Source organism: Ictalurus punctatus, chromosome 26 (genome assembly GCF_001660625.3).
Source record: "Ictalurus punctatus breed USDA103 chromosome 26, Coco_2.0, whole genome shotgun sequence".
NCBI lineage: Eukaryota > Metazoa > Chordata > Actinopteri > Siluriformes > Ictaluridae > Ictalurus > Ictalurus punctatus.
The window spans coordinates 7,538,027-7,681,027 of NC_030441.2; the positions used below are offsets into that span (position 1 = coordinate 7,538,027).

At 41.7% G+C, this 143,001-nt stretch overlaps 11 protein-coding genes across 16 annotated transcripts in view; 6 read left to right on the forward strand and 5 right to left on the reverse strand.

Annotated features, from left to right (window-relative positions):
* cenpq (centromere protein Q) overlaps positions 1–8,952 on the reverse strand; it is a 16,066-nt gene extending 7,114 nt beyond the window's left edge. The window contains exons 1-7 of one of the 2 annotated variants that reach the window (XM_047151312.2): positions 8,874–8,952; positions 8,362–8,455; positions 7,930–7,978; positions 5,363–5,462; positions 5,136–5,204; positions 4,907–5,036; positions 1,762–1,881 (exon numbers count right to left, since the gene is read on the reverse strand). In XM_047151312.2, coding sequence (XP_047007268.2) covers positions 1,762–1,881; positions 4,907–5,036; positions 5,136–5,204; positions 5,363–5,462; positions 7,930–7,978; positions 8,362–8,442 — 549 coding nt within the window. In that variant the 5' untranslated portion in view covers positions 8,443–8,455; positions 8,874–8,952. The remainder of the gene's footprint in view (positions 1–1,761; positions 1,882–4,906; positions 5,037–5,135; positions 5,205–5,362; positions 5,463–7,929; positions 7,979–8,361; positions 8,456–8,873) is intronic. The other variant, XM_017458187.3, reaches the window with a different exon arrangement.
* Positions 8,953–19,164: 10,212 nt separating this feature from the next.
* On the reverse strand, positions 19,165–26,589 carry mrpl16 (mitochondrial ribosomal protein L16). Its single transcript, NM_001201224.1, is given in 5 exon segments — positions 19,165–19,610; positions 23,966–24,259; positions 25,812–25,960; positions 26,254–26,331; positions 26,479–26,589. Coding segments are annotated over 5 exon segments (777 nt in total). The 5' UTR covers positions 26,543–26,589; the 3' UTR covers positions 19,165–19,418.
* Positions 26,590–27,017: 428 nt separating this feature from the next.
* On the forward strand, positions 27,018–28,280 carry si:ch73-41e3.7 (uncharacterized protein LOC572312 homolog). The gene has a single exon (XM_017457534.3). The coding sequence runs from the start codon at positions 27,201–27,203 to the stop codon at positions 28,191–28,193; it is 993 nt and encodes a 330-aa protein (XP_017313023.1). The 5' UTR covers positions 27,018–27,200; the 3' UTR covers positions 28,194–28,280.
* A 22-nt stretch (positions 28,281–28,302) lies between these two features.
* txnl4b (thioredoxin-like 4B) lies at positions 28,303–30,935 on the reverse strand. Its single transcript, XM_017457535.3, has 3 exons — positions 30,660–30,935; positions 30,400–30,551; positions 28,303–28,772 (listed from the first exon to the last, which is right to left on the reverse strand). Exons 1-3 carry the CDS (start codon positions 30,789–30,791, stop codon positions 28,607–28,609), a joined length of 450 nt encoding a protein of 149 aa, XP_017313024.1. The 5' UTR covers positions 30,792–30,935; the 3' UTR covers positions 28,303–28,606.
* A 126-nt stretch (positions 30,936–31,061) lies between these two features.
* On the forward strand, positions 31,062–33,045 carry trmt10c (tRNA methyltransferase 10C, mitochondrial RNase P subunit). Its single transcript, XM_017457532.3, has one exon. It carries the CDS (start codon positions 31,498–31,500, stop codon positions 32,956–32,958), a length of 1,461 nt encoding a protein of 486 aa, XP_017313021.1. The 5' UTR covers positions 31,062–31,497; the 3' UTR covers positions 32,959–33,045.
* A 2,660-nt stretch (positions 33,046–35,705) lies between these two features.
* On the reverse strand, positions 35,706–45,486 carry blzf1 (basic leucine zipper nuclear factor 1). The gene is made up of 7 exons (XM_017457537.3): positions 45,354–45,486; positions 42,334–42,414; positions 41,817–42,250; positions 41,437–41,636; positions 38,978–39,106; positions 37,900–38,122; positions 35,706–37,804 (listed from the first exon to the last, which is right to left on the reverse strand). Exons 2-7 carry the CDS (start codon positions 42,353–42,355, stop codon positions 37,619–37,621), a joined length of 1,194 nt encoding a protein of 397 aa, XP_017313026.1. The 5' UTR covers positions 42,356–42,414; positions 45,354–45,486; the 3' UTR covers positions 35,706–37,618.
* A 39-nt stretch (positions 45,487–45,525) lies between these two features.
* ercc5 (excision repair cross-complementation group 5) lies at positions 45,526–63,169 on the forward strand. Of its 2 annotated transcripts, XM_053676379.1 has the most exons (16): positions 45,526–45,655; positions 45,883–45,988; positions 47,270–47,445; positions 47,870–47,985; positions 48,074–48,175; positions 48,260–48,320; positions 48,412–48,555; positions 48,637–48,838; positions 50,836–51,774; positions 52,801–53,051; positions 54,468–54,587; positions 57,528–57,741; positions 58,304–58,448; positions 58,581–58,780; positions 59,967–60,052; positions 62,535–63,169. In XM_053676379.1, exons 2-16 carry the CDS (start codon positions 45,901–45,903, stop codon positions 63,012–63,014), a joined length of 3,324 nt encoding a protein of 1,107 aa, XP_053532354.1. In that variant the 5' UTR covers positions 45,526–45,655; positions 45,883–45,900; the 3' UTR covers positions 63,015–63,169. The 2 variants fall into 2 exon arrangements, with proteins under 2 accessions (XP_053532354.1, XP_053532353.1); XM_053676378.1 differs by having other exon boundaries at positions 45,589–45,988.
* Positions 63,170–63,972: 803 nt separating this feature from the next.
* Positions 63,973–71,464, forward strand: mettl21e (methyltransferase like 21e). The gene is made up of 4 exons (XM_017457538.3): positions 63,973–64,372; positions 70,468–70,625; positions 70,714–70,831; positions 70,918–71,464. The coding sequence occupies exons 1-4, from the start codon at positions 64,336–64,338 to the stop codon at positions 71,340–71,342; spliced, it is 738 nt and encodes a 245-aa protein (XP_017313027.1). The 5' UTR covers positions 63,973–64,335; the 3' UTR covers positions 71,343–71,464.
* Positions 71,465–74,557: 3,093 nt separating this feature from the next.
* Positions 74,558–85,028, forward strand: LOC108259000 (uncharacterized). 3 transcript variants are annotated; one of them, XM_047151318.2, is made up of 11 exons: positions 74,558–74,802; positions 77,419–77,537; positions 77,646–77,785; positions 81,273–81,390; positions 81,488–82,063; positions 82,622–82,773; positions 82,868–82,991; positions 83,064–83,723; positions 83,819–83,964; positions 84,084–84,207; positions 84,307–85,028. In XM_047151318.2, exons 2-11 carry the CDS (start codon positions 77,450–77,452, stop codon positions 84,693–84,695), a joined length of 2,517 nt encoding a protein of 838 aa, XP_047007274.1. In that variant the 5' UTR covers positions 74,558–74,802; positions 77,419–77,449; the 3' UTR covers positions 84,696–85,028. The 3 variants fall into 3 exon arrangements, with proteins under 3 accessions (XP_047007274.1, XP_017313590.1, XP_017313589.1); XM_017458101.3 differs by lacking the exon at positions 74,558–74,802 and adding an exon at positions 76,720–77,016 and having other exon boundaries at positions 82,625–82,773; XM_017458100.3 differs by lacking the exon at positions 74,558–74,802 and adding an exon at positions 76,727–77,016.
* A 2,614-nt stretch (positions 85,029–87,642) lies between these two features.
* On the reverse strand, positions 87,643–105,891 carry tpp2 (tripeptidyl peptidase 2). 2 transcript variants are annotated; one of them, XM_017458098.3, is made up of 29 exons: positions 105,600–105,891; positions 103,976–104,104; positions 103,695–103,790; positions 103,136–103,240; positions 102,681–102,805; positions 102,301–102,464; positions 101,938–102,092; positions 101,499–101,575; positions 100,477–100,604; positions 100,048–100,296; positions 99,645–99,760; positions 99,362–99,533; positions 96,609–96,766; positions 96,267–96,343; positions 96,055–96,161; positions 95,707–95,861; positions 95,483–95,599; positions 94,414–94,514; positions 94,086–94,182; positions 93,597–93,734; positions 93,126–93,370; positions 92,811–92,889; positions 90,822–90,860; positions 90,187–90,338; positions 89,982–90,078; positions 89,732–89,862; positions 89,307–89,514; positions 88,451–88,570; positions 87,643–87,908 (listed from the first exon to the last, which is right to left on the reverse strand). In XM_017458098.3, the coding sequence occupies exons 1-29, from the start codon at positions 105,762–105,764 to the stop codon at positions 87,819–87,821; spliced, it is 3,792 nt and encodes a 1,263-aa protein (XP_017313587.1). In that variant the 5' UTR covers positions 105,765–105,891; the 3' UTR covers positions 87,643–87,818. The 2 variants fall into 2 exon arrangements, with proteins under 2 accessions (XP_017313587.1, XP_017313588.1); XM_017458099.3 differs by lacking the exon at positions 90,822–90,860 and having other exon boundaries at positions 105,600–105,890.
* Positions 105,892–119,660: 13,769 nt separating this feature from the next.
* Positions 119,661–143,001, forward strand: part of rasa3 (RAS p21 protein activator 3) — a 67,963-nt gene continuing 44,622 nt past the window's right edge. The window contains exons 1-2 of the mRNA XM_017457946.3: positions 119,661–119,816; positions 140,850–140,967. Of these exons, the coding sequence (XP_017313435.1) occupies positions 119,762–119,816; positions 140,850–140,967 (173 nt within the window). The 5' untranslated portion in view covers positions 119,661–119,761. The remainder of the gene's footprint in view (positions 119,817–140,849; positions 140,968–143,001) is intronic.

Here is a 143,001-nt window from a genome sequence, read left to right on the forward strand (position 1 = left end):
CTTTTAATTTCATGACTACAGTGCTGTGAAAAAGTATTCGCTGATTTCTGCCGTTTTCTGCGTGTGTGCGTCATGGTAAATACTAATACATCTTCAAACGAAATACAACGTAAAGCAAAGGCAACCTGAGTAAACACACAATACAGTTTTTATTTATTTAGTGAAACAAAAAAAATTGCTTTCCAACACCTATCCCCCATGTGAAAAATTAATTTCCCCCTTAAACTTAAAATGTGCCACCTTGGCAGCAATAAGTGAAACCAAACAGTCATGAACAGTGACCTTTATTGATGCAAGAGAGGCCTGTAGGTCCTTTGATGTTGTTCTTGGCTCTTTTGAGACTTGCTCGATGAGTCACTGCTGTGCTCTTGTGTTACTGGGTAAGACCTTTTAACCAACTTCCTGCGGTTGAAAAAGTGTATAGGTGTCTAGTCCAGCTGAACCCCATTGTGAATGCAGTTTCGTAGACTTAGGAAATTAGTAATTATGGGGGAAAATACATTTTCACACAGGCCCAGTTGGTATTGGACAACTTTTTTGCTTCAATAAATAACATTATTTTAAAAACTGTATTTTGTGTTTACTCGGGTTGCCTTTGTTTTTATCTTCGATTTTTGTTTTAATTTCCAAAACAGTTTAGTACGACAGAGACACAAAAACAGAAGGGATCAAATACTTTTTCACAGCACTGTTTCACCAAAGGAGACAATGACATCCCTATCGGAGTCAAAACACAGTTTAAAAACCTGCCAAATTATAGTCTTTAACACGTCTGGAAGGCTCCAAACCCATTACAAAGTATTAGAGGCATCTCCTTTAGCTAAGGTTTGTGATTAAGGCATGTCATGGCATGGCCCTGTTCCAACGGAGCTAAATGTTTTATTTCATTTATTCTCAAGTACGTCACCAACAGAACTGCATCAATTAGCTACTCGTCGGATTATGGTTCAAAATATTGCTAACTGCAGTCAAATTATGAAAACATCAAGACATTTGCCCTATGTTTTTTTTTTCCAGTTTCATTTTTATTGGACATTTCTGCTGTACATTTCTGCTGAACATTTGCCATATGTTTATCAAAATATATAACTTCCCTATGATTTGAACCATAACGGCAACAAATATACAGTTTCCTACAACTCTCACTGAGAGTTATTTCGATATTTAAAGCGGTTCTATATGAAACCCTCTCTGACAGGAAAAATATATTGTAGGTTTTGTTTTTCATTTTTTACAAAGAAGGTTCCCCCAAGATTAAACGTTTTAAAGAATTTACTCCTGCTTGAAATCGGATTTACAAAAGACTGACATTCATTACATGGTGTGTTTTAATGCAACATATCCTAAGAAAAGTGCAATCAACATTATTTGTTAAATGAACATTGATAACATTGACCCTGTGCAGGGAAATCACAGTGTGAAGCGCAAACTCTAAATCTCTGAAAACATCTAACGTAATATTTGGCTGAAGCTTTTTAACCTAATGCCTTGTGTTTAACGACGAATCACAACTCTAGAGGCAATTCTAGTTTGTAAAAAATTTGTATTCCTATTTATTATGTATGATAATTATTCGTCCGAGCAACAAGAAAGGTCTTTCTTTCTTTCGGTCTTATCAGTTCCTCGTGAATTTTAGAGCAGACTTGAACAGTGCACCAGCTAAGGCACTTGAATAAGATCGAGGTAAATATCAGAATACGTAAATCCAGGATCATGCAGTAAAAATGCTTTTACTGTTGCGCCTTAGCCTTTAGTACATACCTTCTGTGCATTTAACTCTTCTTCTTCCAGTTTGTTCCTCATGATCTTGCACTCATGCTCCAAACGCTCCATCTTTACCTGCAGCTTCTCCAGTTGGCTAACCACCGCCTGGCTGCTCTCCTTAAAACAAAACCACACATCACAGACTCAGCACAGCGAGATTACAACCCAAACTACAATTACAGCTTGTGCAATTAGTCAGGAACCATTATGTCCAATTCACAGTGAACAGCAGGGTGGTATTCTATGAAGTGAACTAACTCGGTGAACTAGTGAGCCAGAGTCCACTGTAGCCTCTGATTCCTGCACTTGGCTGACAGCAGTGGAACCCAATGTGTTCTTCTGCTGTCGCAGCCCATCCGCCTCAAGGTTCTGAGATGCTTTTCTGCTCACCACGGTTGCAAATGGTAGTTATTTAAGCTACCATAATGACCATTCTCTGCTGACCTCTCTTAACAACAAAGCATTTTCTCCCACAGAACTGCTACTCATGGGATGTCGTTGTCCCCCCCCACCCCACTCTGTGTAAGCTCATGAGACTGTTCTGTGTGAAAATCCCAGGAGATGAGCAACTTCTCAATTTCGCAATACTCAAGCCAGCTCATCTGGCACCAACAACCATGCCACAGTCAAAGTCATTGAGATCATATTTCACAGAGGACAACACGATTTTGTGTGGTCCATTTTGGCAGAGTGTCTTACTGAGTAAGACCTTTTAACCAACTTCATGCTGTTGTAAAAGTGTTGATGTGATTGAACAGGGTTTACAGTAGTCAGGTCTGGTTGTGTCTAGTCCAGCTGAACCCCATTGTGAATGCAGCTTCATAGATTTGGGGAATTAGTAACTACGGGGGCAAATACATTTTCACACAGCACCAGATGGTATTGGACAACTTTTTTGCTTCAATAAATAACATTATCGTTTAAAAACTGTATTTTGTGTTTACTCAGGTTGCCTTTGTTTTATATTAGATTTTGTTTGAATTTCTAAAACAATTTAGTACGAGAAATAATAAAACAGAAGAAAAACACTTTTTCATAGCACTGTATGACTATTCTTCATCTGGCACGAACAACCATGCCACAGTCAAAGTCATTGAGATCATATGTTTCACAGAGAACATCATGATTTTGTGTGGTTATAAGCTGTTTGTCCTTAGCCATTCCTAGAATTGGCAAGACACATAACCTCAACATTTACCAATAAAAATCAGTCGCATTCTGGAAAGCGCTCTTGCTTGTCTTAAACGTTCTTCATGAAAAGAGCCAACAAAAGGTGAGATCAGATGGATTAGAGATGGTCCACACCGCTCTACAGAGCGTCACTTACAAGGTCATACTCTACTTAATATCACGTCAAAAACCATGAGTGGGCTTTTCAATCCATCCTTGTGCAACAAGCAGCGAGTTGACATTTCTGAGGATCAAAATAAAGAAATGGTTTTCTGTCGTCAACATATTGTAGCTGTGGTGAGTTTCATCACTCAGCAAGAGTTGGCTAAGCAGCCTAGTAAAATTACTAACCCAGTAAAAATTTCAAGAGGCCATGTGCCTGCAGTTCGTGGAGAAATGAGGCCACTACTTTGCAAAGAGCCACTGAGCCGATAGCGGCCGCAGCTGTCAGACGACCACAGCGTGGGCAGAGAACAGGTGATGCTGCCCAGTTACAGTAGTGAACACAACAACCACTACTAAAAGAGACAGCTGGGAGAGGACAACGTGTACTGCGAAGAAAGAATCACAGCAAGACAATATACAATTGCAGGTCTTTCGTATAGTAGCAGACCGGCTTTGTTTCACCGAGTGGCACGACCTCAAAGCTCAGTGATATCCTCCCAATACGCTGAGGGATGTTATAAAGAGCAACTGGACACTGCTGATTTCTTTAATCTTTATCGTTCTGTTATACTTACCAGATCATACTTTTTATAGTTATTTTGCACCATAAAATCCAACTATTTCCTCATACTACATTTCTGAACATAACTATGACCATAGTAAAGTCAGTATTCACCGACACCTGTGGAAATCTCAACCGGCGAAACCAATGAATGTGTTTTCTTCATTAAAAAAAAAAAAAAAGTGTATTTTGCGTCATTTGGAGATACCATTCTATACCATTTGTAAAAAAATTTTTCCAATTGTGTGTGTAAAAGTCCAGTGCTAGAACCACTAACACGGCTCGTCTCTTTAATCAAGTGAAAATGGAGATCTGAGGCGCGTATTCAGGCATTGCTTATTTTTGCTGTGTTGAAACTCTATCACATCGAAATCACCACTATACTGTACTGACTTTACCTGTATCATCTTAACACAAAATTTTGTGGTTACAGACAACTCCTTCAAATTTTGGCTGCTTATGGACAAACACGTCCTGCATCACGACAAGCAATTATTGCACTGGTATAAACATGTACTTTAAAAGATTTGAAGAGTGAAGCCTGAAAAAAAAACGTCGTCCCCCGGAATGCATCATTCACTGGAAGTTAGCTAAAAGAACACGTCGCACTCGATGCCAATGGCGTCAACGGGGATGCCCATGCCACCAAGTCGTCTAGCCCTTCTTGTTACTAATTTGTATGCCATAAATACCCTTCAAATTTTCTTCAAACAGGGAGGAAAGCTATCGAGGAAAATCTATTTCAGACATTTGACTTTGCTGTAAACTCACTCCAATTCCAAAATATAAACACTTCATCTGTTAGCTACAAAGATTTTTGAGAAAGACTTCGCTCGTTTCTGAGATATCGCGCTGACAAGAACGTTGGACAGATGGACAGAGAAGCCACTCAGTGGTGGAGGCATCCGTTCAGTGTCTACGTTCATTAGTAGAATGCCGTTTTGACGCCACAAATGAATTCAATGCTAAACCCAGGCACCTTCGAAACAGGCAATTAGCACAGCTTGATCTGAAATAGCGGGAACATATCCACCTTGTTCACCATATCCACAGTGTAAAAACAAACCTGGACTTTATGAGCTCACTTCATATAATACACCCCACCCACCCCCCCACCACGTTCTTCTAAAGCTGACTCTTAGATGCATCACAGTGTACGGACATAAGAATTACTTTTATTTATAGCTCGTATTTAAAATATATATCACATTAAAAATCTCCATAGAATATTTCTTACTCTTGTACCTGCAATTCATCGATTTTTTTGTTGCCATGCTTGACATTCTGGTTCTCTCTGTGGAACTGCTGGGACACGTGCATCAAGTTTCCGTGTTTCTGAGGCGGCACAGGGAGTTGAGAACATTTAGCCAGGAACCTGAAATAAAATGTTTCGGCCCGTTTTTCAAACGACATAACAGCTTCAAAATATACCAGAGAAAGAAAACGACCGTAGATCGTTTTGTACGTGTCTTACTGGTCTTTCAATGAGTTAAGGTGCTTCTGTGTTTCCTCTTTTTCTTTTCTTTTAATTGGGAGAACAGATCTATCAAAGACATATATATATATATATATATATATATATATATATATATATATATATATATATATATATATATATATAAAAAGACACTCATATACTGAAAATTCATAAAATTAGTAATTTATTTCAATAAAAGGTTATAAAAATGAAACGTTGCTCACAGTATTGACAAACTCAGCAGGTTGTCAAGGAACATGATGGAGGACTTGTCCAATGGTTTCCATTTCTCCTGACCTCTCACCTTTCTTGGCTCTGCAGGTGCTGAGTCATAATAAGAGAAGGGAAGAACATCAGGCAACAGAACGATCAGACAGCAGTGTTTTTATTAGTTATAAGTCTACATCCGAGCTGCGTTCAGCAGCGCAGTTTTTTAAAGACGTGCGAGTTTAATCGACTGCTCGAGTCCGAACTCGAGATCGTTTCTGGGTTGGTTTGAGGGAGGTGTGTTTGCACACGGACCAAATTCTTTCAAACAGCAGATTGCAGACAGCAATTGTGCGATCCATATTGCCTTCAACATCCTGTTTCCAGAGAAATAGGACCTTATGAAATGTTTACATGTAGAATTCGCTGTCCAGAACACCATGTTGCCAGAGAACCAGGACGTTTCATACACACGTCCCCCATCAGCTGTGCGAAATGCCCCGAGGCTGTTTTCACCTCCTGCTGGCTCGTACAATGTTTATGTACAAAACGCGCTGTCCTCAAAGTCTTTTAAAAAATTGTAAACCATAACCACAGGTACAAAATCCATTATATGCACTATATGGCCAAAAGTTTGTGGACACCTGACCATCACACTCATTCGTGGTTATTCCTCAAACTTTTGCCGCAACGTGGACGCACACAGTTGTACAGAATGTCTTTGTATGCTGCAGAATTACAATTTCCCTTCACTGGAAATAAGAAGCCCAAACCTGTTCAGGCATCACAACATACCTGTTCACAAAGCGACCTCCATGAAGACATGGTTTGCCAAGGTTTGAAGTGGAAGAACTCGAGTGTCCTGTACAGAACCCTGACCTCAACCCCTCTGAACCCATTTGGGATGAACTGGAACACCGACTGCACCCCAGACCTCCTCACCCGACACCACTGCCTGATCTCACTAATCAGTCCGGATGGGATTTCAGTTTTTTTGTGACTGTTGAGTTTGCTGGCACTGTTTTTCAAATTTTGTGATGCAATTTGCAGAGATTTTTGTGCTTTTTTTTGACTGACTAATGCTCTTGCAGCAGAACGAACACAAATCCCCAGGCTCCAAACACTAAGAGAAAGACTTCCCAGAGTCTTTTTTACCCTTTTACAAAGCGTTTTACACTGTTTCTCATTCACCCATTCACACAACAATGGTAGCAGAGATACATGCAAGGCGTTAGCTAGCAACTTGGGGTTCAGTGTCTTGCCAAGGACACTTCGGCATGTGGAGTCACGTGGGCCAGAAATCGAACCACCAACCCTACGATTAGTGGACAACCCGCTCTACCACCCTAACCACTGCCGCCCCGGGGACTAACTCCATGTACAGTAAATGGCCATGGTTGGTGATAATGTGTGATGTGTCCACATAGTGTATTTGTATAAAGTTTCTATATTTTTAGTCACACCCAAGTTTGTTTGCTATGAGCCCTGTGTTCAGATGGAACAGCACCGTGATTCACAACACCGGTTTTCTTTACCCATCTTGTGCCCTGTGTTCACGGTACGATAACCGTCTCAGAAAATATCACGATTTCACGGTATTACACAATTATTATCATTATTATTATTTACAATGACCCTTAAAGAAATGAAAACAGAAATTTTTTTTGGTTGAACAAGTGCTTTATTATAATCGAAACTTGAAACCATTTCAGTGCTGGTTTCAGGGCAGTGCTGGCTTGGTCGTTAAGGCTCTGAGTTATTGATCAGAAGGTCGGGGGTTCAAGCCCCAGCACTACCATGCTGCCACTGTTGGGTCCTTGAGCAAGACCCTTAACCCTCTCTGCTCCAGGGGGCGCTGTATCATAGCTGACCCTGCGCTCTGACCCCAACTTCCTGACATGCTGGGGTATGCGAAGAAAATAATTTCACTGTGCTGTAATGTATACGTGACCAATAAATACTCATTAATTTCGGGGAACAGAGTTTCATGGAAACACACTCAGATGGACTCTGGAAAATGATTTTGATGGCACATTTTATGATTGACGTTTAAACTTTCACACGTTTTCTTCATCATGGATTAAGGTTATAAACGGGACATATCCCTTGATCTGCACGGAGGGATGGTGTCCTCGAGAATGGATGAACGTTTGATGGTGTTTCCTACATTAACAGCCAATTTGCGTCCACATTTTTTGCAAAGATCCATCCTCGAGGACAACCTTCCCCTCCCCACCTTTTCGTTTTTTCCAAAATAATTCCACGCTGCGGATTTTAATCTCTTTTTGTGGCCAGGGATGGAGATTGGTGAGATCAGCCTCGCTTTTCTCTGACAGTTTCTCCGCCGTGTGTACGTGCGAAGCAGGTTGACGAGTCTGACAGGCAGTCGAGGAGTAAAGGAAATGCACATGAACAGGTGAGATTCTTCGTCCGGTTGCGGGGGTTTTTCCCCCCAATACAGTAGATAGTAGCAAATTTACACAGTATGATAACCATGGTATACTCTGAAACCGGTACATCACCGCAACCTTCATACAAATAAGTAGTCGTGAAGAATAACGCTGTGTCCTTACTATTAACTCACCTTTCTTTCTCGACTTATCTTGTGCACGCTCACCGTGAGGCAATCGTTTCTGAAGTACAGAAAACATGTACGTTACCTTACTTGCACGATAACATTATCTCCTTGCTGAGAAAAAACAAAACAAAACAAAACAATAGAAACCCCTCATCGAATTTGTAATGTTTTAATGGTTATAATGGGAATCGTATTGGTTTTAATGGAAACTGTAATGGTCCCTGTGGGTCTCTACTGGTAATTTCCTGCCTTCTCTTGGTGCCTACCATTAAGGACCAATAATGATAATTGTTTTAATGGTTAGCTGATGATTTGTAGTGGTTTTTGTAATGGAAACCATTGGAATTTCTGGTATGGTTTTTATTGTTGTTGTTTTTTCCACAGAGGTAAACTGGAAATAAAGCTTGGCCAGAATAAGAAGTAATGAGTCAGTCTTACTTGCTGTACTCTTTTCCCATCTCGACCTGCGCCTTTAGGACCCTGTGTTGATGCTCTTGATGAACCTCGAGCTGGCTTCATCCTGTACAAAAAACTGACACCAAAGAGATTTTCCCTCACTGTTATAACGGCTACTTCATTTAAACATGACCCTAACGTCAGCAAGCTACAAACTCTCTCTTTTCATGGTTTTAAACCCCCTACATTCACATAGACGGGTAAATAAGTAATAAAGACTGTTTAGTGTGAAGTGAATGTATCTTTAAATGTGTATGTGCTTTTATAACGAGTTTAACTATATCCCAATCTTGCTAGCTTGATATAAACAAAGTTAGCTAAACGTATTCAGAATGCTAAGTAACTGTAATTAACTAATTAATTTCATTTTGTACCTAACTCATTTACGCTTTCATTATATATAATACGTGGTTATTCTGTGTCACAGGTAAATATAACCTCGTGATGCTCTCAGAACATTATTCTACATTAGCTGTTTCTGTTGACATACTCACCAGTTTCGCGGTTATGTTTCGAAGTTTGTGCGCATGCCCAGTAAATAACCGTACGCTTCCGGAAACCATGTTAAGAAGGTCACCAGGATAAGAAGACCATGTTAAGAAGGTCAGATATAAATAAAAGGGGTAACGATGGACACCGGAGAAAGGCGTCCGAAGAAAGGTGGCAGAAGGAATCTGATTAATTAAATGCATAATTATAATAATTAATTAGTTGCATATTTCATATTTCCATTGTATCTATATATTATATATACCATATATTATACACATATTTCCATTGTATCTATGATTAACTCTTGCATCTCACCAGTCTTCATATGAGTGGGGTATCCCAATGGAATTTTATTCATGTGTAAATGTATACACATGAATGTATATGAATATGTATATAAAGTAAAAGCCTGCCTTTTTAAACATAAGTGAAATGTTCTTCACAACAAAAAGTGCGTTTCAGACAAATATATATATATATTTATATATAATGTATATATCCACAATTGGTGATCTGTGGGGTCCAAGCACTCCTCGCAAATAGTTCTTGCCAAGATACATAGAACCATAAAGAAAAAATACCTGAACATACTGATCCAAAAACTGATTGGTTGAATGTGGCCATGTTTTTGTTGTAATTCGATGATGATTAAAAGTCCAGGTACAGATGAGCAGGTCGATGCAGCACACCGATTTTCATCTCAATTGGACTTTTGGTTCCCTAGAAAAAGCTATTTAAACTGAACTCCAACCCCTAATGAATATGAATACTGCCCCTCGTGGCCAATTTGAGGGTTGCTAGTAACTAGTGGGTCCCACTACTACCATTCAAGTTTCATGATGATAGCTTAATGGGAACCTTGTCAATCCCTGCTAAAACCTGATTAGCTGATGGCGGCCATGTTTTTTCAGTAATTAGGGATCATGAATCCACTTATACATTACATAGATGCACCCTGACAAATTCCAGCAAACGATCAGTCTTATGGTTCTTGAGAAACAGCTATTTGGATTTAACCCCCCCCCCACCCACCCCCCTAAGTATGACCATGCCCCAACATTTGATAGATATGGGCTAATGGGGGAATTTCACCAGGACACCAGGGTTATACCCCTACTCTTTTATGAGAAGTGTCCTGGGATTTTTAATGAGCACAGAGAGTCAGGACCTCGGTTTAATGTCTCATCCGAAAGACGGTGCTGTTTTTACAGTATAGTGTCCCCGTCATTATACTGGGGCATTAGGACCCACACAAACATCACCCTGTGAAAAGTGGATTCTTGAAAACCTTGACATGGATTTTGTCTTTTTGCTGACTTCACATATTTAAAGTTATTGATCAGTGAGAATCAGGAATGGACTAACGCCTCGTTTCTTCTAACACAGGTCTGATTGCCGGCAATTCTCAGATTCCTACATCATAATTTATTTTGTCTGGGATCCAGCTCCTCGAATAGAAAGCATACGAAAGAAAGTTTTGAGGGATTATCATGGCATTGCAAAAGGACCCTACCTATGCCACTCTCTGGAGCATCGACTTTCACTATGAAAGGCAGTGAAGTGTCTGGATGATGAAAGATTAGTGTTGTCACCGTACCAGAATTCTGTCTTTGATACCAATGCCAACTTGTTCAATACTAACACAATACTAAGGCAAAAAATTGTGCTTTAGCAGTTATCAGCTCATTATCTGTTTATTGCACGGATTAAAAACACAACTTAACATTTCCGGGGAAAATACAATTTAACATTATTAATTACAAATTTTGTCCATACTAGTTTGATTATATTTAAAACAACTAAATAACTGCAGAGTCCACAGAAACATCTATTCACAAACAGAAACTTGCTTTATTTTCATCACCGTCTTAAACACTTCACCATCAAAAAAGGGGACTTTCCCATTATCACTAGGATCTTTGTACGTTTAATGTGTCTTTTACTAAATGATTATCATCAGCACCTTTACCTTTAGTACTCTTAGTAACACTTCCTGGAAAGGTGCACGTAGTTGAAAGATTACTATAAAATCTAATTAAAATGGTCCGAATTCTGTACCTTAATAAAATTAAAGGTACACTACATGTTCATTACCATGTAAAAGAAGCACACTAAAGGTACAGATGTGTACTTGAATGTACCAACCCAAATGGCAAGGAATGGTACAGTATAGCATCCTTTTTTCTGAGTGATCCATCTCTTTATAATTAATTTGCGAGTCTGAAATTGGCTTCTTAATTGCCAGTGTTTTTATTCACGTTTTCTGTTCCACCTTAAACCGTCTCATGCCTATTGACAATGCTTTGAAGAATATATATATATATATATATATATATAACTTGTGAATTCATGCTTCATCTTACAGTTCTGTTTCATTATACAATCGGGTTGTTTGGCTTCTCGTAGTTGTGTCTTGCTCACACAACGTGCAGAATCAAATCCTGTGGCAAAGAACGATGTATCTTCCCTGCTTTCCTTATCAAATGAAGTTTTGTTTGTAGGGGAGGCTGATCAAATTACATTAAACGTACTGCTTTGTTAAACGTCCAGCTTCATCCAGTTTCTTACACCAAAGGTCAATTTTTATTTGAATGAAAATGTTGGGGAGCAAAACATTATGTTTGCTTTTATGATTTTCCATAACCTAATATCAATCTATATAATCATGCCTGTTTAAATGTGACTTTACAATATTATAAGGAAATGAACTGACAGTTGGTGAAGCCACATGTACTCTCAAAAATTCTATAATACAGCTTTTTATTTGGAGTTTTAGAAAAGCTAGGTTAACATATACGGACTATCCTGTGAAACATTTTGATAGATAGATCATTTATTGGTCCTCAAAGAGGAAATTTGTGTCCACCGTGGGTGCGTAGAAAAACATCAACACAACTATATCATACATGTAAACCATCACAAACAATCACAGGCATAGAGGGGAGAAGGGAACAAAAAGAAAAACCTCAGGATCATCGTACAACAAATGCATCTGGCATCACAATGGCTGATGTGATTAACGCTCGTATAGCCATAGGAACAAAACTCCTACCATAGCTGGCCTTTCTGCACATGGGTAGTCTATACCTGCGGCCAGACGGAAGGGGGTTGAAATATTGATAAAGTGGGTGGTTTGGATCATTTAAAATTTGATGTGCCTTCTGGAGTGTATATGAAATGACACAGTCTGATAAATTAGGGATGGGAATACCAATCATTTTTCTCGCTAAATTAGTTATCTTCAAGAGTTTGTTCTTATTGGTAACTGTTAGCATATGGAAAAAACAAATGGCACCATACATAAGAACCGGCTCGATAATACTTCGATACAGAAGAATGAGCAGACTAGGTTGAACAGACAGATATTTAAGTTTATGAATAACTGTGAGTCACTCTTGAGAGCACTTGTAAATACCTAGAGTGTGCTGACTGAAGTTGAGATGTTTATCCAAGGTAATGCGCAGATATCTGAAATGCTCCACCCTTTCAACCATCTCTCTGTTAATGGTAATACTGGAAGGATGGGTCGGTGTTTTGGAAGAGCTAAAAACCAGTTCCTTAGTCTTTTCGATATTAAGGTGGAGAAAGTTATCATCACACCATGTACTAAAATGAGCTATGGAGCGTTGATAGTCCAAAAAAGAATCGCTGTCGTTATTAAGCAATGCAAGAATGGCAGTATCGTCTGCATATTTAAAGTCATGAGTGGTGGTGACTGAATTCTGACAGTCATTTGTATAGAGAATATAGAGAACTGGACTAAGTACACACCCCTGAGGGGCGCCAGTTGTCCACCTTTAGCACTTGTGGTCTATTGGAAAGGAAATTATAATTATGTATCGTTTCTCAATTACATGATGACGTTGAATTGAGTTAAAGGCGGAGCTAAAGTCAATGAAAAGAAATCTGGCATAGTTTCCAGGAATATCCAGGTGTTGAAGAAGACAGTCCAAGTGACAAGCCACTGCATCCTCTGTACCTCTCTTTTGCTTATATGCAAATTGGAGGCAATCCAAAAAGGGTAAAACATTTATGGAAGCATAATATTTTGAACCATTTTCTCAAAGCATTTCATTATGACTGAAGTTAATGATAGCAGCCTGTAGTGATTTAACTCTGTTTTTTTGGGAACAGGAATAACAACTGATGTTTTGCATGTGACATCAGTTATTGTGGTATTGTTGAAGTACAAAGTGATCGAAGAAAAAGAGGGGGTTAATTCAAGAGCGCAGTTTTTCAAGACCCGACCTGGAATTCCATCTGGCCCGGGAGCTTTATTCAGTTTGCACTTAATAAGCTGGAAATAGACATCCTGCTTAGTTAGAAGGGACTCATAATCCAGCTCTTGAGAAGGCAAAGAATCCAAAAGGCTATCACACTGTGCTGAAAAATCAGAGTTATCAAAACGGGCATAGAAATGATTCAAATTAGCAGCAAAGGTGACAGAGACAGTCTGATGAACGGCTTGTCCAGTACGAGACCCGACTCGCTATTTTCATCATACTGAAACCGTACACAGGACAATTACGTAGCTAAACTATGAAAAAAAGTTATGTTTTTTTTTCGTTATAGCTCTTCTTACTGTTTATAAAGATTTTGTTTATAAAAGATTCACGTGTTAATGAAAACGTCCTCACAGAGCATCTATTGTGAACAGGAATGTGTTTTCAAAGGCCTAGGAGACTTGGTTAGCCACCTGGGTACGATGTTTTAAGAAAGGGCTGTTGTATGTAGGGAGGGTAATTGAGGAATGAACACTGAAGGGATAACACACGTGTATGTACATGAAGCTTCAGTAAAACTATTCCTCTTCTCCACGTTTGTGCCTGCCTGCATCTTTATTAAGAATAAAAACAAGAAATTTACTTCACAATCCAACACCTGTTGCCTTTTAAGTTCTCAGTGAAGATCAGGATGCTTCAAGGTGTTGATCGAGGCTCAACCATGATCGAGGAGAACAAAGAACTGAAAGTATTGAAAGTTCTGGAATATAACTGTATATCATGTTAGAATTGAAAAGTAATGAAGTTTTGATGCATCATGCAACCCTATGAAGAATGGGTGTAGTTGTGAATGAGTCCCTTGTCTCGAAAAGACTGAAGTGTTTCCTCTGTCCAGTGGAGATTCTTTGGTTTACCTTTAAGAAGTGTTTGGTGTTGCCAAAGAGCTAAAAAAAAAACCCTATGAACCATTGCTAGAAGCTGATAAATACTAAGGACCCTTCGTAACGATTTAGTTCTCTGCGGTTGCAGCCATGATGTTATTGCTTCTGCTTTGGTTCTGTACATCTCCACAACATGTTCTTCCAGGATATCGCTCAGAAACTTTACGTCTTTTAAGGAACTCAGATTTCTCAAGCTTGATGTACAGACAATTGTCCAATAGTCCAATTGTACAAGAGGAAATGAGTACTTCTACTTTATGGTTACCACATTCAGAACTCTGTAATGAATGCATGACGGAAACGTACCATGTTTTTCTCCACAAAGAATAAACCTGCATCGTGCTAGGGATTGATGACAGATGTTGAGTTGCAATTAAAATTACCACGAGTCGATGAGCATTGCATAGTCAGTGATTCTAGGAGCTCATCGGCATTGTAAACTCAGATTCTCTGCATTTTATAGGCAGTATAATGTCAGAGAATCTACTAGTCCAGTCAGCATTATGACATCAGAGATTAATTAAAGTGGTAAAACAATAGGAATCATCTTAGAGGGAAAAGTGTACAATAACCTGGTTGCTTAAGTGTGCACACCCTTAAACTAATACTTAGCTGAAGCACCTTCACATTTTATCACAGCAATTTTTCAATCTTTTTGGGTAAGGGTCAATCAGTTTGGCACGCCTTGACTTATATATTTTACCAGTCGTCCTTGCTAAAGTATTCCAACTCTGTCAGATTGTAAGGGCGTCTCCTGTACACGGCGCTCTTCAGGTCACCCCGCAGATCTCTGATTGGATTTAGGTCTGGACTCTGACCGGGTCGTTCCAAATCCTTCATCTTGATTTGGTGAAGTCGTTCCTTTGTCGATCTGGAGGTTTGCTTTGGCTCGTTGTCATGCTGAAAGCTGAAATTCCTCTTCATCTTAAGTGTTTTAGCAGAAGTCTTAAGGTTTTGCATCAAAATTGACTGGTATTTGGAGCTGTTCATTGTTCCCTCCACCCTGATTAAAGCCCCAGTTCCAGCTGAAGAAAAACAGACCCAAAGTATGATACTGCTGCCTCCATGCTTCCCCATGAGGATGGTGTTCTTTTGGTGATGTGTTTTTTGGGCCAAACATATCTTTTGGTATTATGCCCAAAAAGTTGAACATTTTTCTCATCAGACCATAACACATTGTTCCACATAGTTTTGGGATTTTATTTATATTTTTTTGGTGAAAAAAGGGTTCCACCTCGCCACCCTACGTCAGAGATATGAAGAATTCAGGAGATTGTCACATGTAGGGAGCAACCAGGACTTGCCAGAAATTGCTGGAATTCTTTTAATGTCGCTGTAGGCTTCTTGGCAGCCTACCTGACCAGTTTTCTCCTCATCTTCTCATCATTTAGAGGGACATCCTGTTCTTAGTAGTGTCACGGTCATGCCATATTTTCTCCACTTGTTGTCTTTATAGTGTTCCATGGTATATCCAATGCCTTGGAATTTTTTTGTAACCCTCTCCTGATTGGTTTTTTCATCAGTGAGATCCCGTACCTGCTTTGTAAGCTCTTTGTGGCCCGTGGCTTTTCCAGTTGGATGTTACCAAGAAGATGTCAGGAAAGTCCTATAGGAACAGCGGCACTTTATTGAGGGTAATCAGTCACTTTAATTAACGGCAGGTTTATATTAACTAGTATTTAACGAGTTTGAATGTAATCGGTTCATTCTGAACACTGCCTCATTCCCAATTAAAAAAGGGTGTGCACACTTATGCAGGCAGGGTATTGTACAGGTTTTATTTTGAATTTTTGTCCCCTAAAATGATTCTTATTGTTTTTCACTTTAATTAATAGGACAAGGGGTCTTATTTTTGGAGCGCCATCAGAATCCTGGGGTGATTTGTCCAGTTTGATAACTCATCTAGTTGTAAACATATACAGGCCGGGTTCAGTTTGTTTGCTTGATCAATAGGAACATAATTTAAAGTGCTCGTGTGTATAAAATGATTGCTACCCCTAAGTTGAGGAGATCTTAGAGACAGACTTTACCAACTAATCTGTGCACTGCAGTTTATTAGGGAGTATGAAGTCAGAGATTCTGGGAGTTATTACGCAGTATGAAGTCAGAGATTCTGGGAGTTTATTAGGCAGTAGTATGAAGTCAGAATCTGGGAGTTTATTAGGCAGTAGTATGAAGTCAGAGATTCTGGGTGTTTATTACGCAGTATGAAGTCAGAGATTCTGGGAGTTTATTACACAGTATGAAGTCAGAGAATCTGGGAGTTTATTAGGCAGTATGAAGTCAGAATCTGGGAGTTTATTACGCAGTATGAAGTCAGAATCTGGGAGTTTATTAGGCAGTAGTATGAAGTCAGAGATTCTGGGAGTTTATTACGCAGTATGAAGTCAGAATCTGGGAGTTTATTAGGCAGTATGAAGTCAGAGATTCTGGGAGTTTATTAGGCAGTATGAAGTCAGAATCTGGGAGTTTATTAGGCAGTAGTATGAAGTCAGAGAATCTGGGAGTTTATTAGGCAGTAGTATGAAGTCAGAGAATCTGGGAGTTTATTAGGCAGTAGTATGAAGTCAGAGAATCTGGGAGTTTATTAGGCAGTAGTATGAAGTCAGAGAATCTGGGAGTTCACCAGCATTGTGAAGTTATAGTTTCTGAGATTTCATAGAAATTGTGGGACTTCATCTGCGTAATGAAATCTGATTTTCAGTTTTAATAAGCATGATGTATTCAGAGATTCCTCGAGTTCATCAGTATTGTGAAGTCAGAGATTCCGGTAGTTCAGTTGGTGCACAGAGAATGCCATTTTTATTTCGAGGCATGATCTATCCAGCTGTTTGCATTGATAAAATGCCTAAATATCCCTAGACGCTCTTTGCATATTCCTGCTTTTCTCTTTTGTTCTCCACTTACTTTTCTGATCGGTTATGCAGAACACACTGATATGCATATTTTGCTGCAAAACAACAGTCATATTTATTAGCGTCTGAGGGATACTGTACAACAATAGCCTGTTACGGTCTTCTTGATCCTCTTGAGTGTTTCTCTTGTTTGAATCGTATATGAATATTATTAAACACTGTGAATAATAAAATGTCTTTTTTTTCCCCTTATCTGCCTTTTGTATAGCTATAGTCTAATTGTCTGATAGCATGAAAATCATTTAACGATACTATCTCATCTCAATAACATTGTTCAAATACTACTTGTAGGAATGCTTTATTAGTCAACACTAACAGCAGCTCATAACCACAAACTGTAGTGGTGTGGACTGACATCAATAACGACATAGCCTCAATCAAAATTAAGTTGTGAGGCTATCACACTTGATTTATGCAAGTGCAGCTTCAGATTCAATAGCATACAGTCATCTTGCATACCGTGCAGTCTAGTAACTTGCTTTGAGCAGGTTTATTACTTTAAAGGCAACATAACCTGCCTCTATAATGCATTTCTAGCGTCGCACACACTGTTTCATGCTGGCCACATGCGCACAGATTTTCACTTTCTCGTGATCTCACTGTTGAATTATATTAAAAAATATCTATGGCTCTCAACCCTCATCCTAAGTCAATGAGCATTAATAGCTGCACAAGTTTGAAACGTGTGATCCTAATCTCTCACATAGAAAAACCACACACAAAAACAGCACGATGTGAACCAGGATGTGGGTTTTTCATGTTATTTTTGGTGGAGTATGTTCAGTCCACCATGCTTAACAATATGGAAAGGAATTGTTATTATCGTTGATGTATTGCGTTAATAAAAACTTGTGGAAGAGAATGTCTTTAAATGTTAGCTTTAAGACACTTCCTTCTTGTGTGGATCTTTAAAAAGTGAGAAACCGTAATCACCAGTTCTTCCTGTGTGCTTAAGAAGTTAATGGTTCAGGAAAATGAACCTTTTAGTGTATCGCCTTAATTTAAGGTATAATTCAGCTTTTTGGCCTTGAAATGCCTTGAACATTTATGCTGTTTTCCCTCAGCAGACGATTTCGTAAACCACTCATATGAGCATTTCCACAAGACATTTGACCTTCATTAAAAAATATATAAATATAAATAAATAAATAAATATAAATATATATAATTATTTATATATAAATATATATTTATATATAAATATAAGTATATATATATATAAATATATATAAAAATAAATATATAAATATATATAAAAATATAAATATATATAAAAATATAAATATATAAATATATAAAAATATATAAATATAAATATATAAATATATATAAATAAATATATAAATAAATATAAATAAAAATAAATATATATAAATAAAAATAAATATATATAAATAAATATATATAAATAAAAATAAATATATATATAAATAAAAATAAATATATATATATATAAATAAATAAAAATAAATATATAAATTTTATATATAAATAAATAATTATATATATATATATATATATATATATATATATATATATATATATATATATATATATATATATATATATATATATATATATATATATATATATATATATAATATATATATATATATATAAATACCCTAATTATTCCCTAATAATGAATGTAGAATTTGCATTCATTATAGTGTCGAGTTTAAATTGCTTGTTTTTATTACATTTACAGCATTTAACAAACACCTTTATCCAGAGGGACTTCTATACACTGGTGTGCAAAAGTATTCAAACCCCCGGTGGAATTATCGGCTATTCTTCCTGTCAGTATTTTTAGGGCAAGCTTGTCTTCTGACAGTGAATTTTTTATTTTATTTTTGAAAACAAACAACTTACTAGTTATCGAGTATTTCAAAGAAAATCAAAAAGTGAACACACTGCTTGTGTAAGTATTCAACCCACCAGGTTCTGGAAGCTCCAGATGGAAGATAGGGTCTGTAATCTAGCTCTCGAGATTTTGACCTTTTCAGGTGCTGTGACACGGCTTAATTTTTTTTTATTGCCATAGAAACGAGTCGAAATAAATTCCCCGTCTGCCTTTCTGATCCCCCCCCACCCCCACCCCCACCCCCTTCACTGTTTCCAGCACATGGAGTCTGATCTTTTACCACCTTTTTAAGATCTTTCACCACCTTTTTAAGATCTTTCACCATCACTAAATGAAAAGGAGCTGTGTCAGGAACATGCTTTGCACTTTATGGACGATTAACATACGCAGACAAGCACAAAGAAAATCAGCCTTTCTGAAACGTTTGTAAAACTCAGCTTGGCGTACACTTACAAGGTCTGAAGGCTCATTTACACTTAAGCGCGTGTGTGTGTGAGATCTAACACAGGATGCAGTGGGCAAATGAAGTTCACACTTGTTTTTCTTTTTTAGACGAGGTGTTGATGATGATGCTGTTTTCCAGCCTGCCGCGCTTCATATGAGATCAGACTCTGTCTGGATTGAAGAACTTTCCGGTGTAGCGGCCATGATTGTGAAGATCGAACGGGCTGAGGACTTTGCGGATGCCCAGCATATTGGACCTGGCTATTCTCTCAAAGGTCCATGGGTTCTGGTTGTTGGCCTCCCTCTCGGCTTGTTCCTGCTGCATGACAGTCAGACTCTCTCTGCTCACCACCTGTTTGAGAACACACGTATAAAAAAAACATTTTGCTGGAATATTTTACAGATCTCACAAAAATAAATACAATTATATAATATACATTTTACTTGGAGTTTACAAATAGGGTTTCACTGCGGTGGAGGTTTTACTGCATCACAGCATAGTGCCATGTTGATGAACTGGACACAAAGAAAGTATGCTACCAGGAAAATATTTAATATACATACATTATTCACTACATGGCCAGAAGTATGTACACACCCGACCACTACACCCATGAACAATTGTGTTGTGTGTGAAATGTGTGAATTCATTCTGATGCTTGATTCGAATATTAAGCTGTTGACCTGTGGCTACATGATTTTATGCATTGTGCTGCCACAGTATTATTTTATTTTTTATATTTTTAAATAACTGCATGAATGTGCAGGTGTACCTAATAAACAGGGGTATAAATATGAGGTAATACACAGGCCAAATTCCCTTAGTCATTCATAACAATGGGTGAGACCGAGGAATATAGCTGTGATGTGCGGCAAAAGGTTGTTGAGCTTCACACAATGGGGCGTGTCTATAAGAAAACAGCACAAGCATTGAAAACGCCCATTTCACCATCAGGGCAATAATTAAGACGTTCCAGTCAACTGGAAATGTTATGAATCAACCTGGAATTGGACGTGTGTCTATATCGTCTCAACACACTGTGAAGAGGACGGTTCGAGTGGACAAAAAATCTCCAAGGATCACAGCTGGAGAACTGCAGAAGTTAGTTGTGTCTTGGGGTCAGAAAGTCTCCAAAACTACAATCTGAAGTCACCGACATCACCACAAGCTGTTTGGAAGGGTTTAAAGAAAAAAGCCTCCACTCTCATCCAAAAACAAACTCGAGCGTCTTCAGTGTGCAGACACTACTGGAACTTCAAATGGGATCGGGTTCTACGGTCAGATGAAACCAAAATAGAGCTTTTTGGTAATAAACACCAGAGGTGGTTTTGTCACACACAGAGAGGGAGCCATATGGAAAAGTACCTCATGCCCACGGTTAAATATGATGACGGCTCTTTAATGTTTTGGGCTGTTCTTCTGCCAGAGGACCTGGACATTTTGTTAGGATACATGGCATCATGGACTCAAATATCAACAGATATTAAATGAAAACCTGACTGTCTCTGCCAGAAAGCTTAAAATGGGCCGTGGTTGGATCTTCCAGCAGGACAATGATCCAAAACATCCATCAAAATCAACACAAAAATGATTTACTGACCACAAAATCAACCTCCTGTCATGGCCATCCCAGTCCCCTGACCTGAAACCCACAGAAAACCTGTGGGGTGAACTGAAGAGGAGAGTCCACCAGTGTGGACCTCGAAATGTGAAGGATCTGGAGAGATTCTGTATGGAGGAACGCTCTCAGATCCCTCGCCATGTATTCTCCAACCTCATCAGGCGTTATAGGAGAAGACTCAGAGCGATTATCTTGGCAAAGGGAGGTAGCACAAAGTATTGACTAAAAGTGTGCCAATAATGGTTGCACACCTATATTAAGATATTTTTTATAAACCTGTATTGTGTTTGTATTTGTTTGATATCCATGAGAGCAGAGAATTTTTGTGAATTGTTTTTAACAAAAGATCAAACGCTTCAACAATAAAGACAATCTTTCACAGCCTTTATTGCTCATCTTTAACTTTATCTTTAACTTTATCGTTATCTTTTAAGGGTGCCAATATTAGTGTAGCATGAATACAAATCTATATATCTACATATCTAACAGACTAGCTAATCTCTCGACTGTCACACTCGACTGTCACAGTCCACTTATGTGCAGCGGAGACGATCGACGTACTTGCAGGACAAATATACTCGTGTGTGCTTGTGAAGACCAAAATAACACCATGAAGTCATACAACATTGTAAGCAGAATTAAACAAGCTGTTTAAAGACCTGTCGAGAACATTTCCACTCGATATACACCTCAATGATCAGCCTATAAAAAATGAAAAAATGGTCATCATCCCAGAAAATACTGAGCTTTAAAAAGTATCTGAGCTTTAAATCATTTCTGCACCCCCCCACCCCCCCCAAATTAATTATTCTGTTCATTCTGTCTGCTCCGTTTGTACCATTTTGACATTCTAGAGAACAGTGTGTTGATGAGGGGTAAACAGGAAATACTGTACAAATGAATAAGACACAGTGTCCAGTAGAGTGTAGAGAATAGAAGTTAATGGGTGATTGGTTACAGCCAGGGTCATGGTTAAGATATAAATAATGTTTGCCCCCCCCCCCATGTGTAGTGTGCAGGCCTTTAGACTAGGGATGTCACGATACCAAAAATCTACTAGTCGGTACCGATACCACCAAAAGTACACGATACCAAAAGTCAATACAAAAATAATAAATAAATAAATAAATAAATAAATAAATAAATAAATTAAAAAAACTCTCCTGGAGGACATCCTCCTCTGGATGATACTGGCGGGGGGGTGTATTTTAGTTATCAAACACTGTCTGACAATGAGTGGAGGTGCACTCCTAAACGCGCGCACGCACACACACATGCACGCACACCTTATACTCTGAAAGCAAGCATTAGTTTCAGTTCACTGAGATGCTGGCAGGCCAAAAAGATTGATTAAAAGCATGAACAGGTGAATAATTATTAGTGACATGAGGCTACATTTAGCTGACAGGACCCGGGCTGAATGGCGATGCATGGTGGTCCATGAGGAGGTAGTTTATAACACTGCAATGTGTTAGCGTCGTTAACAAATAACCGGCTATCGCTAACATCACACGGAGCGTAACGTTAGCTGGTTTCACGGCCACAATGCAGCTGCCTCAAACAAACATAATATAGGACCGTCTTTCAGGTGCGTCGCCAAATTCCAGGCGTTTCCTCGCTTTGTTTGAAATGAACGACAGCAGCGGTTGCACACCGGAAACCGAGACTAGCTTTCCTCTCTTTTCCTCTCAACGAATCGGGGCCGAGCTAATCTTCTGTAGTTTTTCTCGTGTGCTTGTAGTTGTTCTTCTTCCTTACCAATTGTGGGCCGACTAAAACACTTGCGGGTATTTGCTGCCCCCTTCAAGTCCATAAGAATTGCAACCTCGGTACTTTCTTTAGAAGGGTTCCAACGCTAGTGCAGAAAAACAAGCACCGTCATGTTTTAAGAATGTTGGTACCGACTTGGTACCGAAGTATCTGTTCTTGTGACGTCCCTACTTTAGACATTCTCCCACACAATTCCTCCACTGGCCCTTCTCCATCACGGCCCCCTAATAGTCCCCATCTCTGAATCGGCTACATCACTCCCCTCTCTTCTCCACTAACAGCTGGCGTGTGCTGGGCGTTCTGGAGCACCACGGCTGCGTCACATCAGCCAGGTGGATGCTACACACTGCTGGTGGTTGAGGAGATCCCCCCCCCCCCCCCCAATACTATGTAAAGCATTTCGAGTGGCTAGAAAAGCGCTATATAACATAAGAAATTATTATTATTACTACTAATACTACTACTTTATTATTTTATTTATATTTAAACGTTTTCAGTTTTGGGATTTTGTTTGCCGTTAATTGATATACTTTACTTTTAATCTATGCCTTAAAAGGATATGGAGGTCATATCCTTAAACAAATGATTGCAAAATTATTTCCTCCCAGCGAGGCCGAGCAGAAATAAATCTCCACTCATGTTGTGCGGAGCATAAAACTCAGAAACGTGTTAAAACACGAAACGATTAGCTCAGTTTTTGATTTCAGCGTTCGTGTGCGCGCATGCTGTTTTTGAAAGAGAGAGGGCTGATGGTTACATTAACATCCTATCACAGTGGTGATCGAAAACTCTAAAGAGAGAAAAAAATATATATATATAAAAAAAATAAAAACAGCTGACGGACGTGTATGAGCCAGCACGGAGATAAAGGCAGGGAACAACTAAACTGTGCACTGTTGTTGCCTGGTCTGCGACCTGCCCAGTTTGATCCATGAGGAATTCCACAGCAGGAAGGTCATCCTGGCTTAACTCCATGTCAATATAATAACGCGTGTTTGGGAGCGGTTATTAGGCAGCATTGCTGCAGTCATGAGCTCGGGTTTCTCTCTGTCTGGAGTTTCTGTGCATGGTCTTCCTGTGTTTGAATAGCATTACTCCGGGTTCTGGAAGGAAACCAGAGAACTCACAGTGGAGGACACGGCGGAGAACGTGCGAAACTCCACGCAGACAGGAATCCGAGCTCAGGCATCACAGCGCCATCCTTCAGACTTTACTGCATGCGATATATGCGAATACATCCTATATAATCATTTATTCTGCATGAAAGACACACAAGCTGACGAGAACACTGACAAAAATCGAGTCAAAAGCAAACCTTGGCTGGGAAGGGCAGCTTCTTCGCCACTTCTTTAAGCACAGATTCCACCTCCCCGAGTTCAAGATGACCTCCGACCTCTACGATCAACCGGCCGCACTTTACCGGCGTAACATAGTGGTCGATCGCACCTTTTCCTCCTCCCATGCGCTGGCCCAGGCCTTTACGAGTAATCGGCTTGTAAGGAGCGTTAATCCGCCAACGAGCAAAGGTGGTACGCGAGTCCATACGCCGATTAATAGTGAGCCTCATCATCTCCATATGACCCCAGTGCAGATATCCTCCACCCAGGGCCTAGAAAAAGCAATACGTTTAATAAACAAATGCTTCAGTATCTGTATGACAATCTACAAGGTGTCCCAAAAATCTCCATACATACATTAAAATGAACACATTTGAGCAAAATGTCTTCCAAATTTTTTTCATACATAATTTATATAATATAAAAAATAAAAAAAATTCCCCAGATAGTGTTTAAGAACACTTTTGACAACAAAAGAACGTATTGAAATCATTCTCACGGCTGGATCAGGAAGCTGTCGCTAGGTTGCGATGGACTTGAAGAGGAAACATATCGAGCACGTCTCTCACACACACACACACACACACACACACACACACACACGACACTTTTGCCAAACGTATTTACAAATTCAAAGAGACCGGAAGTGTCCTCGGACCGACCGAGAAGTCGAAGTCCACGAGCGTCCACTGACGAAGGCACAACCCAGGTGGTGCTGGCAAACGTGGTCCCCTCTGTACGGAGACTTTTGGGACACCCTGTCGTAATGTTTACTTGGCATTCACATTTAATCAAGTTGAACAGCTAAAAGCAATTTAAAAATAAAATTAAAATGAGTATATTGAAAACTGAAAACTAACACACAGCAAATGTGACTGGTGTTTGGGAGGTGGGGGGTGATTCGTCTCCTCAGCGTGTCCCAAAATCCCACCCCAAATCCATCTCACCATAATGTCCATTCCATCCATCGATTTTCTGTACCGCTTATCCTACAGGACCGCAGCGAGCCTGGAGCCTATCCCATACACTCATACCGAACGGACAATTTAGAGATGCCAATCAGCCTACAATGCACGTTTTTGGACTGCAGGAGGAAACCGCAGTACCCGGAGGAAACCCCACGCTCCCCATCACCATAACGTAACGGTCTTCTGTCCAGCCACACATGATTTTATGGAGATGCCGGTGATCCTGACACTTTCTACTCTCCAGATCTGCCTGATCCACCCTGCTGCCCTACCTCTGGATGGAGCACTCATCAACTGGAGGCTACAGCCTGGAGATTGCTGAGGATGGTACCGCTTGGAGAAATGGTTTTGGGACCTCAATTCCACATGGACGTTCTCGCTGTGGTTGCTGGGACTACGGTTGCTGCGATGGCCTCGGGATTGCAATTACCACATGCAGTTTTTGCACTCAGGTCTCCTTTAGAGAACAGTGGACTAGTTCAACAAACAGACTTCATATAAACACCATAACGAACTTTCTTTTACTTTCACACTATCCGTCGTGACCCAGATGAGGACGGGTTCCCTACTGAGTCTGCTTCCTCTCAAGGTTTCTTCCTCATATCATCTTAGGGGTTTTTTCCTCACCACCGTCATCACCGGCTCACTCAAAAGGGATAAATTCACACACTTAAAATCTCTATCCTGTGTTTATATGTTTCCAGAAAGCTGCTTCGAGGCACTATCCATTGTTAAAAGCGCTATACAAATAAAATTTGATTGTTTTTAATTATTAAAAAAAACAACAACAGAGAATCAATATATTGACAGTATACAGGGGTGGGGGTGGAACTAGGGGTGTAAGGAGAGTTCTGACCAGAATGCCATACTGTCCCCATCTGAACGTGTTGGCGGATTTAGCTGGACCCTGGATGTCCCGCAGCTTCTTCATCTCCTTCTTGGCCTTTTTTAAATTAGGGACCTTATTGAAGAACTTGAGTTTGGGCCTCTCTGGTAAAACCACATCTGTAGAAGACACAGCGGAAAGAAAGAAATAACGATGAGGTTTTAATCAAACAGCCGCCGTGCTTGAGATAACGTAGGGTGCTCATGTCACACATGGAAGTGAACTCTCCATGCTTCAACTCCACACTTGCACTTCTCAGCAACTCCTGTGACATTTAGAAATCAGCCCGAGAAACCGTTTATTCTTCCAAATTTATTCAGCAGACACAAAGATCGGTTAGTTTAAAGCAAATACCCTAATTCCAGTGCAGGTAAGAATCCAGTCATTGTTGTGATGTGTATAGAGGTCTTACCGCTGTAGTCTGGGGGAACATCATACGTCTTCAACCCAGCTGAGAGCACTTTCAAGGCATGCTGCTGCTGCAGGACAGCTGAATGTGGCACAGAAAAATCTCCCTTATAAAACATTTTTGCTGCTTGACTTTATAATGCAATATCCGAACAAGAACACGCCTGGTTAAAACACACAGATAAACGCTTCCTAAACGTCTACAACACATGCTGTTCTATTCATTTACCTTGCGCTTCCAGCCTCCTGCACGTCAGCCCTGAAAACACACTCCTAAACACCGAAAACATCATCGATTATAATCTTACAAATATCTATCCATTACTTTCATATTCATCTTCTAAGTGTCACAGAATTGTCGTTTCTTATTAACGCCTTATGCATTCAACAAGGTCGCAGCCATCTTTCTTAGACTGCATCCGGTGAAGCGTTCAAATACGTCCGCTGGAAACCAGGACCGTGGAAAAAGAGTTCCACTTACATAGACTGATTGTTTCAAAATTCAAAATCATACAACATAGTTGTCTTATATTAACTACACGAACAAGTTTTCGTTATTTGTAGCCAGATATCGTTATTAAACCTTTTTACTCGTGAAGCAGGACGTCAATAAAGCATATCTTGGGGGGGTCCTAACGTTGTTCATAAGCAGGATTTCTGTCATACTGAACCCTAATTTACGACTAGAAATACAAGTTGCAGTCATTCATGATTAAAAAAAAAAAAAAACAAGTTGATAAATCATTAACGTTCAAGTCCAAAAGTTTATATTCAGCCTCCTGATTAAGGTGAAAGAAGTGCTTGCCATGTTAAACACCTGATTTCAATTAGCAATTAGCAAAAGACTACAAAAGAATCAGGTGTGGTTGAGAAAACACGACTAAGGGAAGCTAACGACCCCCATTTATTGTCTCTTACTTCCTGGAATAGTAGAACCCAAAGTGATTTTGTATGCTATTTGGTCGACATACTGCTCAGGTTATAAAGATGGAGTGTTCTGAAGTAAGCAATAAGACTCCATCAGACTTCCCATATTCCTTCACTGAGGATGGACGTCTCTGCCATATAGACACACTGAAACCATACAAGTTCTCGTTCCAGCTCAAGGACGTCCAAGCGACTATGAGGGAACACACATCTCTTTGCTGCTACATCTCCCAGCATGTTTACAGCCTCTTTGAAAAAAAGTATAACCTGATCAAGGTGTACCTGGACAAAGGGAGCCAGTCTGATTTCCATCCTCCTGGTTTTGTCTACATGAGCCCAGGGGCTTTGGAACATCATGGTACATTGATGGTCCTGATCCAGGATAAAGGCACTATAAGGTGTGGTGTGTGGAGTTGGAGAGCTGTAGCCAACGAAGGCCTAGAGAGAGGGAGTCAGATCCCATATGTGCGCTGGGCTTTGGGGGAGTCCTGTGCTGTTTTGTTGATGAACCCAAACGAAGGAGTAATGGCACCAGAGGAGCATGTGCAACAAGTGTGGGATCAGTTGCTGCTGAACAGCACTGCAGAGCAAATCACAGTGGTGGCACATGGTTACGGAGGCTTGGCTTTTGTTCAACTCCTGTGCTGTCGTTTGGAAGAGATCCAACAGCGGAAGTGTGCTGTGGCCTTCATCGATTCTTCGCACAGCCTGTGGCATCAGCCACTTGGAACTTCAGGACGTGACTGGATAAAGGTACATTCCAGTTCATGGGTACTGAGCAGTGAGCCAAAGAATCGGCTGGTGGGGTATCTCAAGGCAGGGTGCAGGATGATGTCAGCAGGGACACAGTGCCACGAGACGGCACCTGCTGCATGTATGGATTCAGTATTTCGTTTCATTGCCAAACTGATGAAGCCCGCGGTCGTCCCAACGCCGTTCTGCATTGTTACTAGAAGCAGGAGCCTCGGAGCGAGAAAGCTGAGTGGCATAACCGACCGAAACAATAATGCATCTTGAATGAGGATACTTTAATAGAATGAGCATCATTACAACAGGGAATGCAGTGTATAATGTTTGGCTTATTAAACAACTTCATGTACAGCATACAGACAATGTGTTTTATAACTCAATTTTACTTTTTAATGAAGTTTTTACAAGTATACAAATGCAAATTCATTTTTTAAAAAAGCAAAATGGTAGCATGTCATTTCATACATATGAAAAGCAGTAATGTAGGAATGAGAGCATCTGCTTTCAAAAACCAATCTAAAAGGCATTTCCTTAGGAAAGAACTATATTGTTGTTGGCATTCATTTGCTTTACAAATACAAGCAAACACCTCAAAGCCATGCTTTCGTCTTCATATCCTTTGTAATTAATCCCCCACTTTGCAAACCCAACCTCCAAATTTGCGGTGAAACAATTCACAGCTAAATCCCATGGTAGAGCAGATCATATTTAGGAATATTTTGTGGATCGATAGGACTTCGCACAATCAATTTTCCTCTCATGGCACCACGAAAGATCACCTCAATGAGATCAATGAAGTCTTGCTTGGTTTTAAAGCATCCGACAAACTTGGTATGATCTGGAGACCTGGAGGAAGAAGATGTACAGAAGCTCAAGAACACAAATATATACTCAGTAGGTACTTTCTCAGGTGCACATTTCCTGTATCTGTATTTGTTGGTTGTTTTTTATTTTCCTGACAAACCTAGCACATACATTCCCCTCTAAAACTATTGAAACAGCAAGGCCAATTCATTTGCTCCTGCTACACACCAAGAACATTTGGGTTTGAGATCAAAAGATGGATATGAGACGAGAGTTTAGGATTTCAGCTTTTATTTCCTGGTATTTACATCAAGACGTGTTAAACAACAAAACATAGAAGCTTTTGTATCAGACTACCCAACTTTTAGGTGAGCAAAAGTATAATAAAAAATAAGTCGAAGTAAATAACACTTAATATTTAGTTGCATATCCCTTGCTGCATCAAGTCTGTGACTCAATTACATCACCAAAAGGTTGGCCTCCTTTTTTGTGATGCTTTTCAAGGATTTTACCAAATGCTGCTAAATTAGGTTAAGGTCTGGTGATTGACTTGCCAGTCTAAAACCTTCCACTTTATCCCCTGATGAAGTCTTTTGTTAAGTTGGCAGTGTGTTTTGGGTCATTTTCTTGCTGCATGACCAAGTTCCTCAGATTAATTTGGATGCATTTCTCTGTAAACTTCCAGACAAAATATACCTGTAAACTTCTGCATTAATTCTGCTGCAACCATCATGAATTTCATCATCAATAAAGATTAGTGACCCTGTTCCAGAAGCAGCCATGCAACCCCAAGCTATGACACTATCTCCACCGTGTTTTGTATCATGAGCAGATCCTTTCTTTCTCCACACTTTTCTCTTTCCATCACGTTGGTAGAAGTTAATCTCGGTTGCAGAACTTTTGTGGCTCATCTCTCTATTTCTTTGCAAATTCCAACCTGACTTTCTGATTCTTACTGCTGATGACTGGTTTTGCATCTTGTAGTATGGCCTCAATATTTCTGCTCTTGAAGTCTTCTTCCAAAGGTGGATTGTGAGACCTTCACCCCTGTCCTGTGGAGATTGTTGATAATGCCACTGACTGTTGTTTTTGGGTTTTTCTTCACAACTCTCACGATGTATGCGTCATTAGCTGTTTTTGTTGTTTTCCTTGGCCGACGCCTTCAGTATCTATTGCTCAGTACACCAGTGATTTCTTTCTTTTTCTGGACACTCCAAATTGTTGACTCAAAATGCCTCCGATAGATTTTCCCTCTTTTCTCAGCTTCAAAGTGGCTTGCTTTTCTCCCATAGACAGCTCTCTGATCTTCCTGTTGGTTTATCCTTTTTAACAACAAATACAGTCTTCACGGGTGAAACTGAAGGCTAAAACCAAGAGTAGATGTTCAGAGCTATTTATTTATTTATTTATTTATCTAGCCGGGACACAGCTGGGTTAGGGTTAGAAACACCTGTCGGTCTCATGTTCCATTATTCATGTTGTTGTCTGATACAAAATGCTACGTGTTGTTTAACACGTCTACATAAAGATAGTAGAACTCCTAAACTCTTTTCTCGTGTTCATCATTTGATCTCAAACCCAAATGTCTTCAGTCAAAAACAAATGTCCGGACCTGGCTGATGCAGAAGTTCCAGCTGTTACTGAGTGGCTTTAATAATGGTGTACTCACCCATAATCAACCTTCATGTGCTGCCCATTGAAGAAGAAGACAGTTGAAGGAATATAACTGATGTCAAAGTACCGGGTATAAACTGGCACTTTATCCACATCCACAAGATAGATAGAGGTCATGTTACTCAGGTCGTGGGAGGTTTTTGACAGCTGTCATGAAAAAGAGAAGGCATATTATTCGTCCAGCAGGACCCAGGCTGGATAACACTGTGTCAGAAAAGAAAAACACAAGCCAACTAGATTATTAGCACGACTTACAATCTCGTCCAACTGCATGCAGACGGAGTCTTCATCTCGTCCGAAGCGCAACACCAGCACTTTCTCCGCGACTGCTTTAATGACATCATCTACATGCTTTTTACACGACAATTTAGGCAGAAACAAGCTCATACTTCCACAAGTGTTTACACAGCAAACCGAGAACGCTTCCCTTTCACTACGTCTTCCTTCTAGCGCTCTGATTGGCTAACAGTCCGAGCCAACTTGAACAACCAGCCAATCATCGCGCAGAAGGCGGGATTTCTTTTTTCTTTCATCTCGGTCCTGTCTCAAAATGGCGCCCTTAGCACTGCCGTCCTGCTCCGAGTCTGCACTTTAGTGACGTCAACAAAGCGGGACTGGTAATGAGTCCTCGAGTCCTCGCAGGTGCGGGGTTTGGAACACAGCTCAATGTAGACGGAACGGGAATCTTCAACATAGCACCGCTGAATGTTGTCCGGGTAGAAACATGGTGCGTGAATATACTTAAAATAAATGAATTAATAAATAACGATGTTTTGGTACAGATATTAGTTCCCACCCGTGTGACGCCTCAAACGTTTTGTAATTTCACAGCTTGAGATTTGTGGTGCGTTGAAAATGATTACATTTTGGGTCGAGTGTATGTTTGTTTCACTACGACTGAAATAGTTGATGCACTGAAAATCAACGTGATTTTTCAGACAGAGGAGCGAGTAAAGCAACGGCAGGAACGTGAGTCTTCTGTAGTTGGTGTTAGAGCATGTCTCGGTACATTTCTGTCACTGAGTTAGCAGGTTAATAAGCGAACCGTAGCTGTTTGTCCGGCAGCTTTGACCTTGTTGTAAGTTTCCAGTCCATGATGTTTGTCAGGGTTCCTATTGTGGCTGTGCTGAGGAGGTTTCTCCCTCCAGTTTCCACGCTTGTGAAATATCATGCTACTAATCCGTCCACATGCTGCTCAGCTCTTACCACGAGCCGATCCCTGAGTACTGGCTGGACTTTGAAAACAGATGCTCCTCAGCATAGACCTGAGCTTGACTTGGACGTATGGAAATCGGTGATGAGATCCCAGGCGTCGCAAGATGAGACACCTAAGGACAGAGAGGAAGAAAGCACAGCTGCTGAGGAAGAAGGCTCTCCAGTAGAGGCGAGCCGTACGCTGGTGGACATGTGGCGGCAGGCTGGAAAACAAGTCCCTGACAACATTACAGATGAACAACTGGAGACGCTTGCGGAACTCGCCACAAAGTCCTCCAAGAGGAAGTACCTCAAGTATCTGGCTATTAAAGAGGGTCATAAGAAGGCCAACAGAGAGAAAAAGGAAAAAAAGAGGGCCGAGAGGTTGGCGGACAGGAAGGAGGAGGCAGGATGCGCCGACAGGCCGGAAGACGCGGAAGAGGAAGGGGAAGGAGAACCCAAGTTGAGAAACACGTATCTGATGCAGTTCTGGACTCGTTCGATAGACAGAGCGTTGGGCTGGAGAGCGGCACAGGCCATGCAGTACGGCCAGCCACTTGTCTATGACATGAGCTATGACCAGCACATGACGAGGCGCGAGATGGAGAACACGATCTCCCAGCTCATGGAGACTGAAGGCTGGAACCGTCGCTCGGTAGACCCCTTCCATTTGCACTTCTGCAACCTGCAGCCAGACAGTGCTTACCATCGCGAGCTCCTCAAACGCTACGGCCAAGAGACGTGGGATCGTCTTCCGATCACTGCTACCAGCCAGCGCCACGTAGACATGTTTCCCCGGGAGGACCTCGTCTACCTGACCGCCGATTCTCCCAACGTGCTCCACACCTTCGACCACAGCAAGGTGTACGTCATCGGAGCCATGGTGGACCGATCCATCCAGTCCGGCGTTTCTCTGGCCAACGCCAAGCGCCTCAAGCTATCCACGGCTCGACTGCCTCTGGACGAGTACCTGCACTGGGAAATCGGGGCCAAGAACCTGACGCTGGACCAGATGATCCGCATCCTGATGACGACCAAGGAGACGGGCAGCTGGGAGAAAGCTCTGGACTTCGTGCCCAAGAGAAAGCACGATGGCTTCCATCAGCAAAAAAGTAAAGACAGCTCTCAAAGACCAGAGACGTCGACGGGGGCGTTCAGAGGGAACGCAGAGGGAGAACGAAGGCAAATATTTGTGAGTAAACAGAGACAGAAAAACCTGACTAGAAGCGATGTTACACCCAAACCGACGTTCGGAGCAGAAACCATATCTGGACAGAGCAGACTGCGGATTGCGCTGAAAAGCAAACTAGAGGAACGCAGTAAAGTGGCGAGTAAAAGAAACTGGTGGGAGGAAGAGTAGCCTTATACCACTGCTGATATCCCCCACACAAAGGAACTGCACTCGTCTACTGAATTTGATGTGTGACAAATAAACGGTTTAATTATGGCTGCTGTTGTGGTTCAGTTCATGATGTCCAAATCAACCAAATGCTATTCATATTACGTGGAAGTGTGCCTGCGATGCAGCAGACTCCTGCTCTGTAAGGGAACGTCGACGACGTGGCCTTCTGCTCTTCTGCAGAACAAGACCTTGATCGAAAATGTTAGAAATGTTATGCTGTATAATCTCATACAGGATATTCAAGTGGGATGTACAGTTGTGCTGAAAAGTTTGTATACCCCTTGCGGAATCTGTTCGATCTTAACACTGTTAACAAAATAAGACGGATGATAAAAATCCCGGTTTTTATTTAGTTCTGTCCTGAATGAACTATTACACATAACAGATGTTCACATATAGCCCACAAGACAAGATAATAACTGAATTTATAAAATTTACCCCGTTCAAAAGTTTACACACCCTTGATTATTAATCCTGCGTGTCGTTACCTGGATGATCAGAGACTGTGTTTATGTTTTGTGAGAGTTGAGCAGTTAAACTGCCCACTGTTCTTCAGAAAAATCCTCCAGGTCCTTCACATTCTTTACTTTTCCAGCATCTTCTGCATATTTGAGCCCTTTCCAACAGCGACTATATGATGCTGAGTTCCATCTTTTCACACTGAGGACGACTGAGAGACTCGTACACGACTATTACAAAAGGTGCAAACGTTCACTGATGCTCCAGAAGGCAACACGGTACATTAAGAGCCAGGGGGGTGTAAACTTTTGAACAGGGTGATCTGTGTAAATGTCTCCCAGAAGACAAAATACTAATCACTTTTGAACGGGGTAATTGTGATCAATTCAGCTGTTATCTTGTGGACTATATGTAAACATCTGTTATGTGTAATAGTTTATTCAGGACAGAACTAAATAAACAACAACATGGGATTTTTATCATGCGTCTTATTTTGTTAACAGTATTAAGATTGAACAGATTCCACAAGGGGTATACAAACTTTATGGGCGCAATCGCATATTCCTTATGCAGTCCGTCGAGGATTTTGTGAATTTCGTAGAACTCGACGCAAAATCAAGGAAACGCCGCAGTATTCGCAGGCGCTCGCAACGTTTCAAAATTCCCGCGCATTCTGGCCGCAACGTCGTCGCAACGCGCATTCAGCCGAAGCCCGGACACGAGTACAACTAAAAGTTCTCATTTACCAACAAACATCACTGCGAAAGAGCGTGCAGAACGATTCCGTGCGATTGCGTTTTTTGCCAATTCGAGTAGTTTTCCGTAAAAAAAAATTAAAAAAAGTTCCAAAAAACAAGCTGCGTCACAAATTTCGGGGGAAACCCGCTGCGAAATCCAGCGTTTTTGGACGCGACGATCGCAAAATAAAACCCTGTGATATCCTGCACGGACTGCTTGTAATTCCAAGATGTTAAATGAAATATCAAATGAATGAAAACCTCGGACACGTTTTTTTTTTCCTTCCTCAATAGCCGGCATTTAATTGGTGCAAAATTCCGACGGGATGATCGTAACCGACTCATTTCACGGTACAAGAAAAACATACAGACGTGTTTGAGACATTTTACAAAACAGATTCAGTTCAGTAGAAGTGAAACGACTTACACGATCGCACCCGCGTTCGTTATAGCAGGGTCAGCATTATTATCCGGATACTCAGCAGCTCATCGAGTCCTAATGTAGCGTGTACCGCTCGGCTTGTTCGCGTTCAGCTAGAACAGTTCCCAACAGATGCTGATATGATGAAGAATTCGACAGCAAACACACACACACACACACACACACACACACACAGAGCGTAATCAAGGAAACACATCAGGGAAATCATCACCCGGCATTTTTAAATGTCTTGTCTATATAAATAACTGTGCAAAGACAAGGCGACTCGCATGCTGTTCAACAAATCAACAGCTTCAGGTTACAGGGAAACAACAACAACAACAACAACGTCCAATATAACGGGGGAAAAACACAACGCTTCCTGATCCCGTAGATCCCGTAGAGTCCAGCTGTGCTCTCTCTTTGCTGTCCATAAAAAGACGACTCCAGACGTTTATTCTGTGCTTGCTGGGATTCAATACTGAGCCAACAGACGTTAATCAGTTTTGTTGTTTGGTTCAAATGAATGCAAGGAAATGATCAGGTCACAGAAGTGATCAGAATATCCAACGGCGCGGTACGGGGCCGTGTCCAAACTGTCCGGCTTTAAAAATACCAGGTTATAAAAAGTAAAAAGTGTCAGACTATTATACTCCCTGTTATATTACAGTACAGCGTTGTATTGTTTGCATCCCTAACGTATGGAAAGAAAAGGAAAATGTAGCAGAATTATAACACGCATGTAGGAGAACCCGAACAACCTGACAGATGGAAGGAAGGAAGTGTGATGGGGCTGCAGCGAGGAGCCCAAAGCTGCGAGGAGGATACGGGGGCTCGGTCCTAATCACGCCGAGGTCGAGGGTTCAAATCCGTGTACTGTGTGGTGGGTAGTGGTGGCTCTGTGGTTAAAGGATCTGTGTTGCTGATCAGAAGCTCAGAAGTTCAAACCTCAGCGCTGCCACTGCTGGGCCCTCGAGCAAGGCCCTCAACCCTCAACTGCTCAGGTGTATAATTGCGAAACGTCGCTCTGGATAAGAGCGTCTGCCAAATGCCGTAAAAGTAAATAAGAACGCGATTGGAGACAAACACATTATTAAAGAATATTTACATTATTATTCACGTTCAGAACGAAGAACTTACTATACACGATGAACACTATCTGACCTGTGGTAATGTAACATCCTAACACAACACATGTCTGTCTCCTGACGAGACGTGCAGACATTCCTGAGGGTATGCAAACTTTCGCACTCAACTGTATTAGTATCACAGATCTAGACTGAAGAAAAAAAAAAAAAATAAACCCAAGATAACGAGAAAAGAAAACAGGAAGTGTGACAGAACGTGTCATTAAAGGGAAACCCCCGTGGTTTTTTCTTTTTTCTTTTTAAACCTAATCTCTTCTTATATTACATCTGTAGTGTTTCTAAACAACACGACACTGGGAGAAGAACGGAAAACAGTCTCGACTCTGTGCGAGCAAAAGTGTCAAAGTTCTTGTTCGTAGTCATCACAAACACTACAGATGTACAGTTGTGCCCAAAAGTTTGTATACCCCTTGCGGAATCTGTTCAATCTTGATACTGTTAACAAAATAAGACGGATGATAAAAATCCCATGTTGTTGTTTATTTAGTTCCGTCCTGAATAAACTATTACACATAACAGATGTTTACATATAATCCTCAAGACAATAGCTGAATTTATAAAAATTACCCCGTTCAAAAGTTTACACACCCTTGATTATTAATCCTGCGTGTCGTTACCTGGATGATCAGAGACTGTGTTTATGTTTTGTGAGAGTTGTTTACTTTTCCAGCATATTCTGCGTATTTTACTCCTTTCCAACAGCGACTATATGATGTTCAGATCCATCTGTTCACACTGGGGACGACTGAGGGACTCGTACACGACTATTACAAAAGGTGCAAACATTCACTGATGCTCAAGAAGGCAACACGGTACATTAAGAGCCAGGGGGGTGTAAACTTTTGAACAGGATGATGGGTGTAAATTGTTAGTATTTTGTCTTCTGGGAGACGTGAGATGTTATTTAGCGTCTGAAGGGCAGTACTACATGAAAAAAAAAAAAAAAAGATCTTTAAACAAAATAATTTACACTGATCATCCTGTTCAAAAATTTACACCCCCCTGGCTCTTAATGTACCAGGACTAAATAACAAAACATGGGATTTTTATCATCCGTCTTATTTTGTTAACAGATAATGCAATGGGGTATACAAACTTTTGGGCACGACTGTTAATAGAAGTAAACTTGTGCTAAAAGTACTGAACGTAACTTTTCAAGAAACGAACACAGTGAACTCGGAGGCAAAACTTGAACGTGGTCTTCAAATAAACAATAAGCTTCCTTTCCCTAATCATGCTTTATGAATGCTCTGCTGAGGGAGTCTTCGTTTACATCCTGGCACTACTCTCCCGTGTGGGCGGGGCTTAATAGTGATTTACTCTCATGGGCTAGAGAGATTTGGATCGACAGCTGGAGGGTCCAGCTGAGGAGGAGGATTATGACTATAACGACGATGACGCTGCTGCGTGTCGCTCCTGAGAGCTCATCTAAAAAAAAAATAGTCATGAGACTACCCAAACCTCCAAAAAAATTAAGAAAGTCATTTCCACTGCAAAGTAAAAAACAGAGAACCGCATCCAGGACGCTCTCCCAAAATTTGTATGAATGGGTGTGTGAGTGTGCCCTGTGATGGATTGGCACCCAGTCCAGGGTGTCCCCCGCCTTGTCCCCCATGCTCCCTGGGATAGGCTCCAGGTTCCCCGCGACTCTGTAGGATAAGCGGTGTAGAAGATGGATGGATGGATGTTAGATTTTTGCCACCGAGTTGCAGTTTCAGAGCGTTTTTCAATACTTCAGCACAAATTGAATTTCATACAGATGCAGTAAGTAGACACTGGGTTTCAAAAATAAATAAATATTTTTAAAAAACAACAAAAAAAACACTGGTGTATTGCTTTAATGTGAGATTGTCTTAGAGCACGATCAGCTCGCCAGTGCAGCGCTCGCAGCAGTTAAAGGTGATGTTCTCATAGCGAGTGTACGGGTGGAAACGTCCGATGCTTTTCTTATTGGGAAGGAAAGGAGAAGCGCTGGAGTCGCTAGTTCCCGAGTCGTCCGCGGTGTCCGGGCAGGATATGGGATCCAGAATCCTCAGTACCTAATTTGGGAAATATGGATTACGGATATAAGACGGCAATCCACATTCAGTTAAAAAAAATGCATAAGAAGAATGACATACAGACAACAACATACCTTTTCAGCCATCTTCTCAGCCGGTGTGTTGCAGAGTTCTGAAGCCGAACCGCTCTTCACGCTCGCGCCGCTCTTGCTTATGTTTCCCAGCAGGTGCGAGTTGATGGCGTCGGCCAGCTTGTGATTGGCCGCAGCCAGTTCTCCGGTGCTGAGCGGCTGTGCGCTGGGGTAGTAGGTTTGCTGTCTACCCCACTGTAACGAGACTAGAAGCTGCTCCAGAGATCTGCCAGGCACAAAAATGTGCAGAGATTCAGAAAAGAGATCATCACAGAGAACGCCGATAACGACTACGTTTACACGGACAACGATAATCCGATATGAACCCGATTAAGACGATACTCTGATTAAGAAACTAGCATGTAAACAGAGATTATTGATGACCTTAATCCGATTAAAGTCACACTCAGATTAAACACAGATGGAATGAAGACGTGTGGAGTATTCCTGTTTTAGTCGCGTTATCGACGTGCGTTACAGACACGTACACACCTTAATCACACTATTAACCTCGTGTGAGAGTTTTCACCGCATTTTGCTGACAGGACGCGTACACACACGGCAGCGCTCGACCGTTTAACAGCAAACAAGAGAGAACGGCCGCGTCCCAAACCACGTACTTACCTGCTATATAGTAGGTGAGATACATGTTTCTCAGTAGGTAAGAACGTGGTTTGGGACGCAGCCCACGTCTTCAAGCAGTCGTCTGTTTACACGTACAGCACGACAAATAATTAACCGCACTTGAAGCGTTCGTGAAATTAAAATGAAACACCCGAAACTGTATACGGTTCCATAACGAAGACCAACTGTATGTTTTGTGTGTCGTTTTGTATGTCGTGTACGCAGTACAGTGAAAACCACGCCTTGTGCCTCTGCACTTCCCCTCAGGATGAATAAAGTGAATGAATCTAGCTATTTCGCTACGATTTCTGATCAGTGTGCTGAAGAATATATTGTTGTATGTTTACTCTTATGCTGTATGAAGTGTGGTTGCCCCGTACCGGATTGTGTTGTAGACCTGTATACAGATTTAACCACACGGCTGGTCTGGTTAGGTTTGTCCACATCTAGGTCTTACCTGTGTGTGTGCATCATGTCTCGGGAGAACTCCTCTCTCTCACGCAGCAGGTCCTGAATGGCAGTTTGGGCCTCTCTGGTCTGTCGCTGGAGAGCAGCTCGGGCATTAGTCAACTCCTCAGCCATCACTCTAGGTTCAGACAGGGGCAACAGAATGTTAGGAACGTTGCTTGTAAACTTATGTTGCGAATACAGGTTGAAATATCAGTGTTCAGTAAGATTAACACAAAGGACTCTGCAAGTTGCATCGCAAATTTTTTTTCAAAGGCCACCGAAGAATCGAGCGTTTTTGGCCACAACCATCACAAAGAGGCTCCGTGAGATCCTGTACGGACTGAACACTGAACACTGAACAGCTCACAAAGCGGCTGGACAGAAATCTGGATCTACAGATCAGGGAGAGGTTCAGCCAGTGTTTCTCGTCAATATATCTGGTCCCATTTCATTCATTAATCCTGATTCATTCTGAGGAAAATAAACAGGCGTGGTTTGAAATTTTTTGATGGTCAGGAAGAAAGAGAGAGAGGGAGGGAGGGAGGGTGGGAGAGAAAAAGAGAGAGCGAGAGAAAGAGAAAGAGCACGTGCCAGAGAGAAAAAGAGAGAGTGAGAGAGAGAGAGAAAGGGAGAGAGAGTGAAAAAGAGCGAGAGAGAGAGAGAGAGAGAAAGAGAGTGAGAGAGAAAGAGCGAAAGAGAGAAAAAGAGCGAGAGAGAAAAAGAGAGAGTGAGAGAAAAAGAGAGAGTGAGAGAAAAAGAGAGTGAGAGAAAAAGAGAGAGTGAGAGAGAGAAAAAGAGAGTGAGAGAGAGAAAGAGTGTGAGAGAGAAAAAGAGAGAGCGAGAGAGAAAGAGAGTGAGAGAGAGAGAAAGAGAGTGAGAGAGAAAAAGAGAGAGAGAGAAAAAGAGTGAGAAAGAAAAAGAGAGAGAGAGAGAAAAAGAGAGTGAGAGAGAGAGAAAGAGAGTGAGAGAGAAAGAGAGATTGAGAGAGAGAGAAAAAGAGAGTGAGAGAGAGAAAGAGAGGGAGAGAGAGCGAGAAAGTGAGAGAGAGAGAAGAAGAGAGAGAGAGAAAGCGCGATAGCGAGTGAGAGAGAAAGTGAGAGGGAGAGAGAGCTAGAGAAAGAGGGAGGAGAGAGAGAGAGAGAGAGAGAGAGAGAGAGAGAGAGGGAGAGAGAGCGAGAAAGTGAGAGAGAGAGAAGAAGAGAGAGAGAGAAAGCGCGATAGCGAGGGGGAGAGAGCTAGAGAAAGAGGGAGGAGAGAGAGAGAGAGAGAGAGGGAGGGTTGGAGGGGAGAGTAGAGAGAGAGAGGGAGAGAGCGAGTGCACTGCTGCAGAAGCCAGACGCGACTGCTTCGCTTTCACACGCCTCATGAATTCACGCCGTCACGCACAGTTCAGTGTTTTCTGCTTTGCGGTACTCATTCGCACGGTGTGTGTATTCTGTACTCGCACCGCTTACAGCCTGCGAATGCAGCAAGATTGAACTGATAACTCTGATTCCACCTTAGAGCTTTCACCGGGTTTGGATTTTAATCAGAGCCAGTGAGCACACGTTCCCCCTCTCAGTGCCGATTTATAAACCCGTAAAGTTCGTTTAGATCAAGATCAATGAGCTCTTGTTGCAAATGCTAAGTGGCGACACTTTAAACGCTCTTTTTCCGGTTTTTACAGAAACATGCGCCTATATTTAGAATTTCCCCTTCATTGCGTCACGGTTGTGAGACTCGTACGATTTCAGTTCGCCCCCCGCTCCACCGCGGCTCTGGGATTATCTTGCTGATTGATCTTATTCTAAATACAGCCTGAGGCAGTGCTTACCACAGGCCGACCGATTTATCGGAAAAACGGCATGAGAGCGGCCTCTAGTGGCGAAATAAAAACCATCCGCTGACTAACTTTGTTGTGTTATTTGAAGTGTTTTTTGATTCATTTTGCATGTCTCTTATGTTTATTTGTTATTTAGAGCGTTACATTTTTGGTTCCGTCTGGATGTAGGTACAATCCACTATCGGTCTTCCTCTAATGCGTACTGATATGAGACAAACCTTTGATTATCCTGGACAAGAGGATTTTGTTTGGAGCTCAGGATACGCAGCCAGCAAGTACTCGGGCCTATGTGTGTACCTTGCAAGAGCCTCCTGTGTGATTTGGTTATCTGGCCGTGTCAGTGTCTGCGATATCACTCTAGAATAAAATGACCCTTCTCTAGGAGCAGGTCTGCCCAGAGTGTTAGTATGTGTTAACACACATACCTTTGAGAACTGTGCTTTGGTCTGGATGATGTTCCATGGTCGTACAGACGCGAGATTTTGTCCCGCTGTATAAAGTATATATAAAATGTGGATGCCTTTCTATCGGAGTGCTAGTTATGAATACTCATTGTTATTCGTCCCCTTATCAGCTCTCCACAAACCAGCTTTCCTATGACATCAAATTCATGGTCTAGACTACATCGGCGTGGAAATACTGACCGGCTGGCGAGGAATTTGCTCCTCCACACGTCACACTGAATGCTCATGCGCTCCAGCTGCTCGGCCGTATGCGCCAGGTTGCGGCCCAGAACCTCGTTCTCCAGAATGAGCTGGTTCTTCTCCCGCGACATTCGCTCGAAGTGATACTGCAAGTCGTCGCCTACTGAGGCCACAAGGAGTTTCTTCAGCTCCCTGTTTACCTGCACAGGAAACGAAGGTGAGAAAGGCGCTGGGTCATTTGGTTTCTAAGGAAAAACGGGTTTGGTGCAGGTTTAAAATAACACAATAATAAATCCACTTTCTAAATGGGTTGAACGGAAGTGATTAAAATACGTCTCTGAATAAAAGCAACGGGGTGGCGGGGGGTGGCGGGGTCGCACCTCGGTCTGAACACGCAGCTGGTTTGAAAGCCCCTCTTTGTCCTGCAGCAGCCTGCGCTCAGAGTTCTGCAGCTTCTCCACAACGCTCTTAAAGTCCTGTGGCTCTGAGGAAGGCGACGGGGGACGATCCTCACCGTGGTGGGGAGACCCTGATCCTCTTTCGTCCGTCTTGCTGTCAGCGTGGGCACCGGCTCGGGCGCTACGGACGATGGCGGCACGTGGTACGATGATACGCACGGCCTCCACCTCGGTGCAAGAGTCCCTGCTCACTTTTCCCAGGTGAAGGACACCAGGGGACACCAGCGCTGTCCTGGGACACTGTCGAGGTAGAGATATCTTTAGAGGCAGAGTCTCCACGGACATCTCCAGGCTCGGCGCAGGTTTGGCCGTCTCCATGCCATCACCAGGGCCACGGATGAACACGACAGAGGGGTCTGAGAGAGGGGCAAAATCATGGAGCTGAGAAATCTGATTTTCAACATCTGATTTATGTAAATAACATGCACATATCACTTACCTTTCATGATGTCAGCAGACATGGTTGGAGAAGATCCTTAAAGCAGCAGCAGGGTGAAATGTATGGTGAAGAACTGAGAATCTCAAAATATCACAGTATAGAGGAATTATTATTCACGTATGCCTAAACACAGAGGTAGTTCTGTAAACACCCAATACTCACTACTTGACTTTTTAGGTGCAGATCTAATTATTGGATCATTGATGCCCAATTATTATTATTATTATTATTAATAATCCCTTGACTTAAATAACAAAACTACACAGAGTACAATATATCCCCAAAGAAACAGCATTTAATAAGCGTCTGCTGGAAATTCTGACCTGCCTACACGTAATATCACTTTAAGGACACATACCTAGAAAATGAATACATGATTTACTAAATATGGGGATAAAGAATGCGATAATTGAAGCGACATGCATTACTTTACTCGTTGCATTTCTGTTTTGATGATGCACTCTTATTAGGCAATAAAAGCACCTTTGTAATGTAATGTAATAGTGAACTGTACGGGAGACGGTGTGTCCCAGTTTGAATTGATGAACCCTTGAGGATTTTCACTTCACATGCAGCACCAAAGTGCACACTCCAAGGAGGATATATGATTTAGGGCACCATTTTATATGCAGCAATAACCTCATGCTAGCTGATAATGTTTAAAAGCCTAGTCCCAACCTCAGAGAAATACTAAAATGACTCCTTCGCTGTTTGTTATGTATTCTAAACACAACAACTCCTTTATAGCCTCTCTGTGTTCATTCATATATATATATATATATATTAGGGCTGCAACTAATGATTATTTTCATAATCGATTTGTTGGCTGATTATTATTATCATCATCATCATTATTATTATTTTCGATTAGTCGGATGGGGCGGGCGAAAATTCAGTACCATTTTTTTTGTTTTTGCACAAAATGAGTGTTACAAATATAAACTTAAGACTAAAACTTTACACAACTGTTTGTACAAAACAGAAAAGAACCCAGTACACACACCCCAGAATGTAAATGATTCATTTAGGACTGTAGTTTAATTCGGTGCTTTTTATGCATCCCTAAAAAAAATATGCATAAATACTTATACACAATATAAACTAAAATAAATTTTAAAAATGATATATAATTTATTTTATAGTATTTATGCATTATGTTTATGGATGCACAAAAAGCACCGAATTAAACTCCAGTCCTAAATGAATAATAAAAACTCCCTTTCACTGCACCTTGTGGTTTCTGTTCCTCGCGGTCTTTAGGAATATCATTTAACTTGTGTTTACTTTTGATCACGGTGTTTTAATTAGACATCACAGATCTTACTCGCGCTACACTCTGTATCAGCGCGTCTACACTGCGCGTGATCAGCAGCGCGGCCTCGTTACCAACACATCACGTCCGGTTATAATACACGACAGAAGTTACACTGCGAGCGCGCGAATACAGCATATAATCACAATAAACTTAAATTAAACGAAACCTTTTAAGCAGCTCGCACCAGTTTCCCTGCCCCTTACACACAGTGGAGCATTTTGGATATAAACATAAGTTTGTGCTCGTGCAGCACTGTCTGATCTCCGCGGTGTTTAATATAAAATGCCCCCCTGCCTCTCTGACTTTCTTCCTCAGTCACGTGACGATTTCTCCTCCGTCTGATTCAGACTGAGCTCATGTTGGGAATAAAAGTAACGCTGACAGAAAGTAAACTGAAGAAAGTCACTATCGGTGACTCTGGGTGTCTGCTAATGCTAGCGTGACGTCATGCGTCATTGCCTAGGAAGCGGCTTATACTTCTGGTTAGTAAAAAGAACCCGCTAGTGTTATATTTTAGATGATATTACCTTTGTAAACTTCAGACACTAGACGGTAGAGTACACAGTGTATAGTGTAAGCGTACAGTACTTTTTCGGAACAGAAGTAACATAATGAGTAATGTGTGTGTGTAACACGGAGCTTTATTCAGTGTGTTAATTTCCACTGAAACAGGAAGTCAGGACGGAACATATTGAATGGCTCCTCCCCCTTTTTAAATAGCCAATAGCATTTAGTTCAGCTCACAGCCTGGGCTAAGTTATACATGGATCTATTTAATTTTTTAATGCCTGGGGCTGGACACTTCAGATTCTAGAGAGCATTTGATTGGACAAAAAAATCTGATGAGAGGCTGAAGTGCAGAATGACATCATGAGAATTGTTTTTCTGTATCAGTGGTAGAGAGAGAGAGAGAGACTGTCCATTTTGAATGCGTATATCTTCTAAATGTTTTGGAGCGCACTAGCTTATAGATAACTAAGTTCATACTAAAACGTCCATTTTGACTTCATGGGGACTTTAGTGACCAACAAGTGGTCATAGTGGAAAGAAAACCCTAATGCACAGTACAGAGGTCAAAATCTGTTCCAAAAGATTCCTGATGAATCAAAAAGCATCGTGACTCCTGAATCAAAACGGAAACATTCAGGAGTGATTCAGGAATCTCCCTTCCTAATAAGTGGAAAGAGTTTATTCATAATGGTTAAGTTTTCAACACAGATTGCTGGTCGGAATGCTAATGAAGAAGACTAGTGAGGGATGGCTGTTGAATAACGAAACTATAACCCTAGTTATGTTGTTAATCATTTAGCTAAACGCTTTAAAGTAATCTCGATACCACACATGGTACAGAGGTGGGCCTCGAAATCACTAGCAGGAGTGATCATGTGTAACAGCATTCAGTTTATTTAAACACATACACGGCTTTATGACTTCAGCGACCATGCTTCTCACACACTGTTTATTACTGTTGTTGTTGTTGTTGTTATAATGACTTTTTTATGACTGTTGTTGGTGCTGTTAATGATAGATTAGAGATAAGCTCAGACATCTAGCGAGCCAAGGACCAAGTCAGGAAATAAAACAAAATGCCCTTACTATAAAATAAAACATCTTATTTCTTTTTATTTTGTATTTCTTTTTATTTTAACTACAGAGACATTTGATTAAACGAATATATTCCAACACAATCAATCGTTCCACGTACCTCACAGCCCTGACCCGGAACTCGCCATTTTCTGACTTCCTGTCCCTTCCAGACGGAATGTTGTTCATCGCCACCTACTGGATTGCACTCGAAAACAAATTTCAATGATTTATCTTTATTATGTATTAACGCGTGTTATTATCCAGCGCTTTAAACATTTGAACGCTCGCATATGATCTGTTTCTGTTTCATAATCCGACTCGAAACGGAACCGCAATAAAAAGCCGGTCTCGTAGGAACTATTTCACACAGGAAGTGTTTCCTGGAGGACCCTCTCAGTGAACGGACGCTACTTGTTTTACGTAAACAAAGACATTTTTTTATTTATCGATGTTTAAAATGAACAAATAGTAAATGCGTGTTGTGAATTCTATAGTTATTATTACATCAAGTGTAAATAATTGTTTATTTAGCTCAATTAAACGTCTACAGGGAGAGAGAGAAAAAAGAGACACCGGTGTGCTTATAATGTGTGTAAGTTATTATGTCTAGAGGGGTAGCTCTGAGACTCTTGCTGTGTCTGTCTCAGACCTGAGAAGGGACTGCAATGGGAGTTCATGGCCTGTGGAAATTACTGCAGAGCACAGGAAAGCCCATCAACCCGGAAACACTCGAGGGGAAGATCCTAGCAGTTGGTATCCTTTCAACAGTTCTAAGCTTCTTCATATATTTGGATGCTGCACCTGTAGAAGTTTGTATCTCCTATACCCATGGAAGAGCATGAGGACGGGTTCCATTCTGAGTCTGGTTCCTCTCAAGGTTTCTTCCTCATATCATCTTAGGGAGTTTTTCCTCACCACCGTCACCACCTGCTCGCTCAATAGGAATAAATTCCCACACTTAAAACCTGTATCCTGTGTTTATATGTTTCTGTAAAGCTGCTTTGAGACAATGTCCATTGTTAAAGCGCTATACAAATAAAATTGAATTGAAGAGCAGAACATTTAAATTAAATTAATCAGTGAAAGACATTCTGATAAATGGTCAAATTCTTTTTTCTTTTTTTTCTTTTTTTTTTTACATTAATTGCCTGATTGGTTATATCTATGACCGTTGCAATTCTACCTAATTACCTGTAATTCATTCTACCTGATATTAATTCTTTCATTCATTCATCTTGATCACAGTTGTGGTGGGGGATCACTGGGCATGCGGTGGGAACAGACTCGTGATGGGACATCAGTCCATGTCAGGACACCATACAGATACGTATTAACGTCTTTATCATAACCTCTTCTCCTGCTGCCATGTTTTTGGACATCGGGAGGAAACCCGAGAAACCAGAGGAAATCCACGTGGACGCAGGGAGATCACGCACAACTGAACGAACTGTAACATAACTCGAGCTCGGGATCAGACCCTAGAGCGGTGACGGTGTAGCAATGTCATGCAGTGCACCACCATGCTGCCCGTTTAAATAAAAACGTATTTGCACAATGCTACAGTAACGACAGTCTATGTTCGGGTTGTGGCCGTATTCGGAATACGACGCTTATATGCGTACAGGCATGGGAATATTCCTGTATACACACTTGTTGTAAGTATGCTGATCTACACATGCGCTTTTCCTTTCCCCATGTTATTTCCTGGGAGATTCAGGATATTGCTGTTGCTACCCAGAATTCCTTGCGGACTGAGCATGCGAGTGTGTCTCCTTTCAGTGGATTTTCTGAATAAGGTGTGTACATGCAATAGGCATATTCTAGGAGTGGGAATCAGAATAATCGGATTGCGGCGTTTACGTGACTCGACGATAATTAGAATATCGGCAAATTCTGATCGGTATGGGAATATTGATGTGGATGTGAACGTAGTCGGCGAGTGCGTAACTAAAAGGATGAAGATATTCCCGTACAATGATGTGACACTTTTGTTCACCGGTATGTCTTTCACATCCTTGACATAGTAACTCCCAGATATCAGCATCTGGCTAAACCAAGCAGTCAAAGGGGTGCGGGATCGCGATGGCAACAACGTCCACAACGCCCACCTTCTTACGCTGTTCCACCGGCTGTGCAAGTTGCTGTTCTTCCGCATCAGGCCTGTCTTTGTTTACGATGGAGATGCACCTCTGCTTAAGAGACAGACCCTGGTATGTATTCATTCTCAAGCATGTAGAGTAACTCTCCAGTTTCACCAGATTGTTATCCTTGAGTTCATACATCACAAAGGAGTAGAAATCATTATCAAAAATGTTCCTTTTAGCACCCTAAGGGGATCTTTGGTTTGTTCCTCTGGGTTCTGTGTAGAACCCTATGACCGAGGGGGTCTCTTATAAGAGAGGTTCCATGTTCAATCCGTTTAGGAAGCTAATAACTCTTAACCATCTAAAGAACCACTGAGGAACCAGTGAAGAACCATTAAAGTCTTTTTTTTTTTTTTTTTTTAAAGTCTACTTTAAGTGGATGGAATTACTGTGAGTATTGGCCAGCGTTCCAGAAATGGACCACCAACGTCCAGTATTGCCTTGAAGTAAATACTATATGGAACAAATGATTAAATTGGTGATTCCCCAGGCCGTCAGGAGACAGAGGAAGGAGGAGATGGCTCTTGAGTCCAAGCAAACCCGTGAGAAGCTCTTGAGAACGTTTCTGAAGAGGCAGGCCATCAAGGCTGCACTAGGGGACCGCAGGTCAAAGCAAAGTACAAATGTATTTTCGGTGATGATGATGAAAATTAAATAAATAAATAAATAAATAAAGCGCGGTTGCCTTTTACAGTCAAGAAACAATTCCCAGTATTTCTTCTGCACGAAGAGATGAGGTGGATGAAATGTACGCTTTACCAGCACTGCCTCCTGCAGAGGAAGAAGAAAGGAGCAGGTAAGAAAGCAAGGTTAGTTCGTTGGTATTTTTAGTTTTTAATAGAATCCTTTTTGTACACGTAATTGTTTTGTCTAATCTTAGTTCTGATGAAGAACCAGAACGAGATGAGGCACAGACACAAGAGCCCTCTCACACATTCCAGGTGAGATTAAGCAACGCTTCTGATCGGGGGGTCTAATTTAGCATCAGCCGATCCGAGGTTGGCTCTTAGAACGTTCTATCTGTCTTTTCAGGACGAGATTTATGACGATCCCAATTCCGTAGACATAAACTCTGAGGATTTCCACCTCTTGTCACCAGAGATCAAACACGAGATTCTCAAAGACATGAAAGAGTTCAGCAAGAGAAGACGCACACTTTTTCACAAACCTCCCGAGGTACTACAGGCACCACGTTCGTTATGAATAACGTACTATCCCGGTCCTCAGCGCTGACTTCTACTTTGGATGTCCTTGCAGAAGTCAGGGGACTTCTCTCAGTATCAGCTGGCAGGGCTGCTGCAGAGGAATAACCTGAACCAACGTCTAGAAGGTGTGGAGAAAGAAATGAGCCAGAGAAGATGCGGAGCTGTGGAGGAGGAGTACGGCCAGAGTGACGAGCACGACGTCGAGTCACGCCGTCTCCTATCTGAGGATTCTTCACACTATATACTCGTCAAAGGTCAGAGAGTCGGTTTTACTTTCAATTAGAGCTGTTCGTTGGAACCCTGGAAGATCCTGGAGTCCAGCACAGTTTGGGGATTTCCCTGCTCTAGTACGCTTAAACCTGTGCATTCACTGGCAAGTTGAATCAAGGGCTGGTTGTGGAAGCAGGGCTCACTCCTGAGGGGTAAGCTGGATTAGTCATAACTTCCTGTACATGAACTGGAAATGGAAATCATAACGTATGTTTTTATGAAACATTATATGCAGAATTTCCAACTGAAACCGAATATTTGGTTGTAAAATGTATAGCTGGACTTTCGATTAACGATCAGAATCTGATTGCCTTGTGAATGTGATTATCGGTTAATGTTGTATTCCCTGTCTGAGAGTGCGTGATGACAAAGTCAACAATGACACCAACGGCGTTGTATGAGTTGTACACCTAAAATATCCTTAAACGATATACTTTTAAACAGGAAGGAAAACTATTTCATACTTTTAACCTTCCTGTGACCTTGGCCCTGTTTGAATCAAATCCAAAATCCACGCAGGTTCGAATGTGCCGGTTACAATGATGGGGGATGATTCCGTATAAATCCTACAAACACTCGTTCTTGAGATAAAAAGAATATCGGATGGACAGACGGGGACACGTACACACGGGGCATAAACATAAAAAAGTCAGAAGACATTTAGAAGCAAGTGGAAGTAATTGAATTTTGTTTTCGATAATGGAAATCCGTTTTCCATCCGTACCGCTGATCCTACACAGGGACGCGTGGAAGCCCGGAGCCTGTCCCAGGGGACTCGGGGTACGCTTCGGGGGACACCCTGGGTGGGGTGCCAGCCCATCACAGGGTACAATCACACACTACAGACAATTTAGACACGCCAATCAGCCTACAGCACAAGTCTTTGGACTGGGGGAGGAAACCGGAGAACCCGGAGGAAACCCCGAAGCACGGGGAGAACGTGCAAACTCCACGCACACAGCGCAGAGACAGGGTTCGAACCCCCAGCCCCGAGGTGCGAGACTTTTTTATAATGGTTAATTGTTTTGTACCAGCAAGGTTTAAAAAAAAGGCCAGTTTTGGCTCCCGAGTGGTGTAACCGAAAAGCGTTCACCCCATCGCTAGGAGATCGAATCCTGACAATGCCACAGCCATCTGTAGGCTGAGGGAGCAAAATTATCCGCGCTCTCTGAGTGGGAGTCATGATGTATGCTTTCTCTCCCATGTCAGTCGCAGTGACAATAGGCAGTTGTTTTGTTTTGTTTTTGTCTGTGGGCATCTGTTGAAGAGGGTAGACGGCGCTTTCCTCCGAGTGTCTCACTCTGCCGTGTGGTGCATCATCGACAGCACTTCGAAGACATGCACTTTTGACTGGTTTTAAGACAGTTTCACCTGCTGCTTGTAAACAAAGTGTAAAGTGTGGACCGGAGCAGGCGTACAGTCATACTCTAGATCATATCTATGGTAGTCATTTTAAACAGCGGCTTGTTCACTGCACTGGAGTTATATTTACAGGGAACAGGCTTTTAGAAGGTAGGGCGTTATCCTCCAAGCGTCCTCTCCAAACAAGTCAACAATGATACAGTTACAAACAGATACTTAAGAATGGGACGTCTGCTGTCCAGATGCCTTTCTTGAGTGGATGTGCCCTATCCACCTGGCTCCGAAGGTTTCCCTGTGTGTATACGTTGTTCTGCTTTGCAGTCAGTCACTAGCAGTTTTACTTAGTAACACAGGCTGCTTAGTTAGTCTCACATGAAGGTTGACAACTAAGACTAGGCATAAGGTCCTGTCTAAAAAGCCAATATACAGCCTACAGGAAAGACCGCCTTAGATAGAAGCTGTCTGTGTAACGGGTAGGGAAATCATCAAACTGTTCTGGATGTTTTGGCATGTAGTATGCAAGCTTCCATTGATCCCTTAGAACTTGTATGAAGAAGGAAGACCGGTGTCGTTTAATATCATTTAAATGTTCAAGGAATTTGTTTCTGTACTCGTGCAGGGTCCCGAAAGAGCTCGGAGGCTTCTGAGAGCCATCCAGCCCCAGATCCCTGGTCTTGTGGCTCTTGGTCAAGGAAAGGGAAACTCCAAGGAAGGCCAGAACCGCTTTGGCGCCCGGTATCAGATGGCATTCGTGAGGAAAACGAGCCGACTTCTTCCTCTTCTTCATCAACAACTCCAAAACCAATCATTTGTAGCGAGGAACAGCCTTCAGATGGAGCGCCTCCTTCCCCACGAACCCTTCGGGCCATTCAGGCAGCCATGATGGACAGCAGCTCGGATGAAGATGAATTGGCCTCTAAGAAAATGATCCGAGATGGATGTGGAAAAGTAAGTTCTCGAGATGGAAATGGCGGAGTGTCACCTCGCACCTTGCAGGCCATTCAGAGGGCCCTGATGGAGGACAACAATGTATCTGAAGACCTCTGCAGAGCGGTTCAATCTCAGCAGAAGAAGTATGTCATTGTCAGTAGCTCTGATGATGATGATGATCAAACAGAAAGCACAGTGGTCGAAAGGAGCATCTTGGGTGAGGCTCGGGAAGCAGGTGGAGTTTCTCCGCAGACTTTGCTGGGCCTTCAGAGAGCCTTAGGAGAAAAAGAGTCATTTACCGGGATTAAGCAGGTGGAGCATGTGGGCTTCTTGAGCAGTTCTGAAGGGGAGGAAATGGAAGAGGCAGTTGGAGTAAGGAGCAAGGAGTTCAAAGCTGCTACACATACTAAGGAAGAGGAGCATGCCAAAGGTGCCTTAAAAACAGCTTTCTCCCCCTCACCTCTACAGCCTGATCAGGACAACTTGCCTCAAGACCATGAATCGAGTTGTAATTCTGAAAACAATTTCCTGCAGAAAGGAAGTTTGAACGTTAACTTAACCGAGGAGACAGAGGGGAGAAATGGGCCCATGATCGTAAAGAGTGAAGAGGAGGACAGCAGCTCCGAAGGTATGGCTGATCTTTGCTTATCAATGGTTCTTTGGTTTTGAAGCGGCTGTGTCTGAAGTGGTAGAGCGGGTCGTCCACTAATCGTAGGGTCGGCGGTTCGATTCCCAGCCCGCGTGACTCCACATACCGAAGTGTCCTTGGGCGAGACACTGAACCCCGAGTTGCTCCCGATGGCAAGTTAGCGCCTTGCATGGCAGCTCTGCTACACTGGTGTGCGAGTGTGTGTGTGAATGGGTGAATGAGACACAGTCTAAAGCACTTTGTAGAACCACTAAGGTTAAAAAAGCGCTTTATAGGTGCAGACTATTTACCAGACCAAGGATTGAATGGTTCTAGCTTTAGAACACGAGAACCCCGGTGCTGTTCTGCGTAGACCTTTGAGTGCTCCACAAACAAAAGACAAGCGATAAAAATCCTTTTCGAGGAGCCTTGTGTATCTATGAAAATCGCTATATGGACTAAGAGCTTATTGTTGTTAGGACAAAGTTGATAATATTTATTATTTTTTCTATGATTAACTATTTTAGCTGGCAAGCTATCACTGATTGGCTATAAATATATTCAGGGGGGTGGCTTTGTGTTCAGACTTTTGTCATTTTGTAAATCTGTGTAAATTTCACAGTTGTGCAAAAATCTATATGTATTTTTAAATGCCAATATAGAGTGACGAGAGTCACTCGTCAGGGTGGGGCAAAAGCTCAGTGCAGAGATTTTGCCACCTTCGTTTAAGAAAGAGAGGGAGCTAAACATACCAGAGCTGGAAAAATTGGAATTAGTTTTGAACGTGTGTCTTTGCAAGTGTTATTTCATCATAAAATATAACAGCCAATCATGTTCCAGTATGCAAATACAGTCCATAAAACCGAGGTTTACTAGCGCACAGAAATGCACTTCATTCTTATGCATCTTTTCTGCCTTTTATGGGGAGCTCATTATCTTTTTAATGTGTATTTTTTAATACAGTGTGTGTATGTTTTTTTTTGTGCTCATTGTAATGAGGTTGGGGTTTTTTTGGTTTGTTTGAAGGTTTCGTTGAGGTTTCAGAAGGAGAAGAGGTGTCTGAATCGGATAATTCAGGAACCAAATCAGAAGAACGCTTAGCAGAAATGAGTAATAAAGAGGAGGTGGTGGGAAGCGATGAAGAGGAGAGCCAAGAGAACGAGTCAAGTGACGGAAGTCTGTCATTAAACACCCGTACAGTGGAAGAACAAGAACCTGGAAGCTCTCGAGAAGCGGCCGCTGTTCCTGCGCCGAGTGAGTGGGACAACATTGACATGGTACGTTCATTCCATCACGTTACGTTCTTTCTTCGTTCAGACAAATCATCGCACAGCTTTAAGGGGGTCGTATGATGCTTTTTAATGTTGTCCTTTTCCTTCAGTGTGTAAAGTATCTGTTTGTGTAAGAGCTGCAAAGTTCCAAAGCTCATAGTCTCCCGCAAAGGCTTTTATTCTGTTCTATCTAACCGAGAACGCCGCTCCAGACCCGCCTAAAACGCCTCGATCGCTGTCCAGACATTACTTCCGCAAACGTCTACGTCACTATTTGAAATCTTAGCGTAATCCCGCCCAAAGGCAGGCGTGAAGAAAGAAGGTCGAGGCTTGAGTGAATTGCGGAGACGCTGCGTGTTTCGGTGCGAAAGCAAAACCCCTTTGTCTGGCCTTCCGAAAACGGACGAAATTAGGATTCAGTGGTAGCAGGACAACCCGAAAGTTTTTCATTTTTACAGAGGACAGCTTCCTGAACCTGGGACAGTACAAGGCAGGCTATACACAAAGGCTAGTCCTGAAAATTGGGGCGTTTCCCGCTTCGCTCGGACAATCTCGTGCTTCTGAATCCGAACCTGTAAGTGTGTTTGATTATTGTATGAAGGGTCTGCTGTTCAAATGTGGAGTTTTGTGTTCGTGCTCCAGGGTTCAGTTTAGACCTCTGCTAACGTGCTAGCTAAAGTTATCGTGTTGAAGTCGTTTTGATATTCCGCCGTGGGAATGTTCACCTATAAACCTGCAGACTAACGCACACTCCCGTCACACACCTGTCTGTATTTTGTTTCTTTTGGTCTATCGATTTCATACGCCAAGTAAAACCGTTACAACATCGTATCTGAAAGGTAAAGAGGGTTCCAAAATAAAAACTTACCGCCAAAGTTGGTCCCGATTGATCTGCTCGTTCATCTGCATTTTCAGAATCTGACTCGGGTTCGAACCGATACGGTAAAACCGACGACGTTATTAACGGGGTTGCTTAGAATTGCTTCTTCCTAAAAGCCTCGGAAGCCGAAGCTCTCCATTATGCTGTGGGGCGTTACCTTTCTGAAATACGCTTGAGGTTTTGGGCCAATCACAACGAAATGGGTCAGCTGGCCAATCGGAGCACTCCAGGCTATTCGGAAGGAGGGGCTTTGGAGAAACCGGAACTCAATCGGAGCGTTTCAGGCAACCTGGGAATAGAGGTACTACAATAATGTTCAGTATGTGAAAAATGATGGGTATTTTTAAAACATTAAAGCATGTTAACCTGTTAACAACATATTGAACTTCTAAAAACTTTTTAAAAGCATCATATGACCCCTTTAATGTGATGCAATCATTCATTACTTTGCAAGAATGATTTCTTCTGTCGTCATTCCACATGACTTGTGTGTGCGTGCGTGCGTGTGTGTGTATGTGTTTGTGCATGTGTGTGTCCTGCAGGAGGAGCTGGTACAGTTGGAGAAAAATCTTCAGGCCGAGCAGAGCAGCCTGCGCGGGCAGCAGCAGCAACAGCAGCGCAGCGCTGCGACAGTTACAGGACAGATGTGCCAGGAGAGCCAGGTGAGGGCCGTAAATCACAGATAAACCGAAGCCATGTCAGTTTTCTACAACGTTACACAACAGAATTGTACTTTTCCACAAGTTTGCATGACAAACCTTTCAGATAAACCCCTCACACAGTTGTGTACGCTCTTCCACCACTATAAGGGCTTAAGAGCAATACCCTTAAAAGTAACACGGGAGTTCTCTTTCAGTCCACAAGCACTGCATATCTGATGATGTACCTTCATTGTAGGATTGGTCTGGGGAAATGTTAAGAATATTTCCGTTACAAAAACTGACACATTTCTTCCATGACTATGTAAAGGGATTTATCAGCATTTTAAGTGTAGTGCGGGCGGGGTGCAGTGTTTTCTGTCTTTCAGTTAATAATGCTAGACTAATGTGTGTGTGTGTGTGTGGGGGTGTGGGTGTGTTTTAAAAGAACTTGCTCATGTGTGCTCTGTCTATGTTACTGTTTTGTTACACATATAATTGTTGGAAAAGATGCTACATGTAGAAAGAACTGATTGAAAGAACCAAATGGATCCCTTTAGAAAGCTAAGAACTATGAACCACCCAAAGAACCCTGAGGAACCCAAGCTGTCCACTGGTTTAAGGAAGTTTAGTAAGTTCAGTTATAATGCCTTTAATTTAACATCATAGGACATTCCACCAGATTTTTGTCTCTTGTTATTTAGTTGAATATATATTTTTAACAATTGAATAATATAGATAATATTCTAGTTCATACTGGCAAGCAAGTTAAACAAAGCCCAGTGTTGGGTATCTGCTGTTGTCCTAGTATACTCTCTCTCTCTCTCTCTCTCTCTCTATATATATATATATATATATATATATATATATATATATATATATATATATATATATATATATATATATATATATATATATATCTATTAGTATCCAGTATATTAATGGCTGTTCTGTGTGTGTGGTGTTGTTTGGGAAAGCATCTAACATCCACACTAGTTGTTAATGCTGTCAAAATATGTGCAAGCTGGAAGGACATTTACCAGCTTCTCTCCCAACAAACACAAGTGAGGTCAGAATCTATCTTTAGCGTGTTATCCCTGATAATAAGCTGTTGATGGAAACCCCAGGCTCTCATCAGATATCCCACACTTCTGGCATTAGCATTGCTGTTATTCCTGTAATTAGATCCTTTCATTTTAAATCGCAGTCGTTTGGAGAGCTTAACAAGGTCACACTGAAAATAGGCCTCCCTGATTGGTGCAGCAGGAATTGGTTTGAAGCTGAAGCATGAGACCTCTGCCATTCAACCGGGCCAAAGATGATACGGGGTTTTCGAAAGGGCACAATGAAGTATTTGTCCGTAATTTAATTCAAAAAGTGGAACTTTCATATATTGTAGATTCATCCGTACACATGTATGTGAAATATTTCAGACCTTTTTTTGTTTTGTTTTAATCTTGATTACGGCTTACAGCTCACGGAAATCAAAAATCCCGTATCTCAAAATATTAGAATAAAGGATTTATAATACAGAAATGTCGACCTTGTGAAAAGTGTGTTAATTTATGCACTGATACTCGGCCGTGGCTTTAATCCTTTTGCATGAATTACTGCATCAGTGCGGCGTGGCATGGAGGCGATCAGCCTGTGGCACTGCTGAGGTGTTCTGGAAGCCCAGGTTGCTTTGATAGCGGTCTTCAGCTCGTCTGTATTGTCGGGTCTGGTGTCTCTCGTAGATTCTCTACGGGGTTCGGGTCAGACGAGTCGGCTGGACGATCAAGCACAGTAACACCACGGTCAGCAAACCAGTTACTAGTAGTTTTGGCACCGTGGGCAGGTGCTGAGTCCTGCTGAAAAGGAAATCAGTATCTCTATAAAGCTCCTCAGCAGATGGAAGCATGAAGTTCTCTAAAATCTCCTGGTAGACGCTGCATCGACTCTCGACTTGAGAAAACACACTGGACCAACACCAGCAGATGACCTGGCAACCCAAATCATCACTGACTGTGGAAACTTCACACTGGACTTCAAGCAGCTTGGATTCTGTTCCTCTCCACTCTTCCTCCAGACTCTGGAACCTTGATTTCCAAATGAAATGCAACATTTACTTCCATCTTCCCCGTGATTGTGGTTGTGTACTGAACCAGACTGTTCTATAAGCCGTAATCATCAAGATTAAAACAAAAAACAGGCTTGAAATATTTCACTTTATGTGTAATGAATCTAGAATATATGAAAGATCCACTTTTTTTTAATTAAATTACAGGAAAAAAATTTAACTTTTCCATGATATTATAATTTTTGAGGTGTGTGTGTGTGTATAATGACGCATTCATTTCCTTTTTGGATAATCATCTTTAACGTGGGCACACGGTGGCTTAGTGGTTAGCACGTTCGCCTCACACCTCCAGGGTCGGCAGTTCGAGTCCTGCCGTGGCCCTGTGTGTGTGTGTGGAGTTTGCATGTTCTCCCCGTGCTGCGGGGGTTTCCTCCGGGTACTCCAGTTTCCTCCCCCAGTCCAAAGTGATTGGCGTGTCCAAAGTGTCCGTAGTGTATGAATGGGTGTGTGAGTGTGTGTGTGATTGTGCCCTGTGATGGATTGGCACCCTGTCCAGGGTGTACCCCGCCTTGTGCCCGATGCTCCCTGGGATAGACTCCAGGTTTCCCCATGACCCTGAAAAGGATTAAGCAGTAGAAGACTGCTAGTTCAACTTGAACAGCTTTACTGACATTGGAGACTCCTTCTATGAATATTAAACTAACATCTCATAGTTGTTGTTTTTTTTCTCTTGTTAAAAATAACCACATTTTTAAGTGCTTCTATTATTAGGCTTAGATTATTTGGAGCATCCATCATACAAGGTTTAGTTCTAACCAAGTAAGAGCGAACCTTGTTTAATCAATTCTCAGTTTTCAAATAAATGGACCAGACTGAACTCTCTCTCTTGTGTTTGCTCGGATCAGGAGCTGTTGCGGTTGTTCGGTGTGCCCTTCATCGTTGCTCCGATGGAAGCGGAAGCTCAGTGTGCAACTTTGGACCGGACGGACCAGACGCACGGCACCATCACTGACGACAGTGACGTCTGGCTGTTCGGAGGACGACACGTCTACAAAAACTTCTTCAGCAGCAACAAATACGTGGAACACTACCAGTATCTGGATATCCAAAACCAGCTAGGTGAGGCTCACTATAACCTTTAAGGACTTGTTCAACATTCAACCCTCATATATTGTTAACAGTTTAAGAATCTCAATGATTTTGGAAAACATTCTTTGGTTATTAGTTGTTTAAGCAATAAATATATACAAAAGCCATCCCATTGCTTGTGGCTGATGGCCGGGGTGTGTTGTGGGAGTGCAAATAAGAGATCGGAGACATGACTAGGACTAAAATAATCTTTTTATTTTTTTTCTCATATATGCACAGACCAGTCATTTTTACACACTGTTATTGTACCCCGTACTCTCAGGTAAAAATAGCAAGAACATAATCTCTATAACAGTTAGTTTAATATTTTATATTTATTTGAGCAAAAAAATATAAAGTTTTGTTTTAAAAACTAATCTCATCTAAATTTTTAAAAATACAATCTGACTTATAGTGGACATGAAGGTAAAGTTAGCTACAGTATATTACTATGTAACTATTTAACTATACATATAATAAGAAGGAAAACATAATGAATAGAACAGTGCTTGTAATGTACTGTTAAGGTCTGCTTTACTGTATCCTCATGTAGGACTGGACAGGACTAAGCTGATCAATCTGGCCTATCTACTGGGTAGTGATTACACCGAGGGGATCCCAGGAGTCGGATACGTCACAGGCATGGAAATACTAAACGAGTTCCCTGGGCCTGGTTTAGAACCTCTCACTCAGTTCAGGTCAGAGCTTTTAACGGGAAACTCCACCCAAGGTGTTTTCACTACTAATACAGAGAGAAACCCGTGACTTTGACATGTACCTGCTCTCATTGAGTAGCAATTATATACTCTCTTCTCCTCTGGTTACTACAGTAAGTGGTGGAATGAAGCTCAAACCAGTAAGAAGCTGGCTGCTGATCCTAAGCACACAAAGGTGAAGAAAAAGCTAAAAGGCTTGAGTCTTCATGCAGGCTTCCCCAACCCTGCTGTCGCTGAGGCCTACCTCCAGCCCACTGTCGACCAATCAGAGAGCTCATTTTGCTGGGGCCGCCCACAACTGGATCTCCTCAAAGAATATCCTTCAAATGCAGCTTTGCTAATATAGCTGGTGATTAGAGTCTGGGCCAAACTTGCAAATATAATCACAAATGAGTTCTTAATAAGTAATGAAATAAAAAATATAGTGCGCTCCAGAATGGCACCTATTGTTGGCAGCCTTCATAAAAATGGTTGTATAAAATAAACTTTTAAAATTACATTCAATAATTTAAATGTTCCGCTGACAATACAGGAAACTGTTCATCAGAACTGCGTTCAGTATTTTCTCTCGAAAATGTACCTGCCAAAATTTCCACCCCTAAGCACTATTTTACTGTTTATTCACACAGTGAGGTGGATGGTGAAGGAGGGGGACAGGAGTTGTACAGTTTAGTTCATTTTTGTGGTTTTGTGTCAAGTTGAAAATGAACTGTTAACCACCACTTACATGACATGCAGTCTGAAAGCGTTGGGAAGCCATTCCTGAGAGCAGCTCACAAAATACGGCTTCGTCAGACATCACAGGGACTACAATTGGCATTGTGTATTGTGGTCAGATTAAAACAGAATAAAACAGCATTTTTGGCAATAAAGTGGACTGCATACAAGGAAAAGTACCTCACACCCCACTGTAAATAAGGCAGTGGATCAGTAATGCGTCTTGTGTTCTAGTGGAAATTGATGGCATTAAGAAGTTTGCTAATTACGAGGATTTCAGTTCAACATCTGGTTTCCTCCACTAAGAGGTTGAGACTTGGCCATAGATAGAACACTCAACACGACGGGCCAAACATCAACGCAGTACTGGTTCAGTGTAGAAGAGTGGCCCAAGATCCCTCTACGAGTGTCTCCAACCTTGTTGGACATTAAAAGCTCAGTGCTGTTATTCTTTCCAGTACATGTATCAAGTAATATATTACTGTAAATGTAGTGAGAATTTTGAATCGTGACCTCACTAAAAATTTGTATAAAACTGTACAATATCCCCGTATGTTTGAGCTCAAAATATCACTTGTTGCATGTGTTGTTCGTTTTATATAGACGACGTTGTTCATTTTTATCAAGGGTGCCATTAATTAAGGAAGACGACGTATTTGACCCAGGTTCTTGACCCAACCACTTTTCAGCGTACAATTTGTGGGGTATTTGTAAGAGTTTGTGCACGTGCAGGCAATGAAAATAGAGTTTCAAGTGTGACCATGTGTTTCTTAACTAGTCGTAAGTTTTGCTACAGTCGATTTGGTTGGAATAGCAGGAAAACCGAAGAAACTCTTCAACCAGTCCTAAAACAGCTCAGCACTCAACAGGTAAAGACTTCCTACTGTATAGACTGTATTTATCTCAGCCTGTATAATAACCTCAAACACTGTTGGTCTATTTCATCATGTCTAAACACTAAGAGCAAAGAGAAACAACAGGATCAGAATGAGAACACACTTTATTCACCGACACACTATGTGGTCACGGATGCACCAACATATGTCTGGCCTCGGGTACTTGTTCTGGTGGTGGACATTTTATTGATGGGGGATGATCAGGCATCCTATTAACCTTCTCATCAGTGCAGATTACTCATTGTAATCATTTCTTGGACTGACGAGGAAAGGAACCACAGTGATGGAGGAATGTGGGGACGCTCTCAATGATACCTGAGATGCGTTGAGTTTCCTCAACTGCCTCAGTAAGACCATCCTCTGTTGTTCTCCCACTTGATGGTGTTTGTAATAGTGGAGACTAGAAATCTGAAAGTGTCTACAGTGCTAACAGTGGTGCTGTTGATGATAAACAGAGGTGGGAATGATGGTTGGAACGCTGTAGCCGTCAAGTACATCCCACCCGTTTTCAGAGTGTTCAGCTCCACGTTATTTTCCACACACCATGCTGCAAGTCATGCTACTTCCATGGGGTCCATGAGGTAGGCAGACTCATGATTGTCTTTGATGAGACCCTCTATGATGGTGGCATCTACAGACTTGATGAGTTGAGGGGGTGGATAGAAATGCAGTCATGAGTGTATAATGAGTATAGTAAAGGAGAGGGTGAGCGCCATTGTGGTACAGCAGTGCTGATTGATAGTGGCTTTGATAGAATACACAGTCTACACATACTGTCTCCAATCTGTCAGGAAGTTAGTAATCCACTCACAGATTTCAGGTGGAGCTGAAGAAGCTTGGCTTGGAATTGTTCTGGGATGATAGTTTTTGATAACTATTGATGTTTTAAAGCAGTTAGTCAGTGTGTGTGTTTTTCTAAGTATTAGTTGAATATGTTGGTGAAATAAGGCCAGTTGGTTGGCACCGTGTTTTAGTATTCCTCCTGATAGTCCTTCTGATCTTGCAGCTTTCCTGACATTTTGTTTAGTGAAATTCTGTAGCCCTGGTCCTCAGTGATGAGAAAAGTACAGGTGTCAGGACTTTTCACAAAGGGCCTGGGGTTTTAAATGGGGGTAGTTGTGAGAGATGATGTGGGTTTGGGGTTAGTACCACATGTCTAATATTGTGTAGTTCCCACTTGTGCCGCCAAAACAGCTCCGACCCATCGAGGCATAAACTCCACAAGACCTCTGAAGGTGTGCTGTAGTATCTGGCACCAAGATGTTAGCAGAAGGTCCTGTAAGTTGTGAGGTGAGGCCTCCATGGATCGGACTTGTTTGTCCAGCACATTCCATAGATGCTTGATCGGATTGAGTTCTGGGGGATTTGGAGGCCAAGTCAATGCCTTGAATTCTTTGTCATGTTCCTCGAACCCATTCCTGAACAGTTTTTGCAGTGTGGCAGGACACATTATCCTGCTGAAAGAGACCACTGCCATTATGGAATACCATTGCCATGAAGGGGTATACGTGGTAACATCCACATGAATGCCAGGACCCAAAGTTTCAAGGCATCCCACTATTGCCCAAAGCATCCCACTGCCTCTACCGGCTTGCCTTCTTCCCATAGTGCATCCTGGTGCCATCTCTTCCCCAGGTAAATGACGCACATTCACCCGGCTGTCCAAATGACGTAAAAGAAAACGTGATTCATCAGACCAGGCCACCTTCTTCCATTGCTCCATGGTCCAGTTCTGATGCTCATGTGCCAGTTGTAGGTGCTTGTTCAAGACCTAGATGGCCCCCCCAGTGTGAGATCAGAACACATTGACCAGCTAGAATTGAGGGTGGTCCATCTGGCCATCCATTCTTTTTACTGTTCATGATATTCCCACATCGTACTAGATGTGACGGTCAGATACTTTATCATTAAGGTCAAACACTTTGCGCAGAACCTCAGGTAGGCCCATCCACTGAGAGCAACTTCTGAGACTGTACATTGATGCAGCAGGTTCATAACTGGTTGAGAATTTTTCACTGATGCCAAGTCAACTCCTTGCCAAATGTAGTTCTCCATAATAGAGCTGGAAGCCTGCTGTGACATGGTGCACTAGTCCACTACCACTGGCCCCTCCATCTATTGTACAGCTTTCCGCCTCTACTATTGATTCTTTCAATCTTGCACAGAATTCAGCAAATAGGCCAAGGTGCTCCGAGATGGCCAACAAGGCCTTACTTGCTACAGCTAGTTTTGCTAGTGGTCAGGACACCATGGCAATTTCCTCCCCGAGCAATTTGCTGTTCGACATCAACTGGAAGATTTGGCACCCCCTGGCCAGGTCACCTATGCCATCTCACTGTAGTGGTGTTAAACAGAGGTTAATACTATAATTAGCAAAGGGCACAGAGAAAGTTGAACTTCAAATCAATACAGGTCATTTTCTGAGTGACATTACGACATGCTTTTACATCCTCAGACTCAGCTGCGCATCGATTCCTTCTTCCGTCTGGAGCAGCAGGAGAGGCAGGCCATCCAGAGCCAGCGCTTACGTCGAGCCGTCACCTGCCTCAAGAGGAAGGAGCGCGATGGAGCAGATAATGAAGCAGAGAGCAGTGAAGATGAGAAGGTCTCACCAGTCAAGAAAGGGAAGAACGCCAAAGAGAAAGGAACTGATGTTACGCCTGCAGGGATGTTCGGAGGAGGTTTTATTGGCTTGGACATGAGTTCTAATAGACCGGAAGAGAAGGTGATCGTGGACGAGGTCGAGAAGCAGCCTAAAACAGTAAAGAGTGAGCTGTTGAAAGCCCAATCCAACAGCAGCAGCAGCAGTAGTTCAGAAGATGAACTCGAACATAAGAATAGAGCCACTATGATTACCGCACAGTCTGTATTTGAGGGGAAAACAAGAGGAAGGGGAAGAAGAGGAGGAAGAGGAAAGACCAAGAAAAACTTCTAATTACTTAAATATTATTTTAAGGGAAAAGGTGACTCGAGCATGATGTGAATGAAATAACATGAAATTATGGCAGAAAACTGAAGTAATATGTTTGTGTACAATTTGATCATGTGTATGTTCTTGTACTTTTTTAAATAAATGGGAAAAAAAAATCAGTTGACAGACAAATTTCCCCATGTCAGTGGTGCAAGAATATGGAATGCCTAAATGCCACAGATTTTGTTCAGTAAATATTCCTTCAATATGACCTGTTACTACGTAATGTCTTTCATTATGTAGTCCACAGGGTCCTTACCTCGGTCCTGGATTACCCATTATCCTGCACGTTTTAATGTCTTCTCCGCTTTCAACATGGCTGATTCAACTAATCAGTTAATTGACAGCCCATCCTGAGCTAAAGTCATGTGTTCCAACAAGAAATTTAAAATTCTCAATAAATGAATGTCTCGCTGTTACAAGGTTCTGACTCATCCGTGATGGTCTGTCTATTTAGTCTAGACTATTTTTTTAGTCTAAGTCCTAATGGCCCCAATGTATCCATTCTCTCTGCAAAAGATCCACCCTTTATTTATACTTGTAGTGTGGTGTTGTGTTACTTCTTGTTTTCCTTTATTGTTAATGCACTTAAATAGGCTTTGATGTCGCTTTTCTTGGTAAGCAACTCAAGCGTAGTGGTACAAACCCAGCATTAGTCTTTCAGGACATGAACCATTAAAGACTCTTCAGGAATTGGTAAGTCACTCTATATACACACATCATGCCATCTGACTAAAATGTAAATAATATCAATAACAGGACTTCCTAGCACTAGGACGTATATCATTCTGGAAGTCTCCTTCCATCGTCTTCAAGACTAGATGAAGCCAAATTAATAAAACAGCCCACCCTTCTCCTTTGTCACTGTGCCGTCAGAGGGCTATTAATAACCAGCAGAAGGCAAAACCATATTTGGCCATGAAATCCCACCCACTCTCATTTCCAGTAGGTTATCCAGAGAGCTATTGTTTTCTTCATCCCATCTTGGATCTGGATTCTCACTTTGTATCTATGGAAATCACGTCGAAAGATCATGTCGTCATACTTAATTTCATGTGTGTGAGAGAGACACACAGAAACATGCTATGCATAGCGGTATCTTCAGTCCTCGGTTATATTTCTGTCCTGTGCTATCTGGTGGGTCTCCTTCCACTGACTGACCTACTTCTCTGTAACTCTGCCTGCCAGGTTGAGTTTGACACTCAAGTCTGGACAGAGAGTGGACACACATATTGAATCTGACTTACCTTGGTTTACTCAACACAGCCAGAACCTAAACACAGCCATGGAGCAGGAGCTTGCAGAGGAGACTGAGACGCAGGGTGGGTTGATCCATGGATCGATTGTTTCTTTATGTTCATGCTGTGGAAACTCACAATCCAAACTGAATAGCGTTTAACGTCATACACATTGGACAGATTAACTTAATCTCTTTAGAGGTTGCATATTGCCTGTAAACCAAAGCTTAATAAAAGTCAATGTGTTCTAATTTACTGCTTAGAAATATCACCAATGAGAAACTTCTTTCTCAAAGTAGAAGTTGACGATAAGAGTTTAAATAAAGAATATTTCAGTCATATAACTGTGGATTAATGGTATAGCTGATGATCTGCATGGGATTGGACTCCAGAATAATAACCCTCATGTTTGACACTTTTCCACAGGTTACACAATACTGTAGCTGTTTATGGCCTTAAAGAATCTCAGGCTAATAATAGCAGATAATGGCGTTGGGGTGGGGGTTGTTTAGCTTAATGTTGGGGGTACATAAATCTGTTTAAGCTTAAGGATTGCACTCTTAAGATTGCTCGAAGGAAACACCATTTCGATTGGCCAAGTACTCTTTCCAAATACCATTTCATGTTTTTGTGCATTTTAATAATGATGGGGTTTTTTTTGTTGTTTTTTATGAGCTGTATTTAAAATATCCAGTAAAATCTATCTGGATTTTCATACATACCATGACTAAACAATGTTGTGCAATGACTGAGTATTAATATCACTTTGCTCTCCATACATTAAAGCTTCTGTAATCAAAGAAAGAACCCGAGCTCATAAAATTCGAATGTGCAAGAGCACATTGGTTGGATTCATTTCAATTTCATAAAAATGAAGGTGGGAAGCTTTGAGTTCACTATAATTCTAACTAACTAGCTACCTTATATTGTTAATTAGCAGTTTGGTCCAATGCCCCAGTATCAATTTTTCCATACTTTTTCCTAGGTAGTATATATATCAAGTTCAAAACTATCAAGTGTTTGAAGTCTGCATTCCTTTTGTTTAGGTGTGGATCCGTTCCATGGGATTTGAATACTCACTGGTTTCTTCTCATACAAAATTATTCCCTTGTTCAGTAAATGATGAAGGATTTTCATTCAACACAATTTTCCTAGAGAAGCTTTTCTTTCCTAGACCAGTGCACATCTGTCAGAGTTACAAAGTGTAATAGTGTCTGTACTACAAAGAAAAATATCTACGTTCCACTCAGTAGATTTCCAAAAAACCTTGGTTGTGCCACAAGTTACATGTTTTGGGGAGCCGTAGGTTGCTTTTTTGCCTCAACAATCTTCAATAAATAGATTAAAATCCCTAATGAATTTAAACGCTAACAGGGTGATGTCTGATCCCTCCATGTACAGTGCATCCGGAAAGTATTCACAGCGCTGCACTGTTCCCACATTTTGTTATGTTACAGCTTTATTCCAAAATGGATTCAATTCATTATTTTCCTCAAAATTCTACAAACAATACCCCATAATGACAACGTGAAAGAAGTTTGTTTGAAATCTTTGCAAATTTATTAAAAATAATAATAAAAAAAACCACAAGCATTCACAGCCTTTGTTGAAGCAGCTTCGGCAGCAATTACAGCCTCAAGTCTTGTTGAGAATGATGCCACAAGCTTGGCACGCCTATTTTTGGGCAGTTTCTCCCATTCTTCTTTGCAGGACCTCTCAAGCTCCATCAGGTTGGATGAGAAGCGTTGTTGCACAGCCATTTTCAGATCTCTCCAGAGATGTTCAATCGGGTTCAAGTCTGGGCTCTGGCTGGGCCACTCAAGGACATTCACAGAGTCGTCCTGTAGCCACTCGTTTGTTATATTGGCTGTGTGCTTAGGGTCGTTGTCCTGTTGGAAGATGAACCTTCGCCCCAGTCTGAGGTCCAGAGCGCTCTGGAGCAGGTTTTCATCAAGGATGTCTCTGTACATTGCTGCATTCATCTTTCCTGCTGGTTCCAGACTTCTTCCATTTACGGATGATGGAGGCCACTGTGCTCATTGGGACCTTCAATACTGCAGAAATGTTTCTGTACCCTTCCCCAGATCTGTGCCTCGATACAATCCTGTCTCGGAGGTCTACAGACAATTCCTTGGACTTCATGGCTTGGTTTGTGCTCTGACATGCATTGTTAACTGTGGGACCTTATATAGACAGGTGTGTGCCTTTCCAAATCATGTCCAATCAACTGAATTTACCACAGGTGGACTCAAGTCAAGTTGTAGAAACATCTCATGGATACCGTCAGATAGCCCGCATCTTTTGATCTAAGTAGGCGTGGCGGATCATAGAAAACCAAAAGGTCGATTATATACCGTGGTGTGAGACAGTTTAGTGCTTTATAGGTTAATAAAAGTATTTTATAATTAATGCGAGATTTCACTGGGAGCCAATGCAGTGTGGATAATATCGGTGTGATGTGGTCGTATCTTCTAGTTCTAGTTAGGACTCTAGCAGCTGCATTCTGGACTAACTGGAGCTTATTTATATTCCTACTGGAACATCCAGACAGTATGGCATTACAGTAATCTAATCTAGAGGTGAAGAATGCATGAACTAGTATTTCCGCATCATGTAGTGACAATATGTTTCTTATCTTAGAAATATTTCTGAGATGAAAGAAGGCTATCCTAGTAATATTATCTACATGAGCATCAAATGATAGGCTGGAGTCAATAATCACTCCAAGGTCTTTAACTGCTGCACATGATGAAACAGAAAGACCATCCAGAGTAACCATGTGATCAGAAAGAATACTTCTAGCTACACGTGGGCCTAATAAAAGTATTTCTGTTTTATCAGAATTAAGCAGAAGGAAGTTAATTAACATCCAATGTCTAATGTCCTTTACACAATCCTCAACTTTACTAAGCTTCTGTCTGTCCTCTGGCTTCGCTGAAACATACAACTGTGTATCATCAGCATAACAGTGGAAGCTAATTCCATGTTTACGAATAATTTGAGCTAGGGGTAGCATATATAAGGTAAAGAGCAGTGGGCCTAAAACAGAACCCTGTGGAACTCCAAAAGTAACCTCAGTACACATGGAGAAATCACCATTTACATCTACGAACTGATAACGATCGGTCAGATAAGACCTGAGCCAGGAGAGGACTGTTCCCTTAATACCAACAACATTTTGTAATCTATCAAGTAGAATAGTGTGATCTATAGTATCAAAAGCTGCACTAAGGTCGAGTAACACAAGCAGCGAGACACAACCCTGATCAGAGGTCAGTAGAAGGTCATTTACTACTTTAACTAACGCTGTCTCTGTGCTATGATGAGGTCTAAATCCTGACTGATACAGTTCATGAATGTTATTCCTATCTCAGTACGAGCATAACTGCTTTGCTACAACCTTTTCTAAAATCTTAGAGATGAAGGGGAGATTTGATATTGGTCTATAGTTGGACAATTGAGGCGGGTCAAGATCAGGTTTTTTAATCAAGGGTTTAATAACTGCTAATTTAAGTGATTTAGGTACATAGCCAGTGCTTAGGGAAGAATTGATTATATTTAGAAGTGGTTCAATTACTCCTGGACAAATCTGTTTAAACAAACATGTAGGTATGGGATCTAGTAAGCAAGTTGATGAATTGGCTGAAGAGATTAATGTAGCTAGTTCGGTCTCTCTAAGCGGAGCAAAACACTCTAAACATTGATCTGATATTGCTACATTGTCATGTAATGGGTTTGTTACAGTACTGTCCGGTTTTAATTTAATGGCCTGAATTTCACATCTAATATTTTCAACCTTATCAATGAAAAATTTCATGAAATCTTCACTGCTATGTAATGATTGTGATTGAGTGTTCCTCTCTGTAGTGGTTTTATTCCTAGTTAATTTTGCTACTGTGTTGAAAAGGAATCTAGAATTGTTTTTGTTGTCTCCTATTAAGGTGGAGAAATAGATTTTTCTAGCATCGCCAAGAGATTTCCTATATTTCAGGAGGCTCTCCTTCCATGCTGTTTGAAATATCAGCAGTTTGGTTTGACGCCATTTACGTTCTAATTGTCGAGTTGTCTGTTTTAAGGTTCGCGTTTGATCGTTATACCAGGGTGCAAACTTTTTTTCTCTAATTATTTTCCTTTTGAGTGGAGCCACTCTATCTAGCGTGTAGCGGAGTGTCGACTCCAAGCTTTCAGTCGCCTGATCGAGTTCTATCGGATCAGACGGTGATCCAAATCTAATTGATGTTTCTGCGAGGTTATTTATGAAGCTCGGTGCAGTAGCTGATGTAAAAGTACGTTTTATGCGGTAGCGAGGCGAGGTGGAAATATTATGATCAATATTTATTATGAACGAGATAAGATAACGCTCTGAGACAACTTCAGACTGCGGAAAAATGATATTTTCTATTCTTAATCCGTATGTTAGTATGAGGTCAAGAGTGTGACCACCATTATGAGTAGGTCCGATTACGTTCTGATGAATCCCTACTGAGTCTGAGATGGACACAACCGCTGTTCTTAGAGGGTCTTCCAGGTTATCAAAATGAATATTAAAATCTCAGACGATTAATGCTTTATCTACAGACACAGCCAGGTTTGAGACAAAGTCTGCAAATTCACTAAGAAATTCAGTATATGGCCCTGGGGGTCTGTAAATAATAATTAGAGGGATTGACTTATTTGTGGCTACATAACTTATACCGGTATAAAGAATTTCAAAAGAATTAAATTTAAGACTAGGTTTTTGTGTGACGACTAGATTTTGACTATGGATGAGACCAACACCTCCTCCTCTACCAGCTGAAATGACCATATTTTACCAGATTCTGCACATCACTGGAGCTGCACTGGAAGGATGAACATAAAGACTTCCAGAATATATTCCCACAATTGGGGTTTTGATTATGGTGGTGAAGAGCACGGTGTCACACGTCCAAAAACTCCCACTGGTGTTCACCTGGGTTGAGATCTATTGACTACGGGAGCCATAGCCTATGATTTACACTACCGGTCAAAAGTTTAGGAACACTCATTCTTTATTATTATTTACTTTTCCTCACATTTTCGAATAATAATAATAATAAAGTCATCAAAACTCTGGAGTAACACAAGTGGAACTATGGGAATTATGTTGTGATAAAAAATCCCAAATAAAGCAAATCATTTTTAAAGTCGACGCACTTTTCGCCTAGAATTTCCAGAAATGTGTTCTTGGCGTTTTCTCACCCGATTTCTTGAGGAATTTCCCCGAGATGATTTTTAAACAGTATTAAAGGAGTTCCCACCGACGCCGGACTCTCATCGGCTGCTTTTCGGAATATTTCGCTCCGAGCCGTCCGTTTAAGACAAATATTTATTTGTAAATAAAATGTTAGTTTCCTAATGAAAGGGATGAAGACGTCGGCACGATTATATTTTTGTCTACGACACGGATTTCGCACCTTTAATCCCACACCTTCAGATCAAAATCTTTTTAAGATCATGAGAAACATTTCAGTCGCGTGTCCACAAACTTTTGACCAGTAGCGTACATCATTTTCATACTCAACCAACCAGCTCTTGTGCCCTGCAGATGCATGCGTGGTCATCCTGGGAGAGGCCACTCCCATCAGGAAAGAAAGATTTCATCATAGGATAAAGGTGGTCAGTCAGAGGGAACTTTTTGAATTTGATTTGCACTGATGATTCCGTCCAAGGGGGGAAATGAACCCAATTAAGCCAGTGAAATAAATAAACACAGCATAATAGAGCCAGCAGTTTCTGTGTTGAGTTGTGATCTGTCTGGACCTGTGTTTAGCTGGATATTATGCAAGCAAACTAGTTTGTATATCATTAGATTTATGCTAGATGACATTTGGGGAATAAGATCATAGAATATTTGTCATTAACTGGCTTTTATTTCATCCTTTCCCACTTTCCACAAGCAAGCTCTGGTTTTTCTAATCATCTCTAACCTAAATCACGGAATGATTTAAGAGTTTCTACTTTTGTAACTTGAACTTAAGTCATTTGAAGAGAGTATTGCGTTAGATTTTAGAGTATTTGAACATTTACTTGAGTAAAGGAATAGTGTACTTCTACCACCTCTAACTGTTACAGTACTCCTTACGTGTTTTATTATTATTATTATTATTATTATTCCAAATAATATCTTTTTCCATTGTTGTTTGCTTTTACTGCCACAGAAGTTACTCCAGATGCTGAGCTGGCAGCAGCTATTCTGAAGAGACATTTCCATCCGTCTCTGATCAAATCCGAAGCGTGGGAGGGATATATGTTTTCCGATCTCGAGATTAAAATCAAAGAGTCGACTGATTGTTACGGCGCTGTGCTGTGGCCCTCGGTAAGTTTTCTTTTGGTGACTCAAATATTCAAACCATTAACTTGTAATCGCCATGTTTACTGTGTGTTTGGTTTGTTTTTTTTACTAGGCCATGGTGCTGTGTCATTTTCTTGAAACCCATCAGGAAAACTATAACCTTGTAGATAAGAACGTCATTGAGATTGGTGCTGGAACAGGACTGGTTACTATAGTGTGCAGCCTTCTAGGTAAGAAAGATACTATGCAATAGTCTCAGATTTCATTTTAGCCTCTTAGTCATTCGGTGACTGCAAGTCATTTTTATAACCTACAGGTGCAAAAGTGACGTCCACAGACCTCCCAGATGTTCTTGGTAACCTGCGCTATAACGTGAGCCGCAACACCAGGGGGCGCTGTCGTTACGAGCCACATGTGACAGAGCTCACCTGGGGGCAGCAGCTAGAAGAGCGATTCCCACGCGCATCGTGTCACTATGACTACCTCATGGCTGCAGATGTTGTTTACTCCCACCCATACCTCAACGAACTGATGGAGACGTTTGAACACCTGTGCTCAGAGGACACTGTAATATTTTGGACAATGAGATTCCGCCTGGACCCTGAGAATCGCTTCGTGGACCGATTTAGAGCCCGCTTTCATTTGGAAGAGCTTTATGACTTACCCAGCCTACACATTAAGCTGTACAGAGCGCAGAAGAAATTCTCAGGCTCGAAAAGTCATTCTGGGGCCGCGGCGTAGTATCCGGGATGGCAACCGTGCGGGATTTATTATTCATACATGTGTGTGTTTTAAACTCCTGAATTCACTGTGGGTGTGCTAATAAATTTGCTGTGAAAATCTTCACTTGGCAGCTAAAAATATTCCAAATTTCGTAGCTTAATATTAATTCACATTGATTTTCTGAAATGGTGAATACATTTACTTCTATCTTCCATACCGCTCATCCTACACAGGATCGCGGGGAGCCTGGAGCCTATCCCATGGAACTCCGGGCACGAGGCGGGGGACACCCTGGATGCGGTGCCAACCCGTCGCAGGGCACAATTGCACACATTCACACACCACGGACAATTTGGAGAAGCCAATCAGCCTACAATGCATGTTTTTGGACTGGGGAGGAACCCGCAGTACTCGGAGGAACACCACACACTCCACAGACACCAGGCGGAGGCGGGAATCAAACCCCCAAACCCTGGAGGTGCGATGCGAACGTGCTAACCACTAAACCACTGTTATTTTCAGTTTATAAATAAAAAACAGTGAATATAGAGTATGTCTGAATAAAGCAGACACAAACCTATAGAGCCGAACTGTGGCTCTCTGGCCTGGGATTTGAACTAACAACCTGCCACTGGTACAGCGCTACTAGTGACTTGTGGGTAATGGTTAAGATGTAGGACTACTGATTGGAAGGTCGTGAGTTCAAATTCCCCCGAGCTGCCACTGCTGGGCCCTTGAGCAAGGCCCTTAACCCTCACCTGCTCAGTTGTATAAATGAGGTAAATGTAAGTCGCTCTGGAGAAGGGTGTCTGCCAAGTACCATAAATGTTTACAACACATCATTATCTATTCAAATATCTCCAAGAAATTGGAAGAACTGTATCTGTACAGAGGTTAAAATGTTTATTAAGACCAAACTGAGGAGAAAAATGGGGTAACCCACCCCCCGTTTCTATTCTCTGTGTCTCTTCTATGACTGCGCTGTACAAAAATAACCAGTGGAGTCCACGGATAGTTACGCCAAACAGTACAATCTAACTCGCCACTTTATTATTTAAGTAATATGCCAGCCATACGTGACGTTACTTTACTACTTTAGAATTAAACTGCATGTAAAGACTTCGACGTAGGACTGAAGCGAAAATGAACAGCACGAATAGTAACGCTCTTGCTGTTTGCCAGGCAAAATGTCAAAAAGTTGGACTGCTCTTGCCATTGGACCGCTCAGGGTCCAGCGTGCTCGGTCTTCCAAATGACCTTCCTGGCCATCCTGTATATATTTACAACCACAGTGCCTACAGTATCTCACAAAAGTGAGTACACCCCTCACATTTTTGTAAATATTCGATTAGATCTTTTCATGTGTAAAGAAGCTTTGAGCGGACGGCAAATTTACACTGCAAGCTGTACACTCGCTACTTTACATTGTAGCAAAGTGTCATTTCTTCAGTGCTGTCACATGAAAAGATATAATCAAATATTTACAAAAATGTGAGGGGTGTACTCACTTTTGTCAGATACTGTATCTGTCCACTATAGCCGTGAGGTATAAAAAAAAAAAACCCCTCACTTCTGGTCATTTCACCAGCAGTAAATTACAGTAAGTTCGAATATTGTTAATGTTAACGTAAGTTTTATTGACCAGTTAACATTAACTTATGAAATGAATGAAATTCTTAAATATTTTTGTAGTATGTGACTGTAGAGCGTACAGCATAGAAGGTGCTGTGATTAAAATATGAACAGACGTGTAGATTAGATCATTTTAAAAAAATTCTTCTCTGTAATGTCCTGCCACTAGTCACCTCGTGCACTCCCGTTAAAGCTTAAAACTGCAGTCGAATACGGCCTTTAATGATCAAATGACATATCTGACGTGATAAGACACCATATCTGAGTGTCTTATAGTAAAATACATGACGTTCTCAGTGACGATGCGTAATGTTTTCTTTGTGTCGTCCTAACAAAAACGTAAATGAACCAGCTTTTCAAAGAAGCCATTTGGTACTTGTGCTACAAACATAATCTATTCTAAACCATTTATTTCCGGGACTTCTTCTTGCACAGAAAAAATCATTTCACTGTTTGTGAACTACATATGGCACCGATCTAATACCCAGTATCGGGTCAGTATCGGAGAAAAAAGAACCGGACTGATTTATATTACGTTTATATTTAATTGTACTATATTATATGTATTATATTACCAATGTAAGTCATTTTTGTGTGCTAGCTGGGTTTTGTGCAAGTCATTGTTCTTCCTTCAGTGCTTGAAAAATATCATTTTAAAGTTGATAGTTTTGAAAAAGGATTTCAATATTTCAGTTTCAGTATCAGAATCAGAACCGGAAAAGAAAAACACATCACGCAATCTCTCACCCGACATGACAAGTGGATATCTTTTATAATGGATTATATCAGTATTTTAATATTTATATATATTTCTTAATGACACTTTTTATTTTATTTTTATTTTTTACAAATAAAGTTCATCTTGCAATTGACGGCATTTTTAAACCTTTTGTATTGAATTCATTTCTGTATATATAATTCTACAGTAAACTTCACGTCAAATAAATGTATTCCTGGACCCTATCATTTCTGTGAGAGATAAAGACCTTGCATTAGGTGAACTCACATTCCAGTCATATCTATACACACACACACACACACACACACACACACCTTATATCTTTCAGCTTGTTTTGTTTGTCGGTGTTGATCAATGTGTCCTTTCAGGTCTTTCCTCGATCTATTTAAACAGATCAAGCCTAACTTCAACTATATTTATTCCGGATAAATTGTTAATTCATTTCCCAGATCTCCGACTCAGGAGATTTCAGTGGCAGATTCTTTTGAACAGTTTCACCCTGGCGATTTACATTAGGTGGAGATCATTACGTTCAGAGCTGTGATTTATTAAGGAGCTGTAATGTAATGCACGTCACAAGATCCTGCCGGTCGTGTTACGTGTAGGCGTAAACATGCCCCGACTCACGTACAGCACATAGGATGGATGTGTTTCTAAGAAAAGAATTTTAGAATTAGCCTCTTGGTTTACAAACTATACAGACACGGTATCATCTGTTCGAAACCGTTTATCTAATGCAAACGGATCTACTCTGAACCCTGCTCACGTCCATCCCTAATAGGTTGGAGAGTTAAAATGGCTGCCAGCCTTGGGAGGGTTGGGTTTTTTTTGGTGATGAGGGAAACAGGAGAAGATGCAGAGAGAATTTAGATGGCGAGGGTTATTGAGGGTCAGGGTTACCGAAGATTTCCCAACTCTCTGAATGGACGCAACATCTGTCATATCGGGTTTCCCATCTGCACAATCCATTAAGTGTGAAAATAACAATTGTGCATTACACGGATATCAAAACACACAGCACGGAGAATAAACGACGTGATTACTGAATGGACCAGATGCTGGATGGACAAACGTAAATCACTGCCTACAGTGCTGTTCAAGCATTCAGTAAGTATTCAGTAGGTTCTCAGAAAGTTCAGCTATGACGTTCCATCCGTAATGTTCCCGCAATGTTATAATAACTGTTGGCTTTCTTCACTTCAATCTTCAAGTTTTGGCATGTTTTCCTCACAACATTCCGAGTTAAACCAAACAATAACATTATGTCAACATTAGGAAGTTACCGTTCCTTCAGTTATAAACGTCGTGTTTAAACTTTCTCCAGAAAACCCAAAAAAGTGAACACCCTGTGAAACCATAATGATCAAAAACTGATCACTGTTAGTTGGAACGATGTCAAATTTATGACTGCTGACAAAATAGAAGGAGATGTAACATAAAAGATGTACATTTTCTTTACATGAAACTGTTATTCGAGGAGTTCAACATGCAATTGCAAAGAAACTTTTTTTCATGCCAAGACACATTATACACAATGAATATTGTAATAGAAATACCTGGATTTTGATTTTTATTTATTTAATTTTTTTTTACATAACGTTGCAATCAAAATGATTCAACCCCCCCATTGAAAATCAGGTTTATTGTCAAAATGTACAGACTTTCAGCTGTTTGTAAAGAACAGATCGAACTAAAGCGAATGAAATAGTTCAACACAACGAACGCTTCAAGCGGTTTCCCCGAATTCAACTGAAAATCCAACTTATAATGATCTCTCCAGTCTCAATATTATTCAACCCCTTCATGACAAGCATCTTTACTACTTAGATCATCCTTTTGCTGTTATGACCTGCTGCAAACGAGATGCATAACCAGACACCAGCTTCCTGAGGAATCTCATCCCGTTCCTCATGAGCAACGGCCTCCGGTTCGGTAATATTCTTGGGTTTGCGTTCAAATCCCACCAGAGATTTTCGATGGGGTTCAAGTCAGCTGACTGTGATGACCCTGTAGAATCTTCCTGGACGACTTCTGCAACAAAGCCTTGGTGGAATTTGAGGTATGTTTGGGATCATTGTTCTGTTGGAAGGTCCAGTGAAACCCAAGCTTCAGCTTCCTCACAGACGGCACGATGTTTTCTCCTGGGATTTCCTGATACTTCAATGAATGCATCTCGCCTTCCACACGCTGCAGGTTTCCAGTGCCAGAGGATGCAGAGCAGCCCCAGAGCATCACCGATCCTCCACCATGCTCGACTGTGGACAGTGTGTTCTCTCTTCATTCTTCTTCCTGCAGAAATGTTTTGTTTCATCGCTCCACTGAACAGAATCCCAAAACTTCTGTGGCTTATTTATATGATTTTGATCCGACTTTTCTTGTGCTTTTGGGTCAGTAGTGCGGTACGTCTTGGAGTTCTGGCTTGGAAACCTTCTGCATTTAGTACACGCCTTACTGTGCTCACTGAAACCTCAGTGTCAGTTACCACCAAGTCTCGCTGCAGGTCTTCTGCAGTCACTCGAGGGTTTTTCACAACCTGCCTTCTCAGAATTCTGCTTGCAGCCGTTGATGGCGTCCTTTTTCTGCCCCGTCCAGGTATTTCATACATTTTCTACCCCTGGCCATTTCAGGTATTTCATGTGCTCCAGCTCAAGCACACCTGCTTCAACTAATGAAGCCCTTGATTAGTTGCATCAGGTGTGCTTGAGACGACACCTGTTTTGCATGTTTTGCTGTTGTGGGGGATTCTATTCAGGGGGTTGAATCATTTTAAGACTGGAGAGATCATTATAAGTTGCATTTTCAGTTGAATTCGGGGAAACCGCTTGAAGCATTCGTCGTGTCGAACTCTTTCAATTGCCTCTGTTCGATCTGTTCATTGCAAACAGCTGAAAGTCTGTACATTTTGACAATAAACCCGAATTGCACTGGGGGTTGAATCATTTTGATTGCAACTGTGCTTGCTTGTGTTATATCACACCCGCTATTTAATCCACGTTGTATTAATCTTTACATCTACATCTCATGTCAAAAGATAACTGATCATACCATCACACTTCATCAAGCACTGATGATGATCATATCAGTCAACACTTTCCATAAATAGAACCACCTCCCCTCCTGTTTTTTGAAATCTCTCCCATTTGTGTGGATCTTTGTGCGAGCGCCTGTTTCATGTATCTATTTCTAAATTTAATCTGGGCACCGTGTAATGTTGGGAGTGTCTGCTGTGATGCTGGACCTCTATAATTCTGTCTGGCTGAAGCCTGATAATGCAGTTAGGACACGATTACCTGAAGACGTCTGGGAATCTGCTGACTGAAGGTATGTGTGGCGTGGATTACGTCTCCTGTACACGATGGATTGACCTGTCGGTATCATTTACGTCTATCAGTTTCTGCTCGAGAGTTTAGGGGTTTTAATGCAGTACGTTAGTGCTTTACATGATGAGTTTTGTGTGTTTTTCACAAACAGGACGCATTGTACAGTGTGGTTTAAACATTTATGGCTTCAAAATTCAAATTTACATATCAAATATTTGTAGATTGTAATAAGTTGAACTCGCACGCATCATAACCATCGGCCAGGTTTAAACATTCCTTGGACGTTTTATTTATATTCATACTCATATCAGTGATCAGCGATGAACCAAATGCCACATTTCAGCCAGTAAATTTACAGTCATTTAAAGCATGCGGTGAATAATGTTTCTTTTTCTTAATTCAGTATTACATTCTAGCAGTGCAAAGCTGTAGTCATGGAGAGAATCACAGCCGAGCGTACAGACGAAGAAGTGGGCAGGGAAACAGAGGAGGAAACAGAAGCGGAAAAAAGAAAGGAAGACGGTTAGTAAATTTGAACTTGTAATGGAATTAAATATGCTTCGAGGAGTAGAACTGTTTGAAAAAAAAAAATGCTTTAGTGCATTTTGCTATTCTTGCCTCATGGGTCAGACCTCAGCGGTGTGGCGTGTCAGAAAGCCTGGGTGCCAACCATCTACTTCAACGTTAGCAAGGAGATTCATTACTACGCCGGACATGAAATCAGGATCTACGAGTCTCTTGATTCTTATGGCGCCGTCATCTGGCCCGCGGTGAGACATCACTGTCGCTTTTAATACACAAAATTCAATACCCTCTAGAACGTTTTGATATTTTGAGCTCAGCCCTACAGGGATAGTGTTTATATATTGTTTTATTTAAACATGTTTTTATTTCCAAAACACAAAAACTAGTGCTTCTTTTGTACGCTGGAGAGAATAATTAGTACTGAGTCTCCTCCTGTAAGGTTTCACAAGGTTGGAGACACTTGGTCATTCATGCAGAATCTTTTAAGCTCCTTCATAGGTTTGTTCAGTAGAATTCAGCTCCAGAGATTGAGATGGTCATCGCATAATACTGCTTTTGTGTTTCCGGGGGCACGGTGGCTTAGTGGTTAGCACATTTTTCCTCGAATCTCCAGGGTTGGAGGTTCGATTCCCACCTCCACCCTGTGTGCACGGAGCTTGCATGTTCTTCCCGAGCTTTGGTGGTTTCCTCCAGGTACTCCGGTTTTCTTCCCCCTGCCCAAAGACATGCGTTGCAGGCTAATCGGCATCGCTAAATTGTCCATAATGTTTGAATGTGTGTGTGTGTGTGCCCTGTGTTGGGTTGGATGTCCAGGGTGTCCCCCGCCTTGTGCCCTGAGATTTTATGTTTATTTATCCATTTCTGCGTTGGTCTGGAAGTATATTTGGCTCATCATCTGGTCGAAAGTGCTTAACCTCCTGGCAGAGGCAACAAGGTCTTGGGCTGAAAGATCCTAGTACTCAGCAGAATTCATGATCAATCTTCACAAGAGCCCCTGAACCACCAGCCAGAAAACAGCCCTAACGCATCACTGATCCACTTTCATTATACACTAGGGTATCAGGTGATTTTCCTTGTACGGTGTCCTCCACTAATATTGGCACCCTTCGTTAATATGAGCAAAGAAGGCTGTGAAAAATTGTCTTTATTTGTTTAACCTTTTGATCTTCTGTACAAAAAATTCACAAAAATACTCAAAGATGAAATACTGTCAAAGATATCAAACAATTGCAAACACAACATAGGTTTATATATATATAAAAAAAAACTTTGTTAAATATAGGTGTGCAACAATTATTGGCACCCTTTAAGTCATTACTTTGTACTACTTCCCTTTACCAAGATAACAGCTCTGAGTCTTCTCCTATAACGCCTGATGAGGTTGGAGAATACATGGCGAGGGATCTGAGAGCGTTCCTCCATACAGAATCTCTCCAGATCCTTCACATTTCGAGGTCCACACTGGTGGACTCTCCTCTTCAGTTCACCCCACAGGTTTTCTATGGGGTTCAGGTCAGGGGACTGGGATGTTCATGGCAGGAGCTTGATTTTGTGGTCAGTAAATCATTTTTGTGTTGATTTTGATGTGTAATTTGGATCATTGTCCTGCTGGAAGATCCAACCACGGCCCATTTGAAGTTTTCTGGCAGAGACAGTCAGGTTTTCATTTAATATCTGTTGATATTTGAGTCCATGCTGCCATGTATCCTAACAAAATGTCCAGGTCCTCTGGCAGAAGAACAGCCCAAAACATTAAAGAGCCGTCATCATATTTAACCGTGGGCATGAGGAACTTTTCCATATGGCTCCCTCTCTGTGTGTGACAAAACCACCTCTGTGTTTATTACCAAAAAGCTCTATTTCGGTTTCATCTGACCGTAGAACCCGATCCCATTTGAAGTTCCAGTAGTGTCTGCACACTGAAGACGCTCGAGTTTGTTTCTGGATGAGAGTGGAGGCTTTTTTCTTGAAACCCTTCCAAACAGCTTGTGGTGATGTCGGTGACTTCAGATTGTAGTTTTGGAGACTTTCTGACCCCAAGACACAACTAACTTCTGCAGATCTCCAGCTGTGATACTTGGAGATTTTTTATCCACTCGAACCGTCCTCTTCACAGTGCGTTGAGACGATATAGACACACGTCCAATTCCAGGTCGATTCATAACATTTCATAACACATGTGATGAATGACTAAAGGGAATTTCCCCTATGTCTTCCCTCATATTTATACCCCTGTCACCGAGGTGTATTTACAAAATAAAATAATCAATGGAAATATACTTCAAATATATATTATTTTTCTCATATGAATACATAGAGGTGCCAATAACTGTTGCACACCTATATTTCACAATTTTTTTTATTTATTTATAAACCTGTGTTTATATTGTTTGATATCCATGAGAACTGAGTGAATGTTTTGAAAAAGAGGTCAAAAGGTTAAACAATAAAGACAATTTTTCACAGCTCTTTGCTCAAATTTACCAAGGGTGCCAATATTAGTGGAGGGCACCATGTACGGTCCCCGTTTGATGCCAAACATCCTGATGACCAAAAAGTTATTTTGGTTTCATCTGGCAACAACACACAACGCCAGTTCTAATGATGCTTGATAGAGTCCAGACACTGCATTTTGTGAGCTGCTCTCGGTAACAGCTCACTTCTTCCAACAATTTCAAAACAACTTTGTTGCTATGAAACAGTTGATTTTTTTTTTATACTTGACCAGAACCAGAATCGAATAAATTGTGCAATTCTAAAACTGATCTTTACAACATTCCTCTCTCTCTCATTCTTCGTTATTCTCATTGTGTTTTTGTCAGTATGCCCATGGGTCCAAATCCTGGCAAATACTCAACTTTTTCAGACATGTGAAACTTTTTATGGTCCTACTCGTGCTAATGGCATTTAATCTCTCATTTATTTTTATATCACCCACCTCATTTGTACCCGTCAACAACAACAGTCTATCTGTTGGCTAATGGAAGTGATTTTACATGTGTGCAACCGTCTTTTTATATTAAACGTAATTGGTTACCCGTCTGTGGCGTGCATATGCGTCGTGAGTTACCTTGTCTGGAAAACGAACAAGGCTCAGAAGCTGCGCTGGGAAAATGTCAACGAAATGCAAAAACTGAAGCAACAGTTAAGATCCACTGTGGCAATATTTTTAATCACAAGATATGTTTGAAATTGTAGATTATTATAGGTCAGGAAAGGAAAAAAATCCAAACCGCACTAGTTTATTATACAGTGGGGGGAAATAAGTATTGAACACGTCAACGTTTCGTCAGTAAATATAATTTCCAATGATGTTATTCACGTGAAATTTTCACCAGACATCAGTATTAACTCCAGAAATCTTTAAAATATAAAGAATTCACAACGTTAAAATCCATAAATAATGTTATGTGAAATAAAGTGGAGTGACACGGGAAAAAAGTATTGAACACGTTAAGAAAAAGCAGTTCTCCAAGGCAAGGTTATTTATGGAATTTAACATTGTGAATTCTTTATATTTTAAAGATTTCTGGAGTTAATACTGATGTCTGGTAAAAAAAAAATTCATGTGAATAACATCATTGGAAATGTATTTACTGAAAATACTTATTTCCACCACTGTAAGTGTTAGCCTGTGCAGTCCAGTCACATGTTAACGTTCCCGAGTCCTGTGACTGAATACCACTGCGATATTTGAATAATACTTCCTTCTAATTCTTTTCAAACAAGTAGGGACTCGCACTTTGTGAGTATCTGGATTCTAATCGAAGAACGATTAATCTGCAAGACAAAGCAGTCTTGGAGCTTGGAGCAGGAACTGGCTTGGTATCCATTGTGGCCAGCCTATTGGGTCAGTTATATCCTTTGCATACAGATTCAATATATGAATATGATTTGGCATAAACGTTTGCGTGCTTCAAACCATGATAATGTTACGTGTTCTACAGGTGCTTGGGTAACTGCTAGTGACCTTCCTGACGTCCTGGGAAACCTGCGATTTAACTTGCGCAGAACCACACGGGGGCACTGCAGATATACACCACAGGTGGCAGCGCTGTCATGGGGTTACGACCTGGAAGAAACCTTTCCTCGGAATGTTTATCGATATGACTACGTTTTGGCCGCAGATGTGGTCTATCATCATGACTTCTTAGATGAGCTGTTAGCAACCATGCGCCATTTCTGCCAACCAGGCACAACCCTGATCTGGGCCAATAAGATCCGCTTTGCGTCTGATCTGGTGTTTACGGAGAACTTTACGAAGACTTTTAACACCACGATACTTGCAGATCTGGGTGAGATAAAAATTTACTCTGCAACCACGAAAGATGCTGAGGTAGAAACTCATTTTCCAGTGCTGCTGTTAGAGGATGCGGTGAAGCAGGAAAAGGAGTCGGAAGAGTGCGACTCTGGAGAGATCAGCAAGAAGCAAGGTCAATATGCTAACGTGGATGAACTGGAGGAATTAGACAGAGATACAAAGCAAAGGAATGTCAATGGAACAGGAGTCAAGTACAAAGAAGGTAAATATCTGAAGGCCATTCCGAACTCTGCTGTGTCTCTCCAGATATCAGACACTGACAAAATCTGCTTACAACATGATCGTTGCAAAAAAGGTCCCTTCTTCAGTCCGTACAGGATTCCACTCAGTTTTTTTGTGACTGTTGCGTCCAAAAACGCTCGATTTTGCAGCACTTTTTTGAGCTTTTTTTTTTTTTAAGGAAATCTACTTGAATTGGCAAAATTTCCGTTGGACGAAATTGTCTTCGGCAGTCATGTTTGTTGGGAAATGAGACCTTTTAGCTGTACTCATGTTCGAAGCACCTGAATCGTAGAGGGCTTCGATTGCATGCGTGTTGTGATGTCTTGGCCCAAATCTGCGGAAAATCTGCGATAATTTTGAAAAATCGTAAGCTCGTACGAGTGGTGCGGAGTTTTCTCGATTTCGCGTTAATCTCTGCCAACGCGGAATCTTGAAGGTACTGCTTCGTAGTCTCTCCGTGGACCTTTTTGTCCAAGACTGTATTTTAAGTTCTTACTGACCATGATCTTTCCAAACACCTAATGTTGTATATTTTTAGCAGGATCACATGACTCCGAGAGGAATGACCGACTGGTCTTCCAGAGATCCTGTACACCCGGCACAGACGATAAACTAGTAAAAGATATTTACGACTTTTTTGGCTACAAAATCTGCATTGAAATACCCACCGGTGAGATCACGTGTCCGGCGGTAAGCAGTCTCCATAATCACATAAAGTCATCGTATGTGAAAGCTAACTCACTGACGAAAGCTCAGATCTTTTGTGTTGCACTTTCTTGTCCAGGCGGTGGCTTTATGCAAATTCCTAGAAACACCAGCAGGTCAAGAGCAGATCGTTCTCCTCGACCGAACTGTACTAGAGCTGTGTGCAGACACTGGATTGCTGTCAACAGTAGCTACATTGTTGGGTAGGTTTCACAATATAAGTTTGATAAGAACATTATCACGAATCAGTACCAAGTAATAAATCTGGCTTGTAGGTGCCAGAGTAACAGCTACGGACCACCCGGAGAGCTTGGAGAATCTAAGAAGTAACTTGCATAAGAATACGAGAGGTCGTCAAAGGCACGAACCACAAGTGATAGCGCTAACCTGTGACTTCGAGCGAAACTTCCCTCATTCCAAGTGTCAGTATGATTACGTGCTGGCAGCTGAGGCGCGCTACCACCACGACTGCTTCGCTGACCGATTGGTTACCATGAGACATTTCTGCCAACCGGGCACAAATCTGATCTGGGCCATTAAAGTGTGTTGCCCATCTGACCGGGTCTTCATTGAGGACTTCAATAAAGCTTTCCATACCACCATGCTAGCAGAGCTGGATGGGGTGAGGATTTACTTAGCAACTCACAGAGCTACAGACAACAAAGATGATCTGACGAAGACAATGAGCAGAGAAGAAGAGACGGAAGAGCGTCAGACGGCATGGGACTATACCGAGGAAGAGAGTTCAGCACGAGAAGAGACACAAAACTGCAAAGACAGACAGGTAGATATCAACAAAAATGAGGTTGTTATACATCAACAGAAAGCGGAGGATGAGCAAGAAGAATATACTGGAGAAAATGACCGGGAGTATGGAAGATCTGGGAAATGGGAAGAGTCGCAGGTTCACAGTGAATCCGAATCATCCTCTACAGGTAATATACAGTAGACCAGTATTAAAGATTTACGTCAATTTGTTACGCTAGGTTTATCTATCGATCGATTGATTGATTTTTGGCTCCGTCCTCAGACGAATCACAGGAACAGTTATCTTGTCAGAGGATTTGGGAATCCAAGCTTTCCTACTTACCTGGTAAAGAGATTCACTACTTCATGGGACACAAAATCATCATAGAGGAGTCATTCGATTCTTACGGTGCCATGATTTGGCCTGCGGTGAGTGTCGATTGAGAACGATGGACGGCTGAACGACGTAACGATCAACTTAGTTACTATTTACTTATTCCGATTCCTCAATCTCATAGTGATTTAGGACCGTCGTGTCATTTTTGCAGGCGATTGCGCTCTGTAAATTCCTGGAAACACCAGATGGGAGGCAGCAAATGAATCTGCTTGATAAAACAGTTCTGGAGATTGGAGCAGGGACCGGGCTACTCTCAATTGTCATAACTTTGCTCGGTAGGTCTTACTTTGCTTGTACAGTTGTATACGTTTATTCATGAATGAAACAAATGAATACATCTGATTGTGTTTGATGGCGTTAAATTGTGTCTGTAGGTGCCAAATTAACAGCCACTGATCTGCCAGAAATCTTGAGTAATCTGAGGTATAACCTCAATCGGAATACCAGGTGGCTGCGCAGACATGAACCCGAAGTGAAAGAATTGTCCTGGGGTTACGAGTTAGAGAAAACCTTCCCTCGCTCCTTACACCACTATGACTATGTGTTGGCAGCTGATGTGGTTTACCATCATACCTTCCTAGATGAGCTTCTAGCCACCATGCATCATTTCTGTCAACGTGGCACAACTCTCATCTGGGCCAATAAGATACGATACCCATCTGACCTGACTTTCTTAGAAAACTTCGAGAACACTTTCCATACCACACTACTAGCAGAGCTGGAAGAAATAAGGATTTATAGTGCCACGTATAAGTCTTCGTAAAGACAAAAAAAAGGAGGACAAGAATAAGCCGGTGAAGAATGTTAACACAAAGACATTTTGGAATTTAAGCGCCCTCTGCTGACGGTAATGTGAAGTGGACTTGCTGTGAAAACTGAAGCATTCCACGTACTCCATCACGTCTGATGAAACTGCGCATGCCTTGAGAGTTACCTTATAAAGAGCGACTCCAGCAGCCTATGGGGCAGTGTGTGACACCGTCTGCTACGTGCCTTAGCGCCCACGGAAAAACACTCCCTGTATTTACTTGCTGGTGGAAGCTATCGAGTTGTGTAATTTGTTCGTTTTTACAGCTTAAACACTCTACAGACAGAATGAGCGTGTCCGTTATTTCCCAGTAGCTGAGCAAACTTTGGTGTGTTTGGAAGTATAATAGTGCCAAAATGTCCTCAAGGCAAAATGGCATGTTGAATTACATAAATCGAATAAAAACATACCGCAATAACAATCCTTGGATTTTTCTGACCAGCAATTTGACACAAATCGAAGAAGAAAAAAAAAAAAACACAGCAATGTCAATACTTGAATTAGTTTCCTCTGCGATTCATTGGGTTTGTATATTTTGATATTTTGAGCATTCAAAATACAATGCACCCGTATTCACCTTCCTGAAATACAGCTCCGAAATATTCAGTTGTTAAAACATCAGCTTCATTAGAAGTCGGGTAATATTTCAACACGTTCATTTTTCAACCTCAAAAAAATTTCAAGTATTGTTGTTGCGATGCGCTTTTATTCAATTTATGTAATTCAACATGCCATTACGCTTCGAGGACATGTGGCACTATTACACTTCCATAGGTGTGTTTGTGTGCTTGAAAAAAAAAAAAAAACCGAATGGCAACCTTGTATGGAACTGAAGTTATGAAGTGTTCAGTGATGGAGAATTGAGTGACTTGAAAGGAGTGATTACTAATGAGTTAGCAGGCTCTTAGCTAGCAGGTTAAACAGTGCTCCTAAATCATGCCCTTTTCTTCAGCGACTGTTCTTTGGGACACAGTATCTGTGTAGATTGTCCCAAACAAACTTAAGACAATTTCTTTTTGTTTTAAAACGTTTTTATTCAGAATCATCTGTATCGTATCACACAATTCCCAACGTTACAGTAATAACAAAATAACTTGTCGCGACTTTCCATACATCTCTTTGTGTAGAACGGTTATAAAACGATCGTACATATCGTAGGCTTCAAATTAAAAGTACATTTTTTTTTAAAAAATATTGGCATGAACTAGTATTTGTTTCAACTTTAGAAATACATATCCATTAATACATCTTAAGCTCTCGGACAGAGCGACGGCGATACGAGACCCGTGACTGCACTCGGAGATGGACGGCGTGAAGATCGAAATGATTTAAGGCCATTGTTGAAGAAACTGATGTTGGCAAAGTCCATGCCAGTGTAACCCTGAATATATTGTTGCAGACTAAAAAACACAAAAACTGTGTGCGTATTTAAACCACGTTGGAGAAGGAAATTATTCCATTAGCACACTATTACAAGCTAGGATCATTTCAACAAAACAAAATATGACCCTCGAGATGTATGGCATCATCTGAAATGATGTTCTGGTGATCAGTGCTGATGATAAGTACAGTACACACCAACAAAAATTAAAGCTTATAGAACTCGTTTTGTTTTTGGCAATGATTGCCAACGGTCACCCACAGCAGTGATGTAGGAACTGAGCACTTCATTTCATAACCACAGCTGCAAAGCTGACACATTACTGCCTGTAAAGCACCACATTTTCAGCGACAAGAATATGTAAACATACATTTAAACCCCACTCAGAAGAGATCAAAAACAGCTGCAGCCAAATGGAGCTTAACAACGGAAGTTAGGCATGAGCAGCTTTACTGTACGATGATGGTGATGAATACACACAGCGTTGATACCGTGGAGATGGATTCATAGGCTTTCTAGTGCAGCTCAACTCAAACTTCACGTTGAAATCCATACTATACCGATTTAAAGGAAAACCCCCTCCATGAAACATATCCACACTGATATTTGCGACGTGTTTAGGGATTCTGGTGGTTGGTGCTGTATCGTCATAGACGTTAGCGGTGGTCTGCTGCTCTGGTGTTTAATACGAGAACGAGACACAGCTTCACCGCGCGGTTCTGATCGGTTGATTATAAAATAGTCGCTCGGAATGGAGTTTTCCCTTTAAATGTATGGACTATGATACATTTTATTTGTTTGTTTTTTCTAAAAGGTGCGCTATTGCAGTGCCATGACCACACTGCCATTTGTAAAAATTGCTAAATGGGAGTATAATAAAACAGGAAGAGAACCAGTGTGCCAGGCAAACTATATAAGCATATGCATCCAAAAATAAATAAATTAAAAAGACATTTTGTACACTCACTCGCTCGCTCGCACACGCACTACTTTCACTCATAAAAAGGCAACACTCCATAATACAGTATAAAGACCCAGTTCAATTTCCTCTTGATATAACGGACTGAAAGCTATAAGCCTTCAGGCCAAAAGCAACCTCTTAGACTTTATAAAAACATGCATACATTGTTCATATACTGTAGATCAGGGGAAAAGTAAGATTACATATATTTATATTGCCTTTATATAACCGTGTGTATTGTGACTCCGGTTCCTATGTTTAAACACAGTTCGATCATTAGAGGATGTCCTACTCTTACTCCCGCCTGCATTTAATGGAAAAAATTAAATAAATTGGCACTCCAAATGATAAAACAAAACAAACAAACAAACACAACACACCACACTCTACAGGAGGCGATCTGGGACGACACATCACTCAAAAAAATGGCGAGTAAGCAGCGACTCCTCCCTCTATACACACTGAAAGAGGAGAAATAACTCCTTATCCACAAAATATACAATCATACGGGACAGTCACAGAGAAACCTGCAACTGAAGGATTTTGATATGGTATTGAAATGTGAACATTTATGCTCCATGTGAACTTGCAGTTCTGAGTGAAATTGAGTTTTGTTTATAAAAAAAAAAAATTTTTTTAAAAAAAAAAAGGCTTACTGGGATCCACGTTGGACCACATCAAGAGTCTTTAAAAACCGGGTGCTGCATTTGCAGGAGGAGATCCTGTGTTATCTGGTTTAGAAAGGTGTGTAGTCTGAGGGATACATGATGGGAAGCCAGTTTTCAGTGTAGGTGGCGCAGTGCATCCAGCCCAGAGACTTCATCAGCTGCAGCACAGACAGAGCAGTTACTCATTTACAAACCCAAGCTTTGGGTGCAACTTTTTAATCATAGCAAAAAACATAGTCAGGTCCATAAGTATTTGGACACTTACACAGTTTCTGTCATTTCTGCCTCAGTACACCACCACGACGGATTTGAAGTGAAGCAATCAAGACGTGATTGAAGTGTAGACTTTCACTTTAATTCAAGGAGCTCAACAAAAATATTGCATTAACCGTTTAGGAATTACAACCAATTTTATTTTTTACATTTTTTCTTTTTTACAGAGTCAATAATAAATGTAATTCCTCTCATTCCTAACCGGTAAATTTCTTTCTTTCTTTTTTTTTTTTGTTAAACCCCTTGAATTGAAGCTGAAAGTCTACAATTCAATCACGTCTTGATTGCTTCATTTCAAATCCGTTGTGGTGGTGTACAGAGGCAAAACTGCAGAAATAAATAAATAAAAGATGTGCCACTGTCCAAATACTTATGGACTTGACCGTATTTTAACTGCCGTTCAAGAAGGAACAAAAGTCATTCTTACCTGAATGCAGTTCTTCCAGTTTTCTTTGCTGGGTTTGTCTTCTACAATTTTCGAAGCGTATTTCAAAGCTCTTCCATACATTTTATTTGCTAAGGCATGTTTGTAGGAAAACGACAGAACCTGCCAAGGAAGCACGAAGCCGTTAACAAAAAATAAAATAAAAAAGTGTGAGTATGCAGTACCAATTAATGAAGTCCGTCAGTAATCTAGTCCAGAATCCACATGAATAGAAAAAAAAAAAAAAAAAATCCCTTTTCTTCAAGTTCTCTGCCACAGGAAAGTCTTCAGGACAGAGAACCTTGTGCTTTCTGGTTTCTAGACAACAAAAACTGTTTGTTTGTTTGTTTTGTTTTTTTACACTTAAGTGACTCAATAGAAATAAGGCTGGTGTGGTATAAAGGGTATAAAACACTTTGGGGTGGCAACAAGCCAAGTTATGTTTTACTACTTAGAATGAATTAGAATCAAGCTGTACAAAAGGTACTATGTCATGGATGACTGATTGTCCCTATGAACTAACAGCATGTCCTTATATACACTTTACTACTTTTCTTTAATTAAATTCTTCCAAAATAGTATTAGTGATGTCTGTGTGAACCTCCTCTCCAGGCAAAACTCTATGACCTGCTTACAGAGATTATAGATGTGTGTGGCTGTAACTTACTGATATGAACACATGTCCATAGGTTAAGTGTGACTGCAGTACTGACTGAAATGTGGGCGTGGTTGCCTGTCTTTTTTGAAATACCTTATTACCATGTTTATAATCACATTCGTAATACATACACTAGAATTTCCACACCGCACTCAGTAATCTCAGCAGGATAAAAATGGCCGACAGAAAATTAGCACACACCTTAGAGTCGGTGAGGTCGACCCACTTTTGAACCTCCCAGAAAGTGTCGGTCAGTGCTTTAGTCACGCCGTGTGGGTCGTCTTCAGAGCTGCCCACCTCGTTCGCGCTCGCCCCCTCCTGCTCTGGAGGCTGCATGAGCTGATCAGCCAGAGCACAGCCTTTCCTACAGAGAGCGTCCAGCAGGGACGACTTCTGCTTCTCCATATCACTGCAAAAGCACAACACGTTCCCAGTCACGTGGGACATTTTAAAATAGTCAACTGGACTTGAGGAGCTTTAGGTCGTCAAGATTACAACACAACGAGCTTTGGCTTAATACTGTTAGGCTATAAGCTCGATTCTACACACACAGGTCACTAATCAGCTACAGAGGACTGGGGCTGCCTTGTTTGTATTACAAGAACCCCCCCCCTTTTTTAAATTACCTCTTTATAGAGGCCGCGTCTGGACGAGGGTCTGTCTTCATCGTGAGATACACTGCCAGTGCAGTCTGGTCAATGTGAGAAATAACAATATCTGCTGCTGACATGATGTCTTGCAATCGCTTCAGTCGCTCCTAAAGGGGAAAATTTTAAATAAATAAAATAACAAGGTGAGCTAACTGTGTGCGCAAGTAAGAAAGAAAGAGGTTAAAAAAAAAATTTCAAAGTTTTTTTTTTTTAAAAAGTGAGGTACCTTCTCTGAATCCAGCTGATGCAGTCGTTGGACATGGAGAGGGAGATAATTTGCAAAGTTCTCCTTCAGTTCATCATATAACGTATTATTGTCCAACCTGAGGGTTAAAAAGAAAAGTGAGTTCACAAAACGCGTGTGGGGGGAAAAAAAGAAAAAGAGAAAAAGCAGGACTGGTAAACAGAAAGTAGCGAAATCCCGGACTGACTTTGTCATCCACTGGATCTTCAAGTCTCGGAGGGCTTCGGAGAATTCCTCCTTCACGTCCTTCTCTTTCTCCCCGTCCTTGTCCTTCTCTTTTCCTCCGTTCTTTGATTTGTTAGGGGCTGAGATCAGGTGGTAGAAAATTTGCACTATGTCCTAACCCGGGGCGAAAAAAAAAAAAACAAGAGAGAGATGCGAGTTAATTGGCCGTCTTCTCATCACTAAAACATATTACTCATGAGGTACAGCAGATTTAGATCCAGCACGGTCTCCTGCTTTTTAAAAGAAATGCAAACACTATGTCCATAACAGAATTCCAGGTAAAGTTTTAAATCCAACATCATAGACTAATGTAGTATATATATTTGAGACATTATGGAGAGGTCAACAACAAGATGGACAGCGGACATGACATATGGTCAAGATGTGATGTTCGGGCGTCATTTTTGAGCTTCATAAAAATCACATACATTGTAGATCCTTACAGAGAGAGTGTAGAGATATATACTCACCTGCCACTGTAAATAAAGATTTATATTCCTTTTAAACAGTTGTGTTATTCTGCATCTCTAAACTATTGTAATAAAATCATTTTAGTATTGCATTTGCAGATTCACAGAGCTCTAGGCCATCCAGTACCTTTTTAAATTTTCCTTGTCGTTTGGCTGAGGCTTGGCCCTGGTGGTCAGAACAACACACAATGAAGGAGAGAAGAGAGAAAGGGAAAAAAAGGGGGGGAAAAAAAAAAAAAAAAAAAAAAAAAAAAAAAAAAAAAAAAAAAAAAAAGACATACTTGGATCTCTCCCTGTCCATGTATCTAGTCTGCATTCTGTGTTCAGTATTCTGTGTTACCATTTACTCCTCCGTCTCGGCTTAAATCGCTACAGCTAAAGCGCCAGTGAAGTTAGTCAGGATCGCTTGCTAAAAAGCCACCTAGTGGTGATTATACAGAAATGCCAAAGAAATTCATTTCCTTCTTCAGCTACACTACCTGTTAAAAGTTTAGACACACTCGTTCTTTATTTTTATCCCCTAATAATAATAATAATAATAATAATAATAATAATAAAGTCATCAAAACTCTGGAGTAACACAGATGGAACTATGGGAATTATGTTGTGATAAAAAAAAAAACTAAATAAATAAAAATAATTTAGTATTCTATCATCTTCAGAGTCGACGCCCTTTTTGCCTAGAATTTCCAGAAATGTATTCTTGGTGTTTTCTCGACCGATTTCTTGAGGAATTCCCCCCCCCCCCCCCGAGATACTTTTTAAACAGTATTAAAGGAGTTCACACCGACACCGGACTCTCATCGGCTGCTTTTCGGAATATTTCACTCCGAGCCGTCTGTTTAATAAAGTCATTTATTGTAAATAAAATGTTCGTTTTCTAATGAAAGAAATTAAAATGTCGGCACGATTATATGTCTGTCTACAACACTGATTTCAAACGTTTAATCCCACACCTTCAGGTCAAAAGATCATGAGAAACATTTCAGTTACGTGTCCCCAAACTTTTGACCGGTAGTGTACATCTCATTCAGCTGTGTATAATATAATATCTTGTGCTACTGAAGTCTCTTTTGGAAAAGGTTAAGATTTAAATAAGTCCAGAGGCTCTTGTATCGGTCATCAGTGAAGTAACGGCAACAAGAACAGACCAAACCCCTCAGGAATACACCATGGTGATGTGTCCGGTATGAAGCACACCAGATAGATCCACAATTTGAAGATCAGACTCAGGCCAAGTGTTCTGAAATTTCGATTAAAAGACTCCCGTTTGTGTTGTACCAATTCCTGGATTAATGCCTAACTGTGAATGGCTTTGTCAGATCTGTAAATTGTTTATCTACACATTTCAGCAGAAATTTGCATTTAAAGGAAAAAACCAAACAAAAAAACCCCCCCCAGCAAATTCATTAGCAACAGCAACTCTACAGGATGATAGGGGTGTAAACTTTGTTTCGCTCGTAGATGATATGATGTAAAATCAGAAAAATGGTATAGAAAAAGTACCCTATAGTAACACCTCATACACTTCCCTGCTCAGCCAATCAGCTGTTTCATGGCACTGGACAGATTCACGTGTAGTTGATAGATAGACACTTTTACTATATTGTAATTGTGTATGGACAAACATGATCGTTACACCATGCGTCAGGGATGCACTGATCCGATTCGGAGTAGCCAAATTGGTTTTCACAAGACAAACATTTCAGATCTAATCCAGTGACACGGAACACATTATAGCGGCACGCTCGAGGAGAACTGTGTCCTGGGTTCACGGCATCTGCGTTGTCCGAGTGCCGTGTGGATGTTAGCTAGAAGAGAATAACTAATGGGACTCGCTCAGCAGCACCTTTTCACCAGTATAAGGTTTCTGTTGATACTCCTTGCATCTGAACAAAATAATTAATCAAATAAAACAAAACAAAATAAAAAAATGGGACTTACAGTTACACCCCTTATGAAAATTAGGCTTGTTTTACACCCCTACAAAAGCAGCATGCAAAACAAAGACAGAGACAAAGCTTCTGATTGGGCCAGATATGTGTGATGGGTGGGACTCAAAGGCTGCACAAGCCACTAGCATAAAAAGAAACTGACGGCAAATTGGGCCACTCACTGCTTTTTTCCCGTACTCGCTCTTCGGTACAACCAGAGAGCCGGTCATGTAGCACCCTGGACCTGTACCTTTAGGTATCCTGAAAGATAAAAGAGAAGGTAATGCAAGCTCATGGACAGAGTCCGTTACCACGGCAAAGGCAGTCCCCTCCACGTGGGAAGAACTGAAACCTACAGCCTACTCAGATACATTATCAAGAAAGAACTTCACTAATGACCTCAAAAGCTCAAGCAGTCGATATTATATTTTTAAAAAATTAAATAAATAAATATAAATAAAATAAAAAAAACTACCAAATCAAACAAAACCACACACTTGTCATCTGATAGAGAGGTGATGTAGAATGGCTGAGAGGTTCCTGGTGCAAGAGTGAGCGAGTTTGCTTTCTTCTTCGCCAGCATGGCCGCCCGGTGTGTCTCGTACACGTCCAGGCTCAGGGTGTTGGAGAGGCGATGAGACACTACGAAAGGCAGATCTTTCAGCCGCTCCAACTCACTCTGCTGCTCGTGGCGAACCTGCAGCCGGATGGTGTAGTCCCCTTTCTCCAGCTTCAAAGAGTACTAGTGTATCAGAGAAGACGAGATTTAATGCTGGGAGCTGAAGTGTAACGGAACGTGCAACACAGTACGCTCGGACGTCAAGACCAGAAATAAAATGAACTAAACTAAATCCGCTGCTCCAGCGCAGATAAAACATTGTTACATTTCCGAATCGTAACGCTGTTTACATAAACCGCACTAATCTTCCCAACATCCCAGAGCGCAACATAAGGATGTACTTATCTACCTGGTGAGGATAAGCATCTCCCGAGCCCATGAGCCTCTTGTTCTGGTCAAAGAGGAGCCAGAGCTGGCTGTCAAACTCCGACTCGTACAGCAGCTCACACAGTAGCGGACAACTGGGGGTCACCTCTCCACTTTTAGGCTGTAAAACAAGCACTGAATCAGCACTCCAGGTCAGTCTGGAGTAGAACATAACAGAACTTCTTGAGAAACAATGTTCCCCCTACAAGACATTTAAGAAGTATGACATTCATCAGACTAAATTAATTTTTAAAAAATTGTAACTTCTCGAAAATCCGAGTACCCACTGCTTTCACTTCCTCGGAGAAGGATTTTGTGGATGGTTAGAAGTCAAACAATTATATTATTCTTGCATAGTATACATAGTTCATGTATAAAAGTACACATAAGCACACATACGAGTTAACGAATGCAGAGGCACACTTTAGATGTGTACAAGGTGCCTAATGTGCATGTCTGAGTAGCTGCACACCTGATGAAAGCTGTACGTAAGGACGATTTCATAAAGCTGACGATTGTTGGGTAATACGTCTCTGGAGCCAAGCGCTTTTGTTTTGGAACTTATTGGCCTATGGGGGGGGGAGAGAAAAAAAAAAAAAAAAAAACGCACAAAGAAAACGTTCACAAATGCTCACTAGAGTGCCACATTCTGATCTGCCAAGACACATGTCCAAAAGAGTCTGTAAATATTCTAATATTCTTCATATGGGTTTACAAACCATGCTGTATTTTTAGACAGAAGTCAAACACTCTAAATAAATGTTTTGTTTTGATCCCAGTGGAATATAAAGTTTAGTCACCTAAGGGGCTGCACCCAGTTCTTCAGAGTAATGGTTGGGGAGACCTCCTCGTATCTAACAGGAGACGACACCTCAAAACTGGTTATGCCCTCAGAAGCATGCTGCCAAAAACAAGGGGGGAAAAAAAAACCCACATTAATGAGCTAAAAGGAAGCACGCACACTACAGTCTCTGTAAAGAATCACACAATGATAGTCATAACACATTCAGAGCAGAGGAAGGAGGGAAAAAATCAACATCAACAACACTACTTTCCTGGTTTGTGGAGGGAAAAGTCACATTTGGATAAATTAATTTTCAAACATACTAAATTACAACAAAATACACTACCGTTCAAAAGTTTGGGGACACTCGACTGAAATGTTTCTCACGATCTTAAAAAGATTTTGATCTGAAGGTGTGGGATTAAATGTGTGAAATCGGTGTCGTAGACAAAAATATAATCGTGCCGACCTACTCATTTCTTTCGTTAGATAACGAACATTTTATTTACAAATAAATTTGTTAAACGGACGGCTCGGAGCGAAATATTCCGAAAAGCAGCCGATGAGAGTCCGGCGTCGGTGGGAACTCCTTTAATACTGTTTAAAAATCATCTCGGGGGAAATTCCTCAAGAAATCGGGTGAGAAAACGCCAAGAATACATTTCGGGAAATTCTAGGCAAAAAGGGCGTCGACTCTGAAGATGATAGAATACTAAATTATTTTGGATTTTTTTTTATCACAACATAATTCCCATAGTTCCATCTGTGTTACTCCAGAGTTTTGAGGACTTTATTATTATTATTCTAAAATGTGTCGGAAAAATAAAGAATGAGTGTACATTTATTAATAGTTACAATTATAATATAAACCAAATAAAATGCGACCCCATCACTGCCTTCTTCCATCATTAAATTGTACCAGTTTTAGTTGATCTTGTGCATAGTGCTCTGTAACACCACCTGTCCCCCTCCACCAGAGAAATATTACTTTCAAACATACAGAAATATATAAATTAAAAAAACAACTCTCATAAAGATAATTTTTTTTAAACCAGAAGGTCCCGCTATTTACTTTAGATACTCACTATATGAAGAGGAGAGGGAGACGTTCGCAGCCCGTGGAAGGAAATGGTATAATCTACGATGACATCGCCAAGACTGGCCCACCAACGAGCGATGCACACCTCTACCGTTCGTCCAGGCTAAGACAGATACAGATCAATGCCGACACACGCTGTTAACTAAACGGACTGATTAATCAGGATTAATGAAACACTGTCTGTTAGAGCACGTGATTAGAGCCTGGTACCAGCACAGGGAACGCCTCTGTGAGCGAGCCCTTCTCCAGCAGCGAGGAGAATTTGTAGAACTCATTAGCTCGGTAAGCCCTCTGCTTCACCAGGTGCACGGCATGGAGGACAAACTTGGAGGAGACATCAGGGGAGCGAGACGTTAACATGATCTCTGGTGAAGAAGAGGAGTTGAGAGAATGAAAAAATGTGTGCAAATAAATAAATAAATAAAGCATAAAGACAGCGTACAAAAAACATCAGCACACTTGGTGTTGTCATGGGTGATCTTCCACAAGTGATTACCCAAGCACCAGATTCACACACACACACACACACACACACACACACACACACACTTTACCCACCTGCCCACGAGGTTCCTTGAGGGACGGTGATAAAATGGCGTCGTATCTGGCCTGGTCTGAAGTGAACGTCCATGAAGGTGACCTCCTGATTCTGGCTCTCTGTAACCCTGTACGAGAAAGCTACACTAGTCACACAGTCAGAAGAGTAAAACAGGACAAAACAGATGTAAATAAAAAATAAAAACACGAGAACAACATTGTAATGAACTCACTTTGTGGGGATTATAACCGTTATGGGGACTCTGAAGAGGGGACCAGCACTGGGTGCAGAGGTATCATAAGCACACACCTGGTGAGACACACACACACACACACACACACACACACACCAATTAATCCTGAAAACAATTCAATAAATAAACACCTTGCACACGAGCTCAGATTGTTATTTACTTGTATTTTCAGTGGCTTAAACAAGTCATCTAAAACAAAGCAAATCATCGAGAGAATCCGAGTAAACACGTCATTTAAAGTTCTAAGGTTAAACGCCTAGATATAGCTGGTGAAGTGTTGTAAGTGGATAGAGAGAGATTTACATGCAGAAGCATCAGTACCTCGGTATAATGCAGGCCCTCTCGTAGTCCCTGTGGGTCGACGCGGACGTTAACGTGACGGCACTGGTTCATGAGCTCCAAGTGAGCGGGGCACTGCACCCACGGCGCGCTGCAGGTGAGTGCCAGGTGTAACTGCAGCGAGATTCGTACAGAGTTTTCTGGGAGACAGACACAAGCAATGAGTCACGTGCACGAGGTCTACAGGCCCCGGTCACACCTGGCGTGAACACGCGTAACGGATCACGAGCGGACAGCCGAGAGCATAGCCGGTCACACCCGGCATTATCAACACGTCTCCACGGACCACTTGTGATCGGATTTCAAGGCGGGCCACTCATACCGGTTCACCAAGTCAAGGACTAAGAGTACTAGCAGTCTAAGAACTCTGTTGGGGACGTAGCATAGTATGAAAAGCACACAAGACAAAACAAGAATTAAAATAAATAAATAAACAAACAAACAAACAACGTGCTAATTTAAGTACTTCATGAAAGAGGTACGTCTGTAGTCATCGTTTGAAGACCAATGGCCAATGACTCAGCTGTTCTGACATCTACGGGAAGTTCAGCTCACCACTTCGCCAGAACAACGAGGAGTCTTGATGCATGCCTTCCTTGTACCTCAAGAGATGGTGGGTCCAACCGGGCAGCGCTAGAAGAACAGAGGGAGCGTGATGCAGTTCAGGGTGCGATAAGTGCTTTAAGGCAGGTGGGTGCTGGTCCACCTTTGGCTTTGTAGGCAAAGCATCAGTGTTTTAAATCCGATACGTGTAGCAACAGGAAGCCAGTGGAGGGAGCGTAGAACTTGGGGAGGTTGAAAACAAGTCATAGATAGAGGTTGAGTGGTGCTCAGAGGCAGACCTGCTAGGAGTGAGTTGCACTAGTCCGGTCTCAAAATGACAAGGGATTGAAGAAGCACCCAAGTGGCATCTGAGGATAAAAACGGACGAATCCTTCTGATGTTGTAAAGGAGAAATCGGTTAGCAGTGTGAGAGGAGAAGGACAGTAGATTGTCCATATGCATTGATGAATAGTAAGATCTGAGAGTTAACAAGATCCTGTAGGGGAGAGGGGAGGGGCACACATCTCCTGGGATGAACAGCAGTTCAGTTTCAGCTGATGAGCTGCCATCCAATCAAGCTGAGATCTGAACAGAAACATGAGTGTCTGAGGAAGGAAAGGTGAGGATTCAAGTTGAGTGTGCTCCACATAGCAGGGGTATGAAGATGTGAGGATATGACCTCACAAATAGAGTGGGTATAGAGGGAGAACAGAAGAGGATCTAGAACCCACACTACTGGGACACCAGTGGAGATTTGGATCCCCTCCATGCCATCGGATACAACCGACCCTCCAGGTACGAAGCAAAGCGTTGCCATGCTGTTCCACGCATTACAAGATGCACGAGGTGGACAAGAGAGTCTTGTGGTTGACTGTGTTAAACGCTGCTGAGAAGTCCTAGAGGATGAGGACTGATGACAGTTTGGACCAGAGTATGTCCAGAGTGACCCGATCACCCAGGACACATGTTAACACCAGGCGTAAATGGGGCGGGGCAACAACAACAACAACAACAACAAGATCTTTAAACAGCGCACAGGAACTCGAGTGCAACGGAATTAATTAACGTTAGGAGACACCCTGTTGAGACAACACGCCAAACATCAGATCAGAAAATAAATGAAGACTAGGATATAGAAATCTGCATCTGCTACATCCTGGAAGATGGCAAGAGTTTACGTGAATACCCTGTAAAGTCTACGACTGATGGCTGACGAGCATGTTTTCGGAGCTTCATGAAATATATTAGACCCATAATGCAAAAAGACTGAAGACGTGTTCAGACTGAAGTATTTTGCTCAGTGCTTATGGTAAAATGTATGAAACTTAGTATCTGTTTTAGTCTCTAAATAGGGTATTCAGATATACAATTTAGCTTAGAAATATGCAATTTAGGATGAAACTAACCTAGTTACCATTTTCATGCCACTGTGAAATGATCTGTTTGTCCTTCTACAGCAAAATAAAACTTTTTTTTTTTTTAAACCATCATCAGATGAGCAAATGCTGCTTGCTCTACCTACTTGCTATGCTCACTTTGATTTCTTTTCTCCTGCACTGACGTTCACGGATTATCTCGGGCCAATGGTGCTGGCTACAGCAGAAGAAAAAAACAAACAAAACAAAACCCATCGGTGTCTGATGTCATCTTGGTCCTTCAAGTCTTTCAAGTAGAGGTCGACCAATTTCTCAGCACCGTTAACCGATTGCCGGAACTAGCGGTTGTCTGCAAAAATCTGCACAGATAGATTTTTCCGGCTGCGTCCATTATGAGAGCGTGTGAGAAGGGTCCGCTGTCATTATGCGGTACGAGAGTGGCCTCTAGAGGCGAAATAAAAACCCATCGCTGACTAATTTTGTTGTGTTATTTTAAGTGTTTTTTTTTTTTATTCATTTTGGATGTCTCTATTTTTAAGGTGTTATTTGGAATGTTACTTTTCGGTTCAGCTTGGATGTACATCTTATTTACTTTTGTTTATTAATATTTCTATATTTCATTTTAAAAATGTACAATACATTCTTCATCAACATTCTTAACGTTCTTCTTTCATGGCCCAACTTAGTTATCGGGATCGGTATAATCCACTATCAGACGACCTCTACGTTCGAGTTTATGATGCATCTTTTGAAAATTTGCAACCAACTTTCTGTTCGACTGACGTTAAATATAAACACAAGCATAGTGCCTCTTACCAGTGTTTTCTGGAAAGACCGGCTCGATTCCAACTCCGTGATCAGAGGGAGTGGAGACTTGGACGGCGTCCCTGAGGTAGATGCCCCGCTGATTCCCTACAGTGACTGTGAAGCCCAGGTTATAGGTGGGAGTGGAAGCATGCTGCATGAGGTAGTCAAACGCCTTTTCCACCTACAGCAGAAACACACACACACACACACACACACACACACACACACACACACACACATTAATTCCAGTCCGAGACGTGCACGCACCCACACAGATAAACAATTTATGTACCTGAATAATGCCATGACCCTGCGCGAACACTTCAACGTCATCCACTTTGTTGGCCGTGTTTTCCAAAGCACGTCTCACAGCTGCAACTGTCGGTCGCATCCCGTTCTGCTTCAGACCTTCACACACACAATTTATATATAACCCACAATGCAAACTCATCAAGAACATTTTAAACACACAACAAACGGGTCGGGTTATTGCTTATCTTGTACACAGTCTGTCTTTTTTTTTAAATTATTATTATTTTTTACTATTACCGCCCTCAATATAGATTGAATTGAGTCTCAAACCCAATACTGATTTAGATAAACATGAAAATTGTCCAGTAATTAAACAGAAAAAAAACTGCATTATGAGATTACCCGTAACATTATCAAAACAAGCGTTAGTCTGAACTCTCTACCTGAGAGTACGAGCGCGATGCCTCCACAGGCGTTGGGAGAGGACATGGAGGTGCCGTTCATTAGCTGCGTGCCACGCAATGTCCAGTTGGGCACAGAGGCGATGGCTCCCCCAGGTGCACTGATGCTGACACCCAGAGCTCCATCAGTACTGGGACCCCTTGAGGACCACGTGTACTGGTTAGGAGGCAGCTTCTCCCTCAATGAATATTCTGCCACCATCATGTCAGGTGTGACATAAGCACCAACACCTAGAAAGAAAGAATATTGAACATGAACATAAAATTAGTTAATAAACCTTTGCTTTGTTTATTAAACACTCAGCCTGGAGCTCTGCTGATTTTGCAGCTGAAGCTGAACGAATCTCAGTCCTGCTGTTGTGAAGGGGCAAATATTTCTTTCATGATTCAGAAAGTGAGAAGTTAACTGACCTACGACGCTACTCGTGGTTCCTCCCGGACATCCCACAGTGGAGAGACAGGGCCCGTTGTTCCCAGCGCTCGACACGTACATGACATTATGTTTCTGCACCGCCTCGCTGATTACTTCACAGATTCTCCTAAAAAATAAAAAACAAAACAGCACAACGATCAATAAGATAAGACAATAAAAGTGCAAAACAAACATGGTCAACTCACAGACCCGTTTACATGATATTGATGCATCCTGCACCATGTGAACTGACACCTTGTGACACAAAAGGTTTCAGGTTGTCTTTAAAAAATACGATTTACTAGATTATAATTGAGCCACTAAAGGTGACCTCGCTGGTCTCTATTGCCTCTCTAATTTAATAATTGTAATGGCAATGAATAAATTGAGGTAATCAGGATAATTGAGGTGTCCACGCGATTCGTTTATGTTCCAACATAATTAATAGAGGTCGGCAAAACTGATTAATCAGCACCGAAAACAGATTACTGGAACTATTGGCTATCTGGAAAAATCCACACTGAGTTTTTCCCCGTTGTGTCCATTATGAGAGCGGCTGAGAAGGGTCCGCCATCATCATACAGTACGAGAGCGGCCTCTAGAGGCGAAAAAAATAAATCACTGACAAATTCTGTCATGTTATTTCAAGTGTTTTTTGATTCATTTTGGATGTCTCTATTTTTATGTGTTATTTGAAGTGTTTAGTTTGGATGTATATCTTATGTTTACTTTAATATATTAAGATTTACACATTTATTTATTTAAAAGTACAGTATATTTTCATGGTATAGTCAGCACTGTTTATTTTTGTAATAAAGTAAAGTTTAGCTTATTTTACTTCGAGTGTCATGTTTTCATTCAGTATCATTTTTAAAACAATGGGTTGATTAATCTGTTATCGGAAGGTACTGCCCTTATTAATTAGATCCCTTCTACAAGCAGTTAATAAATATTGAACATGAGGCACTGAGATATAGAGTGCTAAATGTGAGCTCTCAGTAAGCTGTATACATCGGCTCACCCTGAGTTCGGCCAGTGGGTTGCCTCCCCATAGCTGTAGTTTACAAGGTCACACTTGTAGTTAATGACCTCGATCATCTGTAAATAGTGACATAAAGAAAGATGAGGCACGATTGGAATATGAATCAGGAATTTGCTTTTACAGCACAACAAACTATAAATCGAAATAAAACATGTTATCTATGAAAACAAAACAGAAATTTCACTTTAAATCAATAAAATTGTTCTTGATAACTGGATTTCGTTTTTTATTTAACATCAACTGTTAAGATGATGGGACATTTGGTAGAATTATTGGTAAACCTAACATGTCCAAATTACTGGATTTTCTACTAAACTCAAATTTATTTGAAACAAAAATGCTGTAAGGAGTGGCATCAGTTAAGCCATCAGCTGTAAAACTACTCTGAACACGGAAAGCCAATGCAGTGAGCTCCTACCGCTCGGATGAGGCCTGTTCCCGTCTCCATCGTGCTCAGGCGAGTATCCCCTATTTTCAGTGCCAGGATTTGGGCACCAGGGGCCACGCCGTTTCTCTCTGGCTCCTCGGGGAAGTAACCTGCCGCTATACTGGCGACATGAGTCCCATGAGCACCTGCAAAGACAAAAAAAAAAAAACCCAACAACTCAGTGATGAAACATCTGGCTGCAAGACAATCACGATGCTCTTCATAGCCTTCTTTAATAACACGGTGGACAAATGTTTAGCCCAGGTGCCTGGGACAAGCATATTGCAGTTTATCCAACAATAAGAAAAAGAAAGAAAAGAAAAAGACTCTAATCCCTATGGACAATATTCTAACCTCCACTAGTGACAATGCAGAGAGTATTTCCTTCATCATAGATGTTGATGGAGTAATTGAGCATCTCAGCATCTCCTAGCATGGCATACTCCTGTCTTTCTCTGTAGGAGCTAAGCACGGTACAGGACGCCAGGTCTCCACTCTCTGACGTATCCACCACTGCCCTGCACAGAAATATCAATACGCATTAAATCAGTAGCAATACATCATAATCGAGTTCGTATCATTTTTCAGTCATTAAGATACAAAACCTACGTATACAGTGCATTAGACTTATAGTTGAACAATAAGTATAAACTGAGTAAAAAATAAATAAATCACATTTCTCTCAAAACTTTCTTTGCTGCTTCTAAGCCGTAATTACTGTGTTTAAGACGTACCTCCAGGTGACGCCATCGTGCCACGCCACGCAGTCGTAGACAGGCCCAGGGTCGCTGTACTTCTTCTCCATGGTGCCTAACAGCTCAGTTTGGCTCTGCAACTCCTCCTTCTGCAGCTTCTCCACCTGACATCCAAAGCACACTCCAGGTTAACTAAAGCACTGTTAAAGCAATGCCTGATGGCAGAGGAACAAGCGACAGCTACTCAGGAATAATAAAAACTAAGTGAGTTCCCGGTTGGATCACGTGTTAATATTGATCAGGAAAACTATGAGTGAGTAATAGAACAAACCAAAAACAACCGATTTGGTCGGATCTAATTAAATTCTCATTCCTCCCTTTGCAGTGACTTCAGTAAGAATGTCAGCAGTGCCTGGTCTTTGATGGTTGGGGTGAGGCTAACCTGTGAGGGGTTGGGGTGAGGCTAACCTGTGAGGGGTTGGGGTGAGGCTAACCTGTGAGGGGTTGGGGTGAGCAAGGTCAAACTCCTCCGTCTTGCGACTGGCCTCGGCGAGAGCTGCTCTGTGGGCCGGGTCCCACATCTTCTCCTTGCGCTCTTTCTGATTTACACACACAAAATTTTCAGTCAAAGATAATTCAGTTCCTTTAAAATTGCATTCTAATGTTTTAGATGAGCTTGTAGGTTTGTCCTGCCACAGATGGAAGCACTAAATTATGCACGTGTCATCTAAATCATGAAACAGGAAAACTTTTTGGAGCCAGAAGGTTTGGGAAACATTCTACCTGACGTCAGATGTCTATATGCAAATATAATATATAAAACTTACAAATAGCATCTAAAGAGTGAAATTCATTCTGACGACCCGACTGTTCTGTTCCTATTTCAGTTTGGCATAACAATTAAAAGACAGAGTCTCAACTTAACTAATTACATGCTAACTTCCATTCATAAATAACACTAAACAGTAATAAGTGACGTTTTAAAAAATAGAAACATGAACGAATATTAGGAGAAATGCTGATGCGTACCCACTAAGTATATCATAAACTTACCTGTATCCTCTCTTTGAGCGGTTTGGGGAAAAACTCATAACCATTTTTAACACCGATGCGATATTTTCCTGATGGGTTCACCCAGGCAGGAGGGATCTGCACAAAGAAAAAAAAAATGAACAAAATGAAAGTGGAGGCAACACGTTACACCTTGTGTGTGCAGAGAGATACAGCAGCGGTCGATTTACAGTGCGGCTAGAGCAAGATGAGACGCTTAGTGTCGAAGGAATTTGTGGAACAGATATGATACACTCTGTATCTTAACACCAACATGGACGGACCTTGAGCGTGCGTCCAGAAAGCCCGAGCACTTCTTCATCTTTCGGCTCCGCCACTGTGGACATGTTGACGTCGCCACTGCCCGTCGTATCGATGATGTCCACAATCTTAGGCTTGCCCTCTGTAGTGGTCTAAACAAGACAGATTACAGGAAAATAAAAATCAATGATGCGGTCACGTGATGAAGCTCTTTATTTAAGAGTACATCTTAAATAAAAGGACTCCTTCCCTAGCAGTCACACTGTTTAATTTAAAACTGTAAGTCGCAGGATGGATGTTGGGAGTTATCCATTTTGTTATTGCTGGATATCGACAAATATATGTGTATTTTATTTTTTTTACATACTTCCACACCAGGAACGGCTGAGGAGGATCCGCTGTCATACAGTACGAGAGCAGCCTCTAGAGGTGAAATAAAAACTACCACTGTCTAACATTGTTGTGTTATTTGAAGTGTTTTTGATTCACTTTGGATGTCTCTATTTGTATTTGGAGTGACACTTTTTATTTCACTTTGGAGATATATATATATATATATATATATATATATATGTATTAATAGTTCATATATATTAATATTTATATATTTATTTTTTTAAAATTTCAGTCAGTACTGTTGATTTTTGTAATGAAGTTCAGCAATATTATACTTCATATAATCGGTTATCGGCAGGTTCTGTCCAACTAGTATATTGGTACGGTGTGAGGAGACGTGTGTGTATACACACACACACACACACACACACACACACACACACACACACTTAACGGTGTTGTATGTAGTAACATGTAAACTCTGTGAGCTCCAGTTATTCATTATTTTTCTTATTACATGTACTTTTTGTAAGGAATATGATTATTTTGTCCATAGCCGTCTCACATTGACTTGCACGGTAATTCTTAAGTCGAAAAATGGGCTCGGATTTTATCTTAATTTGTCAATATTTCACTAAAGCACCATCATAAACCAGCTGCAACGTTTTGACAGAATAAGAATTCAGCTGTGTGAACCAACTTGTAAACGTAACTTAAAAACTTCTTCAGCCACTTTGTGTTAATTATTTATTTTGTACTCATGTGTAAGCATTTGATGGGAACAGACTCACTGTTGTGTTTATTTGTTTATCTTGTGTCAAGAACATAACCAGCAAACTCCACTGGTTTTGTGTGTCTTGTGAATCTCCACTCAGTTATACAAACTGTCTATTTAAATATAATAATAATAATAATAATAATAATAATAATAATGACACATGCAAGGATTTTTTTTTTCAGGCTACTTGTTTACACAACTTTAAAGCTATCATTCATTTATAAAAGATGCTGGAGAGAAGAGAAACTCACTGGATACTGAAGTTGGGATTAGCTAGCTAGCAAGCCGGGTCTCATCACTAACAGAGGATGACACAGCTTGTTGTTTTTGTGTTGCGTAAACACAAACATGATATTATTGAACAAAAGTCTTCCCAGAGCAAGACAGAGGTGTATTGTCATTAATAAAGATAGCGCTAGACCGCGGTAGCTTTCTGCCAGGTTAGCAAGTTACACAAAGCCAATGAATCGAGCTCTCCAGCTTAACAACTAGCAGCGGCCTGCTCATCCGCTGAAGCCGCGGTCTCGCGTTACCTGCATGCCCGGCGCCCCCGGGTCCACCCCGGTGTCCAGGATGGCGATAAGCACCCCCCGTCCATCGTACTCAGGAAACCTGGTCAGGAATGAAGCAGCGCCGGTCTCCTTTTTCGGCAACAGCCCGTGTAAAGGGAAGGAATCTTCAATAGAGCGAGAAGCCATGACCCGACCAGAGAGGATGAAATGAAAACAATATTATACAGCAGCTTGTACGAACAACCGGCGTGTCGGGATTTTTAAAGCAACAGCAGCCTGACAACTGTCGCTCTGGCTCGATGCAAAATAGCTGTCTAGACGCTACACAAGTGCCCTATTTCAAGCATGAAGTACGCTCTACGTAGTGCACTACATATCCAAATAGTAGTCAATCGACACTCAGCCTTAGTTTTATAACAAAAAACCCAAAGCGGATGGCGGTCTTCTTGTTAAAGTGTCAGTGGAGGTCTAATTTTATACTGTATTTTCCTTCCCCCTCGAATAAGTTACTAAAAACAATCGATGAATATACCCGCCCTCATTACAAATCAATTTACTCCATCAATACAAATCCAAACAGATATAAATATGCATGATATGTAAATATGGGACCGCCCCAAATCCTCCTGCCATCACCAACTAGCCGCCTAGCTAACTGCTAGTAAACTACCAACAAAAATAACATTACATTGCATTTTACGGCTCATTCAGACATATTTTGCTTAGATGTTGGAAAGAAGCATTCCATGGAAGCATTTTGATTCAATTTAAATGACTCTATAAGATGTACATCTGCAAAGTAAATACAGTCTCATCAGCTTTCAACGAGAACAACATTAGTTTCAAGGTTTCAGTAGCAGAGAGCTGATTTTCATCAACAAATTCTAATGGAATTTATAAAACAGTCATGAAATCTGTCCACATATGCTCTCGCAGGCTCGACTTCTAGCTGTCGCTAGTGAGTCTGGTATGCTTCATCATCAAATGTGGCCGAGAACCACCTGCTATAACAGAAGAAGTCTATTTGATTGACCATTGGCTCAAATGAACAACCAAGTTTAAAACAAAAGTCTCTAATAAGTAAATCAATCCAATATTCCAGGGTCAATCCAGTAAATTCAGAAAGCTCAGTGTGTCGTAGTGTTCAAAAGTTTGTTCTCCCATTGGCAAAGTGGTGAATGTAAGAGCACATGCTTGAATTTCCAACCTTCAAGCTTTTGAATATTGTGACAGCTAAATGCACAAAGGTGATATTGTGACAGCTAAATGCATGCCTAGCATGCAGGTTATGCAGCTAAAATACTCAGATATTGAAATCCCGCTCATGTCTACCTTTGCCAAATGCTAATTTACTAGCCTGGTTTACTAAATGGTTAATATAGAGATTAAATGGTTAGTAAAAAAAACTAAATGGTTAGTTAGAGATTAAAGATTAGAGGTAGGAGGACATGAGCATGATTCTTAATTTCATATTAATGCATATTCAAAGATCGTTGCCTTTGTAACTATGGGAAGCAGGCAGAGATGTTCCTGGGCCTATTGTAGTCGTTTCTTGGGCATTAAACAAAAACATGTTTAAGAATGTATCCATCCATCTTCTGTACCTTTTATCCTACACAGGGTTGCGGGGAGCCTGAAGCCTATTCTGGGGGAATTAGGGCACAAGGCAAGGGACACCCTGGATGTGGTGCCAACCTATCACAGGGTACAATCACACACACACTCGAACACTCATTCACTAGAGATGCCAGTCATCCTACAACACATATCTTTGGACTGGGGGAGGAAACCGGAGTACCCAGAGGCAGAGGCAGGAATCGAACCCCCACACCTGGAGGTGCGAGGCAAATGTGCTAACCACTTAGCATTGTGCCCTGTTGTTTAATTTAAGAATGTATTATTCCAAAAATTTATAAGATAAACTATCAAAAAACGTCCGATTAAAGAATGAGCCAGGAATAGCGTTTGCTCATTGCGACCACAACTTCCAATACTTCATGTCCGTAACATGAATTGGCCCTCACTACCTGGCAATCATTTTACAGTTCATTTTAGTCACTCATTTTGAGTGTGGTGAGGTAAGTGTTGCTGTTTACTATTCCTGTTTCACCAGGAGAAGAACGCAGACAGGACAGAGAGAGTAGAGACAGACAGAAAAATATATTAATGAAGACAATTTGGATATAAATCAGGAAATTGTGAGTTATAGACTTGTCACAGAGACAAAAATACATTAAGGGGGACAAGAGGAAGGATGAGATCTGTGTGCATGCAAAACTGTCAGTGCATTTTTCCTTGTGTCAAATGAGGTTTTTTTTCACTAAAGTATATGTAAACAGAGACAGTTAAATAATGGACTGAATTGGCTGCGGTCGTCCTACTTATGTCGTACTTATCACCGGAACGGCTCTGCGCTGGATGGAATCCTATCTCTCAGGCAAATCCTTAAAAGGTATCATGGAGGGGAGGAATTTCTGAAACTCAGCAACTCACAACTGGGGTTCCCCCAGGCGTCAGTTCTGGGTCCACTGCTCTTTTCAGTTTATACAACATCTCTGGAGTTTATACAACATCTCTGTGTTTGACTCTCATGATTTCTCATGTCACTGTTATGCTGATGACACTCAGCTCTATTTGTCCTTCCAGCCTGAAGATCCATCCATCTCAGCACGCATCTCTGCCTGCCTGTCTGACATCTCTGGCAACTTGGCAAAAACCGAGCTTCTCATCATCCCTGCCTGCCCCTCAATTAACCACAACCTCACTGTACAGCTAGGCACAACCACACTCAAACCAACCAGGACAGCCAGAAACCTTGGGGTGACTTTTGATGCAACGCACTACTCCCGGGCCTCGCACCCAGCTCCATCAAACCCCTTCAGATGATTCAGAATGTAGCAGCATGCCTTGTTTTCACCCAGCCCAAAATAACCCATGTCACACCCCTGTTCATCTCCCCCCACTGGCTTCCTGTAGCAGCCTGCATCAAATTCAAGGCATTGATGCAAGACAAGACCTTGTCTGGAACAGCGCCCTCCTACCTCAACTCCCTCCTCAATCCTCCATTCCAGCAGAATCTGTCACTATCTTCAAAAAAACAGCTAAAGGCCCACCTTCCATGAGCATGTAACTAATCCCTAACTTGTCCCCCCCCCCACACACCTTTTTTTTAAACAAAAAATCTCGAATGGTAGCACTACTTGTATTGTTCTCCGCTTGATATATCGCTTTGCTTGTATTTCCTCATTGGTAAATCGCTTTAGATAAAAGTGTCTGCTAAATGAATAAATGTAAATGTAAATGCATGTTATCAGTGGGAACGTTCATTCATTCATTCATTCGTTCTTCAGAAAGAAGGTCATGGTCTCTGTGAAATGTTGGAACAGTGACGTTAGATTTATTTATATCACAACACTTTTGAATTCAGAATTCTGATTGGTCAGATTTTGGTTGTTGATTAATTTCCTATTAAACAACAGCTGCAAGAAAAATAACTGATTTATAATACTAAGCTCGTTCTTATACGTTAATAAATCATTCATATAGTAACAGCTCATTCACAAGAACTTGTATGATGGACGCCCTACGTAATCTAAGACTAATAATACAAAGATTTTAAAAGTATTGTTATTTAACAAAGAAAAATGTATAATCATTGCTATGGTAAAGATTTCAGTAAGGAGATGTTTATTTAACATTTATGCAAGGAGTCTTAGGAGTTAGTGGTTTGTAAAATACAGTACGTTTTCCAGCACAGGAAAGTCTTCAGGACAGACGATTTCCCACTTTCTCTCTAACATGACAGTCTGCATTTTTACACAATTACACAATTACACATATTGTTACACAATATCTTCAGTAACAATGTAACTAAAAACTGATAAATTACAACATAAAAATGTAATTGTTGGAAAACTGCTGTGCTACAAGAGGAATAAAACACTACAAGACATGTCGTTATAGGAAAATAATGCACAATTGGCTATCACAACATCCCGTGATAGATTATTTTCCAATAACAGCAGGTCCCATCTTGTTTTATGATATTTATTATATGGAGTTCTCAATACTGATGCAAACGTAAATGGGCTTAATTTAACTAACCACGTTTTGGTGGCTGGTTTTCAGTCTTTCATTTGTTTCTGTTTCAGGTTCAAAATGATAACTATAAAATACAAAAGAATAAATATCATTATCTTCTTTTGTGCAAAGACACATGATACTGCAAAGCCTTCAAGCCTTCGTTTAAACAGCCTTTAACAACTGTGTTGAATAAAGAAAAACATTTTACAGTGAAAGTACTCATCAATAAAGCAGTGTGAAACTGCATTACATCATTAGTACTATCACCATTATGCCATGTTATGATTTACATTATTAATGTATTATATAACATTATGTCTATTGTCAATGTCTATTGTAAAAAGCGCTATACAAAAAAAATTGAATTGAGTTATATAATTTACATTACCATCAACTGTAGTACCAGAACTCAGCTCTGCTTCCCAGTCACATGAGCCAAACATGGTTCATCCCTGTATAATTTAACCTCTGAGTAAAGGTCACTTATGGTCAGATGTGTAAATACAGTGGCAAGAGAAAGTATGTGAACCTTTTGGAATTTCATGGTTTTCTGCATAAATTTGTCATACAATGTGATCTGATCTTCATCTACGTCAAGGGTATTGACAAATATAACGTGTCTAAAATAATAACACAAAATAAATTCTGATCCCTCATGTCTTTATTGAACACACTCATTCAACATTCAAAATGGCAGTGGAAACAGTAAGTGAATCCTTAGAATTAATAACTGGTTGACCCCACCTTGGCAGCAATAACCTCAACCAGGCGCTTCCTGTAGCTGTGGATCAGACCTGCACATCGTTCAGGAGGAATTTTAGCCCATTCTTCCTGGCAGAACTGCTTTAGCTCGGTCATGTTCTTTGGACGTCTCATGTGTATGGCTCTCTTTAAGTCATTCCATAGCATCTCTATTGGGTTGAGGTCTGGGCTCTGACTTGGCCACTCCAAAAGGCCGCTTTTGTTTTTCTGAAGCCGTTCTGTTGTGGACTTGCTCCGGTGTATTGGGTCGTTGTCCTGTCACATCACCCAACTTCTACACAGTTTCAGCTGAAGCACAGACATTCTCACATTATCCTGAAGAATTGTCTGATATACTTGGGAATTCATCTTCCCCTCAATGATTGCAAGCTGGCCAGGCCCTGATGCAGCAAAACAGGCCCAAATCATGACGTTTCCTCCACCATACTTTACGGTTGGGATGATGTTTTCATGATGATATGCCGTGCCCTTTCTACGCCAGATGTAGTGCTGTGTGGTTTTTCCAAATAGTTCAATCTTAGTTTCATCAGTCCACAAAACATTTTGCCAATACCGCTGTGGAGTGCTCTTTTGCAAACTTCAGTCATGCAGCAATGTTCTTTTTAGTAAGCAGTGGCTTCCTTCGTGGTGTCCTGCCGTAGATACCCTGCTTGTTCAATGTTTTACGTGTTGTAGACTCATGAACAGAGATGTTAGCCAGTTACAATGATGCCTTCAGATCTTCAGCTGTCATTCGGGGTTGTTTCTTTACCTCACTGATGAGTCTTCGATGTGCTCTTGGTGTCATTTTGACTGGGCGCCCAATTCTTGGTAGAGTAGCAACAGTCCCAAAGTGTCTCCATTTGTAGAATGTTTGCCTAACTGTAGACTGGTGAATTTCTAAAGTCTTTGAAATCACTTTGTAACCCTTGCCAGCTTTATGTAAATCAACAATTCTTGATCGTCTGAAAGCTCTTTTTGGCGAGGCATGGCTCACATAAGCGTGTGCTTCTTGTGCAGAGCAAACTCCAAAAGTTTGAGGGGTTTTTATCAGTCAAAGTAGCTGTAGTCCACACCTCCAGACTCATTTTCTTAACGAGACTCCAGGTGTGCAAAAACCTGACTCCAGTTAGCTTTTCTCAGGTCATTAACTCAAAGGTTCACATACTTTTTCCACAAGCACTATGAGGTTTTTTTGGTTGTTCTCAATAAAGACATGAAATATCAGAAATTTTTTTGTGTTATTATTTTAGGCACATCCCTGCGATGGATTGGCACCCTGTCCAGGGTGTACCCCGCCTTGTGCCCGATGCTTCCCGGGATAGGCTCCAGGTTCCCCGTGACCCTGAAAAGGAGTAAGCGGTAGAAGATGGATGGATGGATGAATTTTAGGCACATTATATTTGTCAATACCCTTGACTCAGATGAAGATCAGATCACATTTTATAACAAATTCATGCAGAAAAGCATGAAATTCCAAAAGGTTCACATACTTTTTCTTGCCACTGTATATTCATTAATAGAAATACAAAGGGTGTCTAATGATATATAACAGATGTTTGCAAAGTATTTCAGGTCTGGTTTGTTAATTAAAAAAACCAAGCTTGTTCAGATAGTTGTGGTGACTCAGTGGTTAAGGCTTTGAGTTTCAGCTCAGAAGGTCATGTGTTCAAATCCCAACACAACCAAACTGCCATGGTTGGGTCCTTGAGCAACGTTCTGCTCAGTTATATCCTACATGAGCAAATGTACTGAATGATGTGTTATTTTATACTGTGTGAGATATTACACTACAGTACATTTACAGTTGTTGTTTCACAGTTGTATACTGTGAATTTTTCCAGTACTGTATTTTACTGGTAAACCTTGGTGTTAGTTTTTACAGTATAGGAATAATTAACATTAATTGGGCTTAAACCCTGAACGTCAATGACCTTAGCACCGCTTCAGCTGAAAAAACCAAATGGCTTCCTATTCCCATTCCGAGTGCCTCACACCAGATATGAAATAATGACTCCATACATGGTCCGAAGACAAGTTAACTGAGATCCAGCTTTTGTTGTTTTAACATGTTTTTAAAAAAATATAATGAGTAGTTCTTAACTACGTACAATAATGAACTTTTTGTTCTGTTGTTTCTTAAACTCTCAACGTCAAGTGTCAGTTTTATAATTCTAGCGTCCAGCAGATGGAGTTATAATGTCAGTTACAAATTAGCTGCCTTTTCTTCAACTCAGATGACACCAAGGGATCTCCACACTAATTTACTCTGACAGTGCAGTGGTGACCTGGCAGCATGAAGAAGCGTAACTGCTAATAAATGTAATGGTGGACATTTAAATTCCATACTAGCTTTATTCCCAAACTGGCTCCCTATTCTCAGTCTAAGTATGAAATAATGGGATTATACAGTGTGTCAGTGATGCAGCAATAATGACTAAATAGTCTTATTTAAGAACGTTCAGCGGGTGATCCTGAGGTTTTTAGGTTTTACCTGCATGCAGTAACCAATCTGGTATAAAGTTCTAGTTGTTCTGTTCAGCTCTCCCCAAGAATATGTAAACATATTCGTCCAGGACTTGGGAAGACAAAAAAAAGAACTGTGTTAAATAAATACAGTTCCCTCTGAAAGTATTGGAACAGCAAGGCCGATTCTTTTGTTTTTGCTATACACTGAAGGCATTTGGGTTTGAGATCAAAAGATGGATATGAGCTGATAGATCAGAACTTCAGCTTTCGTTTCCTGATATTTACATCTAGACGTGTTAAACAACTTAGAACGTGGCACCTTTGGTGGCAGTCCACACATTTTTTTAGGTGTGCAAAAGAATCTGAACAGATAGACTTAAAGTAAATTAAAAGTAAATAACTCTTCATATTTGGTTGTACATCCCTTGCTTGCAGTAACCTCATCAATCCAGCAAATCACTGACATCACCAAACTGTTGCATTCTGCATTTGTGATGCTTTTCCAGGCTTTTACTGCAGCTTCTTTCAGTTGTTGTCGTTTTTGGGGGATTTTGGGGGGGTTCTACCTTCAGGAGGTGAGATGCTGCTCAATTTGGTTAAAGTCTGGTGGTTGACTCGGTCAGTCTAAAACCTTCCACTTTTCCCCCTGATGAAGTTCTTTGTTGAGTTGGCAGTGTGTTTTGGGTCATTTTCTTGCTGCATGATGAAGTTCCTCCCAATTAGATTGGATGCATTTCTCTGTACACTGACAGACAGAATGTGTCCGTAAACTTCTGAATTCATTCTGCTGCTACCATCATGAATTACATCATCAATAAGGATTACTGATCCTGTTCCAGAAGCAGCCATGCAAGCCCAAACCATGACACTACCTCCACCATGCTGAAGAGATAAACTGGTATGTTCTGGATCATGAGCAGATCCTTTGTTTCTCCACACTTTGGTCTTTGCATCACTTTGGTAGAAGTTAATCTCGGTTGCAGAATTTTTGTGAATCATCTCTGTATTTCTGCTCTCAAAGTCTTTGAATGGTGGATTGTGAGACCTTCACCCCTGACTGGTGATGTCACTGACTGTTGTATTTGGATTTTTCTTCACAGCTCTCACAATGTTCCTGTCATCAACTGCTGTTGTTTTCCTTCCCTGAGCTGTTCCATGTCTGATTGTTAGTACACCAGCGGTTTCTTTCTTTTTCAGGACATTCCAAATTGTTGTATTGGCTATGCCCAATGCTTGTGCAATGGCTCTGATTGATTTTCCCTCTTTCCTCAGCTTCAAAGTGGCTTGCTTTTCTCCCATAGACAGCTCTCTGATCTTCATGTTGGTTTATCCTTTTTAACAACAAATGCAGTCTTCACAGGTGAAACCTAGGACTCAAACCAAGAGTAGACGTTCAGAACTATAAATTATTTCAAAATCAGTTTCACATAGCACACCTGGGCTTCAAGAAACACCTTTCAGTCACATATTCCAATATCTCCAATAGTTCCAAAACAGGTAGGTTCAAACAAAAGGTGCCATGTTCTAAGTTGTTTAACACATGTAGGTGTAAATGTCCGAAAACGAATGCTGAAATTCTGATCTATCATGTCATAATCATCTTTTGATCTCAAATCAAAATGTATTCAATGTACAGCGAAAACAATAGAATTTTTACGACTGTAGAACTGTTCCAATACTTTCAGAGCTGACTGTAATTACTATTCCTTACCATGCATGTGGTATTATAAAAAAACAAAGAACCTAAAACGAAAGGAAAAAGAACCTGAAAGGAAAGCCATAGTTGCACGGCAGACTAGCAGGGCAATATTGAGGATTTTTTTTCTGTTGTTGATGTTCAGGCAGTTACTGTAAAGGTTTTGCTTCCTTTTTTCAGTGGTGTTTTGAATCATTACGACATCTTTGCTTAAAATATGAAGAGCAACATTTTCCGATGCTAATCTCCAGCTGGGTGTTCTTTCTCTAGCTACATGAATTAAAACTCAGCTCATTTGTGACATATCATAATATTTGGAAATATTACCTTATTTTAAATGCCAGCTCATTTTTGTGCATGCACAAGTGCATTATGTGGATGAAAGCCTAGAGAATATTGTGTAGTAGAATGGTAGAAGCTTTTTATTTATTTATGAGAAGCTATTTTTAGGCTCTCATCCCCTCTTAGATGGATGGTAATAGCAGGGTTTTCACACCATTAGTCAACATCTGTGACCTTGTTTTTCACAAGACACGCACACGCACGGAAATGCCCTAACGGGATACTGATGAGTCATTTTATCAGTTATAAAGTGGGTTTAACTAAAAGTGTGGCCCTCTGGGTGGTATCGGGGGACATTTGAGGTAAACCTCAAATACCGATCACACTGGTTTAATGTATCCTTACATATTAAATCCTTACATGCATGGTTGATTTCGACTAAATCCTTTGAGTGTCAAATGAAATCCACTCTGAACCCATTTTCTACTAAAATATTTGTCATGTGCTTATGTCATTTGTCATTCTGGTACTAATTTGTTGAGAGATTCTGTATTTTCATTATTCCTGAGTTGTTAAGTTAACAATCACAAACATAAGGGATAACTGTCGAGAGCAAGAGCTTCCGTCCTCACTATACTGCAACTAAGCTGGATAGTGATCTACGATATACAGGGCCGGTGGTGGTGATGGTGGTATTAGCATGACAGCTGAAGGTTAGGAAGCTTGTCTGTTTGAGCAGAATGTACAGATGAGAAGGTGAGAGAGCTAGACAGCCTAAAGGAATAAAGCACCGCTGTATCGCTTTCTTTAGGTAGAGATGAATTTGCACTGGTGAGTATTAGTATTAGTATATAGAAGAGATACAAAAGAGATACAAAAGAGATATAAAAGAGATATAGAAGCGATATAAAAGAGATATAAAAGAGACACAGAAGAGATACAGAAGAGATATAAAAGAGATACAGAAGAGATATAAAAGAGATACAGAAGAGATATAAAAGAGACACAGAAGAGATATAAAAGAGATACAGAAGAGATATAAAAGAGATATAAAAGAGATACAGAAGAGATATAAAAGAGATATAAAAGAGATACAGAAGAGATATAAAAGAGATACAGAAGAGATACAGAAGAGATATAAAAGAGATATTAAACAGATACAGAAGAGATATAAAAGAGATATTAAACAGATACAGAAGAGATATAAAAGAGATCTAAAAGAGATACAGAAGAGATATAAAAGAGATATAAAAGAGATATAGAAGCAATATAAAAGAGTTACAGCAGAGATATAAAGGAGATATTGTTAGCGGGTAGTCGAACGGGATTGGGGGTAATGTAGGAAAATCATTTCACAAAGTGGAAATAGACCAGCATGTTCATTAAAGAAATTTGAATGAAAAAAAGAATGCATACAAAAATAAATATTGAACACCATTCAAGATCACATGTTAATTATTGGAGATTTATATAAAATATTAATTTAATGCCTTTTGTCACCCTGGGTCTAGTCACCTGGACACACCAGTGAGTTACCAGGCAGTCAAGAAGAATTATAATCAGTTTTAATCACACACACACACACACACACACACACACACACACACACACACACACACACACACACTTTGAACCTTATGCAGTAAGAAAAAAACCATACGCTCCTGCACAGCAACACACCCGTGCCGGTTTACCACAGGGCGGATCCACACCCACTTTGACTAAAATAACAACATGAAACAACAGCCCATATAACCCCCAGTATGATTCACCATCCTCATCGTCTACATTAAAAACCTTCCTCTGGATTTGCATTCGGTCGCTTCCGCTGAGTGTGTGTTTGATGTACAGCACGGTGACCCTGACCGGCAAACTCTAGCACATGAACATGAATGAGCTCCCTGTACTTAAAGCGTGTTTTCTTTTTTATTCTGAAGGACGTTATCTCCTCACAGTGGGAGCACAGCCATACTATCTGCCAACTCTATAACAGTAAATTAGCTTTGGCGCTATTTTAAAAGAGTCAAGTGCTAATCCTCGCTACTGTGGATAATAGCAGCAAATAGGTCAACTGTCAGCACTTCCAGCAGCACTGAAATGACCTGTATGCTTAAACAGGCATAAAAAAAGGCCTGATTTTAGAAACCCTAATATAAACTACAGCTAATCAGACTGTGCAGTGTTCAACAACGGTGTCATCTGAACCGAATGCAAGTACCCATAAAAATAAAGGTGCAGGAAAAAGCTTTCAAGTCACCCTAATGAGGACCATTTATGGCTCCCCAAAGATCCTTTCAGTGTGTGGTTCTTTAACTATTTTTATTGCTGAGACAATTAATTGTATATTTAAAACCATCTAAGACTTTGTAGGAAATGCTTTGCCAGTTGTTAATTTCTTGAAGGAACCAAAAGAGAAGCCCTTCACGGGACAACTACAGTACGGACGATCAATAAAACTGGTCTTTAAGAAAACAAACGTTGGACATGTATGTTGAAGACTCAGAAAACATCTGGAAAAGAGTTCTATGGTGTTTGAGTTCGATTGAACTCAAATATTTTAATTTTAACCTCAGCATAAAGCATGATTGTTGACAGAAACACCCTTAGAACACACAGTGAAGCGCGGTGGTGTTAGCATCACGCCATGGGGAAGCTTTTCTTCAGCAGGGTCTGAGAAACTGATCAGGGTGGAGAGCAAGATGTATTTAGCCAAACACACGACAATCGAAGAAAAGCTGTTGCAGTGTGGAAGAGATGTGAGACTGGGGCAGAGATTCACCTTGCAACAGGACAATGACCCTAAGCATACTGCCACTGGAGTGGATCAAAACCAAAAAACCTGACAAACTGTGAGCAAGAATGAGAGGAATGGGCAGAAATATCAGGACCCAGATGTGCAAAACAGTTAGGGTTATATATTCTAGAAGTCTCGCAGCTGTCAATGCAGCCAATGTTAGAGGTTTTATGTAAATCAAATGGTAAACATGTCAGTTGAGTCATTTTTTATTCCTGGTTGTAACACTACAAAATGTGAACGAGGGGAGAATACTTGCAAGGTTTCAAAATCCCCCTTTTTTTAGCTTAAATATTTTGACAAATATGAATAGTAATGCAGATTTTCATGCTCTCAAGGCATAATTACTCTTGATTTCTTTGTGTAGCCTCGGGCCAGCAAACCTTGGGGTTTCTAGAGGTTCTCAAGGTTCTCAAACTTCTAGAGGTTCTACCTGAAACCCTAACTTACTTAAAACTGAGAAACCTTTAGGGTGCTAAATGGAGTGTAGGCAAGCATATGACCTATAATTTTGTTGAATGACCTCTAAGTCATGTAGCCCCTACCAGCACAAGGCAGAATACTAGCTAACTAGAGAAATTTAAAAAAAAAAATTTCAAATTTTAATACAATTTTCAGTAAATAATTTGAATTATTCCTACTTCATTCATTCTCCTAAATATATGTGGTATTGAAAAGACTTTTAACTTGTTGACTACGAGTCTAATTTAAATCTGAAAATGGTTGCAGTTCTGTTCTACACCATATGAAAACCTGTGGAAGGAGTTTATTTTTGCTCTTTGTCTTACTTTATATGCATGCATGTAACCAAAAAGCGCCAAAAAAGGTTCATAGAATGCCAGGCCAAAATCTGTAGAATTCCCCGAAAGCCGATTAACGGCCGTTGCAATCAAATTTTCCCTCCGATTAAATTCTGTCAGTGTCAGAAGATTTGAGGCACAGTCCTGTAGTGTGGCTTCTCTTAGGTACGAGTCTTCTTGTGTGCGTCCGTTTTTCATGTCTTGACTGTCGTACAGTCTGACATTAATGACAACTGAGATCCTACAGTGTTGCATGGCTTACAGCGGGGATCGTGTTCAAACAGTCACAAAGTACTATTAAAAATCGCACAGTGTGCACCCGGCTTTACCTGCTGAACTTCTGAATTGAGGATACCATCCAACGATCCCCAATAGGAAGTAGGAAGACATTTGCTTTGGTTACTAGTTAGAACCTCTAGTTGACTGCAGCATAAGATAAATTTCCCCCTAGGTGTGAATGAGCAAACAGACTTCATGTACAAACCATAATGAACTTTCTTTTGCTTTCACACTATCACGTTGTGACCCAGATGAGGACGGGTTCCCTTCTGAGTCTGGTTCCCCTCAAGGTTTCTTCCTCACATCATCTTAGGGCGTTTTTCCTCACCACCGTCATCACCGACTCGCTCATTAGGGATAAATTCACACACTTAAAACCTCTATCCTCCATCCATCCATCCATCTTCTACACCGCTTATCCTTTTCAGGGTCACGGGGAAACCTGGAGCCTATCCCAGGGAGCATGGGGCACAAGGCGGGGTACACCCTGGACAGGGTGCCAATCCATCGCAGGGCACACTCACACACACACTCACACAATCTGTATCCTGTGTTTATATGTTTCTGTAAAGCTGCTTTGAGACAATGTCTATTGTTAGAAGCGCTATACAAATACAATTGAATTGAATCGAATTGAATGTGTATGCATGGTTTCTACTTAGAACCATGACAAGGATAAAGCTTTTATTGAAGATGAATGAATGGATGAATAAATAAACACCGAATGAGTGCCTCAGAGCCATGAAACACTGTGCTACATTCAAACACACGCTCCTGTTGTGGTTTAACTTTGGGAATTTATAATACAGAATTGTCCTAACCGAGCGTGCTTCATGTGCAAGCGGACCGCCCACAACACGACGTCACTGACCACTGTCCAATCAGAAGAGCAGCTGCTTTTATACTAGTCCCGCCCCTTGTTGTTTGCCGTTCCAGGTTGAGCAGTCGGCCAGTGGACTGGTGGATCGCTGCGCGTTTGCTGGAGAGTCCGGGTCCGTGAAGGAACGTCTCCAAACCTGATCAACGGTAAAGAGCGAGCATGGCGGTCGAAGAGGAAGGACTCCGAGTCTTTCAGAGTGTCAAAATAAAAATAGGTAAGTAGGCGAAAGGGAGGAGGGGGTGGGAGTCGCGCGTACTGTCTAAACGTTAGCTAACGGCTTTCAGTTAACGGGTCAAGAAGGCTCGAGCGTTGGCGCGCGACACCACTTTTCCATATTCTAATTCAAAGCACACGCTCGCGCCGCGCCGGAGGTCCAGTGTGCAGAGTGCAACATCATGACGAAAACAAACAAACAACTAAAAAAGCATGCCTTTCTGAGCGCGTGTGTTTACAGCACACCAAGAATCATCATAATCACGGGCTCTAATTTAACGCTGAAACCGAGCGTGGATGTGTGAGCTGGGGTTAAAAGAAAAATCCCGTCCGGATGGCACACTCGGGCTCACGCGCGCTGGGATTATTTGTAATTTGTTGAAAACATGAAATGCGAGAATCTTTTCTCCCACTGACGTTTCTTCAGGGGACAGTCCTGCTTGCGCTGGAGAAAACAATGGAAACCTGAATTAAACACGAATTATTGTGCCTTCCCTTCGGTTGTACCACACAGCCCGTGTAGCTTATTGTCACAGCAGTGCATTTGCGCGTGCATGCTTTTTTTCCTGTCCTCTTTTTTTCTTCTTCTTCTTTTTTGGTTTTACATCGGCGGTGTCCCAAACCGCATCTGTCTCTGCTGTGTCGTATGCCAGTAGCGCGCAAAAAAGGGTGTTTTTGCATTCATACATGCATATACATATATATATATATATATATATATATATATATATATATATATATATATATATATATATATATATGCATGTGGTATGAATGCAAAATATATATGTATAAATGTACATATACACACACACAGACACACATATATATGTATGAATGTATATATGTGTGTATGTACGCATGTGTGTATATGTATGTATGTGTGTGTATGTGTGTATGCATATATATATATGTGTATGTGTGTATATATATGTGTGTGTGTATGCATGTATATATATGTATGTATGTATGCATGTGTGTGTGTATATATATATATATATATATATATATGTGTGTGTGTATATGTATATGTATATGTATGTATGTATATATGTACTGTATACCACCTCCACACAGCAGAGAGCCCATGCACGTCACAGAGCACAAACCACCCAGCAGGATCAGATCTACATCTGACTAATTTTTTTTTTTCTACTGCAAAAGCACACGCTGGTAAGCCACGTGCTTGTTCTGCGTGCATCAAAACAGCATCTGCATGAGAGATTGCCATCTATTAGATGCAAGATGTCTACAATAACTAGATGCATCGTGTATCATAAGTCTCATGTGACTGCTGGTACGCATCCGACTATTTTCACTGTTTTTCACTCATTGTTGTTCATATGCTCAGCCCTGTGATTGATCATTTCTCCAACGGTACGGGAAGAACAAGACTAAATGAACACACCTGTGCTGTAATGAAGTTCACCGTTCAAGTGTACGGATCCGTACAGACTCTCGGTGTGTTCATGAAGCCTGGAAGTCGGATCAGTTGCAAACGGTTGCAAAATTGCGTAAAGACAGTTGCGTAAAGAGCGTTCGGGCTGCAGGAAGTGAGCATCATCTGTGACTGAAATCATGTTTGGGGGTTATTGCACATTTGAGGCACGCCCTTTATAAAGGAAACCTCACTTACTTTACTAGGTGTGTGTGTGTTTTGATTCTATCAGCCACCAGAAAACTGTCTGTCAGGGTTTCCTGTTCATACTTTGCATGAACAGTTATTAGTGTATTTGCTTATTGTCCGTGTCCCAGAGGATAGCGCTGAGAGGAGCGGAGGTTGATCATATGCAATGCACTGTGTGCGGTCCCAGGTTTGTTAAAGTAATGGTGTACAAAATATAATAATAATAATAATAATAATAATAATTGGGGCATGGTGGCTTTGTGGTTTGCATATTTACCTCGTACCTCCGGGGTTGGGGTTTGATTCCCGCCTCTACACTGTGTGTATGCAGTGTGCATGTTCTCCCTGTGCCTCGGGGCTTTCCTCCCGCAGTCCAAAGATATGCGTTGTAAGCTGATTGGCATTTCCAAATAGGAAATTGGAATAGTCTCCACGCTCCACCACGACCCTGTGTAGGATAAGTGGTACAGTAAATGGATGGATAATAATAATAACAATAATAATAATAATAATGTAATTACTATTATGTAAACGGTGGTATGGCTGGCATGGTTGACTATTGCTATTGAGAAGAACAAAAATATATAAAATCAATTATTACATTCCAAAGCCTACCATCAGTACGTACAGTTTATATACACTTGCTGCACACAACACTCAGGGTTCGATGACCAACAATTTCTACTCATTTTGTCAGCGTATGCCTGTGCCAGGAAGAGGAGGGTGTTTGATTGTTTTGCTACGTATACAGAGTTCTCGGCCTGGTTTCCTGAGGGAACATTTGTCTGGAGGAAGCTTCTCGGGGTCGGGAGCTTCTGGCAGGGGGTGAAGGGAGGAAACAGGAAAGCACTCCAGAGCACTTCCTGATAGGCCGAAGGAACTACAAAGCAGCTCGGAGCAGCTTGTTTTCAGTGTTCCCGGGTTAGACTCGGACTAATGAGAACCAGCTGGAATCAGAGATTGGCTTTCACACCGAGAGTCCAAACGCTGTAATGCTATTTCTTTTTCTTTCTTTTTTTTTTTTAAGCAGGCCTGAAACTTTTCATTGCTTAACGCTTGAAACAGAGTGAAACTGAGCTAGGAGACATGTGGGTGTGGAAGACAGGTTTTAATAGAAGGAGCAGTTTCGTATAAGGGTGCTTAGTGCTTAGTCAGGGGTTGAACTGCGGAACGTGAGAATCAACTCCCCTGCCCCTACTTTAGGAGGAGAAACGAGGCAAGGGGAGGAGGAAGTGTTCCCAGTTTCCACATGGCCTTCCTGGACGTTGATCAGCAGAGTTTGTCCAAAACTTTTGAGGGCTTGTTGAATCACCGTGGAAGGCGTGAGGATGTCATACCGAGATGTCATCTTCACTTAGAAAAAAAAAAGGTTCCTCAATCTTTTCCCAGAGGGACAACTGCAGTACATTGCTAGCGGAACGTCGTTTTCTAAATGCTTTCACGCCAGCAGTGATTTTTCGCTTCACAGCACACAACAGTACATCGGTGGTGCGCCCTAAGGGGGCTTTCACACGCGCAGTTTAGTCTGAAACAGAGCACGGTTTGCATGAAACATTGGTAATGTAAACGCCGTCATTACGGACCTGGAAGTGCACCGCTGTACCGAACCCGAGACTACCTGTAGGAGGTGGGCTGGTGCGCCGCGATTCCCGTGAACGTGGACACGACTTTTACTCGGGTCCGCACTCGTTCAGGAAGTAAAGTAGCGTCAGGAAGATGGTTAGTTTCCACAAAGGGAAGGTCGCGGAGCACAGGAGATGTCCACCGCTGTGTATAATATCTGCTGCGCGTCCAATCATAGCACCAAAATCGTTTTTTTTGTTGTTTTTTTTTAAACAAAAATATGGTGAGTCGCGTTGTGTTCTTCGTGTGCGTTTGTAATAGCGTAAGATGAACTCGATAGAAACGAGTGAGTCTGAAACCAGACCCAGCGCTGCAGGAACAACCGCACTCGGGTTCGGACCGCAGCAAACGTAGCCAGCGTGAAAACCACCCTGGTCTCAGGTGCCGTAGTCTGCCTGATCTGCCTAGTGCGATAGAGCAACAAAAACAATGCGGTGCCAGTATGTACGGTGTAGCCATAACACTCACAACGTTCAACCCCTTGCTGCAGGAGACACCTATGTTTTCTTAGCAAAAGCAGTGGTCAGAGCCAATGGGAATAGAATTCACTGAAGGGGAACGGACCAGGGAGTCTCTCTAGGTGACGTGCGAATTCACAAAGTGAGCCGGTGGAAAAGAAGAAGGCAAATCAGCTAGCCTCTCTCACACCCTCTACAATCAACCCCGCTGACGTTCGAGATCAACAGTATCTCATGATCAGTTAGCGTAGTTTCTAAAAATAAAATGTCTGTCGGATCTGAGCTGGGGAAATTGGAACGGGATAACCATACGCAGAAAAGGTGGAATTGTTGTTTATAAAGAGTGATTTGCGTTTCTGTATGTTCACAGGTTGTCCAGTAATAAAAGTGCAGGATAGGGCATGCTGTGCATCACGCTCATCCATAACCTGCACTCTATAGGCTGGTATAAGCTGCTAATATATATATATATATATATACGCAGTCATTTCTTTTCCTATTTTGTGCAGACAAGTGTTCAATTTCTTTAATATTTTCCTTTCATGACAGTCAGCACATTCACAGGGACAACGATAATCCGATATGAACCCGATTAAGACGATACTCTGATTAAGAAACTAGCATGTAGACAGAGATTATTGATGACCTTAATCCGATTAAAGTCATACTCGATGTAAACACAGATGGAATGAAGACGTGTGGAGTATTCCTGTTTTAGTCGCGTTACAGACACGTACACACCTTAATCACACTATTAACGTCGTGTGAGAGTTTTCACCGCATTTTGCGACAGGACGCGTACACACACGGCAGCGCTCGTCCGATTAACAGCAAACGAGAGAGCACGGCCGCGTCCCAAACCACGTACTTACCTACTGTATAGTAGGTGAGATACATGTGTTTCAGCAGGTAAGAACGCGGTTTGGGACGCAGCCCACGTCTTCAAGCAGTCGTCTATTTACACGTACAGCACGACAAATAATTAACCGCACTTGAAGCGTTCGTAAAATTAAAAATAAAAACACCAAACACTGTATACGCTCCCATAACGAAGACCAACTGTACGTCGATACGTGAAATTCCGGAGGGACGTCTGATGGCGTGGAGCGGTGACGTAATGACACGTGCCGTTAATCCATCTATGTTCTATAACGTGTAAAACAGGAACATGACAGGAGTATTCTAAAAGCGACTCGTGTAAACATCTTAATCACAATATTGTCTCATTCAGAATAAGGTCAGTAATTAGATTACTGCTGTCCATTTAAACATAGTCAGTCATAAAGTTTTAACAACTTCTTTATATATCGTTTTACATTATATCTTTTCATGTAATATTGATCTTTGACTTTTCTGATATTTTTTTAAAAGATGTGTTTCATTTAGAAATCCCTAAATGAGACAAAAATGTTGTTCATGACCGAAGACACCTCTGAAAACGCCTGTGTTCTGCACCGCACCTCCTCCCTTCACCACGTACTGTAACCGCACGCCGCATCGCTTTTAATTCACGTGAACTTGAACTCGGCTCGGCTTTGTTATACCGCCCGCCCGCCCATTCTGCATCGCCGTAGATTTCCTCAGTAAAGAACGACTAGCTGGGGCCTTGTCAGGTTGTCAGGTCGGTACGCATGGTTCGAGTGTACACATAAATATATCAGTAGAAGTCCATTTCCATCCTCGGTGCTTCACTCACACGCAGTGCGGGCTGGAGGACCGGCTATGACACACTGGCACTCAGAACTAGCTGTGTGTGCACTTTGCCAAAAGGTGGACTGGTTATGCTACTGGTTATGCAGCAGCTGTGAAGTGTGTGTGTGTGTGTGTGCGTGGTGTGATTCACCCTAGTGTCCCATCCATCGCGCCAGTACGCGACCCTGTCCAGGATCCTTACTGAAATTGAATCAAACAAAATGAGCGAATGTGAATGCTTAAAGCGGAGTGAAAGTGAGCTGTGAAACGTGTGGGTGTGAAAGACAAGTTTCGTAAAAAGGGACTTCAGTGTAGAGACAGGAGGGAGTCGGGCACAGCGCTCAGTCAGGGGTTGAACTGCAGAACGTGAGAATCGACTCCCCTGTCAGTACTTTAGGGGGAGAAACAAGGCAAGTGGAGGAAGTGTTCCCAGTTTCCACATGGCCTTCCTGGACGCTGGCCAGCAGAGTTTGTCCAAAACCCTGCCTCGAGGGCTCGTTGAATCGCGGAGGAAGGCGCGAGGAGGGCTGCTTCACATCTGACCGCCAATACCGATGTCATCTTCACTTTGAAGAAAGAAAAATAGGTTCCTCAAGGGTCCTCCACGTAGAAGGTATGCGTAGAATGTAGGCAGGTTACATCGCTCGCGGAGCGGACGGTGACGTTTGCAGGTCGAGGAATTCAGAACGTCTGAAATGACTGTGCCGCAAGTCAAAGCAAAACTGGTCGATTTATCTGCAGTTTCTCTTCAGTCAGATAAACGAAAGTGTGCATGGCAGAGCTAGACTTCCTACAGTCAGATTTCTGTGGTTTAGACGAGCTATTCCTGTCCTCAGACCTCAAGCAGAAATGGAAATCTCTTTTTCCGCCAGCGTGCTACAGTGGAGGGCCAGACCTACAGGCCCGTCCTCTTCAACACCGACAACAACAACAAAGCGCTCCGAGCTTTATTGCGCTGGATGCGGGCATTTGCACATAAAACAATGTTCTGCCTCCTGAACGCGTTCAGGAGTTCCTTGCAGTCTGGATCACCACGTCAGCACGACGGGGTTAAACAGCATACGATGAGCGCTCTGACCCGCGCTATAACGTGGTGCGATGGTAAAGAGCTTCACGTCCAGGACTGCACCGTTACACCACACGTCCAAACGCACACGCGTGAACGGATCCGCCTGATCCGAGAGAAGTTCTCACGGTTAGCTGGCGTTTGGTGCTGCGCCTCGTTTCTAGTCTAGGGGTGAAGCAGAGTCATTTCACAGGGAGGAAATGACCTCAGTTTCCGCACGGTTTTCCTGGCATCCGGCCAACAGAGTTTCCCCCAAAACCTCGGGGGTTGACGGCTGTTGAATCACTGAGGAAGGGGCGAGGAGAAGGGTCGCTTCCCGTGAAAAGGAATCGGGGTTTAATTCCGCTGTGTAGAAATGCACGCAGAGAACCTGTCATTCCTGCTCGAGTAAGAAGAACAGACTCGTCTATGATGTCTGAACCTAGGGATAAATATTAAAGCATTATCGTACCATTGGGGGTATTGCGGCATGGTGGCTTAGTGGTTAGCACATTCGCGTTTCAAACCCCAGATTGTCATTTCGAACTCCAGCGTGTCGTCGAGTCTATTAAAAGAGCGACAGCAATGAAAACCCTTTGAGGATCTGTTAATGTGAGTAAGGCACTAACTGACCTAGAGGTACAAGACAACATCGGCGCGGTATCAGTCGGTTCAAATAAAGACCTGGGATTGTTTGCCGCGTTGAAAACAGTGTTGACGTTTTGGCACGTGCATCAGAGAACGTGTAAGAAGCTCTGATTTGAGAAGGAACTCCCTTATAGGGAAGGCTAAGCCCCTAAGACCTGGAGGTTTGCCTGGTGTATCATGTATTTGTTCGATGCCAGTGCAAGTGAGGAATTTTATGAATGGACGGCGTGTCTGGACAGCGTGTCTGCTCTCTCTCTCTCTCTATCTATCTCTCTCTCTCTCTCTCTCTCCGAGCCCCTGTATCTATTTCTGCAGACGTACACGGCTGCTACCAGAGAATATAACCTCTGCTGCCAGGCCTGAAGCCAGTCATTGGGTTTCACCGTCTCAGCTGTGTAAAGAAATGCCGTGTGAAACGCGAAACCCACTTCCTGTTTTGATCCTTTGAGTCGACGAACTCCGGCGTCCGACACACGGGCCTGCGAGCTTAACGCTCACGAATACCCTTCCAGATGTTTTGCGGGCATGAGAAACTGAAAAAACGTGAAAATAGCTGAAGATTTCACGTGAAGGTTCTGTCGGCAGACGTTCTGGACCGAACCGCGATGGATTTCAGTCACACAGACGTTCTGGTTTTACAGCAGCTCGGTTATCAGTTGTGCTGGAATGTACCACACTAGTACCACACTGGCTGGAATGCCTATATTTGGGCATCGCGCCTCTACTCATCAGTTCTCCATGTCAAATGAAACAGCCCGACAGGATGTCTTTCACATTTTCCTCTCCTCGGCGTCCCACGAACGAACAATAGCGAACGCAGCGGTCTCTGTCGAGTAGCTGCCACAGAGCGCTTCCGAGCTGACGGCGCACGGCAACAACTCATCTCCATGGGCCTTGTGTCTTTAGCCCGAGATGAGAGCAGTTATTATCAGGCAGATAATAACTGCTCCCCGCCGGGGGGAGGGGGAGGGTGGGGTGCCTACAGACAGAGCTGTCCTAATGATGGATGCACCTCCTCCCTGCAAGTGCCCCCAGGCAGCAGAGCAGAACAAAGCATCCGTGTGTGTCAACTGTCTGTTCCCTGTGTCCCGTGCTATTAATAGCATTAACATTAGCGCTGATCTCCGAAGTGTTTGCCGAAATGCCTAGGCTGATTTAAACGTTTCTCGGCGCTCGTCGAAATGCTCGGCCCACTAACTTCACCCTTCGGTGCCTTCTAAACTACGTCTTGGACGCAGCCTGAAATTCCATTCGTACGATCTCATTTCCTGTTACAGTTCTCCTTCTCTTTTCCCCTGTCTTTCTTGGGTCTGCTCTCATGCCACATCCCCCCCTCCCTCCCCTCCCCTCCCCAGCCCCTCCCCTCCCTCTTCCCTCTCAGCGCTCAGCTCTCAGCTGTCCCTCTGCTCTGCCATCCCACTCGTCCTTTCTGTCCTCCGCCTTCTACATGGTTGCTGTTGGATTTGTTTGGTTGAGTTCCCAGGCCTGTTTACAGAAAACTCCAGAAACTATAAAAGGGTGAAGCAGGCCTGTGTGCGGTGGTAGCTCAGAGGTTAGGACGTCGGATTACGGATCAGAAGGTCATGAGTTTGAACCCCAGCACTGCCAAGCTGCCTCTGCTGGGCCCTCGAGCAAGGCCCTTAACCCTCAACTGCTCAGCCGTATAAAAAAAAATGAGATAAGTGGCTCTGGATGAGGGTGTCTGCCGAGTGTCGTAAACGTAAACGCTTATTTTTATACTCTCCCGGTCGGGAAGGGACTTTTGTTCAAGTTAGTGATTAGTGAAATCAGGGCAGCTTGCCCATGTTCTGTCTGTCCCAGTGGCTGTGATGTAACACACACAAATCTGTTCTGCAGAGGTAACCAGTCCTCGCTAATCGCTTCGCTTGACCAACTCGGGAGCAGTGCTTCCTTCTTCCTGGTTTGCCTCATCACCTCCTTATCCCTCTCCTCTTCTGTCCGCAATCTTACAGTTACATTTATTCATTTAGAGACTTAGGAAATACAAGCAAAGCGATATATCAAGCGGAGAACAAAACAAAAAAATAGTGCTCCCGTACCGAGATTTATAACCGAGTTCTAGAGTAGAGGTGTAAGAGCCAGAGTAAGTGTTTATTTTTATTTTTTAAAATTTTATTATTTTTTAAATAAAGTGGGGTTGGCAGGTTAGGGGTTAGTTAGGTGTTCAGGGAAGAGGTAGGTCTTTAGCTGTTTGTTGAAGACGGTGAGAGATTCTGCGGTCCGGATGGAGGTTGGGAGTTCATTCCACCACTGAGGGACAGTTAGTGTGAATGATGTGGAGAGGGACCTCGTGCCACGCTGAGTACTAAGCGTTGGTCATTAACCGATCGCAGATTGCGTGAGGGAACGTAGGCCTTCAGGAGAGAGTTGAGGTAGGGGGCGCTGTTCCAGACAAGGTCTTGTAGGTGAGCATCAAGCCCTTGAATTTGATGCGGGCGGCTACAGGAAGCCAGTGGAGTGAGATGAAGAGGGGTTTGACGTGGGTTCTTTTGGGCTGGCTGAAGACGAGGTGTGCTGCTGCTTTCTGAATCATCTGAAGGGGTTTGATGGAGCTGGCTGGAGGCCCGAGAGTAGTGCGGTGCAGTAGTCCAGTTTTGATATGACAAGCGCCTGGACTAGTATCTGTGTAGCTTGTTCGGTGAGACAGGGTCTGATTTTCTTGATGTTGTACAGGATGAACCTACAGGACCGTGCAGTTGTTGAAATGTGGTCTGTGAAGTTGAAGCGGTCATCCTGGCTGTCCTGGTTGGCTTGAGTGCGGTTGAGCCGCGCTGTACAGTGAGGTTGTGTTGTATTGAGGCGCAGGCTGGGATGATGAGAATCCCGTCTGTCCCACCCTTTTCTGCGTCTACCTTCACGCCTGCATTCTGCCGGTTGTTTTTACAACACACCAACATTACTGCTTGTTTACAGTCAGTGAGTCAGGGCGACGACACGGGCAGATATCCTGCTTTTCTTTATTATTCGTTGCTCGGTGAACGAGCACCTTCACCACCTAGGAGAATACTTTTTTTATTTAAACTCCTCTTACCGTCTTTTGCAAAACAAACGTTTTCATTTGTCACCTCACGATCACTCGATAAACACAAACACGTTCACAACATTACCGCATCGAACAAGCAGCACATTGGAGCTCATAAATGTATCAGGGAAAGTTCTCCACGTTCTCCCGCTCTTCTCTTTGTCTCGCTCGCTTCTTTCCACCTGTTCCTTTCTTCTTGTCACACCCCTCCCCCTCCCTTCTTCCTGTCATTCACATTTCCACACAGCATCTCACTTACACTCCTCCGCGCCTTTCTTCACTCTCTGGAGCGCTTCTGCCCCAATTTCCTCTTTCTGTAATTATATTTTACCACCTACACAGGCGTGTGTGTGTGTGTGTGTGTGAGAGCACATGCTGGGAAATATGGCAGAAAATATCACGTGAAGACATTTCTTGCGAAACGTGATACACAAATTCCTTCTCAAAGTTCCAGCACATTTAAAAAAGGATATTTTTTATTTAATCAAAAAAGATGTGAAGTGAAGTGAATAACATTTGATTAACTCATGACACCGGCCCCTGTCAAGGGGTGGGATACAAGCAGCAGTTGAACGGTCAGTTCTCGAAGTTGATGAGTTGGAAGCAGGAAAAATGGGCAGGTGTAAGGATCTGAGCGACTTTGACGAGGGCTTGTGTTAGTGTTCCCGGTGTGCAGTGGTTAGTACATAGCAAAAGTGGTCCCAGGAAGGACACCCATGAACCGGCGACAGGGTCGTGCGCATCCAAGGCTCACCGATGTGCAAGGGGTGTGAAGGCTAGAATATCTGCGAAAGCGACATAGAAGAAGATCCTTGTGGTGTAGGTCCTGTAAGTTGTGAGGTGGGGCCTCTACGGATCGGACTTGTTTGTCCTGAACATCGCTCGATCGGATCGAGATCTGGGGAATTTGGACCCCAAACGAACACCTTGAACTCTTTGTCATGTTCCTCAAACCCATTCCTGAACAGTTTTTGCAGTGTGTCAGGGAGAATTATCCTGCTGAACGAGGCCACTGACATTAGGGAATATCAATGCCATGAGGAGGTGTACTTGATCTGCAGCAATGTGTAGGTAGATGATACGTGTCAAAGTAACATCCACATGAATGCCAGGACCCAAAGTTTCCCAGCAGAACATTACCCAGAGCATCAGACTGCCTCCTGGTGCATCTTGGTGCAGTGGAGCAACGCACCCGGACGTCTACTTGATGTAAAAGAACGTGATTAATCAGACCAGGCCACCTTCTTCCATTGCTCCATGGTTCTGATGCTCACGTGCCTGTTGTAGGTGGACAGGGGTCTGCATGGGCACCCTGAGCCCCATACACATCAGCACCCATCGTCACAGAGCGGTGTAACACACGTGGAGGGAAGCACTATCCGCCGTCTTCCACGTACATGAGCTCATACATGCGTATCGCTGTGATTGACAGGGGACAGAGAACACGGCGGCGGCGGCGGCGTCCCCCCCCGACAGCACTGCCAGGTTTCTCTCTACGACTCCCGGTCATGCAAGGCTGGGACATCGTCGGGATTTGAACGCTTTTTCTCGTGCCTCTCGATTGTCTTCTCGTCGCCTTCATTTCGGAACGTTTACGCTCCGCCGCATGTGTAATAAAGGTTCGTTTGGCACAGCCATGTGAAAACATGAAGTCCACTTCCTGAAAGACAAAAAAAAAAAAAGGTCTTACTATGATGAAAGGTCTCTTTCTTTCTTTCTTCCTTTCTTTCTGCTCATTCTGTGAAAAGAGATTAGAGTGAGTCATTGCGGCCCTCGGGGGAACCGACGGGAAGAGAATTGAAAGTGGAATAGACAGACAACAGCTGTGGAGGAAGAGGACACGAGGAAGAGAAATAGATTCAGATGTAAAGTGATGCGGCACCGAGAGACGCAATGGAAGGACCAAGGAGACGTTACGGCTTGCAGAGGAAGTGTTTATTTTCTGTTGTCTTATCTCACACACACACACACACACACACTTTCCATTTCTCTCTCTCTCCCTCACACACACACACACTTTCCACCTCTCTCTCTCTCTCTCTCTCTCTCTCTGTCTCACACACTCACACACGTCACACACGCCATACACAGAGACTGACTGTGTTGCCTCCACCAAGAAAACAAGCACTCCTAAAGACACACACACACACACACACACACACACAGTGAGAGAACATACACAGAGACACGGCAGACCACACTTCGAGACTAGCTCTCACTTCTCTCTCTCTCTGTCTCTCTTTATCTTTCTTCTCCCCTCTTCCTCTCTCGCTTTTCTTTGGAAACGAAGGGGAAACCGATAGAGGGCACAGAGGGTTGCACTTCCTGTTGTGGTGTTTTCCTGTGGTGCGGAGACTCGAAGCGTCTGGCTTGGGATTACTCAGAATAGAATGTGTGTGTGTGTGTGTGTGTGTGTGTGTGGATGTCTGTATACTCATTAGTCATCTTGTGTGACTACTCTCTTTGTGGGTTGATGGATCATAATGTATCATCATTGATCATTCCTGCAAGTCTCTTCTTGTTGTACTTGACTGGCACACACACACACACACACACACACACACACACACACAGTAATCCTATGATTATGATTGTCATCATTTCTGAGACAACCTAAAAGATGTAATCCAGGCAGGATCTGTGATTATGTGTGTGTGTGTGTGTGTGTGTGTGTGGGGGGGGGGGGGGGGGTGATGAAGGAACAGATCTCTGATGGCCGGATGTCATCATGGCCCTAATATGAAATACTGATTCTTACAGTTCCCTCCACTAATATTGGCACCCTTGGTAAATATGAGCAAAGAAGGCCGTGAGAAATTGTTTTTATTGTTGAACCTTTTGATCATTTGTTCGAAAAATTCAGAAAAATTCTCTCCTCTCATGGATATTAAACAACTGCGAACACAACACAGGTTTATCCGAAAAATCTATTTGTTAAATATAGGTGTGCAACAATTATTGGCACCCTTTTAGTCATTACTTTGTGCTACCTCCCTTTGCCAAGATAACAGCTCTGAGTCTTCTCCTATAACGCCTGATGAGGTTGGAGAATACATGGCGAGGGATCTGAGACCGTTCCTCCATACAGAATCTCTCCAGATCCTTCACATTTCGAGGTCCACACTGGTGGACTCTCCTCTTCAGTTCACCCCACAGGTTTTCTATGGGGTTCAGGTCAGGGGACTGGGATGGTCAGGGCAGGAGCTTGATTTTGTGGTCAGTAAATCATTTTTGTGTTGATTTTGATGTGTAATTTGGATCATTGTCCTGCTGGAAGATCCAATCACGGCCCATTTGAAGTTTTCTGGCAGAGGCAGTCAGGTTTTCATTTAATCTGTTGATATTTGAGTCCATGATGCCATGTATCCTAACAAAATGTCCAGGTCCTCTGGCAGAAAAACAGTCCCAAAACATTAAAGAGCCGTCATCATATTTAACCGTGGGCATGAGGAACTTTTCCATATGGCTACCTCTCTGTGTGTGACAAAACCACCTCTGTGTTTATTACCAAAAAGCTCTATTTCGGTTTCATCTGACCGTAGAACCCGATCCCATTTGAAGTTCCAGTAGTGTCTGCACACTGAAGACGCTCGAGTTTGTTTTTGGATGAGAGTAGAGGCTTTTTTCTTTAAACTCTTCCAAACAGCTTGTGGTGATGTCGGTGACTTCAGATTGTAGTTTTGGAGACTTTCTGACCCCAAGACACAACTAACTTCTGCAGATCTCCAGCTGGGATACTTGGAGATTTTTTATCCACTCGAACCGTCCTCTTCACAGTGCGTTGAGACGATATAGACGCACGTCCAATTCCAGGTTGATTTATAACATCTCCAGTTGACTGGAACGTCTTAATTATTGCCCTGATGGTGAAATGGGCGTTTTCAATGCTTGTGCTATTTTCTTATAGACACGCCCCATTGTGTGAAGCTCAACAACCTTTTGCTGCACATCACAGCTATATTCCTTGGTCTCACCCATTGTTATGAATGACTGAGGGAATTTGTCCTATGTGTTACCTCATATTTATACCCCTGTGAAACAGGAAGTCATGGTTGAGCAATTTCCTGTTTCTGGTCACCCAGGTGTAAAATAAATGTAAAATATCAACGGGAACGAACGATAGCATAGGACCCAGATTTTGGTAATGCTTTACAGCAAGGCTGTCCAATCTTACGTGCAAAGTGCCGGTGTGTATGCAGGTTTTCATTCCAACCAAACAGAAGCCACGCCCGAGTCTACTGAAAGCCAAGATCAACTGATTAAACAGATGGAATCAGGTGCGGCTCCTGCACCCACACCGGCCGTTTGCAGATAAGATCGGACACCCCTACTCTACATTGTTTAACACATAATTTAACAAATCAGCATTAACACACCATCAGTAGCATTAACAAAGCAGTTAAGCCCTGAATTAACTGATGGGTTTAAAAAAAAAAAAAAAAAAAAACCCCAAACAAGCCAAATAATTGCAGTTCAAACCATCATAAATTCCGAACTGAGCCTGAAAAGCAAACTGTAGCATTTACACTTGGAATAAATGACACCTTCGGTAAATCGTCAACATTTAGAAACTCGACGTAGTTGACTTCTTTGCTTATTTATATACATTTATGTTTAGATTGGCTCGAGCAAACATTAGTCAAGACACTTTGTATTTCATTGACATTAAAATAAATGATGATGGTGAGGCGTCTTTATAGGTTGGGGTTGGAGGTTGGGGTCAGAGCGCAGGGTCAGCTATAATACAGCGCCCCCTGGAGCAGAGAGGGTTAAGGGTCTTGCTCAATGGCCCAACAGTGGCAGCCTGGCAGCGCTGGGGCTCGAACCCCCGACCTTCTGATCAGTAACCCAGAGCCTTAACCACAGATAATATACACACACACACACATATATATATATATATATATATATAAATATATATATATATATATATATACACACAGTATATAAATATATTACATCTATATCAATTAATATCAATTAATACGCACGTTCATTGAGGTACATACTTTGTTAGCATCACTTATGGTTTGTTAATGTTAGTTAAGAGAATCTTAATGTAAAGATTTACCACATTTGAATAAAAATGTAATGTAAATATAAGTAACGGAACTTAAGTCTTTCACAAACGTAGACTATTTGTGCGTTCAAATCATGACGGAAGGATCGCGTCTGAACGTACACGAAGGCCACCACAAAGTAGTAATAACAAGTGGGAAACTTTTCCTTCGCGCCCTCGAGTTTCTGAGTCGGGGGTGTGCCCGTAAGGAAACATGGCAGCGGATGCAGCGTCTGTAGTTGTCGGTAATTTTGTTGAAATCGAATGTTTCCTCGCATCAGAAGCTGATTTCAGTGATTATGTGTTTGGTATAGGCAGCAAGATATTTCTTCTGTATTTACAATAAAAGAAGCTAATTCGCTGCACAAAATACGACACAGTTACGATATAATACGTACGTTTTTACATTGGCTTCGTATATTGCTTAAATATATATATAAAAAAAAGCCAAACACACCTCATGCGCATTCTTTGTTCTTCAAGTAGAGTTAAAAAAAAACCTTAAGAGAAAGTACACCGCCGTCTTGCTCCGAGACGTGAACGCTCCTGATGTCGTAATCACGACTTCCCGACTCGTAAAGACGAACTTCCCAGGAGGACTTGAACGCGCACTATAACACGTAAAGAATAACACGCTTCGGACCGTGCTGTTATCTGTAAATGATACACACCTGGGTAGTGTGATACGCTTCTCATCAGGCCGTGACCTCCCAGAAGTGTTTTATTTCCATATAACAGCACGGTCCGGAGTGTGTTATTCCACTTACAGCACAGCCAGTTGCCGACAGTTACACCGTTCCACTTGTTCATAATCAACACGTCACATGGGCAATGGTTTGTAGTTAGATTTTAATGTTGTGCACAAGTTTGTTCCTCTTATTACTTGTTATAACTAAGGACTCAATGAAACAAGCAAATAATATAAAGGCAGCTTGTCATTTTACCAGGAAGCATAAACGTTTCTGTCCTGGAGACTTTCCGCTGCTGGGAAACTTTACAAAGCGCTGACACTCGAGACTCCTTCCGTAAATGTTAAATAAACTCCTAACAGACCAAACACAACACAAACGATCACGTCACCACAACAATGCTGTGAAAGCACAACTCCATCCAAGTCTGTGCGTGAGTGTTACTATGGAAACAGCAAGGTATTAGAGCTCGTCAACATCAACCTGTCATTCGCGTTACTGTCCGAGCGGTCCAGCTAGATTCACGACGTGAACCACGCTGTGGTGTATAATTCATTCGAAGAGCAGTGAACCTAACGGACAGAGCCTTCGGGATTTCCCGATCGCAGACAAACGCCGCAATATGCGCAGGAACTTAGGATTTTTCAAAATTACGGCCGATTTTCCGCAGATCCGGGTCAAGACTTGTCATGTGACGTCATGGCAACGTGCATTCAGCCGAAGCCTTCTTCGATTCACACAGCTGAAAGGTCTCATTTACCAACCAACATCACTGTGAAAGAGCGTGCAGAACAATTTCGATTGCGATTTTGCAAATTCAAGTGGTTTTCCGTGAAACCGCCCAACCCCATACCCCAAACCCCAAACCCCCCCCCAAGCATTTTTGGCCGCAACGATCACAAAAACCCTCCATGAAATCCTGTACAGACGGCAAATGTACAAAAAAGCTTTCGAGCCAAGAGGAGGTGACGCACCATGAACCAGTCTGTCAACCGTGGGAAAGCAGCTTTAAATTTTTAAATGTCCTATTAAAACATCCGTATAAATCACTCCAAACCGGCGATGTTCTTTTAGCCAGCTCTTAATTTCTGTTTTGTTTGTGGTGTGGATTTCTGAGGCCCACAGCCGCCGCTTCACTGCGGAGTAGCTGAACGCCTTTCTGTTCACAGCGAGCCCACGATACTGTCAGTGCTTCAAACATAAAGACTTCAAGCTGTACGGAGACTTAAAGCTTAAAGCGCATCTATTATAGTTTTGAAACGTGCCTAATTTTGTCTTGAAGGTCTCCTAGAATAGATTTACATGCATCCGAGGTCGAAAAACACTTTAATGTGCTTATAATTTAAACTGCAGCGTTACCTTTTTTGCCCAGTGTCACAAACGACTCGTTCAATGATCCGTTCTAAATGATTCATTCTAAACTCCTCCTTTCAGAGAGCATACTCTGATCTGATTGGTCAGACGTCCCTGTCTGTTGTGTCAGCGTGTTTCAAAAAGGAAACGCCCACTACCATAACGAGTTTTAGCTCCGTCTGTTCGCGAGTAGCCGATGAGAACCAGAGGCGGGGCTTTGTTAAAACCTACGTAGGTTAGTGCAGGAAGTAAGTCTGGAATTACGTAGGTTAGTACAGGAAGTAAGTCTGGAATTACGTAGGTTAGTACAGGAAGTAAGTCTGGAACTACGTAGGTTAGTGCAGGAAGTAAGTCTGGAATTACGTAGGTTAGTACAGGAAGTAAGTCTGGAATTACGTAGGTTAGTACAGGAAGTAAGTCTGGAATTACGTAGGTTAGTACAGGAAGTAAGTCTGGAATTACGTAGGTTAGTACAGGAAGTAAGTCTGGAATTACGTAGGTTGGTACAGGAAGTAAGTGTGGAATTACGTAGGTTGGTACAGGAAGTAAGTCTGGAATTACGTAGGTTAGTGCAGGAAGTAAGTGTGGAATTACGTAGGTTGGTACAGGAAGTAAGTGTGGAATTACGTAGGTTGGTACAGGAAGTAAGTCTGGAATTACGTAGGTTAGTGCAGGAAGTAAGTGTGGAATTACGTAGGTTGGTACAGGAAGTAAGTGTGGAATTACGTAGGTTGGTACAGGAAGTAAGTCTGGAATTACGTAGGTTAGTGCAGGAAGTAAGTGTGGAATTACGTAGGTTAGTGCAGGAAGTAAGTGTGGAATTACGTAGGTTAGTGCAGGAAGTAAGTGTGGAATTACGTAGGTTAGTGCAGGAAGTAAGTGTGGAATTACGTAGGTTGGTACAGGAAGTAAGTGTGGAATTACGTGGGTTAGTGCAGGAAGTAAGTGTGGAATTACTAGCGACTCGTTTCCGCTGTTCAGAATCGGTTCCTTCTTTTGGGAGTCAATGACTCGGTTAGTCGTGCCCTTTGATTTTTGAAACTTTGCGGAATTTTTACAGTCACGAACAGCGCTATAACACCACATGAAAGGTAATATCTGAAAAAGCACAACAGGTGCACTGTAAGCTCGTTTCTCACACCTGTATGTGCAGCGTTTTAGGCGAACACTCCGGTTTCCTCGTCGGTTCTACTCGAGCGTTTTTATACCGTGTCACATGGTAAACTGGCGTATATCCATCAGTGGGTATCAGTTCAGAAATACCTGAAATGACATACCTGACCTTGACAGAGTGTGTTTTTCATTACGGGATCTGTTTTCTGTTTCTGCGCATTCGGCAGTGTTTAACTGATTCTTGACTGTAAACGGTTCGAGACCCAGAAGGCGTTATATAAAGTCTTTCCCATTCCACAGCTGCCTTTAAACACAGCCTTTGAAGAGCAATCTAACTGTAGCAGAAGATTTCAGTCCGTTATGCTAAGCTGGGCTAATCGGTACCAAATGTCGAACTCCTCTACAGACGCAGTAGATGAGTGTGTTAGTGTGTGTGTGTTAGTGTGTGTGGGGGGGGTGATGTTGCTGCAGGGACTGGATTTAGGCACAAACATATGGTTATACACACACCACTTTGCAGCCGCACTTCCTCCTGTCGAGTATTCATCCCGCACTACTAGACAGACCACATTCTTCTGCCTGGGTGTGTTGTCGCACGTGGCTGTGGCTATTGGGTTCATACTGCACGAATCCTTTTACTTTACACACATGGACACTGATTATAAACGATCTCAAACCTGATTCGTTTTAGCAAGTGTGTGTGTGTGTGTGCATACAAATGAACAGTTACAAAAGTTACAGTGGTATATCAACTTACACGTATGAGACAGCTTCCCTATACGCTATGAGTCCATTTGATTTGATTCACGAGTCACGTAGAGATTATTATCCGATTCTTTATCTCGCTGTCTCTCGCTGGTCGATTTTCCCACTGTAATGCATTGACGCTTTTAAATGATCACATTTGCCACCACTATCATTAAATACACTAGGCATAATGTTCCAAATGAAGTCTGAGATTTCACGTTCTACTTTTAGCAGCCTAATGATCGTCTCTCATAACCCAGAATTCCTAAACATCCTGGCGACGCGCTTAGTGTACATTAGTTCTGCCTTTTATGCCTTCTTTGAAATGAATAATAATGAATTCCACACTTCTGAAGGAAATGCAAATAAAAACTTTATTCTCTCCATTTCAGCAAGTTGTTTGACAGTAACTGGTCTCATAAACAAAACACATCACTCACATTAACATGAACACATGAACTACATTCTGAAGATTAAAGTAAGATTATTAAATTATCGAATGTTATTAATTCATATTAACATTGACTGAATTGTAAAAATCCTCCCGTTAGTCTCACGTTCACTCTCCACAAACACAAACATTTCTACTTCATCGTTAACATCAAACTGGTCCTATATAGAGCTAATATACATTTTTTTTTTAATGATATGAACTCATATTAACATTAACTGGATTTGAAATATACTAATCTAGAAATATATTTTTCTGCGCAGTATATACTTTTTCGTGAACTCCTCTTCATTTAAATCTGTACCGGCGCTTTAATTCAGCTCGAGCAGCGCGGTGGGGGGGGGGGGGGGGGGGGGGGGAATATTTCGACTCGACGCCGAAACTCCCGCTTCACTGCTGCTCACTCCCGGTGTAAAAGTCGAGCAGTGCAGAGATTACAGAGATTACAGACTACTGATTCCAGAAGCGAGTCTGGAATAGGTGCACTTTAATGTATAACCGCTGATTATGTGTACAATAAATATATGCATAATTGTTGTTTCCCTGCACGGGGAAGTCTTCAGGACAGAAGAGTTTACGCTTTCCGGTTCCTCAGTAGAACGGCGAGTTGAGTTATTGTTAGAACGTAAGCGAATACAGCGACTAACGTGTCTCCGGGACGTCCTACGACATATCTTTCAACCGTTTCAGTATAAAAACAGTTCAAATCTGTGATGTTAATGAACTCAAAATTCAAATCGAGTTATTGTTAATCGCGTTGATGTAACCTCCGCGGAAACAGGAAGCCAGGGCGGTACATATCGAGTGACTCCTCCCCCTTTTTAAGTAGCCAATAGGGTTTCGCTTACCTCAATAGCCGACAGTTAGCGCTGGATGTTTATAACGTCGTGGGCGGGACACTTCAGGTTCTAAAGCGCATTCGATTGGACAGAGATGTCCAAAAGTGCAGAATGATGTCATCAGAGTTGTCGCTCCGTATCGGTGGTAGAAAGAGACTGTCTGTTATTTTGCACGCGTATGTATCTTCTCAGTGTCAATCTTGTCGTTGTTTTGGAGCGCACTACTACCTTGGAGATACCTTTCAGGCATGACGCGTTCATACTAAAAGCCAGGACGCTTTAGCATTATAGCCGCATCGTAGGTCTCGTTAATGTTTTAATGCACCGGGATAAACCTACAGACGTCCGAAAGAGCGTGTGCTGGTAGAACGGATACTTACTGAACGCATTACTGAGTTACTACCCAGGAGTTTTTGACCCGGCGCTTCTCACATGCCTTTTCAAACACTAATGATGTGCTCTAATGTGCTGCAGCTTTTTCGACTTTGTGTAAAACTGCCACTGTGTTAATCCCATGGGCTTGAAGACTTTGAGTCATAACACTGGAATCGGGAAAAACTGACTATTCACACACACACACACACACACACACACACTGGATGACCACTTTCCTAACTGAGCCCATCTTTTGTTGTTTTGCTCTTTAGGAGAAGCCAAGAACATCCCTCCCTACCCCGGGCCGAACAAAATGAGGGACTGTTATTGTACGCTGAACCTGGACCAGGAGGAGGTGTTCAGAACCAAAATCATCGAGAAGTCGCTGTGGTGAGGGATCTCCGTCGTTCTTTTCATTCCATGATGCCATTCGGCCGCTCGCCCTCGTTCCTCCGTACTGTGTGTGTGTGTGTGTTGGGGGAAGGGAAGTCTGTGGTTAATGTGACGTGGAACACAGGAAGGAAGGACTGTGGTCATTCTGTGCGGTAGTTCCTCGTCGAGCCGGATCATGAAAATCCAGTAAACCGTGAGAGTGTGTATGTTGGAAGGAGGAGTGGATGATAGGTGTGTTTAAATCATCTCGAGACGCCAACCCTGAGCCCGTGTGAGTGTATCGAGAGATCGGTGATCGTGTAGGACGAGCACAGTCACACAGTGTCTCCTCTCGAACTACGAGGAAGAGGAATAGACAAAACAAACACGAATGGAAAAATGTCAAGTGTGGGTGTGTCTTCATGGAAACGAAGCACTTTAACCGTATCAGACCTGCTGTGACGCTCAGCGGACAAACTCCTTCACTATAGATACAGTGTTTTCAGACCGAGAGGAGATCTACGGGCGTGTGAAAAAATAAGCGCACCCCATGGAAATGGTCGGTCTATTAACACAGCTGAAATACTTGAACAAAACGTTTGATCAGTCATTTGATATTCTTCTGTGGCAAGAGTAAATACGCCCTTGGCCTCAGGAGCTAGTCCTGCCCCCTTTAGCGGAAATAACTTCTTATAGGTGTTTTACATAATTGTCCACCAGGCTTGCTGGAATTTTTGACCACTGTTCCCTGTTCTTTGAGGGTTTTCCTGCATGTGCTGCCTGTTTCAAATCCCCCCACAACATTCAAATCCGGGCTTCGACGAGGCCATTCCATAACCCTCCATTTCTTCTTTTTGAGCCATTCCTTAGTGGATTTGTTAGCGTGCTTTCTCATTATCCTGTCGAAAGGTCCACTTTCAGTTCAACTTGGACTTTCGGACAGAGGGCCTCACGTTATCTTCAAGCACTCTTTGATATGATGCAGAATTCATAGATGAATTAATGAATGCAAACTCTCCGGTCCCTGAGGCAGAGAAGAAACCCCAAACCATAACATTTCCACCACCGTGCTTCACGGTTGGTATGAGGAGCTTCTCCTGAAAAGCTGTCTTTGGCCTGCGCCAAACATGTCTGCTGTTACTGTGGCCAAACCACTCCATCTTTGATTCGTCTGTCCAGAGCACATTACTCCAAAAGGCCTGGTCTTTACCTATATGCTCATTGGCAAACTGTAGTCTTGCTTTAATGTTCTTTTTAGACAGCAGAGACTTTTTCCCGACACGCCTCACATGCAGGTCAAATTTGTGCAATCTCATTCTGATTGTAGAAGCATGCACTTTGACACCAACAGTCGCAAGACTTACTCGCAGACCCGGTGATGAAATTTTGGGGTTCTCGGAGACTTCTTTTTCCATCAGACGGTCTGCTCTTGGGCTGAATTTACTGGGACGGACAGTTCTGGACAAATTGGCAGTCGTTTGAAATCTGCACCGTTTGTAGATGATTTTCCTTACAGTGGAACGATGTATTTCAAATAATTTGGAGATGTTTTTAAATCCCTTGCCAGACTCATAGACATCCACAACCTTTCTTTCTGAAGGCCTTACAGAACTCTTTAGATCTTGGCATGATGACACCACACACCTCGATAACAAAGGGAACACCAGATACTAGATATGAGAGAGGAATAAATAAGACCGGTTCCACCTGCACTCCCTGAACAGGTTCTAATCACTGGAACCCGATCTTCAACACCTGATTCTAATTTTATGGATTCGAAGGTGTGATAAATGTAGGGGTGTACTTACTTTTCCATGAATGTTTTTTTTTTTTTTTTTAATTAAAATTGTGAAAAAATGTCGATTTTATATCATTTGACAGCGTGTGTCACTTTTATTAACGCGCACCGTTTCAAAGACGATGTTTCAAATGTCTGCTTGTCCAAATATCTCCAAAAAAAAACAAAACAATTTCCATGGGGTGCACTTATTTTTCCACACGAGCGTATTATGCTCGCTAACAGGATCAGTTTGTCAGTGCAGCCCGTTCTCT

Excerpts from the sequence above, each read along its gene's own strand:
- ercc5 (XM_053676379.1), top strand. The coding sequence starts at position 45,901 with ATGGGAGTTCATGGCCTGTGGAAATTACTGCAGAGCACAGGAAAGCCC. Across the intron at positions 47,446-47,869 it reads TGCTTAAGAGACAGACCCTG|GCCGTCAGGAGACAGAGGAA; the intron begins GTATGTATTCAT and ends GTGATTCCCCAG. Across the intron at positions 58,781-59,966 it reads ACAACTGGATCTCCTCAAAG|AGTTTTGCTACAGTCGATTT; the intron begins AATATCCTTCAA and ends TAACTAGTCGTA.
- txnl4b (XM_017457535.3), bottom strand. The coding sequence starts at position 30,791 with ATGAGCTTGTTTCTGCCTAAATTGTCGTGTAAAAAGCATGTAGATGAT. Across the intron at positions 30,552-30,659 it reads GCATGCAGTTGGACGAGATT|CTGTCAAAAACCTCCCACGA; the intron begins GTAAGTCGTGCT and ends TTTTCATGACAG. Across the intron at positions 28,773-30,399 it reads CACATGAAGGTTGATTATGG|GTCTCCAGATCATACCAAGT; the intron begins GTGAGTACACCA and ends TTCTTCCTCCAG.
- LOC108259000 (XM_047151318.2), top strand. The coding sequence starts at position 77,450 with ATGGAGAGAATCACAGCCGAGCGTACAGACGAAGAAGTGGGCAGGGAA. Across the intron at positions 81,391-81,487 it reads CATTGTGGCCAGCCTATTGG|GTGCTTGGGTAACTGCTAGT; the intron begins GTCAGTTATATC and ends CGTGTTCTACAG. Across the intron at positions 82,064-82,621 it reads AGGAGTCAAGTACAAAGAAG|CAGGATCACATGACTCCGAG; the intron begins GTAAATATCTGA and ends GTATATTTTTAG.
- blzf1 (XM_017457537.3), bottom strand. The coding sequence starts at position 42,355 with ATGTCTGCTGACATCATGAAAG. Across the intron at positions 39,107-41,436 it reads AGCAAATTCCTCGCCAGCCG|AGTGATGGCTGAGGAGTTGA; the intron begins GTCAGTATTTCC and ends GTCTGAACCTAG. Across the intron at positions 38,123-38,977 it reads GACATGATGCACACACACAG|ATCTCTGGAGCAGCTTCTAG; the intron begins GTAAGACCTAGA and ends TGTGCCTGGCAG.
- mettl21e (XM_017457538.3), top strand. The coding sequence starts at position 64,336 with ATGGAGCAGGAGCTTGCAGAGGAGACTGAGACGCAGG. Across the intron at positions 64,373-70,467 it reads AGAGGAGACTGAGACGCAGG|AAGTTACTCCAGATGCTGAG; the intron begins GTGGGTTGATCC and ends TTACTGCCACAG. Across the intron at positions 70,832-70,917 it reads TATAGTGTGCAGCCTTCTAG|GTGCAAAAGTGACGTCCACA; the intron begins GTAAGAAAGATA and ends TATAACCTACAG.
- trmt10c (XM_017457532.3), top strand. The coding sequence starts at position 31,498 with ATGATGTTTGTCAGGGTTCCTATTGTGGCTGTGCTGAGGAGGTTTCTC.
- tpp2 (XM_017458098.3), bottom strand. The coding sequence starts at position 105,764 with ATGGCTTCTCGCTCTATTGAAGATTCCTTCCCTTTACACGGGCTGTTG. Across the intron at positions 95,600-95,706 it reads CAGAGGCGTTCCCTGTGCTG|CCTGGACGAACGGTAGAGGT; the intron begins GTACCAGGCTCT and ends TATCTGTCTTAG. Across the intron at positions 93,371-93,596 it reads GAGATGCTTATCCTCACCAG|TACTCTTTGAAGCTGGAGAA; the intron begins GTAGATAAGTAC and ends CTGATACACTAG.
- si:ch73-41e3.7 (XM_017457534.3), top strand. The coding sequence starts at position 27,201 with ATGCTATTTGGTCGACATACTGCTCAGGTTATAAAGATGGAGTGTTCT.